Source organism: Scardinius erythrophthalmus, assembly GCF_964197995.2.
Source record: "Scardinius erythrophthalmus genome assembly, chromosome: 20".
Taxonomy (NCBI): domain Eukaryota; kingdom Metazoa; phylum Chordata; class Actinopteri; order Cypriniformes; family Leuciscidae; genus Scardinius; species Scardinius erythrophthalmus.
Window position 1 is genome coordinate 31848233 of NC_138240.1, and position 144179 is coordinate 31992411.

The following is a 144179-nucleotide window of genomic DNA, read 5'->3' on the forward strand; positions in this document are numbered from 1 at the left end:
ATATATACTCAATAAACTTGTTGCAAAACACATCACAAAAACCGACAGTTGACTTGGCGTGTCACAGCTATAAACTCTAAACTAATCGACCTGTTCTTCTAGACCCAGGATTCTTCATACTTGAATTACCTCCTGAGATTTCTAGTTTTTCAATAAATACAATAATTAATATGATATTACTTAATATGATATTACGATATGCATACCCTAGCATATGTAACAGAGGTAGGCCAGTAAGAGCTGTGCAAGAGGCGCGCTAGCGACTGATGTTAGAGTCTGTGGTCTGTAGCGTCCTTGTTAGCACACCCGTCCCCCACGCCTGAGACTCCGGTTTGAATCCCGTTCGGAACAGTTCTAGTAGGACTGGTTACACGTTCATGTTAAAACTGAAGTATGATTATGGCTAAAGTTTAATTATTCTGGTGTCCTTTTTACAGGTTTCGGAGCATTGCTAAGTCTTACTTCAGGAGAGCCGATGGGGTCCTTCTACTGTATGACGTCACTTGCGAGAAGAGCTTTCTAAATGTGCGCGAATGGGTCGACATCATTGAGGTATTTACTCAACGCTGTCCTGTTTAGCATATTTTTCTTGTACAGTAGTTGTAAACTTATAATGTTAGTTAAGGTTTCATACAAAATTGAGTTGCCTTGACCACTTTCCAAACTCTAGGAATTAAATGCACTGTTTGTACCTGGTGCGACTGTAGAATTTTTATTCTCTCTGTTCCAAACCCATAAGACTTTCATTTATCTTCAAAACACAAAGATATTTTAAATGAAATCTTATCTTATGAATCAAGCAGTTTAATCCAAGTCTTCTGAAGAGACTCGATCACTTTATATGATGAACATTTAATTTAGACTTTTATTTACATAAAAACATAAACATAAGCTCAACTGTACTTGCTTCATGTACAAAAACAAACCTCATTGGTTCTTGCCGAAGCACAAAATGCTGCGTAACACAAGAGAATGAGCCTCATTGGTTCTTGTGCATCAAGCAAGCATGCTGTTCCGAATATGAACAAAAGTCTTACGGTTTTAGAATTACATGATAGTGAGAAAATTATGACTTTTTTTTTTTTTTTTTTTGCGATCTGTCCCTTTAAGACTGTTGTTCATTGGGACAAGCCTAGTTACTGAACAGTCCTATGCAAATGTGTTCATGTGATTTCTGAATGAAGCGTTTTTATAGCTTTGTTTCCATAAATGTTCTTGGTGAGGAATCTTCTGAACATGTCTAAATAGATTTTTCTTGATCTTTTGATTCTAAAGTTGAATGTACCCTGAAGTTTTCGATGATTTGACATTTTAAATATACACCTAAAGTTAAAAGATACTGATATATGGAATGTTGCTGGGTTAGATTGAAGAAGATACTGATTGATATTCATTTCTGATGCAGGATGTGTCCCAGGATGACATTCCCATCATGCTTGTTGGGAATAAGACAGACCTGAGAAAGGAAGCTCTTCTGGATGGAGTCACCTGTATTCCAACCAGCTACGGAGAGAAACTGGCCATGGTTCGTACCCGGACATTATTCACTATGATTTACCATTGCTTTCGGTTTTTTACACGGATAGTTCACCCAAAAATGAAAATGATCATTATTTACTCACCCTCATACTTTCATACTGTTTGACTTTGATTTTCCCCTGAAACACAAAAGAAAAACACACAGCTGGCTGTTCTTTTCCATGCAGTTTACCATGAACTGAGACTGAAACTTTCAAGCGGCAAAATGGACACAAAACACCATGAACACACCATAAAAATAGTCTATCATAGACAATAAACTACCATAGGCTTCAGAAGACTGGACTTTTTTAACTTAAAGGGATAGTTCACCCTAAAATGAAAATTAAATCATAATTTACTCACACTGGTTTTGTTCTAATGGACCATAAAAGAAGAATTTAAAAAAAAATTCCTGCTCAAACTCGTCCACATAATGGCAGTGAATGGCGACCAGCATCAAAAAGACGCAAAAGTATCACAGAATTATCCACTGTGACGTATCATATATTCCGAGTGTTCTGGGGGTAAACAATAGAGTTTGGGGAAAAAAAAATAAACACTGAAATTTTATGTTTAATTTAACGTTTTTATTGCTGTAAGTGTAAGTGTAACTGTGGCTGCTCTCTCCGTTCAGACATACAGTGCCTTATTCTGCGAGACGAGTGCAAAGGATGGATCCAACATCATTGAGGCTGTTCTTCATTTAGCCCGGTAAGCCCAGTCCACGATTCAAAATGAAGACACATTCTGTACATACAATACTTCTGTCTGGTATACATTTTAAAGTCAACATCTCACTCCCAAAAATGATACCCAAATAGACTAAAGTTGAAAGGTGCATTTTTACAAAAAAATTTCCAAATCACATTTCTCCCTGAATTCAAAAGACCAAGTTGAAAAAAATAAAATAAAAAATGCATACATATTTCCCCCCAAAGACAGTTTATTGAACTGATTATTTGTTTTTGTATTTTCATGACAGTAATTTAATTTGATTCAATTGAAAAAATAAATGTGTAAAGCAGTGATACAATTCATATAATAAAATGCAGGAAAAACGTACAAATAATATTTTGGAGACATATTCTTGATAGGTTTTCTGAGATTCACCCATAAAGCGCTTTCAACACAAGAGGGCAGCAGATTGAGGTTTATTGAGTTTAATAATCTGTGCATAACGCATTGATGAACGCTTGTGAAGTGAATAAAAACACATTATTCTCACAGTCAAGCCTTCTTGTGTAATGTTTTGCAGGAAATTTCAGTATACAGGTCACATCCGAAAACGAGAACCTAGGGCTGCCCGATTATGGCAAAAATCATAAACATGATTATTTTGCTCATTCTTGAGATCATGATCATTTAACACAGTTACTCATAGACTTTGCAAGCATCATGCATTTACTGAACAGTGGATTTCATTGAACTTTAAATATAATCGAAATGAAAACAAGTTAAAACATATGCTAGAATGTATATATATATATATATATATATATATATATATATATATATAATATATATATAATTTTTGATTTATCGGCCAGCTCCACTGTTACCAAACCAAATTCACTTCCCAGCATTATACTTGCATATTAGCCTAATATTACATTTAAAAGTCAAGACTTAATAGGCTAAATGTTTTCTCTTCCCTGCACTTTAGAGAGGTGACCAAGCATGCTGATGAGTTCAAGAAGCCCGTGTCAGTGGCCAAACTGTCTGCAAACCATAACAAAAAGATGCCAAGCCCAAACTGCTGCATGGGCTGATGCGTGTCCACGTCACATGACCCGGCGACAGCCCGTGTGCAGGTACGACGCGAGGCTTCGGCATAGAGCTAATCAAATATTTAATCATTCAACTATTTATTCAAGTCACATTACATGGGAGATGCCGGTTTGCGATTGTCCAAGTTGTTTTCACTGTGCTAAATGTGTTCAAGTATTGTCCTCAGGACTGTCTCATAGCTTTGAGTCACGGGTTGCCTTTAACAGCCCTGCGTTTCACAGCTTTTATATTACAGACGATTATTAGTAGCTTATGAAGTTATCAGTCAGGAATTTAGTACACTGCACTTTGCCTTTATTTATTTCATGAAAACTTCCTTTAGCTAAGAGAGAAGGAATATATCATAGTAGTTCTGTAAGTGTGTGTGTGAGTGGTAATATGTGAAAGTTGAGATAATGTGAAAAGTTCTGTTTAAGTTCTAGGAAGTGTATGAAAAATGACACAAGTTTTTTAACAGAACTGGAAGTTAATGCCTGATCCAAAGCCTTCACTTTTGGCTTGTAGCTTTAAATTATAAAAAATACATTTAAAAATGTTTTTTTTTTCTTCCTTAACTTGCTCAATGCTGAACCCATTTTAAAACAGATTGACAAGCTTTTGTGAAAGCTTTTATCTTTATACTATCATTGTTATATGAATTTCTCAAGAGCACAGCTCATATATGTAACATTATATTGTGTAATATACAGTGCACACTTAAAAAAAACATTTATTTTATGTTAAATGTATTCACAATTATATGAATGACATGCTAATGTCTTATCTGTAATTCTTATTTCACTGTATTTAATTTGCATTTATAATTGAGTGAATGTTGGTTTAAATTTGAAATCTTAATAAGCAAAAATAAAGACTACAATGTTTTCACTCCAGTTTTATTGTGGCAGTACTAACATATAAAACAATTCCATTTTTTTGAACATATAAACAATCAAAAATCACTTTACAAATTTAATAAGGCGATTCCCAGTGAATCTGGGAACTGATTTTTTTTTTATATATACATATACTCCCAGAGTTGTATTTTTGGAATTAAGTGACAGACTGTTTAAAACTGAAACATTTATAATAATGCTGCTAAACATGCAAACAAAACACATTTCACATACGCTATGAAATCACCAAACACTGAAAAGATTTCAAACCTCGAAAGAAAAAAGTTGAACACGCATTTTCCAGATGTTCAGGTCATTTGCATATTTTCTTGTTTTGATGTATAATTATGTTTTTTTTTTTAAAGGGCAATGGGTTGGTTTTATGTCAAGCCATGTTATGTAAGAATCATCTGGGTTTTTTGTTTTGTTTTAATCAGTGTAAAGAAATAACCAGGCCAGTCAACTCTATACTGTCATCCAAAGGGGTGAATTTCACTTTTTTCAGATCATATTTCATCCTAAAACATATGAAAAAGAAAAATATATATATATTTTACATAGTCTATTTAAAGGACCATTAAGATGTTTTGCATTGTGACATTATGCTCATAATTAAGGACATTTCCCTTCCAAATCCTCATTACGGTAATGCATCCGGATGATTTAATTTGAGTTTGTTTGTGATTCTCATTATTCTCAATGATGATTCTCATTACTGTAATGAGAGCAATGAAAGACAATATTTTTGTTGTTTGATCACAAACACTGCCATGATGTAGAAATACTATACAATTTCATTTTTCTTTTCACAATGTTTAATACATGTCATTTTCTTAATACTTTCTTAATATATATATATTTTAAATCTTTTGATTTTGGGGTAAATTATGACCCTGATATGATGTTATTGACAGGCTTTGTAAAAATGATCCAAAAACATTACATTTAACAAACGCAATTAATTAAGCTGAATATTTGAGAACATGGAAATTGCGATATTTTGCATTTTGAATTTCCATTCCTATCAATGTTCAGTGTTGTGGACAGAATTGTCCACTGGCAAATAAAATCACTTCCATCAAACATGACGAAACGAAGGGTTCCCTTGAAATCTTGGTGTCCCATCATGCAACAGAATAGCAAGGCTACAAAAACGATAAACAGCAAATTCCAGTGCATGACATTTCTGAATGCTGTATGAAGTAGGTCCACCCTCTGGCCAATTAAAATGAGTTTGGACATCCATATTTTGCCACACTACAATATACGATAGGAGATGTTCAGGATAATAGGCAAATTCAGTCAACCTGCTATTTCCTGCCTTAAAACTAATGAAGTTGGTGATCACTGGCTTTGTCTAGCAGTTTGACTGAACGTGGCCACTGGTTCTCTGGGTTCATTGGTCATGATAACACACATTAAAGCACAAAGCATGACTATCTATTATGTACATATTCCACATACTGTATGTGATGTGTTTTTTTTTTTATTACAATGAGAACTACAACTTTCACAGCAGCATCAGAGCAAAGCATTAATGTTGTATTTATATTATGGTATATTTCATGAACCCATCGATTAATATAACTCAACCCTGAGCTGAAAGTCCAGAGACACCTGAACACAGGTAGAAAAAAAGCCTTCATGTCTTTTCATAGTCCTATGATCATATACAAATAAGACTTAGATGAGCTAGTTGAATACACAAGGTCAGACGCTTGAAATGAGAATGATATTTTCTTTTCACAGTATTTACAGAGGTTTACATGCAGAGGGACAAAGAGTCAGTGTTTTAATGTACAGTGTATGTGGACACTACCGGTGAAAAGTTTGGACACACCTTTTCTTTTCAATTATTCTAAAATGTGGATGAAAATAATCATTACCACTATGAAATAACGAATGGAATTATGTACTGACCAAATACAATTTTAATTATTTCTTAACCCAAATTTAAATTTGTGCTTCCTTGTCTAGATTCTGAATTTCCTTTACTATCCACTCTAACTCAAACTTACATGTTAAACACATTAAATGTTTTTAATTAACATTTTACAGAACATTTATCCATTAGCCATTAGATACAAATTTGAAATGTTTAACGGGGCTATATGTAAGATTTTTCATGTATTAATCGCTTTTTTTAATTGCCAAAGTGTGAACAGCTTGTAACGAAACTTAAAAAACGATACCTTCCCTGACCTTCCTTGAAATGAATGCTTATACAATGTTCAGGATAATGACAAAAGAGCCATTCTGTACTGTAACGCAAAGAAAAGGATTAATCAAACGATAGTCTCACATAGCCAGAACTATATAGTCCGACAATGTCTCAAATATACTTTACCCCTTATTACATCTGCAGCGCATTACGGCTCCGACACGGCCACCAGAGCTGATCGCGGCCACTCTAGTCAATGCTTAGGGGCTTTCGCACCGGAGAAACATTTTCATAGTTCCCAGAACTAATGGCGGAAGTACCCATTTTTTGGCGTGTTCGTACCGCAGGAACTAGAAATGATTTTAGTTCTAGGAACGCCTTTTGGAGGAACTAATTTAGGTCCTACTTCAGAGTAGGGTCTAAACCAGCACTATAGGAACTACCAGTGACGTTAGTGTACGCTGATTGACCGAACGCACGCAAAACACCAGCAGCCGCCATTTTGAAAAAAGTTGTGTAAAAACACAGATTATGGCCTATATATTTACTCCAGAATCTAACTTTACGAACATGGAAAACAGTGATAGATGGGCCTCTCAACCTTTACGCTAAGGAGAAAATCCAACGCAACTTTGAGGGGACCAAGAGAAACACGATTTTGCATTTCTGTTCAGCTAGCAACGCTAGACATCAAACACACGGCATACGTGTAAAAAATATATATACCTACTTTCCAGGTATAACAATTTTATCTAATATCGTGTTAGACAGGTCGTAAACTAATGAACGCGGAGAATGCGAGCGCTGTGACCTCAGGCTCTGGTGTTCTCAGCACCGTCAAAATAAAGGTCCGCCGTGCCGTCAAAATAAAAGTCACAACAACAAGCGCGGCTTAAGTCACTTCAGAGTTCCTACTGGCGGTGCGAATGCAACCAGGAAAATGTTCTTGGGGGAACCAATAGTTCTCGGGGAACCACGCTGGTGCTAGTTCCTATAACTAAGTTCCTAGAACTACCCGGTGCGAAAGCCCCTCTTGTGTTTATACCAGCTGCGCCGCGGCACGTTTCTGCTTCGCTAAAGATAGGCGCCTTGTCTATTTTTGACGGATGCCGCGTTCAAGCCGTGTCCAAATGCCAGTGTTCTCCTCCTGCTCACAGGCACTGTGTGTGAAATATAGATACAAGATAATTGAGGATGTATTTTAAAAACTAAAACGCAGCTACAAATCTTTTATCCTTATCGTTCATAACTGGACTTTTATGTGTATTAACTTAGTCTGTAGGCTACAGCACAAAAAAGTAGGACATAGCAATAAACACCATTTAACCGGAAAAAACAGCCATTTAGCCAACTTAGCCAGGGTAGAACCCCCAAAAATCAAGAAAAAACACGAAAATCAAGAAAAACAACATCGGACAGGCAAATCTCGTGGTCTCGCGAATCCAGTCGCTTCGTTTCTGAATTGCTCCTGGTGTGAGATGGCACCACGTGGAGGGCGGAACAAAACCTCGTCGGAGCCGTAATACGCCGCAGACGTCTGCTGTGTAAATAAGGGGTTATAATCAAACTATCATAACAGTGTAATTGTAATACCTCATGATGGTATTAATACCACAACATGATGCCAGTGAATTGCAGTGCTGGTGCAAACATATCCACATCGCTAGGATAAGATGCTTTCTTAACTGCTGCTTTCTCACCGGAGTCACCGCTGTCATTTTTGTTGTGTGTTTATTTTGTTATTGAGAGTAAAGCGTGCAGCGCATATTAACATATTCATCTAAACATCGCTCTCAGCAGCGTGGATGGCTTATGGATGTTCACTAACAGTGTATCGCTGCAAAGGTATTTCTTTTTACTACTAATAAAAAAATCGTATATCGGGGCCTTGAATCACGTTCAATGTCTTGTACGTTACGTGTGAATGAAGTACGAGCAATAAGCTGCTGGCTGCAGTTCACTGAACGGCCACCGGTGTCGCTAATAACAAGGGTTTCTGAATTTTACATATAGCCCCTTTAAAATTAATCAAATATTAGGTCCCACTTTATATTAGGTGTCTTTAACTACTGTGCACTTATGTAAAAACTATTTGTACTTATTGTGTTCATGTTGTTTTAAAAACACTTTTGCTGCTATTGAGGGTAACAGTGTAATTATAGATGTAATTACAGAAGTAATCATTCAGGTATTTTTAAATGTAAGTACAATGTAAAAACAGAAAGTGCCTTGGACCAAATGATTTGTTTAAATATTAGTGCATAGTAGCCAAAGACACTTAATATAAAGTGGGTCCAAATATATATATATCTTTTTTTATTTTAATATTAATATGAATTAATATTTATGAAATATTAGAATAAATTTATGTTAATAAATTATATTAATTCATATTAATTAAGATTAACTAATGATATTAATATTATGAAAAAATCTGTCAAGAGTGTGTCCAAGATTTGACTTGTAGTGTATACAGTATGTCATTTTTAAAAAGAAATATTAATTTACATTGATGAATAATGACTAAACCTAATGCAATATGTAGGTGTTGCGTTATTCTGATTTTGATTTGATGATGCACATATTGTAATGGTAATATACTGATTAAATATGAGCCTGTAGGAATATCAACCACACAATGAGCCACAAATAACATACAATAGCAATCAAATATTTTCTCTGCGATAGCGTATCCATATAAATGCCTGTCTGCTAATATGCATATTTGTTTTCTTTACTTTTCTTTTCTTTTTTATCAGAAAATAAACCGCTTTTTAAAGATCCTTCAGTATTTGACATACGTTCCTGAGAGAGCCACCTGCTGTTAGACAGTAAATATCAGCGATCAGGGTTTTTTATATAGAACTCAATATAGTTGACAGAAATGTGTCATTAGCCCTTTTGCTATCACCTCAGCAACAGATGTGACACCACATCCGATTTGCATCACAAGTAGCCGTGTTAATTTGATTAGTTGATGTGGATGTGGTCAAAGCCCTGTGTCGGGAAGATCAACGTCAGTCGGATTCTGGACCGCTGAAGGAAACACAAACGTAATCATGCGACTGTATTATCATCTACTTAAAGGGATAGTTCACCTAAAAATGAAAATTCTCTCATCAATTACTCACCCTCATGCCATCTCAGATGTATATCACTTTCTGTCCTCAGATAAACACACTCATGTTTTAAGAAAATAATCCATCTCTGTGAGTCCATATGATGCAAGTGAATGGGTGCCGCTCGTTTGTTTGTTTGATGGCGGTAATCCATATGACCTCATTGAATGAATCGATGTCTTCTGAAGCCAAGCGATAGGTGTAAGAAAAATACATATATTTTAAACTCTTTTAACTATCAATCATTGCTTCTGGTCTACTTTCATACGAGCGATCATGAGAGGGACCTTGACACACTTACAGTCATGGTTGGAATTATTGGCACCCTTGGTAAATATGAACGAAGAAGCCTGTGAAAATAAATATTCTTTGTTAATCCTTTTGGTCTTTAATTGAAAAAAGTTCTCAAAAATATAACCTTTCATTGAAGTAAAAGAATTAATAATGAAATGAAATAAACGTTTTTCTCCAATACACGCTGGTGGTCACAATTAATGGCACCTTTTTTCTTCAATGCCTTTGGCAACCTCCTTTTTCCAGGATAACAGCACTGGGTCTTCTCCTATAATGCCTGATGAGTTTGGAGATCAGAGACTATTCCTCCATCCAGAATCTCTCCAGATCCTTCAGATTCCCAGCTCCATGTTGGCACATCACCTCTTCAGTTCAGCCCACTCATTTTCTATAGGGTTCAGGTCAAGGGATTGGAATGGCCATGGCTTAATGTGTTCAGTGACACATTTTTGTGTTGATTTTGAATCATTGTCCTGATGGAAGATCTAAACACTGCCGTTATAAGATTTCTAGCAGAGGCTGTCAGGTTTTGATTTTTTATCTGTTGGTATTTGATAGAATCCTTGATGCCATGTATCTGAACAAGAAGTCCAGGACCTCCAGCAAAAAAATAGGCCCACAGCATTAAAGATCCAGCGGTATATTTAACCGTACACATTGGGGTACTTTTTATCCTTGATTGCATCAAACCCATCTCATGTGTTTGCTGCCAAAAAGCTCTTTTTCTTTCCTTCTGACCACAGAATCCGGTCCCGTTCGGAGTTTTAGTGGTGTCTAACAACTGAATGTGCTGGAGTTTGTTTTAGATGAGAACAGAGGATTTTTCTTGAAACCCTCCCAAACAACATGTGGTGATGATTGGATAATTTATTAGGCTTTCTGACCAAAGACTCAACTAATCTCTGCAATTCTCCATCTGTGATCCTTGGAGAGTCTTTGGCCACTCAAACTTTCCTGATCACTGTTCATTAAGACAATATAGACACGCGTCCTCTTCCAGGCAGATTCGTAACATCTTTATTAATTGCCCTGATGGTTTAGCTTTAGTTATTTTCTTACAGCCATTTTCTATTTTGTGAAGCTCAACAATCTTTTGCTGCACATCAGAACTATATTGTTTGGATTTACTCATTGCGATGGATGATTAAAGGTGAACTAAGTAACTTTTTTTACCTTAACTGAACAGCTTCGGAGTCATTGGAATGGTTATATTACTTATTTCGGGTTGAATGGTGGTCGTTTCGCACCCCCCTGGTGCCCGTGAGCGGAAAATCCGCACTTGCAACTTTGAGCCGGCGGGCCGCCGGCTGCCGCGTCAGGAAGTATCGCGTGATATCAGGTCTCGCGATGTAAACAATTGCTTTACGGCCAAAAGAAATCTGCTCAAATACTGTCATTATTGCGCTCCCTCACGCTGTCCGAACCCAAATGAAGAAGACGTTTTAAAGAATGTCCCATCTGCTTTGATGTCGTTGATCTACTAGCCTCTGGTGTCTGAGAATCACCAAAGAGTTTTTACAACAGTGTTGTCAAATATCTATTCCGAAGCTGTGGGGGGAGCTCTAGAGAGAAACCTGCGAGCAAAAAGCGAGAATACAGCGAAGAAATCCCGAAGCTACTGAGTGCTGCTTTAAGGGAATTTGGCCTTTGTGCTTCCTCATATTTATAAGTCATGGCTGGATACTTTCATGCTCCTAGTCACCATGGTGTGCAAATAAAAAAAAAAAAAATATGAATGGGTTGAACTTCAGAGATATTTTCCTTATAATAATTTCTAGGGGTGCCAACGTGTTTTTGAGAAAAAATAAAAATAAAAAAAAATTCCCCCCACTTTTCAATTGTTTTACTTCAATGAAAGGTTCGATTTTTGGCAAATATTTTGATAAAATAAGGATAAACAATGCAGCTTTATTTTTACAGCCATCTTTCATCATATTTACCAAGAATACCAATAATTCTGACCATGATTGTATGTCATGTGTCTCAACCTCATTTGAACGATTGACTGGATGCAATAATTTATATTTTAAAAGGTTAAAAATATTAGTATTTTCCTTTCCTTAGTACACCCACCTATCGTTTCACTTCAGAAAACATTTATTAATCCGCAAAAACTTTATTTCCATGGTCTGCTTTAGGCATTCTATTAGCTATAAGTAACATTGCAACTACATGTCAACTTATTCTAACCCAAACCTAAAAGTGAACTCTAATGAAAGTTATTTGACATGTAGTTGCAAAGTTACTTATAGTTAGTAGAATGTCTGAAGTGGACCATCGATATAAAGTGTAACCGATTCATCCACTGGAGTCATATGGATTATCGTCACGATCGCTGTGTGTGGTTTTTCAAGCGTCAACTGAGTGGCACCCATTCACAGAGATGAATTGTTTAAAAAAAATCTTCATTTATGTTTATCTGAAGAAAGAAAGTCATGTACATCGGGGATGGCATGAGGGCAAGAAATTGGTGAGAGAATTTTCATTTTTGGGTGAACTTTAATTACATATAAAAAGTGTCAATGGAAAAAGCCATCACAGGGTTTTTTTCTGGTTTGGCATGCATGGGGATATAACAATAAATAAATAGAAAAACAAACTTCAAATCTATTGGCCAAACAAGTTATCCAAAGGGAAGTTAATCAGGGACAAAAGCACATTTCATGATTCGATCAATTCCCAAGGAATAAAATCAAGTTGTGTGCTGCATGAGTGACTGAAACCCTTCACTGATACAATTTACACAATCAATACAGAACTGCATTAAAAAGAAATATAGATATATATAAAGATAACTATAAAGAAGAGCCAACTGTGCAAATGAAATGTAGATTTCACAACTTTTTTGGGCCAAATGGACCACTTGTAAAGTAAATTTTATTAGCTGCACTTTCATTGTTTCAATACGTTCAATCTTTGGAGTTCCCCATAATGATATTGACACAACACATGTTCTTTAATAGGTGAATTTATGGCATTTTATGCAATTTGGTTATGTATTTTGTGTGATTACAGTGATCCGTTTCATAAGAGCCTCTCAAATGTACTAGCAACCTGCTGTTACATCTGCTCATGACATCTGAAAATCTGAAAAAACTAAATCAAAATCTGTTTTATAGTTTGTGCTATTCTATATAAAAAAACACAGCACAGCATTTTAAGGTAAACTATTGGTGATAATAAAAAATAGTTCACTTCTATACCACCTACTTTTTAGTGTAAATTAGTTTAAATAAGATAACTTAGGTTTTTTTTTTTGCTGAAAAATATAACTAACTGTAAGCGTCACATAAAAATGTATAAAATTTTAAAAACAGATATTAAGTTTTAGCATGTATAGCTTGCCCTCGCTCTCATATCAGTGTGTGTTTTGCTCTGTGAGAGGCTGAGAACGTTTAATCCAATACAGTGTTATGAGGTCAAAATCTGCTTGTCTTAATAGCTGATTTGATTTTCAAGAAAAATAAGTCGATTTAGGGAAGCGGGTCCGAGCTCATTTCCTGCCTGTGCCTCTTCTACATTTTGACTTGCATTATTTGTGTTGTTATGGAGGTTGATTGAGTCAAAGACATCAAATCATTTGATATGGACTCTTCATATGAGTGTACAGGATTTCACTTGGAAACTGCTATAAGGGTCCAAAATGAACTTAAGCGCCAGCAAAACAGAAATATGAGGAACAAAATCCTAATGGGTCTAGATTTTTTTTGTGAGAGCTGGTGTTTTACAAAGAGATTCACTAGTATGTGATGCTTGAGCTGATGGGGAGTCAACTCAAAAGAGTCTAGGATAAGAATTGATTCTTTTTGTAAAATCATTGATTCATATGGCTGAAGTCAGAGCTGACTTGTAAAAAAAAAAATAAAAAAAATAACCTGTTTTCCACAAATATATAAACCAAATATATCAAAAATATCTGATTTACTGTGCAAAACTTGGGGTCGGAAAGATTTCGAACGTTTTTGAAAGAAGTCTCTTATGCTCACCAAGCCTGCATTTATTTGATCCAAAATGCAGTAAAACAGCAATACTGTGAAATATTACAATTTAAAATAACTGTTTTCTAATTTCGAAAATGTAAATTCCTCCAGTCTTCAGTGTCAAGAAACATTTCTTATTATTACCAATGTTGAAAACAGTTGTGCTGCTTAATATTTTTGTGGAAACCGGGATACTTTTTTTTCCAGTATTCTTTTCTCTTGAAGATTTCCGAATCCCACCATTGACAGCTAAGGCAAATAGTTAATTTTGGACCCTGATTGATACGTTTTTTAATGACAACAGGCATGTGAAATGAATGGAAAATATTGAAAAGGCATACATATCCACTATCAATGTTGAAATGTAAGATGCATTTCTATCCGAGCTGTGCTTTTCATACACCCTTCATGAAGTTGACTGAACTATCTGAGAATAGGCACATGCTGTTCTCTATGCTACTTATAAAACTACAGCCGGGACACTGCCTCAGTTACCGCTATGAAAACGTATTGGCATGATTTGCAAAAGATGTGAATGAATAAATCATGTAATGTAGGAGAGCAAACCTGCCCATTCCATTTCATTCCCGCCCCCGTTCCCTGTAGTTCCTGTAGGACGGTGAGCCTCAGTCGCCCCATAGCTGCTCCGTTATGAGTTCGAGTTTGCAGAGGAACCAGCGTCGCATGGGGCAGTAGTACTCGTAGTGGAACTGCTCGAACTCGGGCGTCTGGCGGATGTCATGCAAGAAGGAGATGTCCAGGTCCGACTCCAGCAGGACGAGGAGGAGGGGAAGTAGAATCACGAGGAGACCGATGGCCATCACCACCAAACGTGCGGCACTGCTCAGACAGGCCTGGATCTGGTGCCGCCCGCTCGACGGGTTACACAGCGACTGCCGGAACGCCTCTCTGGCGAGTTCCCTCTCCCTCTCCGCCTGGAGCTCCACCTGCATCTCTGGATCCGCGTGCAGCTCCTTCAGCAAGCGCGCGGGACTCTGGAAAAGCAGGTCTAGGCCGCCCTGACCCTCCTCCACTGGCGTCGGGACCATGCTGGCACACGGGCTGTACGCCGTGTCAGATATGGTGAGGGTGCTGCACTCATCGTCTTCGTTGTCTACACGGATCTCTCTCCTTTCCTCATCTGCTCTCGTCCTATTGGCTGCCTCGTCTTCTCGTCTGCCTTGACCGTGGTTTTCCCTCTCCTCTATCTCTGCTTCCTCAGGAGTGACCGACGGCTTCAGTGGGGACAGATGGACAGATTCCTTCAAAGCCGAGAGTCCTGCGGAGTGAACAATTGGTTGTGTTAGGTCACAAAAAATTCACAGGATTTCAACGACATTTCCTGAAGGACATACGGGTCAATGTCAGGATAGCTAGTATTATAGATTACATTTACATAGTGCTTTTCTCAGCACTCAAAGGGTTTTACATGGAAGGGGGGAATCTCCTTAAACACCACCAATGTGCAGCATCCACTTGGATGATGATGCGACGGCAGCCATATTGTGCCGGAACGCCCACCACACAGCAGCTTATTGGTGGAGAGGAGACGGAGTAATGAGGACAATCAGTAATATGGGGATGATTAGGAGGCCATGAGGATGGAGAGGTCAATGGGCAAATTTTTCCAGGATGCCGGGGTTACAACCCTACTCTTTTTTCAAAAAGGATATCCTGGGATTTTTAATGACCACAGAGAGTCAGGACCTTGGATTTAAGTTTGTTTAACCGTACACCTCAGTTTATAAGTAAGTAACATTTCATTATTGTTTCCATTCTGTTATAGGAAAAAAAATCTCTACAATTTTTAAATACAGAAAATATTGTACTTGGCAAAAAGCAGAAGAATATTTGTGTGGGGAAATGCGATGATATTCGATAAGGTAATTAACTATTAGACTTTTTTTTTTTTTTTTTGCATTAGAATCCTATTAACATTCAAGACCAAAACATTTGACACAAAACATGTTTTCAAAGACAAATGTAGGTTATTAATGGGTTTTCCCATATATATATATATATATATATATATATATATATATATATATATATACAGAAATGACCCAAGAATGACCCACATTCATAACATTCACTGTACACAACATCCTTGAGCTAACTAAAATATTATTTTATGTCATTGTGGCCTGAAAACTATTCCTCAGTTTAAAGCTTTTGCTCTTGTAGTGTGCATGTCGTATGTGTTTATACAGCAGTTTAAAGGCATGGCTGCAGTCTGTGTTCTTTAGACAAGTCCCGTCTAAATATAGACCCAGCTGCCTGGGTAGTGTGGATTAAGACAAGTCTCCCGGCTAAGTTGCCATTGACGTCGATGCTTCTCCATGCAACTATTCTCTAACACACACAGACCTCTGTAATGTCATGTAACTTAACCATCTTCTCATTTCCCAATGATATTTTAACATAGCTGCTATTGAAAAAGAATTCATGTCTCTTCACATAGAAACTAGATTGATGGTTTGAAAGCATTAATTCCACAATTAGTAATTAAATGATCTATAATTGACAGGGCGTACTAGATTTCAGGGCATCAGCATTGACAGCTACTTAACAGTGCCTGAAATGTAATATTTGTCAAACTAATAGGATAATCATGAGTTATCTATTGAACACCTTATACAGAAGCACACTTAAACAAGTAGATGCAGGCATGGGCAAAAAGAAGATGTCACCATGGCGACATAGAGAGACATTTAGCCCAGGAGGATGGAACAGTCATCACTAGCAAGACTATCATGGCTACCATGGCAACAGTTAGATGCAACAATAACTTAATATGAGGTTGATTTTTGTAAAGAAAGTGAAAGATGTTAAAAAAAGTAATTTTGCACAAAACTAAACATCCCCTGCCCTCCACTCAAATGACAAAGAACTAGATTTTTCCATTTTCTGAAGAAAATTGTTAATTGCCTGTGCAAAATGATTGCAACTTAAATGCTTTTATTTGAAACAACAACAACAACAACAACAACAACTGTTAATTCATTAATCATTTCTGTTTAGTGAGCCACAGAGTTTAATTTTAATCACAATGCTTAATCATTTAATTTGGGCCCAATCCCTCAGGTTTACATCTACAATTTTCCCTAGCAGTGTCATAGATTTTGTCTTTAGATAAAATATCATTTAAATGAAGTCAGTTTACATTTTAGTCAATTATACTCTAATGTAAATCTAAAATAATATCCGAAAATAACATAGTTTATGAGAAATGAAAAATGAAACAAAATATTTGTATAAACATTTAACCAAAAATCATGACATTTAACAAAAGCTCCTGAAATAATATTATAATGACCACACTACTGTACTACAATGTTGTGAATTCTTTTGGTTTAGTTATTAATTTTCTATGTTTTAGTGTTGGCTTAATACGTGCATTTTTGTCAACCCTTTGGTCATTATTTTATTATATTACATTATTGACAAGTTAAACCAAAGAAGAATCAAGACTTTTCAGCTGCCATTAAACAATAACTTTCAAAAATGTTTCACTTATCCATGTCGTATTTATATAAATACAGTATACAGAAAATTCTCAAGATATCTTCTATGTTATGTTCAAAAAGACAACATTTTATTTTGGGGTAACCGATCCCTTTCATTTTTCAGAATGATACAAGGATGCTAGTCAATAAAGAAATCAAGTAGGAGTCATCATTTTAACAGTATTTTGGAAGCTTCCGTACCGGTTCCTGAGATGCGGTTTCCATGGCCAAGCAACCGCACATATACGTCTCGTGCCGTGTAGTTGGCCATGCGGAGCTGCAGGTTGTGATGTGTGGTGATCTTCACCTGACAGCGAATGGCATCCGCCCGCTCTTCCAAACTTTCATCCAAGACCACATTCAAAACCTCATCTGCATCCTCTTGTAGACATTCCTCAGCAACAACTTCACAACCCACCACACTGTGAACACCGCTTCCACGCTCCCCCTGCTCTCCGAGAACCTCCATATCTGACCCCCTCCACACCTCCCTCTCAATCCCAACCTCACTGCACAATGACTTTCTCACAGCTTCTGTCTGGTTGAATGATGCCGAACACTCTCCCTAACTCTTCTGGCTGGGTTAATGCTGTAATAAATCACACATACCCATAGGATGGGGTCCTGCCGGCCCCTTTCCTTCACCGGATAGCGGGCATGTCGGCAGTGTTAACAAAGTCAGGGCATTAGGGGTTGGATCAGCCCAAATGCAGGATGAGCTATTTATACAGCATCAGTCATAGCACAAGGCTTTGCTAATCACAGGGGCTGATTATGGTGAAAAGATCCACTCCGGAGTACAGTACAGCTAGCAGACCTGATCATCCTGATCTGAGGTGTCATGCTGTAGTCAAGTCAAGTTATCTTCATTTATATAGCGCTTTTAACAATATAGATTGTTTCAAAGCAGCTTTACAGTGATAATAGGAAATTAAAGTAACAGAGATTGTTTTGGCTTTACAGCAGCTCTAGAATAAAGTTATTGTCCAGCTAAAGTTATGATTGTTTTGATTGATTCACTTCCATCGCAACGATCATTAGTTATTAATTTAGGGGCCGCTAACACGACACCGTTCTAACAGAAAACCCTTAAGTACTATCTGCGGAAACTTTAAAACCGCAAACCTGTGAGAACGCTGATTGCATGCACATGCGTATTACGTGTTTAGTCTATAGGTATGCGCGTTTGAATATACTGTATATATGTGCGCAGGCGCGTAGTCCTTCTTTATAAACCAACCATCTACAAACTACTTGTCTGGGCCTGAACAATCTCTTTTTATTACTTTATTAAAGAGTCATGAACCCCCCTGTTTCAGCACCAGTTAAGGCTGATTTATACTTCTGCGTCAGACCTACGCCGGAGCCTCTACGCTGTAGGCAACACGTTGGTTTTCATTTATACTTCTGCGTCGTTGTCCGCGTTGACGCACAATTACACATGCAGAGGGAGCATGTAAAACCTGAGGGAGGGATTCTAGCAGACCAATCACAGCACTTGCGTCCACATAGAATTGACGCGTTGTTACATTTTTGGAGAGGTGCACGCCAGGGTACGCCGAAGGGTACACGTGCTACACACAGCCTATGACGTAGCTACGGCGTGAGTTCGACGCAGAAGTATAAATTGGGCTTTAGTTCTCACCACCGTTTTGAAAATGCTACAAAAGTGGGCGTGGCAAACTGCAGAGTCGAGAGGGAAGAGGGGAGACTGACAACACAACAATAACTTCTGATTCAGACATAGGACTGGATTATCACAATATTTTTTTCATATAATCCGATAGCGAGATTTATTACGATAATCATTTACCATTAATGGGAAAGGAAATGCTTTCCACATATTTGTTAGAGCTTGAAAATGAATGTAAACATGTAAACTTGTTTGTTCACAATTAAACTCCACGGAGTAGCAACCTGTTACGGGTGGCTGTAGTCACAACTTGCACAACGAAGGAGATTAAGGAATTAATAGTCTTTAATAATGAATGCAACTCAGGAGAACACAACCAAGGAACAAAGGATAACTCAGGGCTTATAAACACAAGAGGTAATCAGACTAGAAACAGAACAGCTGTGGGAAACTAATTAACAACCAATGAGACTAATTAGTGAACTAAGGAAAACAGAATCACAGAAACTGAGCAGACAGAACATACATGTTACAGTAGCTCTCCCTCCCGGAAGGTGCGTCCTCACTCCTTAAAGAGCCCATCTGTGGAGGGAGGGAGGGGGCTCTGAAGGTGGGTGTGGAGCTGGTGATGGACAGGAGACAGTGAAGTTGGTGGAGAGAGACAGCATGGTGGAGCCAACAGTGGGAGGAGCTTTGACTGAAGGGCTGGCTGGAACCCAGGGACTGACTGAATAAGGTGGAACCAGGGTGCATGGAGTATGGAGAGGCCAAGGATCACAGTGACATCCACAGCCCAGAAGCCCGAGGTGGAGCTGCTGGCTCATGGGACCGAGGTGGAGACAGGGTCTCAGCAGAACGTGGCGATGACAGCGGGAGTGAGGATGACAGGGAAGCCGGAGAAGCGGCTTCACCAAGCTTCTCCAGGTCTCCTGCAGCCGGAGACCTGGAAGTCTGTGGTGGATGCAGAGCGACGACTGACTGAGCCAGAACCATGAGGGAGCCTGGATGAGACCACAGACCACGGTCGAGTCAAAGGAGCGCAGAGCCAATGGGCTGACAGACCGAGGCGGAGACATCGGCCAAGAGCCTTGAGGTGAAGCCGGGGAATCCTCATACTAATGCTGAGCTGTTGATCAGGAACCCCGAGGCGAATCCGATGGGCCGCACAGAGTTAGGGTGCAGGCAGAGCCGAGGAGAAGGGCGACACCAGTGGAGCCGACAGAACCAGCGAAGAAGATGGGACCAGGAATTCTGGTGGGAACATTGGTGGAGGAAGATTTCCAGACAGAACCAGAGCATGCGGCCAGAACCGGCTTGGAAGATGAAGACTTGAGGGTGGGGAGTCGTGAGGAAACTGGATCTGGTCCTCTCCTGGCTCTGAGATGGACTTAACACAGCACACTTTGACTCCAAGGAGACCCATGTGGCAGGCTCTAGCACTTGTTCTGTGGTAGGCGTGGACTTTTCTGCCACGCAGATGGTGAACGGGAAGTCGTCCAGCTGAAGCACCCACCACCGATATTCCTCCAGCGCCCTCTGCTCACAGTTCATGAGGCGATGTAATACTAGTAAGTCCATATTTTCCTTATATTACTCACTTGGAGGGTCCTGTATTCTGTCAAGGGTGGCTGCAGTCACAACTCGCATGATGGAGAAGATATAGTATATAGATAGATACAGTATATAGATATATAAAGATATAAATAGATATATTATAAGGAAATTATAGTCTTTAATAATAAAGTCAAGTCAAGTCAAGTCAAGTGTATTTGTATAGCGCTTTTCACAATACAGATTGTATCAAAGCAGCTTCACAGTATTAAATTAAAATAATACAACAAGGTTTGTTTCTAATGGAATTTATTGATTGATACAATTAAAATTAAATATCCCCAAAATATCCCCAACTGAGCAAGCCAAAGGCAACAGTGGCAAGGAACCGAAAAACTCCATCAGGTGACCTAATGGAGAAAAAAAAAAACTTGGTAGAACCCAGGCTCAGTCGGGGGCCAGTTCTCCTCTGGCGTTTATGAACTAGAGGTCGGATTTAACTGTAAGATTAAAAATATTATATGAATGCCTGGCTGAAGAGATGCGTCTTTAATCTAGTTTTAAACTGGGAGAGCGAGTCTGAGCAACGAACAGTATCTGGAAGACTATTCCAGAGTTTTGGAGCTAAATGAGAAAATGCTCTCCCTCCTTTGGTGGATCTGGATATCCTAGGTATGACCAAACGCCTCGAATTTAGTGATCTTAAAGAGCGCGATGGATTGTAGGGCGATAGAAGATCCGTTAAATAGACTGGAGCTAAGCCGTTTAGGGCTTTATAAGTCAGTAGCAATACCTTGTAGTTAATACGGGACATTATAGGTAACCAATGTAGTGATATTAAAATCGGTGTTTCTTGATGTAGTAAGAACTCTAGCGGCTGCATTTTGGACTAACTGTAGCTTGTTTATTGAGGATGCAGGACAACCAGCTAATAAAGCATTACAGTAATCTAGTCTCGAGGTCATGAATGCATGAACTAACTTTTCTGCATCAGAAACTGATAGCATATTACGTAGCTTAGCAATGTTTCTAAGGTGGAAGAAGGCTGTTTTTGTAACATATGAAATATGATTTTCAAAAGACAGGTTGCAATCTAATATAACACCCAGGTCTTTTACTGTAGAGGATAAAGTAACAGGACATCCTACTATGTTAAAACGTAGTATTGTGAGAGGTTTTGTGGGTGTTTTTTTGAACCGATAAGTAGTACCTCTGTCTTGTCTGGATTTAATAAAAGAAAATTACGCGTCATCCAATCTTTCATATCTTTAACACACTCTGTCAGTTTAGATAATTTAGCATTTTCATCCTGCCGTGATGAAATATATATTTGAGTGTCATCAGCATAACAATGGAAACTAATTCCATGTTTCCTTATAATATTTCCAAGTGGCAACATATATATTGAGAATAATAGAGGGCCTAACACAGATCCTTGCGGCACTCCATAGTTTACTGGAGTTATGATCGATTTTTCTCCATTTAAATAGACAAAATGATAGCGGTCAGATAAGTATGATCTCAACCAGCTTAATGCTTGTCTTTGAACGCCAATAAATGCAACTCAGGAGAACACAACCACATCAAACATAGACGATAAAGGACAAGGAACTAAGGATAACTCAGGGCTTATAAACAGAGGTAAAAAGAGGCAATTAGAGTATAAATAGAACAGGTGTGGGGAACTATTTAACAACCAACTAGACTAATTAGTGAACTAAGGCAAATAATTTATTAGTGACATGCACTGACTGTGTCACGATACAGACTCAAGTTCCCTTTCGTGGTCACAACAAGTTACGTTGTGACGACGAATGGGGTTTCGCTTAGAAAGCCTCTCATCTTCGAGAAATAAAATGAGCCAATGGCAAGCAAATACCATGGGTCTGCGGAATTTGCATAACGTAACTCCGCCCCACCTCGTGGGTACATAAGGAAGTACGCTGGCAACATGCAGATATGTATTCACCAAGTGTTTCACTTCACTCCACAAGCCATCCTAAGATTGACAATTCATCTCTACTCTCTTCGAGACAAGCTTCTCTTCAGGTGTTGGTGTGACGGTGAGTTCCAGTGAGTGCACATTCCCTGCTGATCTGTGCAGTGATCTGCCAGTGTTTGTGTGTTCATCTCCCTGGTCGCTTCAACACTCTGCGGACACTTTTCCTCTCACAAAAGAGCTTGCGAGTGGCAGGTCGTTTTAAAGATGTCTCGCACTTGTGGTTGCGGTCGACTAATCTTGGCACAATCACATGGGTGTATATCACGCTAAGGCAGCGTTTGTGGATGACTCATGTTCTCACTTGACCATCGCAACGCTTCGGTCGAGACTCAATGACCTTGTCAGAGGGAGAGTCCCCTCATCCACACCCCGATCTACCGTGAGAGGTCGTACTTCGGCTGGTGGCCAGGGTGACCTGAGGGTGACGGTGTGGACTAATACGCAGACGATATGTCCTCCGCTCACATCCCCCTCTCCAGAGTTGCAACCCGCAAGTGTTCCGATTGAGAGCACGGGACTGTCTTCGGAGGGTCCTGCATTGTCTCTTTCGGCGCTCCAGATGACGAGACGATGTCAATCGCTGCATCACAAGGTGGGCAGGAGTCCTCGGGGAATGAAGATTCGGCTGTGCTGCCGCCTTCAGGTGTGCTAGTCTGATCCCGAGCTGACGGCCATGCTTTCCCAGGCAGCCGCGGCCATTGGGTTAGAGTGGAGTCATCCACCCTGCCCTGTGCGTTCGTGGCTGGATGATTAGTTTTTGGGTGCGATCGCTGATCCCCGTCAGCGTCCAACCACAATGCCTTTCTTCGCAGACGTGCATGAGGAGGTCACAAGGTCCTGGAAGACACCCTTGACACCCGATGCAATTGTGTCAGCAGAACGCTTCCTCCCATGGTGACCCAAAGCACCCCTCCAAAGCCTGTAGATTTTCGTCTACTCAGGTGGCGAAATCCTATAGAGCTGTGGGGTAGGCAGCAGCCTCTCTGCATGCCATGGCCACTCTGCAGGTCTACCAGGCCCAGATGCTCAGGGACATGCAGGACTGACCCAGGGCTCTTTGATGAGCTGTGTGCCGCCACTGACCTCGCTCTCCGGGCGACGAAAATGACCGCATGCTCCCTGGGTCAGGTCATGTCCACATGTGTGGTCCAGGAGAGACACCTGTCAGTGGCTCAACCTGGCCGATATGAGAAATGCCGAGCGAACCCATTTCCTCGACACTCCTATATCCCAGGCTGAACGCCAGGCTAAGCGGCGCTCTTGAGACGGGCTGCTCAGAGATGGTGGTCAATTCTTTCAAGGAGATGGGTAGCAGGGCCACTCCTTCCCCCGGTGGAGGGCCGGGGTAGAATATTTTGTTCTACACTCCCCGCTGCTCGCGGGTCTCATTTGCGGCATCACAAAGCGAGTCTCTTCGTCCAGCCCACACCAAAATCCTCCATCAGGGTGAGGTCACTGCAGGTGGCTCGGTGGCTGATGTCAACAAACTCCTTTACATATTCCTCCAGGCGTCTGCCACCGGTGGATCACAAGACAAGAAGACAAAGGACGATGATGGGCAGGAATCTCAACATGTGAGTAGTTCAGGTAATAGACAGGTGATTGTGGAGTGTATGCAGTTGGTGAGCAGGAAGGATTCTGGGAAGTGTAGTGCTGCGAGTAACTGAGTTGGTGTTTGTGACAGACTAGTCTCGCGTAGCCAGACCTTCAGACTGACGGCAGAAGGTCTGGACTCTATCGTAGCTTTTCTTGGCCAAGGACCGCCCAAGTGTAACGCAACCAATCACAGTTTGTTTTGTTCCGCGTCATGTTTAAGGGCGTGCCAATATAATCTCGATGACCCTACATTAACAGACCTAATCTAGCATCTAATCTAATAAATGACTCATTCAAGAACGTTGTACAAGTTTACTACAACAATGGAGCCGCAAACTTCACATACTTTTGCGTTTAGTTAACTACTAGCGTTTAGTTAATCCTGGTAAGCCTGTCAAATTTGGGAATGTTTGGTTCAGAAAATGTGCTACCAGGATGGTGTGTCCATTAAAACACAGGGTCTCAGTCCATACTCATTTATTGTAACAGATCAGCCATAGAGTGGGAATCAGATATAGAGTTGTATGGTTTCTATAAACAAATAAACAAACAGAATCTTAAATATAATTAACACCATAGAACTTCAACTAATAAATCATTAATCACATAATCCAATCCTAAACAATTCAACATCAAAAAAGCACAAACTTACATTGTCAGGAACACATCAACTCTACAAAGGCTCTCATTAGGAGAGAAATAAAGGACAGTCTGCTTCCATTACATATGGCACACACCAGCACACCAAACAATAGTGATTTATCAATCATTAAGTGCACCTGAGGAGACTTAGCTCCTCCCATGACTGGCTACATCATGTGATCCATAGGAATTCTCAACAAAGCCCTTATTGTCACAGTTGTAAACACAATGGCTTTCTTCTTCCACGAGGGGTTTTGGCGTCATGGTATTTGTTTCCAGGAGGACCGATAAAGAATGCGACACGCTTGTCTTTACATCCTGTAAAATTCAACCAATCAGATCGAAACTCCTGAAGTGTTTTTAGAAAAGTGTGCCATATGCATCAGACGTTCACCCAACGGTCCGTGGGCGTGACGTCTGAAGCTGAGACTAGTGACAGACTGGCTGTTGTCATGTTTATTTTTACGTAAATTTTATCGAGATTTCGATATGATATTGTTTATCACCCATCCCTATTCAGACAATTTTATTTCACTCTCAAAATAATCAAAGATCCCCACGCACTGTCGCAGCATTAATAACTTTTGGTGCTAATTTTGCGGCGTTTTTATAAGCCATTTGATCGGTAATATCGGTAAAACAATGTTGATGATTCTCGTTTGTGTCAAAGACTCAAAATGTATTTATGAGAGCTTAGTGTATGTGATGCAGAAACTCTTATAAAGCAAAAACAAACACTCATTTCTAATCCATAAATGCATTTCTGTCAGGGTTCTGTCACCTCTATTTGGTTTATATCTGGTTTGGTGACAGAGCTCTGACATTCCCAGTTTGTCATGTGTTTGTGTTTAGTCTGGTTTGTTGTGAGCACATGGCTTGTCTTTTATTCCTTGTGGCTTGTGCCATGTGCTCTCTTGTCAATTGTCTGGCCCCTCCCATCTTGTTACCTGATTATTGATTCATTTGCCCCACCTGCCTTGTTCGTTACCTTCTTTTGTTTGCTTCCTATTTAGGCCCTGTCCCAAATGGGGACTTCATGCGGACTTTCGGTCTTGTGGACTTGAATTGCGCGTGCTCGCTGAGTCTACGAGTCCGTAGGCCGTCCCATTCAGCATTTTAACGCTCTGAAGTGTGCTCAGCAGCGCCCCCTTCCTACCCTTGAAGCGGTCTTCCACGAAGTCCGCATAGAAGCAGGCTCCACGCACTTTACTGTCACCCCCCTTTTTGAGAATGGACATTAAAATGCATTATTCAAGCTTAAATGGTTGTAATTCAAGAATGCTTTGGAGTATAGACCTAAGTTTGGTCTTGTTTTAAAGGGAAAAAATAGCAGCAAAAGCACTTCAAAAAATTAAAGTATGAAAAAGTTATGGAAGTTTAAATTTACATTAAATCAAATATAATTTATTTAATATTTTTATTTGATATAAAATATATATTTTACAAAATATGTTTTACAAAAAAATTACTATAAAATCAAAGCCATATATCTAACCAAGTTGTGTTCCAAATTTGAAGTTGATATCACAAAAATTGAAGTTCCCATGAGATTTTGTTTAGGCGTATTACCAAAAATAGCCACCGGGTGTCATTGAATTCCATTGAATTTAACTGTATGCATTCTACCATAACAAATTAATAAATTTCTGTCCAAACATCACTTCTGTCACAAAATATGGAACCTTGAGACTCAGACCTTTCTGACAATATGTGTTTTGTCAAGATTAGAAAATATTTTGATCATAAATTATGAAACATAATATTGCCCAAAAGGGGAGGAGCCTGATAAAATAATTTAGAGTACCGTTTCTATGGTAACACAATGTTCAATTTCAAAACAGTTTTCACAGGATGAATTCTGAGATTGTAAGCTTTCAAATGATACCTAATTTATGATAACTACTAAAATATGTAATGTAATAAAAAAAGGTGATAAAAAAAGATAATATTATATTTTAGAGGATAATATATATATTATACTTTTTAGAGGATAATATTATTTTATATTTTTTATTGACAAATACTAGATTAAATGTTTTATTATGAACTTTTAGCATGAAAACCAAAGTTTCAATTATTAAAAGTGTGTGCGTCGACTTTTTGTGACAAAGGTCAGAACTCCTGTTATGATGTCGATTTTTTGAGGTGCGCTCTTGTCATAAATTCATCTATTACTGTTCCTGCATAAATGGTAACAAAAAACAGTGCTGAAATATCTATTAAGGAGTCTTAGACCTTTCCAACGATGTATAGTTTGTCATGACTAGATTAGGATTTAATAGTAATATAGTGAAGTAAATTTAGGTTGCCCGTATACGGGCAGGTGACAGTTAAGGGGTTTTAACTACCCAGGAATCCCTGCGAAAGGCCAATCAGACAACAGATGGGAGGAGATTTCACTCACGGATAATTGTTGACATGGCTGAGAAGAAAATATTACGTTTTTTATGACCTAAATGTACATTTTACCAGTTGTTACCTACAGTTTATACAAACATTATGGTCATCGACCAGTGGTTGATGTCTCAAATAACAGCGCGTTTAATAATACGATCGCATTATGATTCATTAAATAAATAGAACCGAATGGCAGGGCTTTACTGAGTCATATGTAAACATAGTATGAATATTGAAACCTGTAAATTGAAAAAATTATGTTTAAATGATGTTTTAAAATTGTAATCTTAGTTCAAATGGAACATTATGTATTATTATGTACAACTGTATACATTATTTAAATAAGCATGATGTATCTATTGTCTAATGCCCAGGTGATATGCACAATATCAAAATATAGAACTGTAAAATTAGGCTGTGTAGTTGACATGCAGATAAGACGTCGGATACGCAAAAATGTGATTTCTCCTGTCAAACAACAACCAGGGCGTTATTTCCGGCGTGCCGATTGAGTCTGTCCCAAAAATACCAAAGCGCCCCCGTGGACTCGCGCCAATGGCCCTAGGTCTGCACTACATGACGTCACCAAAGTGTGGACTCTGAGGAAGTCCACAAGTCCGGAGTGTGCCATTTAGGACAGGGCCTTAGCCTCCCTGTGTTTGCAGTCCTGTGCTGGTTCGTTGTCTAAGTTCCCCTGTGTTTCCTGTTCCTGCCGATGCCTGTCCTGTTTTCCCCCACGGGGAGTTTTTGTTTGTAGTGTTGTTTTATTTATTTTGTTAATAAACACCCATTTGTTTCTGCACTTGAGTCCTCGCTCCTTTCACCACAACCCAGTCCGTGACAATTTCTCTCTTAATGTATGCGATCTTACAGTTTGAAGGACGTCATAGGAAATCATGCTGTCGTGAATAATTAAGTGAAGAATCTTCTCATAGGATAAGGACACACAGTCTCATGAATAATTATGAGTCTTGTACTATGGTACAAGAAAACCAATGTAGACATGAAGATTAATTAAACTCGGATGATAAAAATAGTGCAAAAAAAAAAGAAGAAGCATAAAATAGACTAGTTTTCTCCTGCAATTAAAATTAATGGATGGTAACATTGTCTTCTATGATGCTCAACATGCACACAACTTAGTTTAATTTAGTTTAGGGTTTCATGACCCTTTGATATTTCATGAACATATTAAAAGAATAAAACATTTAGGTTAAGTGAGTTAAGATCAATTGTTAACATTTGTGGCATTATGTTGATTACCACAAAAATATTTTTAATCATCCTTCCTTTTCTACAAAAAAAATTGTCATTGAAATATGGTTATAGTGTATTTTAATTGTATGTTATTTATATCATATTTGTAATTACACATTTGTAATAAAGTTGTAATTAAATTGCAATTTTGTACATTTAAAATATAAAGTAAAACTTTTAATTAAACATTATAAAAAAATGACACATTCATGTCATGAAAGTGGACTCTAAGTAAATTTTTTGGGTCAGATATTCCTTTAAGGCTTCTAGCAGTACTGTTGTGTGGTGCAAAGCAACAAAAAACACAAGTGTGTAAGACTCAAAGACGATTTAAATATTTCTCACCCAAAGCAGTTAACACTGTCTAATCTAACAAATCAACTCCTTGCAGTAATCACTGAATTCCTTGATTGCTGCATAATGAATGATTAAAAAGCCTTTGAACGGGATGAAGCTGCTATATCTAATAGACAGTGGAATTTGGAAACCCACTGTAATATCTAAGATCCGAGTCAATAAATGGTCTACTTTAATCAAAAGCTATGTTGTTGTCTTGATTGAGTTGTAAATTTCCCCCTTAAAATAGCTAAAAGCTACTTCAGCATTATGTTGACAGATTCATCGTACCAAAGAGAAGCCAGATTTTCATGAATGGGTCACTGTTCTCTAAGGTGGAAAACTGAAACAGTTTGACATTAGAACACAATCCCCAATGATACTGCACAAAAACACCAAAAAACGTTAAAAAAAAATTTTTTCAAGGGGTCCTATTAAGCTTTTTTACATTTTCAACTTTCTATAGAGTGTAATGAAAGGAGGGGATCCGTAATGTTGTATATAACTCCCTGAAACGCATCCATTGTAGTCTTGATTTTTCTTTTGGGAATGAACACGTCATAATATTCCTCATTTAAATAATTTCCACCCAAGGCAAACGCAAAAAAGCGCCAAGGCCGCTTTATTTAAGTTAGTAATGTGTTGAAACTCGCGTTTGTAAGTGGTGTGACATTTTCCAAACACGCTCAAATCAGATGACCATTCACAACACACTGGTCCAGCCGACCAATCAGAGCACATTGTGCTTTTCGGAAGGACGGGCTTCATAGAGACAGGAACTAAACAGAACTTTTCTGACAGACTGGGAAGAGAGCAGCTGCAACAATATCAAATATGTGAAAAGTCAGATTTGTTGAACTCACTGCAAAACTCTACACACAAATCCCTTCATTTCTCATTGCCTAGACCATGTTGTCATTAATAAAGCACTAGCATTCAATATTGTTCACTCAAGTCAGTACAGCTTCAGCTCAGTTAGCACACAATTACCCAGGTGGAAACACTAAGAGTCAAAATTTAACACACATCAATCAGATCCTTCAATAGATAGATAAAAGGGCCCAAATCAGTTTATTGAGTTTTGGAACAATGGATCCAGAAAGACATGAAGGAAGAGATCGAGGAGGGATAAGAAGGAGGAGGAGAAGGAGGAGGAGGAAGGGCAAGGACAAGAAGACAAGCAGTCTCCGATGAAATTCAAGCCACTCTAGTTGCCCATGTCTTTATCAATGGTATGACTATGAGGGAGGCTGGGCTACGAGTAAGGCCAAATTTGAGTCGCTTTACCATCGCCCCGAGAACCTTCAGGGAGGTGTGGTGGCAAACAAAATTCTATCACTGAGACAAACGTTTCCAATCGTCTTTGATGAGGTGATTTTCTTGCAAGAAAAGGCCAGCAGTCATACAGTCACACAGAGTGGCTGCAGAGTGTGACAGTGAAGCATCCTTTCTCCTTTAAAGTCTTGACTCCCAGAATGTTATCTTTCTAGGCCAATGATGGTATTTCAACCATATGTGGAACATTTTTAGACTTGTTCATCATATTGTCTCCTTGAGTGGAGGCCCTCCTGTCACGACCAACACTCTTTACCATTCCAATACAATTCCATATTAGAATAAGGTTTGTGTGTGCTCTTTTACTGTCATATGATGGTCACACACATCTTACAGTAAGTAAATATAAAAAAAAATTAGAGGAGAGAGTGAAAAAAAGAAGAAGAGTAAAACAGAAAAAAAATGTTTTGTTTTTTTTGTGTGTGTGTGTTGTACTGTGTAGTACATGAATGAATAAAAATGTGCCAATGTATCCATTGGTTGTATCTTTTGTGTTCATCATGTGAAAAGGTTTGTGAGGGGGTAACCACAAGCAACATAACTTACCAGTTTTGGAAATGTTGTTTTGAATTTATTGCACCAGTGTGTTAGACTATGTTGTAGTGTGTGTGATTTTGAGGACTTATGTGTAATGTCTGAGGGCAAATTTTGGTTTTTCAGCAAGAGTGAATGGTTTTGAGTGTAGAGCTTCATTTTGACCTGAAAATAGGATGTTTGGGGAATTGACGTTATGGATTTGTGTTTATAGTTTTGAGAATACGAGGCATAGTTTCAAGAAATGTGTTTAAGCAATCAAGAAAAACTGTAATACAGGATGTACAGGGAACTTCTGAGAAGGGCCAGTGTGACATTCATTTGTTAAAACCTTGTCCTCTTCTCCGGTAACTTGATCTTTAAGGGGCTTTGTATTGAATTAACCAGCTTCAGGACTCCTCACATGGACTACACGGCTTTATCTCCCCAGACTCACGTGACTAAACCCTTACATGAAACACTCTGATCATGCTCCTCCTTCACTCTGTTCCGAATGATCTGAGTTTAAACAGCTAAGTGATTCAATTCAAGGACATCATTAAACCAGCAGCTTCTAACTCCGTAAGCATGTGCACTTGAGTGTCATTGCTTTAATGCACACCTCTAACAGCACAAGCCCGAGCAGGCCTCTCATCTAATCACTGCTAACATGCTGTCTGCTGGGATATTCACAAGTATTTTTAAAGCTCTGATTGGAGTCTCCACAGATACCAGCACCTCATCGGCTCACTTTAAACATTTCCCATGAGAATGAGGGGTGTTATACCTGGCAACAACGTCTATTATAAAGTTGCACTAGGTCAGTTTTTCATTCAAAATATACAATGGGCGATACAAAAGTGGTCTTGGACTTTATTATAATACTCATTGGCGTGAAAAAAGCATCATGTGAGATTACATGTATTTACTTAGGCCGTGAGTCTACCAAAGCATTTTTTCTTAAGGCCAGCATATTTTTTCCCCAATTGTTTTCAATGGGAGTGCTGCGTATATAAAAACACCAGTAGCGTGACATGGCGCTGAAAGTCTATTTCACGCTGTACGCTGCACGTTTGGTGTTTTTTTCTGGTCGTCGAGAGTTAAACGATGTTCAACTTTGGGTTAAACGCAGCGCTCATCACTGTAACTTTTTACCCAGTCGTCCAATCAGTGTTGGAGGGGTGGGATAAATACACATACTGCTTGTACAACAACAACAGACGGCAAAAAGACAGAACAAAATCATTTAAAACAGAGGCCAGAGCTAGTACTTTACATTGTGTCCACATTTTTATATTCAGAAACAAACTATGAAATCAAATACTACAAATACTTGCATGAATATTTCATATCATAGCAACCAAATGCTATGAAATGGAATACTATACTAGTCATGTCAACTGGAGAGAAAAAAAAACCCTGCTTGGCTGCCTGGCGTTTTCAGCTGGAAAAAAATGCTTTGGTGGACACACAGCATTTCTAAAATAAGACTAAATTAAGTCATTTTTTTCAAAGGTCAGTGAAAAGCAGTGCTTAAACCTTCAGATGTTGTTCATCCACACCTGATTCAACTGTTTCTCGCAAAAGTGATGATCTATCCATTCAGTCGTATCTGACTCTCAGGGACCTTAAGGACAAGCATTCTCTATGCTGTTTTGATGGTTTCATTTCCATCTGATTTGATGGTGTCGAGCCAGCGTGTTTGTTGCCGTCCCCTTCTTCTGATTCTACTGACCATTCCCAACATTACTGGCTTTTCTAGCGAGTTTGCACGCATAATGTGGCCAAAGTCAGTCAGTTGCAGTGATTTCAGCTTCTAGTGACGTCCTTGGTTTTATTTGATCCAATACTTCTATATTTGTTTTCCTGGCTATCCATGGTATTCGTAACATCGATTTTCCTTCTATCTGCCTTTCTTAATGTCCAACTCTCGCACCCGAAGACGAAGGTTCTGACTGATCTGCATTTGGTACGTCATATCTTTGCTCTTCGCAATACCAGATCAATCAATCACCCTCTTGTAGAATAAAAACATATTTTTCTAGTATATTAATATGACCAGCTCATGTGGATGAACAACATTTTAATCATAAATCATAATCATAAATGATCATAATCATTTGTTAGTTTTTTTTGTCATTTTCATTTCAGGGGTCAAAGTTTTTTACAGTTGGAAAAGGTTCACCTTTAAGGTGTGTATGCATGCAGGTGTTTTTGTGTGTGTTACCAATGTCTGCCGAGGAGTCTCTGTTTTCCCTGCTGGAGCTCAGTGCTGGTAGGAGGGGCTCCATGTTCATTATGAGCTGTTTATGACTGAGTGAAGTAAAGCTTCTGCTTTGCCCAAACTGAGATCTGAAACACCCACAGAAGCAGACACAGAAAGACAACATTTCATAAAACATAGTTTTCTAAATAAAAGAGTTTGATACTATACATGTCATATTCACAATACAAGGCATCATAACCAGACCAGGACTGCGTTTCCCAAGAGCATTGTAAGCCTAAGTAGATTGTAGAACCAATTGCCACCAATAGTCTCTACGATCAACTTAGCTCACGATGCTTTTGAGAAATGCAGGCAAGATCAATCAGAAATCAACATAGCCAACTAACAAATAATTTGTTTTTTTATTGCTCTTTTGACATCACTTATTTCAAATATAACACTTTTGTGAGAAGTGTACTTAATTGTATTAAATATACACTTGTATGTATTTAAAATCTTAAAAGTATATTTTTAAAACTGTACTTGCAGATAGTATAATAGTTATATACTACTGAAATAAAAGACTACTTAAGTGTACTTAGAGTTCACTTTCACGACTGTTTTTGACACTTGAGTACACTTTTAAAAGGTGCACTTTGTAATAATGTAAATTTAACAGTTTTAGTTTCAAATCATAAAAAAAGTTTACATTTTAATTTACAAATAAATTTAATATTTAAACTAAATATTTAACTAAATTTAAAATATTTATACTAAATTGCAAGTTTATCATTACAAATGTATAATTACAAGTTTATTTAAAATGACTTATTAATTATTAAATACATGTTAATACATTTTCATTTAATTGCAAATAACATGCAATTAAATGTCCAAAAACATAACATTTAGTTCGAGAACTTCGAACACAAGTAATATTATTTCCATATTAAGTGCTAAATGTAAAAATAAGAGAAAAGAGTTCATTACATACATAAGTCTCAAAAACACAGTATCCAAAATATAATTTGTTTAATTGTGAGGGTCAGTGTGAGGATGGAAAATGGTCAAAGAATGCTTAAATGGATTATACAGTAAGTGAAAAAAAAAAAAAAAAGCTAAGTGTATATTATGACCCTTTAAAACCATATATAAAGAGTCCCCACAACCTTCTAACCCACAAACAGTATGTCTGAGTGAAGTGTCATCTAGATACAGTAAGAAAAGTGGTGGTAAGATATATTGAAAATTGATGCCGACCTGTGTACAACAGGAGGTTCTCTCTGAATCTTCGAACTGGCTTCAATCACTTCTTTAGCCACCCGACCACTGGAATCAAACCAGAAACAATCATTTAATCCACTTAAATAATGTGAAATAAAATGACACATAAGTAAAATGAAAATAGTGATATTAGCATGCCTGGTATATGATTTACTCTTATCAGGCCAAATCATCTCACCTGTAGCGAAATCGGCTTCCCTTGAAAAATATACTGCTGCTGGACACAGTCTTTATCTGACTTGACTTTGCACATCTAAATCACATAAATCAGAGAAAAGCAATAACATTTCGTTATGACTGAAATTGCGTTGCTTATACTGTATAAACTCGAAATTGTGAGAAAAAAAGTCAGAATTGTGAGATAAAAAGTCACAAAGTATGTGTTTATTATCTTCCACTTCACATCAGGTGTTCTCCTTAAGTTGAGACCTTTATACTGTCTTAAAACTTATTTTTGTAGTTTGGCCTTTGCGTTAGAGCAATGAAAATGGTGTTAATGCATCTTATTGAATGTATTATTTATGTGTGTGAAAGTATGTATTATGTTTGATAACACTTTATTTGAAATTCCACTTTAGACATTCTACTAGCAATAAATAACTTTGCAACATGTCAACTAACTCTCATTAGAGTATTAGTAGACTGTCTGCTTAATTTCTGCTAACACTTTATTTTGATGCTCCTCAACAGACGTTCTACTGACTATTGCATTGCAACTACATGTTAACATATTGTTCTAATCAAAACCTAACAGTCTACTAATACTCTAATGAAAGTTAGTTGAAATGTAGTTGCGAGAGTTAGCGGACATGTTGTTGCAAAGTTACTTACAGTTTAGCAGAATGTCTAAAGTGGACTACTGATATAAAATGTAACCTTATTTTTAAATTGTAAAGCGCTTTAGAATTTTTGTTTTTAAATGTACTTTAGAAATAAATATGTATTGCATTTTATTGTAATGTGTGTATCTTTTTTACCAGCTTATCTTACATTGCATGTCCTGTAAGCAGGACCATATGGAGTCTGTGCCTGCTGTTTCTTCCAGCTAACAGACTGCAGTATTCTCATTTCCATTTAACAGTTTTTGCTATATATAAATCCATTCAGCATAATTCAGCAGATTTTCTAGCAGATAATCAGTGTAAAATGTGTACTGATACTGTGTGGCCTGCTCAGGAGAGCAGTTTGTCATTGATTGACTGATGTGTGTGTTGTTAATATGAAGACAGGGATAACTGCCAGTGTCCTGGTTTGATATGTGCAGGCCTGCTGTCATTAAAGCTCTTAATTAAAGGGCTTTCTACAGTAATGTGACACCACTCACACATAGTAACCAGAAACAGAGAAAGAGACAGAGGCACTTATATCAGGGTCATTCTCAGGAAGCGGCGCCATTCGTGTGCTGTGTTTGTCCTCATGACTTCATTCTGATATAATCACCAGGATCTAGAACTTAGCCACATTATATGCAAAATCTGTTTTCAAAAATGTATATTTATAGGTTTCATTGAATTTTAACTAATGATTTCACAATGTATTTTTTATACATTGAATGACCTCTGGAAACTCCTTAAAATGCTTTATGCACTTTCTGTTCAACTCACATTCTCAAAATATGTAAAAAAAAATATATATTCCACATTTCATTAAGTAATTTACATTGTCACAGTAGTCCATCAAAGTGAAAATTCTTACTAAAAATATCACTAAAATAAAAACTGTAAATTATGTGATGTACTATACTATATGTACTACTTCACTGATCCAAAAACTCCCAAAGATTTTGTATTTTAACAGGGTTGGCACAAAAAAAGAGAAAAGTCATGGGTTAATACACATACATACATACATTTAATTATTTTAGCATTACATTAGTACTATTTTCTGACATTGACCCATACACCACTGTTCCATAAGATTTTTAAATGTTTTTTAAAAGTCTCTCTATATAAAAAAAAATGCTATTTAAAATAACTGTTTTAATTTTGAATATATTCAAAGCTGATTTTTCAGCATCATCATTACTCCAGTCTTCAGTGTCACATGATCCTTCAGAAATCATTCTAATATGATGATGATTTGCTGCTCAAGATTACTTTTTTATATATTATCAATTTTGAAATTTAAAGTTATGCTGCTTAATATTTTTATGGAAACCATTTTTTTCCAGTATTGTTTATTGAACAGAAAGTAAAAAATAAAATAAAAAACCTTTGAATGGTGCTGTATAAAAACACCAAACCACAAGCAAATGCAAAAGAGACACATACTGTACGAAGTGTGAAGAAAAGAGAGAGAGTGAGTAAGAGAGAGAGCGAGAGAGAGAAAGAGTGAGAGAGAGAGAGATAAAAGGACGGCTCTCACTTGTAAAATGCCTGATTTTCCACAGCACATTTCCACAGATGTTTACAGGCTGCTGGTGTGGAGGTGTGGAATGTCAGAACCAGTTTCTTCTGCAGAGAGATGAAAAGACAGAATGAATAACTGAAGCGTGGAATCTTAGCAAAGGTGACAACAATCAACTTAAGTGAACAGGGGGGTAAAAGGACATAAAAAGATCTATAAATTACAGGAGATGGAATCTGAGCACAATGTCATAAATAATGAGAGCTGAACAAAATGCTGACCCAAATCTGTGTGCATATTAGTGAGAGTGATGGCCGCTGAGTGCAGGACGGCTTTACCGGGAAGAGTGCAGGGAACATGAGAGTGTGGATCAATAGAACACGTCATAACGGCACAGTCGGTTAACCGGTTAGCAGTACATTGACTGGAACGAACACAATGTACACTACAATTATTAACCTTCATTTACACTACAGATACTGCAATATGTTTTACAAGGACATATATTAGTGTAATGAAGGAGTAAATCACAAGGAGCTGTGCATCACCATGATTTTACAAAGATTGTGGGTTAGTCACAACAAATAATGAAAGTCTCGTATGACCAATAAATAATTATATTTATTATGATTAATAATCACAATAAACAATTCTCATAAGTAATATAGCTGCGAGCGGCAATTATCGGGGTTCAAGCGCTTTAAGGCCTTTAATCACATTTGTGAAAAGTTATTATGTTTTATTTAGCAAACATGTAACCACTTAGATCACGCATGGAAAAGACCATTTACAGCCAATACAGGCAATTTACGGAAATAGGAAATATAGTAAATAGGGTGCGTTTCCCAAAAGCATCGTTAGTCAACTATGTTCGCAAGTTCCGTCATTATCAGCATAGTTCAACGAGTCAGTGTTTCCCGAAACCATCGTTCTAACGAACATTCGCAAACAGCATCGCACAGTTGTGTAATTAGAACGACAGATCTAACCTCGACCTGTGGTTAGAAGCATAGTTTCTAATTTGTATGACATGTGGACTTAATAAATCCTTATCTTGAGCAAAATAAGCTGACATTCAGTACAAGCTGTGTCTTTTATTTAGAATACATACAAATGTAATTTACGTCTTTTAGTTTGTCAAGAGATTTAAAGCACTGTTTTTGAAGAGTGGGCATGTGTGAACGTACTCTACTATGTAAGAACGAGCCTATGATTGAATCTGGAAATAAAACAAAATAACTGAGAAAAGTGAGAAATAGTCCTCAGATGCCATGTCTGTAATTTATAGCAAAACATCTAGCGTTAATTCGATCTCAAACAGATTCATTAAAAGAAGTTATTACTCCATCACGTGCGTGACGTCATAAACCAACATGGCTGTACGACCACTTCGAGACAATACGGTTTCAGGAAACAGTCATGACTAGCTAGTTGATTTCTTCAATGATGCATCATACTATGGTAGTTAAGCAGCGAGTTACATCGTTGTTCGGGAAACACACCCCAGTTCCATTGACAGCGGTGGTCCTAGAGTCAAAAGTTGCTCTGAATGAGTTCTACCATATGGTATGAATGTCACTGGTATGTGTGAAAAAGCGTGTAATATATAATCCTTTACGCATGTCAAAAAAGCGAAGGCACCCCCCGGAGGGCTGATTTCTTTCGGATTCCTCACAAGCCTCTAGAGCCTTGAGTCAAACAGGCCCAACGAATTTCATTCCGATCAACCTCCGTTAACCTTGTCTGACAGCTGCTCAAAATTCATTGGCCGACGGAGGCCGTGTCTTTCGAGATACATGAATGTCCTCGAAGACAATGACAACCTTAGACAAAGACACCGCATGCCGGTTTTCAAGTCAATTGGACTGACTGTTGCATATAGACGTTTTCGTGTTTTTCCCCCCCACTTTATAGCGCCACCAAGTGGCCAGTCGCCGCGATTTTTTTCACGTGACAAACTTTTTTGCCCATAAACATGAGTACAAAGTCTTAAGAAATTATCTCATTCTGTTCAAGAGGGATAGACGTTTTAGTAAAAGAGGCCAAGGCTTCTTCAAAATTTTTGCCGTCCTGTCGCTGACGTCAATTGAAATTTTCACTTTTTTTTTTTTTCATAATTATTGACAATCAGACTCCAAAGAATATTTCTGCACTGGTTTGGTTCTGATCTGGGGAAAAACCTATGACTAGTTCGCAAAAATAGTTTTTTTCTGTAAAATCCAAAATACCCAAACATTTCGCCAAGGTGACAATCGAATCAGAGACATTGTTTGTTAAGGATTCTAACGACACAAGACACTTGAGTTTGCGACAAATGGTGTAGGAGTTATGAGCCATTACATACTTTTAATCGTACGTCTTCGTTCCCTCCTCAGGGAACGAAGGTTTCCATGCGTAACCGAGACGTTCCCCTTCGTCAGTGATCATAACTGATGAACCGGGGATATCTACCAACACGCCACTGCTGCTGGCCCTTCCAGCGCTCCGCTTGAGACTCCTGGCCTGACCGCAGTGTTGGGCAGAAAGTAGGAGCTCTAAGCAGAGAAGGTCAGTCACTGCTGTTCCGCAAGACCCACTCAGTGTGACTTATTGGACAACGCTGGGAAAGCGTGCCCTTGGGGAAGGGGACGATGCGGACGCCACATCCTACCCCGGAGGGAGGCACAGTGACGGTACACATATGGACTAACCAAGCAGGGCCTTACAACATTTGGCAGTCTCTGGGGTGGTTCCAGCCTAGTTCTAGGGGGGAAAGAACACCAGCAGAGACGACAGAGCGGACTCTGTCGAGGGAAAGACGCGGGCTCGTCTGCAGAGGAGCTGATTGTGGAGGAATATACATATGGGGTCGTCGCAGGGACCGCTACATATGGACACCGAGCCTAGCATAGGTTCCACAATGCATACGCTCAGCAACGTCTGACTGCCGCAGAGGTGAAGAAAGAACTCAACAGGGTTAGCCATTTCTGGGGAACACTACTGGAGCAATAGACGCACGGATCCGGCCCAGCGGGGCGGGAGTGGCGTTACAAGCCGACACTAAGAACGGGTCCTTTGCGCTACTGGCCACTGGGGCAAGACAATAGCATCCATTATCCAGTGGGCTAACCTCTGGTTGCCTTTCCCTTCTGCTGGCCTGCATAACAGACAAGAGCTGGTCTGAGGTCCTAAAGCTTTGTGTTCTGTCCACGTATAACCACAAGGAGTGGACGGGTCAGAGAAAAGCCAGGGCTGGGTCTGCCTCCTCCGAAGGCAGCGCTTGCAGGTTCACTACCTGGTCCCTGAAGGGAGTGGTAGGAACATTGGGCATGTATCAAGGCCGGGGTCTCAGGACAACGTGAGAGTTGGCTGGCCTGAACTCTAGGCACGATTCGTCAACCGAAAATGTTTTCAGGTCCTCTACTCTCTTGATGGAAGCCAGAGCAATCAGGAGCACTGTCTTCAGTGACAGGATCTTTAACTGAGCTGACTGCAGTGGTTCAAAGGGAGGTCTCTGCAGTGCGCTGAGCACCAGAGACAGGTCCCAAGAGGGTATAGAGGGGGGGCGAGGTGGATTCAGTCTCCTCGTTCTCCTCAGGAACCTGACGATCAGGTCATGCTTTCCCCAATGACTTACCTTCAACTGCATCGTGATGTGCGATGATAGCAGCAACATACACTTTGAGGGTTGAGGGAGACAGCCTTCACTCCAACCCATCTTGCAGGAAAGAAAACACGACTCTGATCGGACATCTTCCGGGGTCTTCCCGGTGGGAAGAAAACCATCCAATGAACAGGTTCCACTTCAGTGCATAGAGGAGCCTCAATGAGGGGACTCTAGTGGAAGTGATGTTGTCTACCACCGCCGGAGGTAGGTCACGAGAACCTCCGCGTCCCATCCAGGGACCAGACATTGAGTTTCCAGAGGTCTGGACACGGGTGCCATAGAGTGCCCCGTCTCTGAGAAAGCAGGTCCTTCCTCAGAGGAATGGGCCAAGGAGGCGCTGTCATGAGGAGCATGAGTTCTGGGAACCAGGTCCAGTTGGGCCAATACGGCGCAACTAACAAGACCTGCTCCTCGTCCTCCCTGACTTTGCACAGTGTCTGTGCGAGAAGGCTCACTAGGGGAAATGCATACTTGCGTAGGCCCCGGGGGCCAGCTGTGAGCCAGTGCCGAGGGTCCCCTCGGATACGGAGTAAAACAACTGGCAATGGGTCGAGTTCAGAGAGGCAACAGATCTTTCTGTGCAGCTCCGAAGAAGTCCCATATAGTCCCTCGTCGGCTGCACGATTGAGCATGCCAGGGATGTGAATGGCACGAAGCAACCTCAGATGGCGGGTGAGTTGTGACATGCGGTGGGAGCGTAGACCACCTTGACGGTTGATGTACAAAATGGTCGCAATGCTGGACCAGTACGTGCTTGCCATGTAGCGGCCCAGCACAAGGCGTACTGTGAGCAACTCGAAAGCAATTGATGTGCCAATGCAGATAAGGCCCCTTCCACAGAACTGATATGCATGCCTGTTGTACGTGGCCCCCAGCCGGTGGCAGAGGCATCCATGAAGAACACAGCATGCCTGGACACTTGTTCTAGGGGAAAACCTGCCCGTAGAAACGAAGGGTTCGACCACGGGCTGAAGGTTTGGCGGCAGTGCGGGGTGACGGGCACCCGGTATGTGACACTCTGCCACGCCCATCTCGGGACTCGGCCGTGAAGCCAGTGCTGAAGCGGTCTCATATGAAGCAGTCTGAGCGTTACTGTGGTTGCTGATGCCCCAGGTGCCTCTGAAAAAGTTTCAGTGGGACCGCTGTCTTGCTCTTGATCTCACTCAGCAGTTCAACACCGACTGGACGCACTCCTCTGTGAGTCACGCTGTCTGGTTGACCGAGTCCAACTTCATTCTGAGAAAATAGATCCTCTGCATGGTGGGAGAGTTTGCTCTTTTCCCAGTTGACCCAAGTCCCAACAGGCTGGGCAACAGGCTGAGCACCATGTCCCTTTGTTCGCACAACTGATCTTGAGACTGAGCCAGGATCAGCCAATCGTCGAGATAGTTGAGAATACAAACGGCCCATTCTCTGAGAGGAACAATGGCTTAGCATCTTGAACGGGAGCTTGTGCAGGGCCCGATTCAAGGTTCGCAGGTCCAAGATTGGCCGTAACCCACCGCCTTTCTTGGGTACAATGAAGTAGGGGCTGTAGAACCCTGTCTTCATATCAGCTGGAGCGACTGGCTTGATTGCATCCTTCGCCAGTAGAACATCGATCTCTGCCCGCAAGACAAGGGCATTGCAACTCCCCACAGAGGTGAAGTGGATGCCCCTGAACTTGGGTGGGGGGTGAACTGAATCGCATAGCCGAGTCTGATGGTACGGATGAGCCAGTGAGACGGGCTGGGAAGTGCTAGCCAGACTCCCAGACACCCTGCAAGTGGGACCAACGGGACCACAGATGTACCCAGGGTGGGGCAGCGAGGTGGAACACAGGGACTCCACTCAGGAGGCACTGAGGTGGCCCAAAGCGGAGTCTGAGTGTGCCATGCAACACTTACCAGGTTCCAGGGTGGGGCAGAGGCTGCGTGGGAAGGCCGGTTGGCATCCCCGAACCGTACACTGCTGCCCGCTGGCGATAGAGGGGGACGGGAGTGGCAAGGCATGGAAGCGTCGCTCACTGCCATCCGCGCCCCCTTGAGACCCAGAGATGGAGAAGCTGCTCTTACTGAGAATTTGGGAACCGCTGACTGAGATGCCAGTGGCGGAACACACTTTGGCAATGTCTCGCACCTCTGCAAGGTTTAGCCCTGGGGTACTTCTGGACCACCAGCATGGACATCGTCTGACCGAGGGCCAGCGCTGTGACTTAAACCACGGTAAGTCACTATGCGCAGCTAAACCGGCTCAGAACTACCCTTGTGCATTGAGTGTTTTGGCCTTCCACAGACTTGTAGGGTGGCCATCACATGCAGGGAAGAGTCGGTCTGCAATTAGCAAAGCCGCCCCACCACCAAAGGTAGTGAGAGAGGAAAAACTTTTCCTGCAGATTTTGGCATGTTTGGCTTGCCATATTAGCGCCAATATGCTTCCATACTGCCAAAGTTTTTCACACACATCCGGGCAGGCACAAGGGTGGGGCAAGGCGATTACGCGTCTCACAGTCAAGTCAATAATCTGATTCAGCATGGGCACACACACCATTGTAGTGGGAAGCTTAGCATCATCTTAATTTCCAGAGTAATAATAACATAATATTGATATTGTTAAAAGCGCTATATAAATGAAGGTGACTTGACTTGACTCATGAGAAGGACCAGTAATCCCATCCGAAAGCTGCCAGGCATGCGAGACAGTGAACGTGGCCGTCAAACTCGATGGCACACGGCACGCTGAGCGTTCAAGCTCTCATGAGAAAGGCAAGACGAACAACGTGCCAACATGGTCATGTTCTCTTTTGTAATACAGTTACTTAATAATAAATAATCAAGCATATAAATTTACATCAAAGGGTTTATTTTAGTCTTTAGGCAGTTTAATGTTCCAAGGCTGATTATTAAAAAAACTTTTTTTCTTTTTGTTATTTAAGGATTTCATTAAAACTGTCTTGAAGTGAATCATAAGTCTTAAGAAATCATACTGATTTGCAGCCCATGAAACATTTTCTATTATTATTAATATTGAAAACAGTTGCTGTTTAATATTTTTCTGAGAACCATGATAAATGTTTTCAGGATTCTTTGAATAGAAACTATGAATAGAAACTTCAAAAAGCAGCATTTATTTGAAAGAGAATAGAATGCAAAAGTCTCTTCTGTGACGTTTGATCAATTTAATGCATCCTTGTGGAATAAAAGTATTTTCTTTCAAAAGAAAATCTTATTGACCTCAAACATTTGAACAGTAGTTTACGCAATAGCTAATGAAAATGTGTTTCACATCATAAATGTTTCTATATTGTGTTTTATCACCACTAGACTACTGCATTAACTGCTCAGGAGGACATGAACTGGTTCGTAATGATAATTCTATGTTAGATGAATCATCATGCATGAGAGGACAAAAGCTACATCAGTGCTGTAATGAAAATGTATAGCGGTATTGGTTTTCTTCTGGATCGATATGCATCAGATTCCCGGTTCTCTAGTTAACACGATGAGATTACAGTGAAGTGAATGTGCTAATCTGGCAACTGAACTATGTGACACCCTGAGCCCATCAAATATATGTGCTGGATTATACGACCAGGTCTGAAGCGGAGGTGAATATGTATGTGTTAGGCCAGTGTGACAGAGATATTTATGAGGTCTGAAAAAGTGCTGTGAAAAACAGAACTGTCAGGAGAATAAGTTCCATTAACCCTACGCGTGTGTAATCTGATCCGGGGATCAATAGATGGAGTACTAAGCAGAACAGTGAATCCAGGCAGAAATCAATACAAACCACTTCCAGGCCGTTTAGCATCAAACTGCCGCCCCCTGCAATTCACTGCTGTACGCTCAGACTGAGCTTAGAGTCACGTCATAAAAACAAAACTAAATGTCAGAGCGCTCCCCCATCCTATGCTCAGAGAGATCTGAATTTGACAGTCAACTACTCATTTGAGCTTAGAGCGGGAATCCTGCAGTAAACTAACTGTGATTACAAATGGTGTTCTCAAACTGGGGTTCACAGAGTACCCTCAGGTGGTATAGCACAAACCTAAAATTAACACTAAAAGATTATAAAAATACAAAATAGATTTGATTTAAATTGTTATTTTTTCATATTTAATTTCTAATGGCTGATTAATTTTAATACATCTTTATAGATATATAAGTGTTAGGGGGTTATGTTGATTTGTCATGGGCTCTTAGTTTGCTTTTTTCTTGTTTCCTGTGTTTTTGTTCCTGTTTCCTTTTATTTCATATGTTTCCCGCCACTCATTTGTTACAATGGTTACCGATTATATTCACCTCCCCCTCCTTGTTATTTCCTTTTTATTTATTAAGCCATCAGTTTTATTATAGTTTTGGTAACACTTTATTTTGATGGCTTCCACGTTAGACATTCTACTAACTATTCTACTAACTTTATTTTCTGTTCTGTTCTATTATTTTCTGTTATTTTCTTCTAGAAACAAACTTAGTTGCATTATTTTCCTGTTATCTCTGTAAAGCTGCTTCAAAGAGACTATAAGTAACTTTGCAACTACATGTCACTTATTCTACTAACCCTAACCTAACAGTCTATTAATACTCTTAGTTGGCATGTAGTTGCAAAGTTGAAATAAAGTGTAACTAAAGCGTAACCCAAGTTTTCGTCCAGTATTGTCTTTGCCACTGTTTGTAAAGCTGTTGTGTTTGTTCTTATTATCCTGGATTATCTTTTTTGTTTTTGTTTTTGATCAATACATTTAATACAGCTGTGATTATATCCACCTCGCCTGCAAGTAACAATAAGACATATGGATAGCCCACATTTTTACATTGCAATGAAAAACCTGTGAGAAGACACTGTAAAAAAATAAATGAAAAAAAATCTTTTAACCGCAACGTAAAAAAAAAGCCATGTTGGTAGATTAGCACCTGTAGAATTTCCTTTTGTTGAAAGCCCAGGTAAAAGTAAAAAGATACTATTTTGTTTAGATCCATGTCCGAGCCAGTTCGACTTCACGAGCGCATTTCTTTACACACACACACACACACACACACACACACACACACACACACACACACACACACACACACACACACACACACACACACACACACACACACACACACACACACACACACACACACACACACACACACACACACACACACACACACACAAAAACAAGAATTCTACGGAAGACTGTATTCTCGTCGACTCTCATCGCAAAATCCTATAGAGCTGGGGTCAGGCTGCTGCCTCTTTGCATGCCATGGCCATCCTGCAGGTTTACTAGGAAAGTGGTCCAGGAGAGACACCTTTGGCTCAACCTGGCTGATATGAGAGACGCCGAGCGAACCTGTTTCCTTTTTCCCAACAGTTCTCGACCACCCAGAAGTAGGCTGAGGCTATAAAGCATATTCTGCCCCGACGGCCTGCTGCTGTCTCCACCCAGTTGTCGGCACAGAATCCTCAGCCTGCTCACCGCCGAGGGCACCCTCCTGCGGCTCCCGCACCTCCCGACCCCTCGCGCCCGGCCCCAGCAGCAGCCTTCATCTGGACCGCACCGTGGAGGTAGCCGCAGGAAGGCACCACAGGCCGCTCTGGCCCTGCAGCCCGCTAAACGCCAGGCTAGGCGGCGCCCCTGAGATGGGCTGCTCAGAGATGGCACTCAGTTCTTTCCAGGAGATGCTAGCAGGACCACTCCTTCCCCACGGTGGAGGGCCGGGGGAGAATCTTTAGTTCTCCACTCCCCGCTGCTAGCCTTACTGTGGTTAAAGAAAGAACTGACACATCCATCTCTGAGCCATCAGAGGTCTCAGATGACAGTACACGCCGCTCACGAGCCTCGCCACTCTTGCCCCCCTTTGTTGCCAGACTCTTGGAAGAGCGGGCCCCCGTGGAATGCTCGTCCTTCCCTGGCCTCCTCTGTCAGGACGTAGCAAATGACCGTACCCTCACACCGGGACGCTACGCCTCCCTCTTCCGGGCTGGTTATTCCGCCTCGCTGCCCCATCGAGGGTACGTCTGTGGTTCGCATGACCCCGCTGGTACAGTTCTTGGGAGCTTGGTTTGAGCTTCCCAACTTGGCCCTGCTGGGTCGCGAGAACCATCAGGCTCGGCTATGCGATTCATTTCGCACAGTCTCCTCCCCGCTTCCGGGTAGTCCACTACACCATGGTCGGTGGCAATGCCCCTGTCATGCGTACGGAGGTCACCACCCTACTGGCGAAGGGTGCGATCGAGACTGTCCCTCCAGGCGAAATGAAGTCCGGCTTCTACAGCCCCTACTTCATTGTACCTAAGAAAACTGATGGGTTACGGACAATCCTGGACCTGCGCGTCCTGAACCGATCCCTTCACAGGCTTCCGTTCAGGATGTTGAAAGCGAAACGCATTTTCGAATGTGTTCATCCGTTGGATTGGTTTGCAGCGATCGACCTTGGCTTACCAGACGCAAGGTCGACCATGCCCCCTTGGTGTGAAGGCTCACTCCACTAGGAGTGTGGCTTTCTCTTGGGCTATAGCGCATGGCACCTCCCTGACAGACATCTGCAGAGCTGCAGGCTGGGCGACACCTAACACATTTGCAAGATTCTATAATCTCAGAGTGGAGCCAGCGTCCTCTCATGTACTCGCCACCAGTGGCCGGTAATAGGACCCGCTTGGTGTCATCGCTTGCTGCGCCATTCCACTCCACGGACTGGATGCGTGCTCTATTTCACTCAGATGAGTTCTTCCTTCCAAGACCCTGAGTTCCTCCGACACTGATGATGCCGTCACCAGAGTGCTGCCCTGTTGCTCAGCCCTCGTGATTGGCTAAGTGTTCCATGTGCATGGTTCCCCCAATGTGTATTTCCATGGTCATCCTCCTTCGAGCTCGTGTTTTCCCTCTCTCTCTAGGTTAAAACATTCCACCATGCGGGCTGGACACCTCAGAGCCTCCATATGCATCCCATACTCGGGTCATATGTGTATTCTAAGTCCTCCCTATGGGTAGGCATTGTGTTACATGTTCCTCCTGGGATATGTTACCCAGTGTACCTTTTTGCGTTAAGCCTAGCCCTTCGTCCATGCTAGTCTCACGACAGGCAGGGCGTGATTGAATTTCCTTTTGTCATTCACTGAAGTAACTCATAGTGACTGAACGAAAGGGAACGTCTCGGTTACTTATGTAACCCTCGTTCCTCCTACATCCCTCTGCCACAACCGCTGTACCGCTGGAATAGGCTGAGTTCAGTCTCGGCTCCTCAGCGAGGAAACATAATGCGAAATTGCCACCGCTCCTCCTTTTATACCCACGCGGAGGGGCGGAGTCGCGACATGCAAATTCCGCAAACCCAAGGCATTTTCCATTCCATTGGCTCGTTTTCTAAAACTCGAAGGTGATAGGCTTCTAAGCGAAACCCCATTCATCATTCACTGACATAACGTCTCCGTTCCCTCCTTAGGGAACGAGGGTTACATACGTAACCGAGACGTTCACCCCTAGTCTTTATAATATTCAGTGTAATATTACATGTTGTAATATTATGTTATAATATTACAATGTAAGTCTATGTGATTTTTTACTAACTTTATTGTCCACAAGCAAAAAAAAAAGTAATAGCACAAATCTACTCAATAAGCCACAGGTATCATAATTATTCATGTCAGTGCTGGACGAGGCCTTTAAGGTCTGGTTAAATGTCTGTCTCTAAGTATGAGCAATAAAACAGAAATCATTCTGTGAGATTTGAGTAGCAGAACAGGTCAGCCATTGCTCAACCTCTTAGGATAGTGAACAGTCTGCACTCCAACACTTCTGAGTGGAATAGTGCATTTCACAGACAGACGTGTGCTTGTGTGAAACACAGTCACATGTCCAGTATAAGTAAACACACACTTACACACACATCTGTTCGAGTGTGTGTGAACATGCAGATAGGAGCAGACTTTCAACATACAATGGTTCTTACTGTTCACACATACAGTATCAACCCAGAAACTTTCAGACTTGCATGTGTGAACCAGACAGGTGACATGGTGTACAGAATTCACACACAAAGGTTTAGACATCGAACAACACTTTAGTTTCATACCCATCATATAATATGCATAACTTCAGAAGCAACCAAACAAATATATAATACTTTTAAACAAATGGTTTTCAATCTTTTTGACTCAAGGACCTAATAACTTTTGCAATTTAATGGATAAGGATTATAAGGATTTTTAAAAACACGTACCACTGTAATATTCAGTTTATAATATCTATAAACATATGATAATGTTTTGATGTATCTCTAAAAAAAAGCTTATAGGAATTATTTTTGATTTGCTAGCATTAACATAACTAATTCTATGAGATAATTCTGAATTGTGGACAGTATAATTGATTAAATTGCATAAATTCTTTTTAAAAAAATCCATTATTCCACATTCCACAACAATTTTAATTAGAAAATCCAGTGAAAAGCTTGATAATTATGATGTTTATCACAATTGTGCAGTTCTGATTGACAGTGTTGCTCATGAAATTCTTATGAATACTCTATGTTGGGCACTACAACTAAAGTCTGATTAAAATCAGGACAGATATGTGGGTGAGGAACTATAAAGCTGTATAATAATAATTCATAAGTTAATCAATGGCCATGATGTATATGTTTACTCACCAGCAATGGAAAAGTTCACACAGAGAAAAGAAGACAGAAGCACATGTAAAACTAGATTTAAAGCGTGACACAAACAGAATGATAGGCACAGGAAGCTGAACAAAGGCCCGTTCCACCAAGGATGATAATAATAACTATATTAGCGGCCACACCAACGGCCGCTTATATTCGGTTTATTATCAGTGCTAATACTATTATTAGTGCGTGCTGTAGTCAGCCGCTTTAAATGCTCAAGTTTTTTAAAGTCTGATGAATTCTGATTGGCTTTTTTTTATTCATCAGCTGTTCTGAAAGTTATTTCAATGATATTGTTCCTCTGTGCAGTTATCATTATAGATGTGTTTTGGGTTCTATTATTATATAATTGCAATGATTTTGTTTAAATTTTCTTTTAGTTTATTTTAGTTATCCTTATAATTATTGTCCTTGGTGTGAATGGGCCTTAAATCTGTTCTAATCGGAAATCTGTGTGAAAATGTTGAGGTGAAAGAGCCATTTAATATGTTTAATTATGTATAAATCTTAAAAACATATATTTTCAGCTATGTATAATGACGAATAGGGACATGGGAATATTAATAAATATATAAAAGACAATGCGAGTGAGTTTACCGAAGGTCATAAATGAATGTACTGTAAGATAACGTAAGATTGTGTTTATAACATCTTCATGATGTAATGCACAGCATTAAAAAAAAAGCCAGAATGGTTTTAAGTCAAAGTAAATTGGTGTTGCATGGTGGGTAAATGCATTATGAACCATATGACTACAATGAACGTGAGCTTTAAAAGAAAAACAGTTTACAAGATAATATATCCTACCTCTCTTTGCACACCAATCACATAGAATGTTTTCCCTTCGAACTTAAATTTGCTGACATCTGCCCTGCAAGAGTGAGACATTACAAATGAAATGTTACAAGTGAAATGTTTTTCAATGCAAAAACATCATGTCAACAGTCAGACATAAGAGAGAGAGAGAGAGAGAGATTAATAGACATATAAAACTCTTCAAACGTCTAGCCTTGAGTGCATTTATCTGCTTGTTGACTGTGGGCTGGTGTTAACAACACTACAAAACCTTATGTCATAGATCATGAGCACTCACAGAACACTCATTGATCAGCTGATGTATACTCCATCTGATCGACTGGCCTTACATAATGTCTGTGAGTCAGCGCGCAGAGGCTTTAAACTGCCTGTCGGGAAACAGTTTGGCTTACAAGCTCACAGGCTGATTTTAAGGACGAACAGCTCCTAGTTCGCATTTCAATGTGCAAGGTTCATGGCAACAAATCTTTGAAAGATATTCAAGTTGCAAGATATCCTTAAGCACTATATACATTCACACCAACGATGATAACTACAACAATAACGATAACTATAGTTTTAATAATTCTTAGCATTTAAAATGGCAGACAGTAAAACTGCAGCGTATCCTTATAATAAACAGAACGTTATCAAGTATGGTTATACCACACTCAGATAGGCATAAAGTATGCATGTTACCGGTCATTTAATCTACTCGCATCAAATTCAAAATACATTTTTATGGACGTATTGGATATTATTCAGCGCCGTGCTGAACATCGCAATGCTGGGTTTGCCTACGCTGCCGTCACGTTCTTTGCTCCGTCTGGATGAAGATACAGAGCAAAGACTGTGCAGCAAGTTGTGTTGACAGAGTTTTAGTTTTTAAGAAGAAATATTTTTAGAATAGTGACAAAGAATTCATTCATGACTTTGTGTGAACAACACACGGCATCCGTCTACGTCCGAGCACATGCGCACTTTGGTCAGAGCGGTAATAATGTGATTAGGTGTTTACATCCCTGTTCATTGTGATTAAAATCAGCATACGGCAAATAGTTTAATGCGATTATGAGCTTAATCGCATTAGTTTGATCAAAGTATTGGGTTAATAATCGCATTATGAGGGTGCATGAAAACACACTCATTGATGATAATGACACCAAACCATGAACAGAAAGAACTGAGGGCTTAAATACACAGAGATGATCATTAAAAGGACAAGAAACAGGTGCGGAACTTTAATTAGAAACTATGGCAACAAACTAGAAATGAGAATTAGGCCAACAGAAACAGAGAAAACCATGAAAACTAAACTAAAGTGAACCTGACTATGACCTTACACCCCAACAGAGGAAGGAGGGAGGGGTTCTGGAGATGGGCGAGGAACCGAAGGATGAGACCTTGGATGGGCTGGCAGAAGGGAACACCAAGGTGAAGATGATAGAGGGAGGAGCTAGGGCAGAGATGGGAGGACCCAGAGGATGACCCAAAGCAGAGCCAGGACGAAGAGACCCAGGAGTAATCAAGGAGACGTGGACCCAGGGTAAAGCTGAAGACCTGGGGGGCCAAGGTGGAGCCTCAGGTGTGCATTACTGAGGTGGTGGCGTGGGCTTGGCCAAAGGATAATGGTGGAACCGGAGGGAAGGAGGAGCCTAGCTAAGCCAGAAGGGTGAAGGGTCGAGGCACAGCAGGAAATCTGCAAGTTTGAACCAGAGTGACAAAAGACCAAGGAGAGCCAGGGGGACGAAAGACCCCGGTTGAACCTGAGGGATGACAGACCAAAGTGGAGCCGATGGGTCGGAGGGCTGAGATGAAGTCCGGGGCTCATAGGCTTGAGATGGAGCTGAGGGCGGAACTGGACCAAGGTGGAGCTGATGTCTGGGAAGCCAAAGGTGGATCCGAGCAGCTGGGCGGAGCCACAGAAGGAGGAGCCGAGGGGCTGAAGGGAGACAGTGGAGGCAAGGCCTAGGAACTGGAGGGAGAGGCAGAGGAGGAGGGAGAGGGAGGCTGGGCAGGACCATCCGTGTCGGAGGATACTTGGAGCTGGGTAGAGCCAATGGTGATGAAGGAGACCTGGAGCTAGGCAGAGCCAACAGTGATGAAGCAGACTTGGAGCTAGTCTGATTTAATGACAAAGAATATGACTTGGGACTGGACTGAACCATCAGAGACAAAGATGACTTGGGACTGGACTGAACCATCAGAGACAAAGATGACTTGGAACTGGGCTGAACCAGCAGAGATGAAAATGGCTTGGAACTGGGCTGAACCAGCAGAGATGAAAATGGCTTGGAACTGGGCTGAACCAGCAGATACAAAGACAATTTGGCACTAGACAGGACCAGCGGAGACTGGAGACCTTGAAACATTTCATTATCCAGCTCATCAAATAATAATTCCTTGGGAATCCACCTCATTGATTGCCTCTCAGAAACGGGAGTGTGGGTGGAGCTCCAATTCATCCCCTCAATGGAAACTAATATTTTCTCAATGATGGATGCTGTTTCCAGCTCACACACCTGTTCAGACTCTTTAATAGGCTCGGGCTCCAGAACGAACGTGGCCTCTGGCAATCGCTCTGGCTCTATCTTCGTAGCGCGATACGGCATGGCTGAAGGCTGGCTGGACTCTGGGTCCAGAGTGGGGTCTTCATCAGCGAGGCAGACAGTGAATAGTGAATTAGTCGCATTTGACAAGTACCCACTCCACATATTTGGCAAAACTCCCTCAAGGACCTTCCATGGGCAGGCGTGTCTTGAACCACTTGTTGAGGCTGGTGTGATATAAAACTGCAGAGTGAGTGGTCCTGATATTGAGTCAGGCACGGCAGATCTAAGAAATCCATTGTGTGGTCCTTGAAGGAACAATCCTCTTGTTCAAGGAGAAGCAGGCGTACAGCTGGAATATCCATTCATTTTTTCCCTTTAAATCCTTTATTCTGTCATGGTTGCATGCAGCGAGTCGAATAAAGATGATGTGTGATGCAGAATGCACAAATAAATACACTTTTAATGAACACCAGAGAAAGAGAAAAGCACTACACTTAAACATTGACATTCTTTAAATTTGGGTGGATTCTGATTGGCTCGAAGTTTTTATCATTCATTCATTCATTTTATCAAATTTTTCTGAAAGTGATTCCAACTATATTGTTCCTCAGTTTCGTTATTGTTATAGTTATGATGTGGATGCCTCTATTCTCAAAGAATCAGAACGAAATAAACTTTACAGTGATAGTTATCATTATGGTTATCATCCTTGTTGTGAACTGTCTATAAGTGGGTGTTTCTTTCCAGAAAAAAACTGGAAAGTGGACACTAGACTTTTTGCAGAATTTTGGCAGGTGAAATCCAGTTAATTCAATAGGAATCCACGTGATGGGAATTTCACAACAGGTGGATTCGCACGTTGACCAACAGAAAGCTTTTTGTTTTAAAAGTGGCTTCTGTGTGAGCTGTGCTTCATACTGTACATCACTACACAACTGACAATAGACAATGGACCTTTTTGACATTTTTATGACCGCACCTTACACTAAACTACACTGAGTAGGATGAGGTGGAGATGAAGAGTGAATCTGAGAGTGCAGCTAATGATAACATGTTTTTTAAAGTTACCATTTTAAAAGATGTATCCTCTTATTTCCCTGGAAAACTACAAACCCTCTTGCAGTGAATCCCAGGAAAGCTGTGGATCCTGTGAAATCCTGAAATGAATTTAATCAAAGATCAGATTTATGATGTTTTAGCTATATATATTGTATTTTATATGTGCTTAAAACTAGATATTTACTAGATACTAGATGCAGTATGTAATAGATATGTTGTAAGTTTCTGAGGCGAGTCAGTACCTTGCACGGGTGTGGGTCCACTCCATATGTGTCTAGTGTGTAGGCCCTCTGAAGAAGGTTTAACTCGGCGAGTGCAGGACACTGTCCCCTACAGAAACAATGTAATTTTAGAATCTAAGATCTCCAACTACATAAACCCCTAGTTTCACAAACAAACCTTAAGCCAAATTCCAGACTAAAATGCATGTTTAAGTTGTTTTAACCAAAAGCATTTTAAAATGTAAGAATATTGCACAATATTACTGGTTTTGCTGTATTTATGATCAAATAAAAGCAGCATTGGTGAGCATAAGAGACAACTTTCAAACATTAAATAATCATACTGACCTCAAACTTTTGAACAGTTGTATCGCACAAATAAATGTACAATTCCAATTGGCAGACAGCTTTTTTTTTCTCTCACCTCAGCTCATTTTGGTGGATCTCTATGATCTTGCGCTCTAGTTTGAGGGACTGTTTGGGGAAGAGCTTGAAGTCGCTGATGTAGTCAACAGGATGTTCCTCAGGATCATAGTCCCCAAGTTCAGCTAGAACAAGACAAACAGCCTTAAAAATCATCAAATAACCACATGAAAAAGCTAAAGAGCCCATTAAGATACCTGTGTATCTAGAACAAGACACTATCCTCTGCTCCTGATCTAAATTAGGTTCATATCCATTAGAAGCAAGAAAAAAATGGAAAGAGGTTTGAAATATGACTGCTCATTAGTTAAAAAGCTTCCAGAAGAAAATTGCTCAGGAGCACCATGCTACTGGTGCTATCAATCAAATAATATTCAAGCTTTGGTTGCAAAACACAATGTAATGAAATGTGTGATTGGTTGTAGATGAAGTTGTATTCTTACCCTGCACTATACAGGCTCCAAGATACGCAGCATCGGCGAACGGACATAAAAGCCTACCGTGGTACACGTCTCTCTTCAACTGTAGGTACAGAAGGTACCTGACACAGAGAAACAACAAGAGAAGAGATATTTCAAAAGAGTCTTAGTGTTATTTCAACATGAATCATTCTCCATGGATTCTTTCTCTTTGGCTGCATTCACACTAAAACCCTTGTGAAAAAGTCCTTTACTTCACTTTAGCAAACTTTCAAAAAGAGCACTTATTACGTCCACAATACAGTTTAAAAGAATATACTTAAGTGCAAACTTTATGTATTTGCAACGTCATATAGTGCAATTCATAAATTATTTTATTATTAAGGGCAAATCATGTGCACAATAATGACTGTCAACAAAAAAAAAAATTTAATCTGGATGTTCACACTGTATTTACAAAATGAAATTAGATAATTATCTGATTTAGAATTGAACAAAGTTGAAAACGTCAGGTTCAGTGTGATTTTTGCTGTTCACACTTGGATCTAAAAAAAAACTATGTAGGACATAAAGATCTGTCCTACAGACTAATAAGCACAAACACACCAGTGACAATAACAGCACCCCAAAATCCTACTGAAATGTGTGGAACATCTAAAACAACAGGATGCTATGTCTCAAAGTTTGACAGCTGTACAATGACCTTCTAGTTTCGCAATTGGCTGGTATTTAATAAAAATAAAATGTTGATACCCTGTTCTGATATCAGTTCTGGCATCCTGTTCTGATTTTCAGAGCAGAAATGTCTACCAGATGGTCTGTGCTCACTGGGAAACTAGCCCACATACATAACTACACTAACATTACTAGGAACTGAGCACTCAACACTACTGTTTCCTTTAAGACATGTTACTTTTGTACAGCCTAAACATAAGTGCACATGACACACCTCACAGAGGTAAGTCTGAACTGACAATGACATTTAAGAAGGAATACGGACATGCACTTATAACATAAGTACAACATGATATAAATATAACATAATCCCTATGAGAATATGTACTTAATTTTTAACATAGCACCAAAAAAGTGCATTTGGTTGTGTTCTATGTATGTACAGTAGGAGCTCTATATGCATATGTATATATATATTTAATTCTGGTCAAACTTGAAAATGCACAATGGCTCTACATTATTTAAGAAAGGACAAGAGCAAATGGAATTTACAATCTATTTCACTTTCCTTTGGAAAAAGAAATGCACTTTAGCAGACATTAAAAAGAGTACTTTTTATGGAAATAATATACATTAAACGAATATACAGTACTTAAATGCAAACTGAATACAAAGCTTTTGTACACTTAATTACATGTTTATTGCAATTAAATTAAATTAAATTAAATTGTATTATAATTTAGCTTTTTAATAAATGCAATTAGTTGAATTTTGCAGTAACCCAAATAGAACGTAAGTACATCTTCTTCATATGTAATTCTATAATAACTTGTTACATGTATGATCTGTGTTTCCCCCCTTCATTGTTTTTGGTTCAGTCCTGTGTCCTAGTGTTCCATGATTGTTTTAATAAGTCATGTCTATCACCTGTGCATTGTCAATCACCCCATTAGTTATCTAGTTAGTCCCTGTGTATTTATACCTTGTGTTCTCCTTCAGTCTTTGTCCGTTCTCATCAATGTAAGCGTGAGTGTTTGGTGTTTCCCCTGAAAGTTTTGTTATTAAATGTTATTTCTACGTATTCCTCGTCTCCATGAGCTTTGTCCTACATGTGACATGACATAACTTCTATTGTTTTTAAAATATGGTTAAAGTTTGAATGTACTGACAAGCATTCATGGTTAACTATAATAGCTATACTTAAATGTCTACTGAAACTTGTAAGTTATGTATTTCAATATATTTGTAATTACACATTTGTAATTATGAAGTTGCAATTTAGTACATTTAAAATATGGTAACTTTAAATTTAATATTGAATAACAAACTAGAGATAAAATTATAATTAAGTACTTTACATGTGCTTTAGTATGTTAGTCAACACATCAAAATAAGTGTACTTTTTTAAGCATGGAAAAAAGTATTAAAACAATATGATTTAAAAAAAATACTTTAAAGTAAAACTTTTAATTTGACAATTACAAAGTGCACTTTTTAAAAGTGTGATTTTATTTAATTGCATTACCTGCAAGTACAGTTTGTTGAAATACAAGTGCACATTCAATACAATTAAGTGCACTTCTTGGCAAGGTTAGTTTTGTTTATTCTTCTTGGACAAATTTCCAAGTTAAACATATTCAAGGAAAAAAATAATTAGGTCAGTGGAGGGACTTGATATTATCCAGTGACGTAATTTCAGAGATGGAAGCAAGTTCTTTCACTTTTGATGAATCTAAAAACTTTTTTTTAGTATTGGGTTAATGTGCACTGACCATATATTAATCATTCACAATGAGAATAACAGGGTCCATTTTGATTTCATGGTGATTTCTAAAGTTTGTATGACAGAACTGCAATGCATTGGCCAAACGCTTGCATCTGCTTTTGTGCACTTGCATGTTTCTGTTTTCTCCATTCTCGCTCTTTGTAACCTGCACTCAAATCCATTCTTTATATTAAATATTAAAGAGAGAGAGAGAGAGCGGGTGGAAAAATATATATAGTTGTTTTCTGTGTCAAACAGCTTTAACAGGAAAAACTCTAGTATGGAGCAGAAAATAGCATGGACTGGCACATGAATGCATCTCTTGTCCATCTCAAACCCTTGCTTTCTCTTTCACAGGATGAAACCATTTAAACTCAGACAACCTGGGCTCCCTCTCACACACATGCGCCTCGCTCTCTCTAAAGCTTCTGTCTGGCTACAGGAACATTCTCTTTTTCCAACGCACAGAGAAAGCATGGAAGATCGAGAAAGACAAACACATTTATCTTGACAGTTCAGATGGTGTGCATGCACTGAGCGCCATGTTGTGAGAGCAGCACAAATGATTTAGTCACACCAACAATCTGTGAGTGTGTGTTTGTGTATCTATGCAGATGCCTGTGTGTGTGTGTGTGTGTGTGTGTGTGTGTGTGTGTGTGTGTGTGTGTGTGTGTGTGTGTGTGTGTTGAGAGAATTAGCGAGATGCTTGGAACGTTGCTCTCTGATAATGTAAGAGGAATATGTGACAGTGACACACATTGACACTGACAGTCTATTCAGAATATTTTTTGCTTCCTTTTGAGAAAAAAAAAATCCTATTAATATAAAAATTGAGGAGCAAGCATGTTTCATATTAATTTATGGAAAAATAAGGATGTCTGAAATGATGAAAAGAAAAATCTTTTAAAAATCTAGTTAAAAACAGAAAGGTTCTGCCTAATTAAAAAGTTCTTGAAATCTTTGTAATCATTGCTGGAATGAGAGTATTCGTAAGTTCCTCCTTTTCCTCTGTGTGTTATCCGGTCACGTCTACGTTTAGTGTCTGTTGCTCCTGCATGTTTGCTAGTTTTTTGGAACATTATTATTAAACTTGGTGTTGGAACTTTATTCATCGTCTTTGTCTGTTTACCTGCAACCACCTGTGATAATATATACACACACATATCTATTTATATATAAATGCATACATACACATATACAGTATGTATGTATGTATATATATATATATATATATATATATATATATATATATATATATATATATATATAAAATCACGAATAATCGATTTAACAGCACTAATTTAAATACACGATATACAGTTTCTGTATACAGAATAGAGTTTCATTTGAAATGACAATAGATTATATATTAGTTTATGTGCTTAAATGCTTGTCAGTACAAGACAGTTGAAGTAATTGTGAAATTACATATAGGCCTGGTTTCACAGACAGGGCTTAGATTAAGACAGGGTTAGGCTTTAGTTCAATTAGGGCATTTAAATAGCTTTTTTATACATGCCTTAGAATAAAACATTACTGGTGTGCATCTTGAGACAAAACAATGGCACTGACATATTTTAAGATTGCGTCAGTGCAAGTTGCTTTCAGTTCAGACAGCTCAAATATGCATTTTAGTCTGGCACTAGCTTAAGCCTTGTCTGTGAAACCAGGGGATAAAGATGTAATTAAGCCCTATTTGTGGTTCAGAAAAGCACTTATAATTTGAACTGATAGCATTGAATATAATTCTATAACAATATTAGCTACAATACATTTAAATTTAATTGCAATTAACATGCAATTAAGTATAATAAAAAAACGTTTACTTTATTTTATCACCACTGATTATAGTAATGAGAATTTGGCGGCAAGTGTGTTTAATTCTAACAAAAAAATTTTTTGACAAAATATATTTTCCCATTTCTTCTGATTTTGGAGTGAAATATGAATGTACATGTTCCTGACAGGTTTCGTGAGATGCACTGTAATGAGATCACATTGGTTACTTTGACATGAAAGAAGCCACCGATCAGCCGTTCTGGCTTCAGCTACAAAGTAAACAAGCTCTTTCAAATGAAACTGGAACAATCTGCTCAGGAGGCGTTTTAAAAATGCAAATCTCTTCCAGAAAATCCTCAATCTCATATACTTGGCTTGAGCGATTCAGGCCTGTTTATGCTGTGACTGGCCGGGGTTGTTTTTATGTCAATCCAATGCAATTTGAACATTAGATCAGAGAACTGTTACCTTGTCAGCTCTTCCTTGATCTTGATTGGCTCCTGAGGGTAGAACTTCACCCTGAAGCACATAGTGTATGGCTGGTGACCTGAAAACAACACATAAACAATCAGATGAGGGGAGAGAGAGACAACTTGAGCATAAGCCAGTAAGTGTGAGACAGATTATGCAGAGAACTGTAACCGAGGGCATGAGGAGAGCTAAAATGATTATATTAATCCATGAGATGAGGGAAACCCCTCTGGTGAAGAATGAAATGAAGTCTTCAAAGATAAACGTAATGAGTCTGAGAAGTTTAGAGCTCAAAGGGAAAGATTGACTTCATTGACGTCACTTTGTCTACAATCTCTCTGTCACTTGTCCGCTACGTGCTCATTCACCTCCCTTCTGTAATTCTACATAAAACATCTCTGAATGCGAGTGATGTTTTACCTATGTAAAGATGTGTCATATTGGCAAATGTGGCCAAGAAAAGTCCATTGTTTATTGTAAATAGCAATGAGAGATGCACAGTTTAAGTCACTTTCAAACCAAGCAGCTTAATATTGGTCAAAGCAACAAACCCATGTGACCAACTTGAACCCTTTGTGAAATATGCATTGGAAAATGTTTCCACCTCATGCAAAATTCCTATTGAAACTGGTTTCGATGACAAAAATTCACGAACAACAGTAAATGTGACTTGCTGCCACCTTGAGGGCAAGAAGGAAATAAACAAAACTTACATTTCATCTGTTTCACTACTGGTTTGCTTGGGTCCAACCAATGCTGTAAAAATGACAAGAGAAAGAAATGATTCACTGCTGTGCGCTGACAAGTAAAGATGGTGACAAATCAAAAATGCTTATGGTAAACACTTTGGATAAGCATCCTGCTCAGGAAATGATCGTAAACAACATTCCCCACTGATGAACAATCCCTTTTTTCATTGGCGGGCATTAATATTACAACATAAATGACTGTAAATAATTCACTACAGTTCTGCTGGGAGGTTTTCTGCTCGACTGAAGAAACATTGTGGTGCATACAGTAGGGTAAAACCCCTTGGTCGGTTGTCATGGTAACTTTTATCAGAATTTAAAACCAGTATGATAGGCTACATAAGGAGAAAATATCTGGTGAGAGTACAGAAATAAGTACATGTAAGATTTGTGAGTGTTTACATTACTGTTCAAAAGTTTGGGGTGAGTAAGATTTTTAGATGCATTAATTTGATCAAAAGTGTCAGTAAAGACTTTTACATTGCTTCAATTTTTTTAAATGTTTTCAAATATAATACATTTAAAATTTTAATAATATTTCAGTGTTACTGTTTTTTCTGTATTTTTGAAAAAATAAATGCAGCCTTGGTGCGCATAAGAGACTTTGGTAACACTTTAGTTTAAGGTGTAATTAAAGGTTACATATACTTAATATAGTAACAACAGTTAATTCTGCATAATTATAAGTAACTAACCCTAAACCAAACCCTAAACCTAATCTTAACCCTAAAGTAAGTAGGCATACATGTAGTATGCAATTATTTGTGTAATTACACTGTAACAACATCACCTTAAAATAAAGTGTAACCAAGACCTCTTTCAAAAACAATATCTTACGGACCCCACATTTTTTAACCGTGTTGTAATTGCCACAGGATTTTAAGTTGTATGTATGTTTGAGGTTTAGTTATTGTAAAAGCTTGTGCAGAAATCTATTGCAGATTCCACTTTTTTTGATGCGTTTTATGTTGGAGCAACAGTATATCTGCTGAAGTTATAATAAACTTTTAGGTCAGAATATATTTAATGAATATTGGGCCCGAGTGGTGAATGTGTAGTTACCCTTTGTTTCTCTGGGTCCACATATCTGATGCCAAAGTAATCTTTCTCCAGCAGGCTGTAGTAGTTACACACATGATCCAAGACAAATTGCCCTTTAGTGTCTCTCTGTGGAGGAAAGAAAAATCAAAGGAATAAAAACACATCATGAATGATCACATCATTACAGCAGAGATTTAAGATAAAATACAATAGTGAGCCAGCTAGTTATATTGACAGTGTATCATAATATTGACCGTTGAGTGTATAATAAGTTCATTGATTTACAACAGGGAAAAGAATACTAATATACAGGGGGGAAACAGAAAAAAATGTACTATGACAGGTCAGTATTTTTTAATATACTAAATATGATTGTTATGAGCTTGAGTTCTGAATTAAATGCGAAAAACATTTAACTACAGCACAATAAAAATCACAATGCTTCAACCAATGCAGTCCGATTGATGAAGATATGACTTACGAGCAGGTTCTTTTATTGAACAGCACAAAATACTCACTGATGAGTAATCGGTTTGAATCAGTCGGACAAATCCTTCACTGAATGAACTCAATGAATCCACCAGAGCTGCTACTGACTCAACATCTGACTCTCACTGAACCACAAGTATTTATTTTCAGCAATGACTGACTGACCTCAAATGAAGCTAGAAATGCTTTATGTTCTTAAAGTCCAAATGAAATTAAAAATGAAGATTTTTGGCTTTTAGTATGTTATCTATAAGCTAGTGTGCTCCAAAACAATGACAAAATTTGCATTAAAAAGTTATGAGCGATCAAACTTGCGGCAATATGGATCAATGATTTTGATGACATCACTCTGCACTTCAGTTTCTCATCAGATTTTCTCTCCAATCAAATGTTCTCTACAATCTGAAGCCCCGCCCCCTACATTATAAATAGATGCTGAAGCTGTGGCAAAAATCATCACTTGTTCACACATTTACTATTTTCTACATGATGAATGGCACATAGTGCACTATATAGGGAACGATTCAAACCGTGTAAATGTGCATTAGGGCAAATGAAGTCTGGTTTCACGTTAGTGCCACGCGAATCGTCGCAGCTCCGGTCCAGAGACATGATAGCATAGAGCAGATCATATGGGGTGCAGACCACAAAACGTATCGGACCCATTTGAATTCTGCACAGAATGCTGTTTGATGGAGGAGAAATGTCTCTACAGACTCTGCATTAAACAGCACTGATGAGAAGAAGAGATAACACCAACATAAATTACACACTTTTCAAACTACACATCCTTTAATATGTTCACTGTTTTGCTTTACTAACAATTTCATATTAAATATTAAAGGGGAATCTATAAGACTGTGGCTATCATAAGCAGTCAAATGCGGCTTTACTGAGCTCAACAGCTCTAGTCGAGCTGTGATATAAACAAAATGCTATTGGCTATTTTAAAAAAGGGGAGGAGCTGCTCGATATGTCCCGCCCTGTCTTCCTGTTTCAGTGGAAATTACGTCAACGCATTGAATAACGCTGCGCTTTTCAAGACACTTCAGTGGGCCTTTAATGTTTGGGAGTCTTAAATCAGTATCATTACTGACCGGTTGTTCATATGAAAATGTGTAACTGAAAATACATTTACAATTTTTGCAATAAAAAATGATTATTATTTGCAAAAAAAATGGTTATTATCAAAATATTGCAAATGTATATATCGCAATATGCATATCGCAACAGCTTGCAATAACTGGGGTCGTGAACAAAAGACAAAGAAAATCACTCTCTTGGCTGAATAACTTTTGTAGCTTTAATAAGAATCAGAATATATATTTAATTTATACAGTGAAAACTAAGCATTGTTTTATTTTTATTTGATTATTCAGTTTCTGTTGTTAAATAAACCTAATGTAGGCCTTCCTGAAATCCTAAACCCCGTGGTTTACACTGATGCTAAAATAACTCTTACTTCTTATGCTACAGTAAAACGTAATCGGTTACTAAACGTAACCTCTGTTCTCTCTAGAAGAGGGAACGAGTATTGCGTAAGTAGCTTATGCTGCGGGAAAGTCTTCTTTCTCGAGATACTGAAGCCAAAAAATTATCCTTAATTTTTAATAATCTTGTCAACGCAGTACGGCAGCCTGCAGACCTAGGGCAGGCTTACTAGCGTGCCCATTGGCTGCCCTGCGGCAACTGCAGCAGCCTATCGCTGAGCCCTTGGCGTGACGTCACGCCCAATGAGCGCGCTTGGCGCGCTTCATGTGTCACAGCCCGCCAAAAGGGGTGTGACTTAGCGTATATAAGCGAGGCTCAGAGGCTGCTTCACTGGTTTCTTTCGCTGAAGCGAGTGAGCTCGTGGCGCGAGCACGGCGGGTTACGCAATACTCGTTCCCTCTTCTAGAGAGAACAGAGGTTACGTTTAGTAACCGATTACGTTCTCTTACGAGAGGTTCTCTCGTATTGCGTAAGTAGCTTACGCTGTGGGAACACCCTTGTCAACGCCATGCGCCCAGCATCCACTGAATGAGTCCCAGGGAGAGCCCGGGGAACGTGATAGCAGGGAGCCGGGCGGCCAAAAGAAGGCTAGCGCAGTACACAAGCACATACTAGGGAGCACAGAGCGGCACAGCCGGTCTGAACTGACAATTCCCTGCATAGTGCAGCTCAACCAGTAGAGCTAAATCAACCAACGTAGCCAGCGCACTGATAGTGGGCCGGTCTACGCGAGACTTAGACTGATAAAATTTTCGCCTGCAAGGCGGGAACTTCCAGGTTGACCTGACAAATGTAGAGGGGGAGGCCCAGCCTGCCGCTGCACAAATGTCATGAATGGAAATCCCGCTGGACCACGCCCACGATGAGGCCATGCCTCTGGTGGAGTGAGCTCGAATGCACAGTGGGCACGGCAGGTCTTACGCATAAGCAGTTGCGATAGCGTCCACTATCCATCTGGACAGGCTGTGTTTCGAGGCGGCGAGACCCTTGGTGCGCCCTCCAAATGAAACAAAAAGCTGCTCCGAGCGCCTGAAAGCGGCGGGCTGACCTGCGCTCTGAAGGGAGTGCCCAATATTTTGGGAACGTAACCATGCCTCGGTCTGAGAATAACTTTAGAGTCGTTAGGTCCGAACTCGAGGCACGCGGCGTTAACAGATAACGCGTGAAGGTCTCCCACACGTTTGACTGAAGACAGAGCTATCAGAAAAACGGTTTTGAGCGTGAGGTATTTCATATCCACAGTTTCTAAGGGTTCAAAGGGATGCGTTTTCAGGGCCTCCAAGACCAGTGAAAGATCCCATATAGGAACCGAGGGGGGTCGCGGGGGGTTCATCCTCCTGGCTCCTCTAAGGAAGCGGATGACGAACTCGTTCCTTCCTAATGCGCAGCCCAGCTCTGAGACAGTGAAAGCTGACCGCAGCATAGACTTTGAGCGTGGAGGGGGACCTGCCCGCGTCCAGCAGCTCTTGAAGGAAACATAATACTTGCAATACCCCACATGTCTGTGGATCGAGCCCCTTGGCAGTGCACCATTTGCTAAACACCGACCATTTTGACGTGTAGAACCGCCTCGTAGAGGGGGCTCTGGATTGTATGATCGTGTTCATAACCCCTTTTGGCAGATCAACGGGTAACCGTTGAGGCTCCATGCATGCAGAGACCAGCGCTCTGGATGGGGATGCCAGATCGAGCCGCGGGCTTGAGAGAGAAGGTCTCTCCTCACCGGTATCGGCCAGGGGACTGTGTCTGCCAGCTGTATCAGTTCCGGGAACCAAGCTTGGTTCTCCCAGTATGGGGCTATGAGGAGCACTGTGTGGCGCGCTTCCCTGACTCTCCTGATGACCTGAGGCAGCAGAGAGACCGGGGGAAAAGCATATAGCGGGCCGCTGGGCCAGGTCTGGGCCAGCGCGTCCTCGTTCTTCGTAAAGAACTCTGGGCAGTGAGCGTTGTCTTTTGACGCAAAAAGGTCGACTTTCGCTTTGCCGAAGCGGCGCCACAGTGTCTGGACTGTTTGGGGGTGTAGAGACCACTCCCCAGGGGGAACGTTGTCCCTGGACAGTCTGTCGGGGCCCTCGTTCAGGTGGCCAGGGACATGCGCGGCTCTCAGCGACCGCAGAGAGTGCTGAGCCCACACGAGGAGGCGTTCCGCCAGGGTGCAGAGCGTCTTTGATCTGACACCGCCCTGGCGATTCACATAGGCCACTACCGATGTATTGTCCGTGCGGACTAAAACATGGTGACCTAGGAGGAATGGGAGGAAGTGTTTTAGCGCTTTCTCGACCGCGAGCATCTCTAGACAGTTTATGTGTAGGAGATTCTCCTGGTCTGACCAGCGGCCATAGAACGGTCTGCCTTCGAAGAGCGCTCCCCAACCGAGATTGGAAGCGTCTGTCGAGACAACTTTCCGGTGTGAGATCACCCCCATAGTCACTCCTGTGTGATACCATTCGGCTGCCAGCCAGGGCTGCAGGGCCGAAATGCAGCCCTGATTCACTCTGACCCGCGAGCGGTCAGCCGCCCAGGCTCGGTGGGGCACGCGCGCTTTCAGCCAGCGTTGAAGCGGGCGCATGCGCAATAAGCCCAGCTGAAGCACTGCTGCAGCTGAGGCCATATGCCCCAGGATACGCTGGAATGTCCTCAGCGGAACCTGGCTGCCAATTTTGAGGGACGCGGCGAGGTGACGGATGCGGCGCGCGCTGCTCTGACAATCTGGCCGTCATAGCCACCGAGTCTAGTTCTATTCCAAGAAAGGAAATTGACTGACGGGGCGATAACGAGCTCTTGGTCCAGTTGACCGAGAGACCCAGACCCTCCAGATGGCTGAGAAGCGCTGTTCTGTGAGACACAAGTTCCGTCTCTGACTGCGCTAGAATAAGCCAATCGTCCAGATAGTTCAGTATTCGCATTCCCTGTCTTCTAAGGGGAGCGAGAGCCGTGTCCATGCATTTCGTAAATGTACGGGGTGCTAAAGACAGGCCGAACGGCAGGACTGTGTATTGATATACTCGACCATCGAAGGCGAATCTCAAGAAGGCCTGTGATGGGGAGCTATCTGGATCTGAAAGTACGCGTCCTTTAGATCGAGAGAAATAAACCAGTCTCCTGGGCGAATCTGCGCGAGGATTTGTCTGGTTGTAATCATTTTGAACGGCCGTCTCATGAGGGCTTTGTTCAGATGTCTCAGATCTAAAATAGGTCTTAACACTCCGTCCTTCTTGGGTACGAGGAAGTAACGGCTGTAAAAGCCCGACCCCGCTCAGAGAAGGATGAACCTGTTCTATAGCCCCTTTGCGCAGCAGCTTCGCTATTTCTGCTTGAAGCAGGTGCGCTGCTTCTAAACTCACTTTCGTCTCCGTCTGCGCTAGAAAGCGCGGGGGGCGACGAGCGAATTGAAGCGAATAGCCGTGTTTTATAGTATTCAGCACCCATTCTGGCGCGCCCTGCTGCGCGCAGGAGGCTGAGCTTGAGAGTGGCCTGCGGCTGGGCTCGAGCGGCGGGGCAGGAAGAGGTTCATCGCCTGCGATGCCTTCTGCGCTTCGGAGAAGCGATCCACAATCCCGCTGACCGCAGGGCCGAAGAGGCCGGTGGGCGAGAGCGGGGCATTGAGGGACACAGCGCGCTCTGACTCACTCATATCCGCCAGCGTCAACCATAGATGTCTGTCGATGACGGTGAGCGCGGCCATAGATCTGCCGATGGCTTGTGCAGCGGTCTTGGTAGCGCGGAGCGAAAGGTCCGTAGCGCTGCGCAGATCCGTTAATGCTGTGTGATCCGGGCCCTTCTCATCCAGATCACGGAGGAGGTCGGCTTGTAGGATCTGTAGCACAGCCATGGAGTGCAGGGCAGAGGCAGCTTGGCCGGAGGCGGCGAAAGCGCGGCCGGCGAGAGCTGAGGTGGTCCTGCAGGCTTTGGACGGCAGGGCGGACTTTGAGCGCCATCTGGCAGACAGCGGGCAAAGGTGCGTTGCCACAGCTTCCTCCACGGGGAGGATGCCAGCATACCCCTTCTCGGCGGCCCCGTCCACCTGGGAGAGAGCCGAGGAGACTGAAGAGCAGAGTCTAGCAGAGAAGGGCACATTCCACGACTTTGATAGCTCCTCGTGGAGCTCAGGCAGGAAGGGTGCTGACCTAGAGGCTGGCGCTTGGCGGCGGCTAGGCAGAAAGCACCCGTCGAGCCGATTAGGTGCAGGCTCCTTCGGCGGGGACCAGTCCAGACCCAGTCGGTCGACCGCTTTGGTGAGGAGGCAGAGAAGCTCCGCGTCGACACTGGCGCGGGACCGGCTAGACTCTTGAGTCGAGGAGACGGAGCGGTGAGAACCCGACCACTCCTCGCTGTCTGAAGCCAGCAGAGAGCAGCTGTCAGCGGCGTCATCTGCTTCATCCCCTGAGGCGACGGCAGTGCGGGCAGTGGCCGGCCGCTGCGCGTCGGTGAAGGGCGGGGGAGAAGGAGAGAGCGAGGCTCGCGAGAGGGGTTCCGGCGAGCGCTCAGCTGTCATGACCTGTTTGGGAGGCCTTTGAGAGCGGCGTTTCTTTTTACGCGGCCCGGAAGAGGCAGCCGGAGAAGGGGGAGGATCCTCAAACATGGCGAGTCGAGCCCGCAGGGTCGACATCGGCATATCCTCGCAGAGTTCGCAGCCGCCCGCAGAATGGGCAAGGGCTGCGTGGTCGAAGCCCAGGCAGAGAGCGCAGATCACATGGCGGTCTCCGTCGCTGAGCGTGGCTTTGCACGAGCCACAGGATGAGCGAGGCATTTGAACCAACGCCTCGCGCTCTTTTAGATGCAAAGTGTGTCGCGGGGCGAACACACAAACACACACAACACAGAGCAAGAAAGGATATATTCGCCGGATAGCGAAGCAGGCAGGGAAAGCTGAAGGCGGCGAAGGCGGCCGGCTTCCTCAGTCTGAGATCCTCGGCGTGCTGGTCGCTTGATTCGACGGCGGCTTCCTCAGAGTCCAGTGATGCGGAGAGCTTCGCTGAAGAGACAGAAATCAGTGAAGCAGCCTCTGAGCCTCGCTTACATACGCTAAGTCACACCCCTTTTGGCGGGCTGTGACGCATGAAGCGCGCCAAGCGCGCTCATTGGACGTGACGTCACGCCAAGGGCTCAGCGATAGGCTGCTGCAGTTGCCGCAGGGCAGCCAATGGGCACGCTAGTAAGCCTGCCCTAGGTCTGCAGGCAGCCGCACTGCGTTGACAAGATTATTAAAAATTAAGGATAATTTTTTGGCTTCATTATCTCGAGAAAGAAGACTTTCCCGCAGCGTAAGCTACTTACGCAATACGAGAGAACCTCTCGTAAGAGAACACTGCTGTTCACTTTCAGAAGTTTTAGGGATGTTTTCTTGTCACAAAAAGAATGTGAAACACATATGTAGGTTATATAATTTTAAATATGTTTTAAAGTTCATTTTACACACTTTAAGCATTATCGTATCGCATATCGTATTTTTCTTCAATATCGTGTAGCCCTAATTAATGGTATATAATTGTAATTTAAAATTACATATTTAAAACAATTTTTTATATATAATATGGTTTAGATTTAGATTCAGTCAAGGGGTTGCAGGGTTGGACAGGCAGCTCCCCTGCTGCAAATACATCATTCTGCAGTGAATGATGATGGGCTTATGGCCCATACAGGACAGTGTCTCTGTGTGCTCGACTGAGCAGCTCTGGTTCAGCTCTGATGACCATCAGCTTTTGACCTTGCTGTTATTACCTGTGACGCAGGCTGTTATAGCACACTCCTGTGTGAAATACATCTCACTGTGGGGGTTTCAATTCCACTACAGAGGTTCTCTACAGGTACTGGACGTTCTGCTCTTCCAGTATGGAAAAAAACACATTTCTTAAAGTTTTACTTTCTCAGTATGAATGAATAAAAATCGAATTTCTCTTTCTGCACATTTTAAAATGTTAAATGTGGATCAAGCACTACACTGGATAGAATTAAGAAGAGAATTTCTCATCATACATTTCTCATCTAACAATGACATGAACTACATTTTAGTAACACTTTATGGTAACACTTTATTTTAAGGTGTCATTGTTACAATGTAATTATATATTTAAGTACTGAGTATTATTATTTAACTACATGTACTTACTGTAGGGTTAGGATAGGATTAGGATTTGGTTGAGGGTTAGTTGCATGTAATTATGCATAATTTACTGTTATTACTATGGTAAGTACATGTAACATATGTAACAAGGACACTGTAAAATAGTGTTACCCACTTTATTTTACAGAGTCTTTGTTACACATGAAGTTACTACAGTAATAAAAGTAAATTATGCATTACGAGCAACTTACCATAAAAACTCCTAACCCTAACCTTATAGTAGCCTAAGTAACCTTATTAACATGTTGATAATTAATATTACTCTGTACTTACTTGTATAATTGCACTGTAACAAGGACACCTTAAAATAAAGTGTAACCCTACATTTTAACATAGAAAGAACTAGTTTATACATCTGCATCCTTAGAAATATAAATGGTGTTTGCCTGTGGAAAACCCACTGCCCACAAAGATATGGTGGCATTTGCGGTTTCTAGGGTGTTGCTATGTGCTTGTTATGGTTTTCTGAGTGACTGTAAGTGTCGCCACATTAAATGTGCTATGTGTGGTTGCTAATGTGTTTTGAGTGTTTGCTAGTGTGTTGCCATAATGCTAAGGTGTTATTTGAGGTTTCTATGGTGTAGCTATGTGGCTGCTAAGTTGTTCTGGGTCATTTTTGGTGCGTTTCCACAATGCTAGGACGTGATTTGGGGTTGCTAGAGCATTGTTACATAGTTGCTATGGTGTTCTGAGTGACTGTTGGTGTATTGCCACTATGCTAGGGTGTTATTTGTGGTTGCTAGATGGTTGCTATATGGTTACTAAGGTATTCAGAGTAATTGTTGGTGTGTTGCCATCAAGCCAAGGTGTTATTTCTGGTTGCTAGGGTGTTGCTATGTGGTTGCTAAGGGGTTCTGAGTGGTATTGTGTTGCCACAATGCAAGGGTATAATCTGTGGTTGCTAGAATGTTGCTATGTAGTTGCTAAGGGGTTCTGAGTGATTTGTTGGTGTGTTGTCACAATGCTAGGGTGTTATTTGTGGTTGCTAGAGTGTTGCTAAATAGTTGCTAAGGTGTTCTGAGTGATTGTTGGTGTTTTGCCACCATGCAAGGGTGTTATTTGTGGTTGCTAGGGTGTTGCTATGTCCCTATAATACTCTGAGGTGCGTTTCAAGTACCGCAATGTAACTCATGACATCACACGGGTGGTGGAGCAGAATACTTCTGATTATTTATCGGTTAGATTTTTTTGTCCGATTTTTATCTTATGCTAGATTATCGATGTAAATAAACAAAAAACTATCAGTGTTCTTACTCTTCCTCCGTAAGAGGGAACCAACCACAACTTTCAGATGCCATCTTTATTTTCTAGCTCAACTGTCACAGAATGGAAAGCAGAGGATTGTGGGATATCAAACGCAGCAACAGAAACATCTATGCTGGCTTCAAATCAAATCGATCAGGGGTGCGTTTCCCAAAAGCATCGTTAGCCAACTATGGTCGCAAGTTCCGTCATTATCAGCATAGTTCAACAACTCTGTGTTTCCCAAAACCATAGTTCCAACGAACATTCACAAACAGCATTGCAAAGTTGTGTGGTTGGAACGACGGCTCTCGATCTGTGGTAAGAATCATAGTTTCTTGTTTGCATGACATGTGGACTTTATAAATCCTAATTTTGAGCCAAATAAGCAAGCTGACATTCAGTACAATCTATCTTTTATATATAAATGTAATTTACGTCTTTTAGTTTGTCAAGAGATTTAAAGCACCTTTTGAAGAGTGCACATGTGCAAACGTGCGCTAGTATGTAAGAACGAGCCTATGATTGAATCTGGAAATAAAGCTAAACTGAGAATAATAAGAGATAGTCCTCAGATGTCATGTCCGTAATTTTTTAGCAAAACTTCTAGCATTAATTCGATCTCAAACATATTAATTAAAAGAAGTTATTACTCCACCACCTGCGTGACATCATTAACCAACGTGGTTGAACTACCAATTTGCGACAGTACGGTTTCGGGAAACAGTCGTGACTAGCTAGTTGGTTTCTTCAACAATGCATTGTACTATGGTAGTGAAGCAGCGAGTTACGGCGTTGTACGGGAAACACACCCCAGATCTCAGGAGACAGGAAGTGAAGCTAACATTGGATTCGGACATGCCTTGATGCCTTCCTACCCTGGAATGCATCTTCCGAAAGCAGCATTTTTAAGCTTTTGGATGCAGCCCATGTCATACTAGCAAGAAACGTCTCAATTAGTCGGACGTACCGACTGACTGGGTTCCCCATTAAAACACCAATAATGCTGCCACCTTCCAGTTCCTAGACAAAAGCCTCCTGACCCCCCGCAATATTGAGGCGGACATAGGACAGGGCTTAGGCCAGGAAAGTCACCGCTGTTCCACAAGACCCACTCAGTTAGACTTGTTAACACTGGGAAAGCGTGCCCTTTTGATGGAAGGAGGGACGCTACGGAAGCCACATCCAGCAGCAGCAGCAGCAAACTGTTGGGTGCAGTTCTCCACCCCGTCGCCGAACAACCCAACCTGGGAAATTGAGGACCCAGGAACCGAACCTTGTCCGCATCCACCATATCAACCAGGCTAAGCCAACGATGGCGCTCCTGGACCACCAGGGTGGACATCGCTAGACCGATCATGCAGGCCGCAACGCTCGTGCCCCAGAGGGCCAAGTCGGTTGCGGTGCGGAGCTCACTCATGAGCGCACGGTCTAGGCTGCCCTCATGCATGTCCATGAGTGCCTTGGCCTGATAGACCTGTAGCAAAGTCATGGCATGCAAAGAAGAAGCGGCTTGTCCATAGGCTTTGTAAGCTCTGCCCGTCAGAACGGACGAGAAGTCACAGGCCCTAGAGGGGAGACGAGGATCCCCCGTCCAAGAGGCAGCGGCCGCCAGACACAGGTCCCACTGTAGGGATAGCCTCATAACCCTTCACCGATCCTCCGTCAAGGGTAGTGAGGGGGGAGGAACTACTCAGGCAGTTTCTGGCAGAGAAAGGTGCCGATCACGACCTGGTAAGCTCTCAATGCACTTCGGGAAAGAAAGGCACTGGGGCGGCGGGCTGAGAACCAGCGAGCCCCGCCCCGAGAAACCAATCATCCAACCGAGACTGTTCGGGACATGGTGGAGGATTCCACGCGAGCCTGACAGCCTTGGCGGCCCGTTTCAGCATAGCTGACATTTCTGGATCTGGCTCAGGCAACGGTATACTCCCGGAGGGAGATAATGCAGCCATCATTTCCAGAGGCCAGCTCCCCTCCGATGCTGCAATCGGAATCCTGTCCTCTCGAGGGGCCCAGAATGAAACAGCTGGTCGGTCAATTACAGAGGGACCAGCGCGCTCAACGGGGGCCCCACCGGCTGCGGAGTGATAGAGTGAGGGGCCCACAGAGATTAGTTACCGGGCGGGGAAGCCATCACTATGATCCTCTAATCACCCATCCCATACCCTAGGGTGGGGTGTGGTAATGGGGACTCCACCTTCGCGGACGAAGGCGAGTCTTGATCTCAACACTGTGATAGTCATGTTCTCACAATGAGAAAATGAACTATCCACAAAATCTGCTTCCGCATGCTGTAAACCCAAACACGTGATGCAACTAATGTGACTGTAAGAGGGGGACAGGGAACGACCGCATCCAGAAACGCACGGGTAGAATGACATCTTGAAAAAGATGCAAACGCACCCGTGTTGCTCTTTCAGGAAATGAAAAACTCTCACCAGTGCCGGAGCACACAGGGGAATGATCATGGCAACACTGACAGGGATGGTGCAGCCTGTACCAGTGAAGCACTCTCTTCGCCCTCAACCGGCCGTCAGACAAACACAGAAATGTGATGCTGTTAAAACAGCAGTTGAGAGCTCAGAAGGCTCGCGACCACTGCTGCACTTGCACTGTAGAACCACCAGCACCGGGAGAGACTTCCTTGAAGAAGCACCGACACACTCGTTCGTTGTAATATATCAACACTCTTCAGAGACATCGACATGAAGACCGATCGGCTCCGAAGCGAAAGGCAAATGGTGCGTGCGTCCACTTCCATATTTATACCCGCGCTGCGGGGCAGAGCGTGGATGCAAAGCTCGCACGCCAATGTGTGCATTGGCTCATTTTATCAATACTCGAAGATGACAGGCTCCCTAAGCGTGATCCCAATCAGTCGGTACATCCGACTACGTCAAACGTGACTGAACTGAAAGGGAACTACACTTCTAACCACAGGACGAGAGCTGTAGTTCCAACCACACAACTTTGTGATGCTGGAAACACAGTATTGTTAACAAGAGAACTTGCAACCATAAATTACTAATAATGTTTTTAGGAAATGGAAATGCACCCCATGTCTCTATGGTGCAGGTCCCTTTCTTCAATGTAATCTGTTTAAATTTTTGGCCCGTTTTATCATCAAGGTGAAAATTGCACATCTTTGCTCTTTTTGAGCTTCCCTTAATGTCTGTAATACAACTGCTGTAAATAATACAAAGGCTTTGTTCAAATGTGCAATAGAGGGCAAATAGTGATGCTTGCTTTAGCAAACACTTATAATGAATAAGCATGCATGCATGATAGAGAGAGAGGGAAAGTATGGGGGAGAGATTATCAATTATAAAGGAGTCTAACAAGATGACAAGTTTAAACAACACAACCACACTGCATTGCTGCTCTTTCTTTAACTCTCCACCTTCCAAAATCCATCCAAGATTCACTTAGCAATGCCTCTGTTGGCCGCTCTAGTCGGAACAAGCAGAGTTTAGGACCGTGAAAGCTTTGCCCTAGATAAAATGTTCAGTAATTAATACCCATGCCATATCAATTATGACTGCGTCTTCCTTAGAACTAAACACAAAATGTTTGCTAATCCAGAGGTCACAAGGCAGATTCATATCATAAACAGGGGAGAGTGAAAATTAATGAGATTTATGTGAGCAAGTAAATCAGAGCACACTTTCTTTATGCATAAAATCAAAGTTAAAGTAAAAAAATCAATAAGATGAGAGTAGAAAAGGCAGATGTTAGTATTCTACAGCATGCATACTTGCCTTACTTAAGAAGCTGACCATGTGTGAAAGACGAACCCCTTGTCGATTCCCATTAATCCCTAATTTTCTCAAAATGGTTTAGTCTGTCCTTGGCCCAAATACATAAGGACCGGTCAATGTTAAAGGCTTGAGGGTATTTGGTGACATATATACGTGTAAATAGCAAATCTTAAAGTGCCCAAATCATTCAGGATTCACTAAACTTCTGCATTGCAACAAGAATCAAAAAAATCTAATCAGTGCCGTTTAGAAGTCTGTGTGTCGACTAATCGTTAAAATAGTGTGATTAATTTGCACACCAAAAAAAAAAAGAAATTAAATGGATAGATCACTCTTATGCAGAATGATGTTTTGAAGAAAGTTTCAGCTGTTTTTATTCATGCAATGTAAGTCAAAGGGTTCCAAAAGTTTCTAGTTCCAAAAAGGACAACAACAACAAAAAAAAGCGTAAAAATAATCCATGCAACTCCGGCGGTTTAAAACAAGACTTCAGGTGCGGTCAAATTAGCGAAATTTTGTGAGTAAAAAAAGTCTATTGTCAATAGTGTAGCAAGAAGCACAGCTTTTAAACAAGCAGCTTTCTGTTGGTCAATGATATAAATTCACTTGAACAACCCATTGTGAAATCTGCTTTGGATTTCACGAAATTCCCAATCACTTGGAATACTGTTGAAATAACTGGATTTCGCCATTGAAAACTAAAGGTAAATGTGACCACATTTTTCAGAATACAAACATTTTGTATGATTTGTATGCAGAGCAAAGTTTAAGTGGTAGCCTAAATATCGAATCAAATCATTGATCAACAAACCTATACAAAGGCCAAATATGGTGAACTTCATTCATTTTTGCATTTCACATGACTTAAATTCATTATGTTATGACACAAAAACTAAGGTAAAATACTTTTATGTCTTTTTTTGAAGCTTGAAACTTTTGGACCTGACTGACTTTGGACCTGACTGACTGAAGTTCTTCAAATATCTTCTTTTGGGAGAACTATTCGTTTAATTAAGCTGACCTTCCTTAATAAGGAATTGTCCATCAATAAAAGATATATTAAAGATTTAAGTACCACCATGAACTATTTTTAAATGGACATATTGTCTAAAAAAACACTGAAAAATAATTAGTTTGCAATTTTGTTGACGCCAATGTTCATATTACATACTGCAGGTGCAGAATCCATTTAACAGTCCTCCAGTATTGGTGTTGACCTGACCCTTATGACCCGCACAACGTTTATGCCTATAATGAGAGCAATCTTGAAACCGTAGAAGCATTTCTCTGTTCGCCCTTTAAGCCTGAGTAGAGGAAAGTGGATTATGCTGACGACAGGTCTAATGTGAAACTGATCTGGTGCGGTAAGACGATGCTTTTGTCCAAGTCTTTCTTCTGTTACTGTTTATATCTCATGCTCAATTTATAATTAAAGATCTAAACATATTCTAAATTTGACAGCTTAATTTCATCATCAACTCCTACAGCTGTCTTACGTGTTGGAAGGAAAAGTGGACTTTGATGCATTCAATGAATTTGTCCTTTTTGCATGATTTACTGTGCAACATAAATCCATGTGCAATGATTAACATTACAGTTCAGTTGGCAATGCTGTTTTGAAGTCTACCATGTGACTTGATTATGCATGTAAACCTGTAATCTTTATTTAGCATTGTGGCTGCATAAGAATAATTTGTGAGAGCATAACGCAATTACATAAGAAAAGATCAAAATGATTAGTGTGCACAAATCTGGATGGGATGTGACTGGTTCTGATGTGACTGATGTGAAGATGGCTTGATGTCACAACTTCAATAATCACAGTGTTATTATGAATGTTAAAAAGGTCGAGGCTGAATACAGAAACTAATTAGCAGAGGAACATTTAGGAGGACTTATTTAAGACAAATCAGAAAAATGTCAGAAAAATGTCCAAAAGATGTCTTGTTTTAACTATTTATTGTGAAAGATTAAATTGATTATACCAATTAATGATTACAGTTTGCATTTTAAGAGTAAATGATCCTTTGATCCTTATTAAGCCAACAGGATGGTGCAGATTGCAAACCTGGTACTTTTCTTAAACTCGTTCTTAAAGTGAATGAAACTATACCGATCACAAATGTTTGTGGTTGGATCATAAAACATTTATTCATTTTACACTGCAGCTTAAGTGAATTTTCCTGTTGTTTTCTTTGTTCCCTTGTGAAAAAAGAAGCACACTTTAGCATATGTTTATAGAGAGCACTTATTACAGAAATAGTATGCTTTAAAAATATACTAAGATGAATTAAAAACACATAAAGCTTGTTTCAGCCACAGAATAAAACATTTTAAAAGATAATTGGGACTTTTTATCTCACAATTACGAGTTTACTCACAATTCTGACTTTATTTCTCAGAATTGCAAGAAATAAAGTCAGAATTGCGGGATATAAACATGCAATTGCGAGATATAACCGCTTTATATCACGCTATTCTCGCAATTCTGAGATATAAAAGTCACAATTACCTTTTTTAATTTTTATTCAGTGGCGGAAACAAGCTTCCAAACATTATTGCATGTTAAATGCAGTTAAATGGAAATGTATTTATCTACTATAACTTTTACTGACATTTATTTATGGTTAAAACATACTTTTGGCAACAACAAAAAAATTCATATATAGGACCGTGTGATACCGTGTGCACCACTGAGCTCAAATGAATGAAAATAATGCAGCTGAAATGTAGTACATTTAAAATATTAAATTACACACTACATTTAAATCAGAGTAAAGTACTTTACATGTGCTTTAATATGTTACTCAACAAAGAAAAACGTTTAATTTTACATTACAAAGTGCGTTAAGAAAAATAGTCATGAAAGCTGATTTGTTTCACAAGAGCTATACTTGCATATAGAAGCATCTAGTAAATAATATTTACGATGTAGAGCATCAGAAAATAGCTGAATGAGTTCTGAGCTGCTGTGAGTGACAGATTTAAGTGTGTATCAGTGTGTGTTTTGTGAGTTTAACAGGTCATTTATCCCCAATGGCCAAACATGCTTTTGTCTCTTAAAATATCTATCACACACCACACACTGTCACTGCACTGCCTCAGGGTAGTGGTGTACAAACAGAACGGGAGGACACTTCATCTCACACACACACACACACACGCACACACACACACGTTTACTATCTAAATAAGGACATATCAGACTTTTTTTTAAATAAATAATTATAATTGCTATCGAATATTGACTGTCCTTTTTTTTTAATGAAAAACAGATTATTTATTTAATGTATGAATACATTTTTCAATATCCCAAAAATGTCACATTTCCACAAAGAAATGTTTCTGAGCAAAAGAACAGGACCAGTTTGTTGCAGTCTCGGCACAGACACACACACACTGTCTTTGAACCGCAGCGGTTAAACATATGCACTGCACATCACTGAGACATCATTCAACACGAGTCCAATGACGTCATTCATTTACACAACCCCCCCCCCCCCTCTCTCTCTCCTCCTGTTTTATTATCTCTTTTTTCTTTCTTCAGTCATTCTTACAAAAAAAAAAATCTCATCAAAAGGCATGGAGGACAAGGATAAGAATAGCATGAGCACTATTTATAGTGTCCATCACAACAGCACCTTCTCTCCTTCTTCCTCGCCGGACATTTATTGATGAAAAGAGGGAATGAGAGAAGATGAGAGTTACATTTCTGCAGATGGGGCGATTTGCATTTGGTGTATTACAAAAATAGAAATGTTTAATCGATGATGACATTGCTGCATTTTTAAGAATAGCAAAGACAGTGAGAGGAGAATTTTCAGTGTGACTAAAGCTACGGCACACTGGCATCTTAATAACGCTTACAACAAAGTACTGTGGTGGTACCATGCAGTGATGGCATCAGATGGTAAAACCATGGTATTATATATAATATTTAGTATAATATATCATGGTACTGAATGACTGAATGACTTTCATACTCCAAAAAAAAGCATTCAAATGACACCATGGTGTGTCCAAAAGAGATGGTAATATCATGGTGTTTCTTGTGACTATATCTGGACTTTTTTCTTCTGTTTTAGATTTAAACTTTAATTTTTATTTTTAGTATTACTTTTTAATTGTATTCTTTTAACTTTTCTGATAAAGGTCTGAGTACCCAAAATACTTAAAGTTTAGGTTCTTTAGTCAACAAGTGTTTCTGGCTTACCTTCTCTATAATTTCTTTCCATCCATATATATATATTACTATTTAGGTTTGATTTATCTTTATTTCAGTTTTAGTTTTTATTTACTTCCTGCTAGTAATTTTAGTGCTTCAACTAATACATTGACTTAAACACGAAACTTTGTCGTTGAAAGACTGAAATATTTTTTTATAAAATGTGCTCCAATAATCCAATAAACATACTCCAATAATCTTATATTATATACAATTTATTATATAAATAATAATCAGTTTTATTTCATTAAACCCTTTAAAAGTTTGACAGTGAAGTTGCACCTGAAAAACCTAGTAAAGACTAGTCAATATAAAATAAATAAAAGCCCATCTGAAATATTCAACTAAGTGCAATCTAGTGTTGACAAAAATATGGATTTTTCGATACATTATCGATTCTGAATTATCTGAAATACGCAGAATAGATACACGATACCAGCTGCACTTTCTCTCTCTCTCTCCAACAGGCCTGACCATATTCATATAACACATAAAAAAGGTATTTCAAAGAAAACCATGGTGTTGTCATGGTGCATGTTTAAAATGGTAATACCATACTACTCCATTTACTTATTACTGAAAGCCATTAAAACAAATTATAATTGGCTATTGAAATGATGAAGTTCCAGCTTGGGAAAGACTCACATCAAGAGGCACCTCACATGTTCTACGTGACTTCATTCTGTCCAGTTTCGCCTAGCAGAAGCTGAGCGCAGCATCAGTAGCACATGAGTGATGCAGCAGTCACACTGAAGAGCATGATCTGCCTTAATAATGCATGGCCTATCTGTCCTTCAGACACTGAGAAGACACTCGGTGCGCCTGAGCCAACGCTGAGAAATGACCCAAAGAGAACACACACATCCCATTTAGGCTACTTTATGCCGGTAACGTTATCACTGGTCCAAACTGGGCGTTACTTGACATGGTTTCAGTCGGTCCAAAACAGGGAGACACAAACGACTCATTTTCTCATGACTTATCACTAAAATACACTGCCCCGAAGATCGGTGACAATCTAAATCTTTAAAATGATTTATGAATGTTTCATGGCAAAAACATTCATTTTTCGTCTATTTCTGAAAAACAAAACAAAAACTAGATTTGTCCGTCTGTCTGTCTGTCTGTCTGTCTGTCTGTGTGTTATTCGCATATCTCTCAAACCGTTAGTCCGATGGATTTCAAACTCGACAGGTGTCTTGCTATGGGCACGAGTAAGTGCAGTGCCAAGTTTGATGTTGTTTGGATGAGAAATGCAAAAGATATTGTTAAATATATCATTTTTAGAAGGTTGTGGTTTAAAAATAAACATTCTAACACAAACACTCTGTCAGCTACACTGTTTACTTCTGAATATTATATTTTATTCACATCATTTGTAGTAGCCTATTCACAAACTGTTTGCTCAAGCGTAGCATTTTTTCGGAGTTCACTGTGTAGCCTGCTCCCTGAAATCTGTATTGTAACAATGAGCACTCAAACACACCAAACCAACAATTACTAAAAACACACACAAAAACTGATTTTGTACGGGCACTTTGCACTGCTCCCTGAATCGCGACGCGCTTATTCATTTGTGGATGTTATCTGAATCTGTAAGTCAGCTATGCTGTTTACTTCTGAATATTGTTTACTTCTGAATATTATATTTCATTCTGGTGCACTTAACGTTATCGCTACTGTGTAATAGTAGCCTATGCTATTCACCAGCTAAACATATCCTATTCAATGCGTTCACAGTCTCTTTCACGGGCATCATTTGTAGTTGCCTATTCACAAACTGTTTGCTCAAGCATAGCGTTTTCTCGGAGTTCACTGTGTGCTTTCTACCATGCACAAATAAAAATGTCACTGAACTTTTGCTGTGTAATTGTAACAATGAGCACTCAAACACACCAAACCAACAATTACTAAAAACACACACAAAAACTGATTTTTCACGGGCATTTTGCACTAGTATGATTAAAAAATACCTAACATTTCAACCCAGTTCTGAATGTACTGATCATGTCAAAGGCTATTTTTACAAGCTCTTTATTTAATCATTTTTTTATTTCATTTTTGGCATGCCTGTTTTCATGTTATAACATTTTTGGCATGACTTATAACATTCATAACATGACTACAGAGCCCCGCACATGACATGCAAGAAGAAAAAGTAAATCGTGTGAACGAAGGTCAATTGAAGTTTTCAAAAGTCAAGAGATATGGTCATTCACCATGTATTCTATGTTTCATGACTCATTTAAGCAATATCACATGAGATCTGTTGTTCAGCGCAGGTGATTACAGCCATGCTAATATTTAGACCGACGGCATGATTGTGATATGACATTGCTTTTATACAAAAGTTTAATAAACCAGAAGTTAATATTGACAAAATTACATTTTACCTTGTCTATATTGCCGATAAAAAACGTTCTAAACTAAGTCAAAGCAGCAACACACAGTAGTTCCTAAATGAATCAGTGTTATGAAAGAATCAGTGAATAATTCAATGACTCACTCAAAAAGACAGTCCGACTGCATGCATCAACTTCCATTTTTCTTAGGCCCCGTCCACACTACTGCGTTTTAGTTTAGAAACGGAGAATTAAAACGAATACGATCTCCGTCCACACCAGCGTTTTAGCTGCGTCTTTGGCTGCGTATTAGAATTGATCTCCGCCCACATTAAAACGACTGAAAACGCGGATCACGTGACCATTCACCAACACTGGGTATGCGCGTGCCGGTGTAAACCTAGAGACTTTCAGACATAGACTGTAAAAAAATGCTTTCAAACATCAAAATGTCATTTATTAATATGTATTTGTGTCAAAATGACATATAAACATCTTCCCTATTCTATTTTGCCTGGAAACGCTTCCAACACACTTTGCGTGTCGCATGAAAAATAGGCGTCGGTTCTATTTCTAGCATGCACGCGTTTACCGCGCAAGCCGCGCCTGAGACGCGGCAGTTTCTTACTGTAAGAAACTGTTCCAGCGGGTGGAGTTTACTGGTACTGAATATTACCTCTGTATACTCCATGACTGATGACACCCAATCATAGAGCCGAGCTTGAGCCTCTTCGTCATCGTTTCTAAAAACCTCCGTTTTGACCCGTCCACACTAAAACGCCCTCCGGAGATTCAAAACGAAAAACGGGTCGGCAGCGTTTCTAAACTTCTCCGTTTTGGGTCTCCGTTTTTGCCGTTTTTGTGTGGACGGGAGGTGCAAACGTAGCAAAAGGTCTCCGTTTTTAAAACGAAATAGCAGTAGTGTGGACGGGGCGGGGCCTTAGTGATTATTATCGCCAGTTTATCAGGAAGTGACGATTTTGTTCTCTTCGACTGGGTGTTTTATTCGCAAATATTTTATGTATTTTAATTAGTAACTTTTACGTTTTGGCAAATTGGTGTTAAAGGAGAACTCCGGTCAATTTTAACATTGAGCTAATTTTTTTGTAAATTTGGAGTGCTGTCAATACAGAGAACAACGACAAAAATCGACCGGAGTTCTCCTTTAATTCATGTGAATTTGTACGATATAATTGTTGTACATTTTCAAATGATCCCACTGAGAGTCCGGTTTAGGGATGTGGTTAGGGGTGGACCTTCATGCTAACTTTTTCCTAAAAATCTTACGTTTCTGTCCAACACCTGAAATCATCAATCAAATCTCCTCGTCAATCAGTTACGTTTTCTCATGAGACTGGGTTGGACTGACAGTGCGTCTGGAATGCAGAAACAGTGAGAAGTCAATGGTCTGTACATCAGCACTCTGTTGGCCAATCAAATTCAAGGCCCAGGACTAACCGCTGACCTGCACTGTACACGACACAGCAAACTTAAACTCAGCATTTAACTCCTCGTGTAGCTGATAAAAAAGTAAGAGCTGAGTGCTTATAACATGTAAAAGTGCACCGACGGAGGTGCAGCCTCTGTCTATGAGGATAGTCATTAAATATGCAGGAGAAAGCCATCACAGAACAAGAAGCCATTAGAACCTCGTGGCTTTCTGAAATATTCATAAGACCAAACAGAAAGCTCCTTCCTTAGCTCAAAAGTTTAGAGATCACTCTTTCTGTCATCTCTTTCTTACACTTGACCTCTTTCACTTTGTTCCATTAGTGCAGTTATACATACATTGACCATCAGAAAATAACTCAACAGCTACTTTAAAAGTTGGTAGAAACTTTTTAGCCCTTTTCCCTGATCTAGGATGAGCTTGAACCACTGGACAGTTTCCTGACTTCAACATCATAGCGTGGTTTTCTCAAAAGTAAAGAGAGGAAATGGTTGATTCCATTAGACTGCATACATTAGTGTAAAGGTGCCTGGGTACTAATAGCGCTACTGTGAAGAGCTCGACTACACATCCACATCATCATCAGTTATCATCAAACACTCAAGCTGCAGCGGAGCTGAAGGACAATAACCGCATTAAGGCTGCCTCATGACCTTTATAGATTCAATTATATTTATATTAGCAAAACTGCATGCAGATTTTTATAGTTTCCAAGAATGTTTTGAAAGGAAATGCATTGTCAAGAGTAGGCTATTTCCCAGAAATGCGTTTGCTCATTCATCTTGACGGGACCATAGAGAGCATGATGGGAAGAAATCCATTGGCTGCGTCTCAAAGTTGTGCGAGCTGCCTACCCAGACAGGATTTCTGGGCATCATCGACACATTCAGACATTATGAAGTGCTTCCATTAGCTGTCCGGAGAGCTCAAAAAGTGGCATGGCGATGGTGATGAAGTGAGCAAGTCACTATAACCGAATATTCACGTCTTAAGTGCTATCTAACATCCGTTTTACATGATCATTTTAACTCTATTGTGTTGTTTTATATTACATTTAAAGTTAATATATTTAAAACGTTCTAAATTGCAACTTCATCATTACAAATAATGATGAATTACAAATATTTTTTAAATGCATGACAAAAAGAAATTGCATTAAAGTTAGTTTACCATAAATGCTTGTCAGTATAGGCAGTAGATTTTAACCATATTTTAAAGACACTAGAAGTAATTATAAAATCACATACAGTACCGGTCAAAAGTTTAGGAAATGTTACTGTTTTTAATGTTTTTAAAAGAAGTCTCTTATGCTCATCTAGCCTGCATTTATTTGATCAAAACTACAGAAAGAAAACAGTGATATTGTGAAATATTATTACAATTTTAAAAAATGTTTTTCTATTTTAATATACTTTAAAATATAATTTATTCCTGTAATCAAAGCTGAATTTTCAGCATCATTACTCCAGTCTTCAGTCTCACATGATCCTTCAGAAAAAGATTTATATTTTAAATAAATGCTGTTCTTTTTTAACTTTTCATTCATCATAGAATCCTGACAAAAGTATCACAGATTATAAAAAAATAAATAAATTAAGAAGCACAACTCTGTTTCATTGATAATAAATAAGAATGATTTCTGAAGGATCATGTGACACTGAAGACTGGAGTAATGATGCTGAAAATTTATGAAACATTTTAAAGTATATTAAAATATAAAACTATAATTTTACTAGTAATAATATTTCACAATATTACAGTTTTTTTTCTGTATTTTGATCAAATAAATGCAGGCTTAATGAGCAGAAGACAAAAAAGTTTTGTCAAAAAAGCACTTAAGTTCAACTATAATTGCATTTAATATAAATTTAAACTATAATAGATTTTCATGTAGCCTAATCATGAACAACATGCAAATGAAGTAGCCTAGCCTACTGTTTTTGTAAGTATGCTGAAGTGTACTTCGATTTCACATGGGCTAAAGCTGCTGTCAAACCAAGTGTGTTGTGAAATGAACTGTACAAATAAAAGTGACTTGACTTTACTGATGAAACATGCTTCCCATAGCGAATAGTTTTCCATCAAAGACTTTTCCAGCAATCCTCCATCACTTCGGAAAGAGAGATGAGACATCTGCCATTCATACTGCCTTACATACATCATGTTCATGTTCACAAACACTGCAAATTAAATTACACAGCAAAACAATATCCAACAGTTATAGGCTATGTTCAGTAATTATGTTAGGCCTATTTATAAATGAAACACGTTTTGCATAGAAAACGAAGAAAGTCAAGGGCGTAACTGTTTAACAGACAATTGAATCCAGTGACGGCAATAACGAAACGAGCAAACCATAACCAAAGCGTCATCCCTCCCTAGGCGTCTTCCACCTAAACAAACACCAGTATACAACTCAAAGAGGCCAGTAAACAAGAAATTGTCCAATTCAACACGTTTAATAAGCATTATGTCCCCTCGGCATGTTTATAATCGCAGTAAAGAAGAGCATCGCATCACAGAGCGCGCGCACACCGGAGCACACGCTCGCGCCTACCTGGATGCAGCACGAGATCTCGGAGTCGTCGAGCAGGCGAACCGTGCACTGGACCTCCTGCGCGAGGGAGGACACGCTCGGACTCCGAAATCGAAGCATTTTCATGGCTCTTGGTTCCGCATAGCAAAGCAAAAAAAAGCGCCTTTGGTTTCAGTGAGGACGGCGTGTCGGTTACGCGTCGCTTATGTCGCCAGCGGAGAGTAGGAAAGAGAGATGTCGCGTTATATGAACGGGAGAACGATCCCCCTTTTCTTTCTCTCCCCCTCCCTCCCGAACGCGCGCGCCTCTCTCCATCAGTTCAATAGCATCAGCGATATCAGCGGGCATCACCTGTAATGAACAACTACACACAATGTGTTGCCATAACAACGGGAGTTACAGGACAGTTTCTCCGCCTGAAAATTAATAGTAGCCTACTACTATTTGTGCTAGCCTACAGCAAAACCATATGGGAAAATAAATTCACATGTGATCGAGCTTTTATATGTATGTATTTCACTGTGGTTTCTAGGGAACAACGGGGCTAAAGGCACACCTTAAGAAAAATGGTGTAGCCTAGCCAATGATTGCAGAAAAAAATATACAGTATATGTTTGTATTGAACATTGAAGGAGCGACATATTTTCTATGACAATGAATCATAAAAGTGGTTCATTTTGTTTAAAATATGTGGTGGCAAAAGGCACACGTTATTGATACAAATAATGTGTCTGTATAAATATGTCTTTAGGATACTTGTTCAAAACAATCACTTTAGCAAATTTGTAATATTTTCCGTTTATTTTGATAAATAAAATAATTATTTTTTGTTCAATAAATACTGTAGCCTAATTAAAATGTTAATATAAAAATATATTTTAAAAATGCACAAACGAAATTATTTTAAAAAGTAAAGATTCTGAAAGCATTGAAGGAGATCCCATAATAATTTAATATAGCTTTACAGTATTAACAATAAATTATATTTCATTATACGATATGATTAATATATTTTTGATATTACCTTGAACAAAACTAAAAATCATTAACAAGACCTTTGTCTCAAAATATAGTCAATTATTTTACATCAAATATTAGATCATTAGCACAGAATCAAATTTCTAGCGGATCGCATCAAGGATCAGACATTTCCACGTGCATCTTGAAAATCCGATGTTTTAGAAAGTGCTGGGCAAGTTTTTGTGCCATCTAGTGGTTTAGAGGAAAAATAAAACCAAATGTGCTTTTTACCCCGGTGTGCCTTTAGCCCTGTTGTTCCCTACTATAAAGTCATAAGTTATATACTATATAAGTTCACAACTCTCAAAGTTATGAACAAACGTTCTTCCAGTAACGTTAATGGAATGTTTGTTAAAACTTATATTTCAATAATGTCTTCAGAACATTAGCATAAAAACCTTTAAAGGTTTTAGTTGAATGTTCATCTAATTTTATTTTTATTTTTGAAGTTACTTGTTTCAAAACATTCAACATTCAAAAAGTAATCTTCCCATAATGTTTGTAAAATTATAAACTGGAATGTTCCCTTATTAATGTTTTTGCTAACCTCCGCATAAACAAGAAAAAAACTTTTTTAACATTCTGAAAACATCCATAAATAACATTTCCACAACTTAATGGGAACATTATCAAAGTGTTCTTAGCACATATTTTTGTTAGCTTGGTTAATACTGAGAACTTACATTTTAGACACAAATATTTAGTTCAAACATGCCTCCTTTTCTATATTGCATGTGAAAAGCAGTACATGAAATATGACAAAACGGTTAAGTGAATAATTCAATGACTCATTCATACAGACATATAAAGATTCATTAAGACTTGTCGCCACCTCCTGGCAGAAAGAGTCACTGAAAAATGCCCAACACTGATTCACAGAATGAGTGTCTACAACGCTGTATTTACGCACTACATGAGTACATTTTTAGAAAGACTAATGAACATGTAATATGTAGCCACAATATTGGCCATTTAGGATACATTTATATAGGATCCCCGTCAAACAGATGCTTTCAGAATCTTGATTTTAAACAAATATTAAATTTATATTTAAACAAATATCAAAGAATAATATACCTTCAATGTACCTATAATCCCAAGCACACATTTAAACATAAATTATCTGAATATACTGTGTATCAAATTAGATCACATGTACAGTGATTAAATGTGTCCATTTTAATGTCCTCTTAATTTTTGTGATGCGATTGTCTTGAAGTATATCCTACTGATCATTATGGATTTATTGAGCGAAGTAAATGGGCTGAAGACATTCATTACACAACAATACTTAGTGAGAATGGAATAACAGATTGTTTCATGCATAAACAACTAACACACTATGAAAAATAAGATGAACACCTTTATTCAAAAGAATTCAAGTGTGTATGCTTTTCATTGTTAGAGCACAGAAGTAGATTTATTCAAAGGAGCGTCCATGCCAGAGGAAATCGTCTTCTGTTGTTATCATAAGCTGCTGTGACCAGGCTAACAGAACTATGCAGGAATACAACAAAATGCCTGAATGATGCTGGAAGTTTGGTTAAGAGTGTATGTGGTGTTTTGAACAGATATTAAAAGAAATTAGCAGCTTGACAAAGGAGGTGGAACATTCAAGCTGTCCTTTAACATGCATCCTCATACATCCCCTTCTGATGCTTTTTTACCCTTCCGGTTCCCCTGTAAAAAAAGAAAATACAAACATTTGAAATTAAAATGTTTTTTTTTTTTAACTGTATGCTGTCTCAAAACATAATGTTATGCTGATATTGACAACATTTTGACATTATCATTTTCAAGCGAAACAGGAATCTGTGTGTGCAGCTGAGCACCGAATTGAGTTCTCTTTTGTCTCTTCTTGCACTTAAATATATAACTTGGCAAGAAACAGTGCAAAAAAAGTGCTTTAACTCTATTATGGTCAAACATTGAATGAATCCGCGAATCACATCCGTCCCAAAGCACGGGGCCTGGTGCGTACGGATCACGGATCAATAGCGGTCAGCTAGAATGTGACAGTCATTGCAGGTTTGGATGCTTCATACCTGATGTTTCGGCTGATCTGACTGTAAGCCCTTCACTTTTGACCTCTCTTGCTCCAGAGCTGTGTGTAACTGTGTCACCTTAAAAAGGTGGAAAACAAAGTTTTGTACGCACAAATCATCACAACACTAAGATTAAGGCACAAACTGCAGTGTACAGCACGCACCTGCGAGGACAACTCCTCTTTAATGTTCATGAGCTCCTCCACCTGCAGCAGAATTTCAGCTTTGTCCTTCACTGAATATAAAGAAAGTTATATAAAGAACACGAATAAATGCTTGATTTCAGGGTGTCAGGTGCATTTGCTGTTCTGCACTCACTCTCTCCCTGTTGAAGCATTTTAAGCAGCTGACCGTTTCTGGCCTTCACTTCCTTGTATCTTTCCTAAAAAAAAAGACAGAATTATTCATTAAACAGACAGATACTCTTAATCACACTGAAATCCTCAGTTGTTAATTTAGCATTAGTCAAAAAGACAAGCTTATGGCAATTTTTTATAACCTTTAAAATATAGCATTGACGTATTTTGTCAAAATCTTAAATTGAATCAAAATCATTTACAATTATGCGTCACTTTAGGCTGTTACCATTCAAGATGAATCAACAGTTTCAACAAAAGCTAGCTTTGAGTCACAGTGAGTCATTGAATCATTCATCCAACCATTCATTCAGAAACAAAGCAAGTCTCTTCATTGGGTCATTAGACCTATTCAGACTGGACTAGTTTTATAAATAATTTTTGAGTTACATATCTTATCACTCAACGTCTGAGATTTCATGTACCAATTTCAGACGGGACTAACATCTCTGTTTATTCCAGAGGAGGGAGTGTGTGTTTTCTAGATTACAGAAGGTCATCTGCTGTGCTTGCTTGCATCATGTATGATGTACACGTCTTTTAATGAAATGCTTACTGATATAGCTTTCATTTTCATTAAAACCCTATTTAAATAAACTTATCATAAGGTTATAGAAGTGGCAGTTTATAATAAACCCACATAAGTGAGCAGAGAAATTTAGACAAGTACCCGACACGTCAGACCTCATCCAAATTGAAATGAAATGAAAGCATGCAAACGATTGGTGTGCAAACGGTAGCTCAGGTAGGTCCAAAAATAAAAAAAAACATAGAAAAAGTTAGTATAATCCTATCGGCACACACAGACATTCGCATTCAAACAGCAGGTCATTTGCACTGGAATATTTACTGAAGCTGTGTGAGAAAAACACAGACATGGCAGATTCGGAAAGGATTAAAAACAGTATTTGAAAAATACAAATTTCTGTTGCGTCCTGCATGAAACTGGTCCCGTCTGAATTCAGGAAAGAAACAGCACTTGAGCTGATATTTGCAATTGTGCTGATATTCAGGAACAACAGCACCATTATCTTGAAGTTTGGGGCCTATTTCTCCTCAAGCACCTGTTAACTTCCGACGACCTTGCTCTACACCGCACACTGCACACACTCTTATTTACATCATATCCTCACTCTGTTGGTTACAATGAAATTCATTTGTGAATGTAAAACTCAACGAAACTCTTGAGTTTTGAGTGGTATTGCACAGATTTCTTCTGCGCCTGTGACTAATTTAGACACCTCGGATTACCCAGAGCACTCCTGCTCTCAACAGACGTGTGTGTTTGGTTATAATGCTCAATGCTGGGGAAAAACACACATTGTAGATGAAAACTGTAACTGACACTTTGCATGATCAATCACTGAAGTCATAATCATGATTTTTTTAAATTGTGCTGCCCTATAACACAGCTAAAAGAAAAAAATTATTTTCTAAAAAACATCAAGATTTAAAAATAACAATAAATAGAAAAATACCATTGGTTCCTATTTAAATGTGATCACATTTTTATGTTCTTTAAAACTCTAAGACCCGAACACGCCAATGAGAATACAAATCGTGCCACACTTCATCTCTCATCACAGCTTCTCACCTCCCATTGTGAAATTGTCTTTTTCAACTTTCCAATTTCCAGGTCTTTCTTTTCCAGCTCATATTTTAACTGCTCAGTTCTCACATCCTGAGAGTTTTGAGAAAGAAAACAAGAACAACAGTTTTGGTGGTATACTGAGCTGCATTCTACATTATGGTACATGACTCCACATTCTGCAGCTGTTATCTGAAGGAGTGAGGTCTGACCTGCTCCTGCTCCGAGGAGGTGTTGACGTCATGGCCGGCACTGTTGCTGTACTGCTCTCTGCGTTTGTCACGCTGGACGATCTTGCTCACATCATCCTCTAGCTGGTTAAAAAACTTCTCATCGCGCAATGCAGGATTCACAGGCTTAAGAAAAACAGGAAGAAGTCAGTATCACTTCACTAATATCATATAACACACTGTATGATCATCAAAAAAAAAGCTAAAATAAAATTAAACAAATATTAGATGAAAATCTTAAACTTTAATTAGAAATGCTGCCTTGGCAACAAACTGAAATGAACAGTGTTTAAGTTGAAGTACAAAACATGCTAAAACTGAAATAAAAAATTAAAGCCAGTGTTATTTTTGTATTATTGAGATAATATTAGTTTTTATTTTATATATATTTTAATAAAAACTATTAAAAATGACAAAATAACAAAAACATTGACAAAAAAAATAAAAATAAAATAATATATATATATATATATATATATATATATATATATATATATATATATATATACGCACATTATATATATATATATATATATAAAATGATATATACTCACCTATATAGTTTTTTTTTATTAATTTGTATTTCAATTCTTAATTTGTATTTTAAATTTATTTTAGTTCAGAAAGTTAAAATAAATGAACATGAGAAATCTTGTTTTAGCAACCAACTGCAATTATAAAGTTTAAGATTTTTTATTGTATTTCAGTTAATGTTTCAGTTTCATTAGAACTAAATTTAAATATAAAAAAATGACAATTTAAATAACCTGAAAATATACCAATAAAAGCTCATTCAAAAATATTAATAAATACTACAGTTGCATATAAATAATAAAAAAAGATTTATACTGTATAAGAAAAACATTAAGTGTGATATTACGAAGACGACATTTTTCCAAAACTAAGCTATTATAAATAATTCTAAAGTAATTAATGTCGTCACTGTACCAAAGTCAAAGAAAGTTAATTTATAATTAGAATATTATCTGGAGAACCTTTTTTTTGTATTAAATTGACAATAACTTTTTCTACTCAAAGTAATATAAGATCTATAAACTTCTAAACAGTTTTTTTTTTAAACTAATTTATGACCAGTTTTTGTTAATGCATTAAGTTAACACATTAACTTTGACAGCCCTAAAAATACATGCAGTAAAAATTTATTTTCTCTCATATTAGAGTCCCCTAGTGGCCCTCGGCTTGTCCCAGACCCTCGTTTAAAAAACTCCTGATCCAAATTACACCAAGTATTAAGTGTTTATTTGCAAACGGGGTTTGCTTCAAATTTATAAAACTTTAGATTCAGGTTATATAATTACTCATCAGTTCCATCGTGCTTCAGATAATGCTGTCAGAACCGGAGTAACTAACTCTCCCCTAAGCTTGTATGGGACGTCTCCAACTACAGACACTCACCTCTTTGTCAGGCTTCTTACTCGGCTGATCTGCAATAGAGACAGTGAGTTAGTCTGAGTTCACACAGCAGTGTAGTAACAGTGATGTGTCTCTCTCTCTCTCTCGATAAGAATATGGCGTTCTCACCCTCATGCTGGAAGTCTTTGAGAGATACAGTGACTCGTTTGTCCTTCCCCTGCTGATTCTTCTTCCTGTCCTTCTTTCCTCCCGCCTTTGTCTTCGGTGACGCAGTCTCTGTTTTTTCAGGATCCTTGAGAAATTGTAATATTAAACATTAAGAATCTTGCAAAAAAGATGAAAACAATAAAATACGTAGTGCAATAGTTACCATTAATAGTTTCATAATCAATTGCAACTATATTATATTACACAAGGTATTATTGACCATTTAACTTCTTATATACCACTGTAGCCACAAGAGGGAGTAGTTACACTTGTCACTGAGCTAGAAATGAACATGTAGGAGACTGGTGTTTTGGCAGTGTGGTCTGGTGCTCAATATACTTAAATTAATAAATACAATTTAAATTTCACTCTGTTCCTCAAACTACTGTATGACATTAACCCTGTAAAGCCTGAAAAATGGCTCTTTTTTTTGGTATGTGTTTTATGAGTATCATATTTGAAACATCGGTCTTTTATGGCTCGTATAATATGATATAGGAGAGTACAAAGCTCATACTCTGAATAAAACTGTTTTACTCTGAGGCAGTAGCTGATATTTATATGGCCAAAAAGTAAAGTGGAATTCTGACACCTTGTAATGTAAATCATTTAAATCAACATTATATCAGACTGCTTACATAAAATGTATATAATTATCAGCTGTCACTCTATATCTCCCAATAATATGTCTTAGTAAGATATTATTTAAATGCTTAGTTTAATGATCAAAGTTCTGTAGTTGTTATTGTAGAGGGCAAAGCATCTAATGTAATGCAATATAACTATGATTGAGAGATGAACAAGTATGTTCCTCAAAAGCCTGTTGTATCAGATTTAATATTCACATTTCAACATGATTTTTCTAAAAATTGACATGGATAATCAAGTAAACCTAAGTTGCTTCAGTCCAGTAAACGTTCTTCTTGAAATATTACTAACAATATAAGTTAATATAAAATAATATATATACACTGAACAAAAATATAAATGCAACACTTTTGTTTTTGCCCCCATTTTTCATGAGCTGAACTTTTTCAATGTACATAAAAGGCATATTTCTCTCAAATATTGTTCACAAATCTGTCTAAATCTGTGTTAGTGAGCACTTCTCCTTTGCCGAGATAATCAATCCACCTCAAAGGAGTGGCATATCAAGATGCTGGTTAGACAGCATGATTATTGCACGGGTGTGCCTTAGGCTGGCCACAATAAAAGGCCACTCTAAAATGTGCAGTTTTACTGAATTGGGGGGTTCCGGGGGACAAGAACAGATCCTTGCAACACGGGGCCGTGCACTATCATGCTGCAACATGAGGTGATGGTTGTGGATGAATGGCACAACAATGGGCCTCGGTATCTCTGTGCATTCAAAATGACATCAATAAAATGCACCTGTGTTCGTTGTCCATAACATATGCTTGCCCATACCATAACCCCACCGCCCCATGGGCCACTCGATCCACAACGTTGACATCAGCAAACCGCTCACCCACACGACGCCATACACACTGTCTGCCATCTGCCCTGTACAGTGAAAACCGGGATTCATCCGTGAAGAGAGCACCTCTCCAAAGTGCCATCAAATGTGAGTATTTGCCCACTCAAGTCAGTTACGACGACGAACTGCAGTCAGGTTGAGACCCCGATGAGGACGACGAGCATGCAGATGAGCTTCCCTGAGACGGTTTCTGACAGTTTGTGCAGAAATTCTTTGGTTATGAAAACCCATTGTTGCAGCAGCTGTCCAGGTGGCTGGTCTCAGACGATCTTGATGGTGAAGATGCTGGATGTGGAGGTCCTGGGCTGGTGTTGTTACACGTGGTCTGCGGTTGTGAGGCTGGTTGGATGTACTGCCAAATTCTCTGAAACACCTTTGCAGTCAGCATGAATTAATGTGTTTGGGATGCTCTGGATCGGCGTATACGACAGCATGTTCCAGGTCCTGCCAATATCCAGCAACTTCGCACAGCCATTGAAGAGGAGTGGACCAACATTCCACAGGCCATAATCAACAACCTTTTTTTTTTTTTCGGGACACCCCAATACAGTAAAACTGCACATTTTAGAGTGGCCTGTTATTGTGGCCAGCCTAAGGCACACCTGTGCAATAATCATGCTGTCTAATCAGCATCTTGATATGCCACACCTGTGAGATTAGTGAACATTTTTTGAAAGAAATAGGCCTTTTGTGTACATAGAAGTCTTAGATCTTTGAGATCAGCTCATGAAAAAGGGGGGCAAAAATTAAAGTTTTATATATATATATATATATATATATATATATATATATATATATATATATATATATATATATATATATATATATATATTACTTACTAAAAATCAGTAAAGATTTCACATAAAAATATCACAAGCTGAAGGGGGACGCATTTACAATTATATAAAAAAAACTTTTACTTGCCAAAAAACGTATAAACTATCAATCAGACAACAGAAGACATGTAGAACAGGGTTTCTCAAACTCGGTCCTGGAGGGCCACTGTCCTGCACAGTTTAGCTCCAACCCTGATCAAACACACCTAGCTGTGAGTTTCTAGTGATCCTGAAGACATTGATTAGCTTGCTCAGGTGTGTTTGATCAGGGTTGGAGCTAAACTGTGCAGGACAGTGGCCCTCCAGGACCGAGTTTGAGAAACCCTGATGTAGAAGATTGAGTGCAAAGGGTTTTTCCTCAAAGTTTTGGCATAGTATAGGTGCATAGAAGAGTTGGGGTACTTTTCGCGAACTTGGACTCGTCACGAGACTGATGCATTTTTAATCGGACAAGCGTTTGGGACTCGAAAAATGTTCCTGAGTCCAACCAAGTCCAGGGATTCTGTGAAATATGCAGATCAGGTCAGTACTGCATTGTCACAGTAGTCAATAATTCACATGTGTTTTTTAAGTCTTATCCTGTTTATACATAGCCTGGCTAACGTCAGGCCTCGTCTCATTGTGACGTGGTCTGGGAACCACATGTTCATTTTCTCGTATTTGAGGCGTGGTTTACGAATGCCCAGAGCCGTTTATTGGGCGCTACGAATGTCTATCAAATGCGCCTGTACGTAGCTCATAGCCAATCGTTTCAATTATACCAGATGACGTATGTAGAGCAACAGAAATTTGACGAGGAAGAAGACGAAATAAACTTGCATTCTAAACTACTAAGAAAACACTATCTAAGGCTGCATATCGAAAGGTAACTTCGCGTCTGATGCCATGTTGGATCCATAGATATAAACAAACTGCTTCGGTGTGTCGCATTGACGTCATCATTGTCTTGCTGCTCCCTCCCTGTTCTGTGATTGGTTCCCTTTTTGAGGGGAAAGTCTGGTCCAGGGTGTCCAGGCTGCCTAGCAGCGTGAATAAAATCGCGCAAGGCAGCATGGGGAAACCCAGGCTAGTTTATACAATGAATTCAATAGAATTAAATTCTTTTTTGCGTCTTACTGTGCTTCTAAACACTTAAATGCACACAAAGTTATGTCAAAATGCCTGTCTCAGTGAGTATTGTTGGAAGAAAATCAGGGGTGTCAGTATTTTGGATCTGTGATCTAAGCTTGAGGAATTTTTACTTTTACTAATTAGTTTTTGCTGTTGTAATAAAATTATTATTATTTTTTAAACATGATGGCAGCTTCTAGTTTCAAAGAAAAATAATGTTTATAACATCTTTGAAGCAGTAGTTCACGTGGGTCAAAATTCAAAAACAACAATAAAACTAAAAAAATCCTTAGTGTTTTATATACTAATTATTATAGCATTTTACTTTGATAAATATGGAAATATACAGTAATTAAATGCAGGTGTGGCTCATGTATATAGGCAGGCAGGGCAAAGCCCTGTTCTGTTCTGTTCTCAACTTGAAAACAGAACTATACAATAAACTTCCAATAATGTAATTTGTTAACCATAAATGCATTAAAAAAATGAAACAGTTTTGAGTTGGCCCCAAGTTATGGAAATTACATGTAGGACCTTTATACACAGTGCATGCCATTGTAAAGACTGTAGGTTTTTCCCCTCACAGCCTCATTTTCATCCACCTACCCTGACTAAGTTCTAACCACCTGTCAAATAAAGCCCACACAAAACGCACAGCCTCAAACAGAGAGAAAAGAGGTTCCTTTTAAAGGACAAGTTCGGTATTTTACACTTAAAGCCCTGTTTACAGATCGTTTCTGATGAAATAGAACGGTTAAGATTCAAATTTGGACACATGCTGCTGTCCCGAGAATTTTAGGTTTCTTTCGCTTTCCCCCCCACCTCCAGAATGGCTGCATATGTGCACTGGAACAATCCTTCCTAAAACGCATTAAACTTTCGTTTACAAAGCCGTGAAACTCACTGAGTTCTTTAAAATTGTTGTTAGGGTTTTATTATATATATATATATATATATATATATATATATATATATATATATATATATATATATATATATATATATATATATATATATATATATATACATATATATATATATATACATATATATGTTTGTGTTTTTTTAGATATTGACTTAATGAAATACAATTGTTTAGTTGGACTCAGTCTCTGCCCCTTTTGGACTCGTAGTCGACTGGTCATAAGGTGGACTTAGTTATTAGTTTAATCTTGATGGTTGTATGACACGCCATTTTTAGAGTCAGTATAAATGTACCTTTTTATGTTCCTCAAATTCCAGTTTACTCAGCATCAAGGCCTTCTCCAGATCTGCCTCATACAGGTCACTGGTCAGCTGTGACGAACACAAACACGAACATGTTCGCATAAAGCAAGGAGAGAAATGGGCTGTAGAAAAGTCAAATTCAGCTTTTTTGTGAGAAATGTGTACCTGTTCGTCTCTCTGTTTCCACTCCTGCCAGTTCTCCTGGGGCTTGGAGCCGCGCTGGACAGTCGCCGGGCTGATCAGATCATTCGCTAGATCCTGCAGCGTGAGGGAGGGAGGAGCCGTACACTTCTGAGGGATCTTCTTAAAAGCAAGACTCCTGAGCTACAGCGTGTGACGACAAAGACTCTTTGTAAGTAGGCATTTCGCTGAAGGTGACTTCAGCCCAAAACATAACCACTACACCACCCTCTTCACATATAATGATGTTATAAATGTCAACACTGACTCATCATCACTGTTTTCAGAAACAAACATGGGGCACAACAGCCGCCTTAGCAAAACAGACAGACAGACAGACAGACAACCAGATAGCTAGATAGATAGAAACACCTTCAACATCTCACACATATCAGTTAATTCGCTATAGTTTAGAAAATGATAATAAAATATGACAAGAACTTAGAGTTATCTAAGAACTTAGAGAGAAGAAGAGTTATCAAATCAGTTGATATTTCAGTGGTTTTGTCCATCCTTCTGTTAGACTGTCTCTGTCTCATAGGTTGAATATCTGTCAGCTGTTAAATTTAAGTACACAATTAGATTTAACCAATTTAGGTCAACCAATTACCAAGCAATGCTTAATTTTGTTCAGTCTGTGGTGTAAAAAGGTGCATTAGCAAAAAAAAAAAAAATACTTAAGCAAAACATGGTCAGGTCAAAGTGTCTGAAGAATTTTTGGTCCCAAATTTTAATAAATTTTACTGGTAGTACACTGTATGAAGGATTTTTGCGTATGATATGTCACTGTTTACCTTATTTTGCTATCCTCACATAAATTAACTAGTGTCCTTCACCCACTAGTCAATTTAAAAAAAAAAAAGTAATATCTGATGTCTGAATAATTTTTGGTTTGACTGTAGATAGATGGATAGATGGATAGATAGATAGACAGATAGATAGATAGATAGATAGATATATAGATATAGATATAGATATAGATAGACCTCATTGGCTTCACTCTGCTGCTGTTCCTTCTTTCGTCTTCTCTTCTCTTTCTTTTTGTCTGTATTTTGGTTGGTCTTCCCGCTGGGAGATTTCCCTGAGCGAGCCTTCCCTGCTCCACGACCTGCCTTTGTCTTTCCTGCATCCGAATCAGTGTCCGAATCCGAGTCGACCTGCAGTAGAGCGAAGCGGGACGCCGTGGTGGGCACTGAGATCACTGTTGATGCCATCCTGAACCTGCCAACGGTACAACCAACACATGATGCCTGTATATTAGTGTGAGACACTTCAGTGCAGAGCTGCTGGTCTCTGGGACCAACAGAGAAACATTTACACATCAGTACATGTTCTTATTTGTAACAGTTTATTTTAAGCTTTAGTTATATTACAATATTTTCTTCTATTATTTTGATGTCTTTATTATTATTAGCCTATGTCATATATTCCAAGCTTTTGCAATACTGTATTATCTACAATTATGCCAATAAATCAATCTGAATCTGAAATATCATTAATAGCATTCAAGAATCAGTGCAATGTAACGTTACACACTGAGGATAACTCTTTACGCACAATATAGGAACCTATTAATATAATACCCTCAAATGCACAAACCCATCTTTAATCTGTATTGCTCATTGAAAAACATAAATCTGTTGGCTGCAGTTAATAAGCACTTATCAATTAGAAGGCGTAATAAGTCGATTGGTGCTGGATTCGTGAATATAGCGCTCGATATTTATTCGTTGTTATATAACTTACATATATATATATTAGTCTGTTTAAAATGAATTGCCTAGATATACTGCCGATTTGCTTTTTACACCATTTAACACCTAAAATGTCGCTAGCTTAGACTTTTTTTTAGCTCGCCAGTGCTGAACACAAGTAACAAACGAGCCCCTCATTGTTCCTGAACATGTTTCATCCAGTTTAACATGTCTTGTGTAACTTAAACCTGCCGGACTTTTGAGAGGAGGCGCCGTTAAAATGAACTAAACAAACTTTCACCTGGTTAAGAGGACTGTCGGTATCTTCGGCTTCGTGCTGTACACTGCAAACACAGACGTGTGTATGGCGGCCTGAACGGACACAAAAGCTTCAATGCTACCAACACCATCGAGTGGAAAATGTTAATAACCGTCGATATAGTAGTACTGACTCCAGAGGGCGCTCTGCGGCTCAGCGAGCACATGTTTGTGTCACTGAAGGCATTTGTGTCCTAAAACTTATTTAATTATATGAATGTATATGCCTGACACATAGTAGTACCTGCCGCAGCAATCTATAAAATAATGTAATAAATGTTTTCTCCAGTAATCACAAATCACTGTGAATCCTAATCAACGATGAGAAAAGCCATGCAAATCACGTGACAACGCCAAATGGTAATTCAGCAGCGGTCTCGAAAATAAATTAAGCTTGAATAATGACACAGGGTAACTTTTAAACATCCAAATTAAATGACACATAAAGTCAAATACTCAAAACAGATTCCAGACCCAGAAACACCGTCCACAGCCAAGCCCCAAAATCTTTTTTTTACTTTTTTTATGAAATACTACAGTATTTATTATAAATTAGGCCTATTCATCTGTGCAGATTTCCTCCCTCTTTTAAAAAAAAATAATGTGTCCTCATAATCTTTGATAAACATAACTTCCCCTTTGCAGTAACATCTCTTTACTGAAGCAAGGGCGGGACAACCTGTCACTCACATGAGATCTATTTTAGTGTCACTCCATTGCTGTAATAAATTTGCAACCTGGAGCATCAGCCAAGAGGGTGAAGTTGGTGGAGCAATGCCAAAGAACTGTCATAGGACAGTGGCTTACGTTTATTCTGGCACAGATTGGTCCGATTAAATGAACATGTTCCTCCTAACCTTTGTTAAGAACTCCATAACAAGATATAAGTAATGGAACATCTTTTGAGTGAGTTGTTGAATTATTCAATCAATAGATTCTTTCAAAACAATGATTCGTTCAGGAATGAAGGGGCGTTATTGCTCTGAGGTTCTCAACATGGTTATTCTGATGACAGTAATGTTTAAAATCTACGTTACTCAAAACTAACTTCTTGTTGGAAATGTAGTATTGACTGTTGTGTTGATATACAGGCATAATGACTGATTCCCCTCTATTCTCTTGTTAACAAAAGGATTTATACCAAATGTAACTTTAACTTGTAACTTTATTTAAAGGTATAAACAGCATGATACAAAAAAGAATGTGGGGAAAAAAAGATGATGCTGTCAATAGTAGATGCAGCGAGTGTGATGTATTGGAATATGAGCCATTTCTTTGTGGTGTTTTTTAGCATATGGCCACAGGTAAAAATCAATAAGAGCAGAGTTGATGTGACAGCTCTTCCCATCTCTCTCCTCCACAAGCTTCCACAGATGGTGCCGGATTCTCTCCACACACCAGATGGAGCAACCCCTGATCTCCACCTCTCGCCGTTCACCGGAGCTCAACAATTCACCTGTGAAACAACTAATCATCACTACAACAATACTGCCAAGAGTATCTGTCTATCATGTATCAAACAAAACCTGTCAAGAAATCCATATTTCAATGCAATGTGACCTAAAGATATTTTTGTGAAATTCACGCATAATCACATGCATGTTGGAGTCTTTCAAACTGAACAAAGGTTTGTTAAAGATTTAACAAAAAATCTCCAGACTAAATAAATAGGACAACTAGAATAAAGGCACAACAAACCGTTTTTCAGTGTCTTCATTAGGGCATCAGAGTAGCGTAAAGCCCCAAGGTACACGAGGCCTTGTGGTACCCTGTAGTCAGCGAACATGGTCAGGTAGTCAAGGTTGGGGATGTTCCCCTCCCCTCGGGCCTCCATGATACCCCACACGTCCGCCACAAGGATTTGAGCCCTCTTGTAAAACGAGATCCTCTTACCCTACAATATCAACAAAATATTACATATATGTCATGACGTGGCATACCTTGTGAAAAAGTACACTTTAGAATACTTTTAAAAAGAGTGCTTATTACAGAAATAATATACTTTATTATAGTTCCCCTATTATGCTTCTTTTCAGATATTACCTTTCATAAAGCGTGTTATAGCTGTCTGTGAATGTAAAAGGTCTGCAAAGTTTTAAAAATCAAAGTGAACGACAAATAAAGTTATTTTCTCCTAAAAGAAAGAATGGATTCTGATCTGCCGAAACGAGTCGTCAGTAATTCTATTCATACTTTGCACGTGACGTCACAAGTACTGGCTGGCGGGCAAGATCGTCATTCTCCAGCAACGAAACCCAGTAAACTAATCAAGGATCTTGCCAGGACATCGCCAGTTTTACTATACAAAAGTTGGTGTTTTGAGGTGTAAACGACATGATGCCAGATAGTTGTTGTGCGATTGGATGAGATAAGCAACCTTCACAGTATACACGTCTGTGCAGTGATCATTCCATCACTCCATCAAAGGTAATTTCAACATTTGTTTGAATACAATGGGTGTATGATCATGTAATTCATCGTGTCTTTAAGTTACCCTGTAGGTTCGTCAATCAACACCACCAGCTGGTTCGGCGAGTCAGCTGTTTGTGTTATGAGTCTAACTGTACGTTCACAAAATTCATTAAAAATGAATGACTTCTGGGCACTTTGACACTCTTGCCGGTGTCGGTGTGAACGCACAGTAACAGCTGTCGTCTTTTGCTAACAACAACAAAAGTGTGTGATAGGTTGTTTTGAGGTTTGTGATATCTTTGGTTTTCAATGAGAACCAGAGATGACCCAACATTAGAGCTAGATTATTTACGGAGGAATTATTATAACTCGATTATCTTAAAAAACCTTGTCTGCTTTACACAATTTAGCTATCTTGGAGTTAATACTTGTCCATAGTTATGCAGCTAGCTCGCTAACAGACTTGATAGCTACTAGAAAGACCTGGAACTACAGGACATCTACGTTGAAAATACCCGTTTGTTGCCCGCCAGGTATCCATGGTAGTCACGTGACTGCAAAGTATGAATTCCTACTTCCCGTAAGTTAATGCCAGCCTATGGTCTTTATTGGCTGCCCACAAACTATTAATCTACTTTGACATGTTGAGAAGATGCTGTTTCCTGCACTTAATTGATACGGTAAAGCCAACACCATCGTGACTGTTTGTATTAGTGTATCAAGCACTGAGGAAGATCCAGAGCTGAAATTCAGATATGGTAATGGGTGTTTCGTTTCCAACACGTGCTGTAAGCGACGGACCAATCACAACAGACTAATTACAACAGACTGGGCCATCTGACCAATGAGAGCAGAGCAGCTCTCAGAAGGGAGGGGTTAGAGAGACTGAATCTTTGAACAAACCGTTTTCAGAAATGAGGCTATGTGCAATGTATATTAGGAGAAAAATTTAGTTTTGTTTGATCTTGGGTGCATGTAATGTAAACTTCTTTTAGGACACCTTAAAAATAAAATGAGGAGCCTTTAAAATAGCATAAGGGACACTTTAAAAGAATATACTTAAGTACAAAGACTAAATGTAATATTTCCAGACTCTTAATTGCATATTATTTGCAATTTATTGAAAATGTATTGTAGTTTACATTTACGTTAAATGCAATTAGTTGAACTTAAGAGTGCTTTTTTGAAGTAGGACTTAAGTACTTTATGTCATTTCATAACTACTTCTATTGTTTTTGAAATATGGATAATGCCAAATGTACTGACAATCATTCGAGTAAACAAAATATAAAGTAATTTCTATTTAAACTGTATTTTCATACATATTTGAAATTACACATTTATAATGATAAAGTTGTAATTTAGTACATTTAAAAAAAAAAATCAAGTACTTTACATTTGCTATAGTTTGTTAGTAAACACATAAGTGTACATATTTAAAGAGGACTTTTTAACTTTATTATGTAATGTTGCTGTTTGAGCATGAAAAAGGTCTGCAAATTTAGAAAGCACGAAGTCAGTAATTCTCTATATCAGTGTCACTGTTTCTGAACTCCTTGAACCGCCTCCACTGTAGCCTTGTAGTAGTTTTTTTTCCCGGGAACGAACACCTCACAATATTCCTCATTTAAATAATTCCCATCCAAGGCATAAGCAAAAAAGGGGTGAGGCCTGATTGAGTTAGTTTTAAACTCACGCAAGGAGGAGCTTCATAGAGACAGGAACTAAACAGGGGTGCGTTTCCCAAAGCCAACTATGGTCGCAAGTTCCGTCGTTACCAATAGAGTTTAATGGAAATTGAATTGGAAATAGTTGGATAACAATACTTTCGGGAAACGCACTCCAGAGCGTTACTGACAGACTTGAAGAGAGGAGCTGCAACAATGTCAAATATGTGAAAAATAAGTTGTTTTTTTGAACATTCAAGCATGAAAAACTATTCTTAGTAGACCGCAAAAACCAAATCAAGACTTTGAAAAGGGGTCTTCTTTAAAGCACAACAAAAGATTATGAAAAGTGTACTTTAAGAACACTTAAGTGGACTTTTATTTCATTAAAATTATATTTGAAATGACAGTTTTTCTTAAATACACTTTGATTTGAAGAACACTTACAAGTGCACATTCAATAAGCTTATTTTTCACAAGGCATCTAACATGCAAGTGAAAGCTAAGCAAGTTTAACTAAAGTTCTTCAAAAGCCATGCTTTAAATGGCTAAACTGAAATTATACTATTGATTTTAAATGTTTGATGTGAATATTTTTACCTCATACGTGGCTTCATCTCTGTATGACGGTATATTCTGAACAATATACTTCACCATCCTCTCTGCATCATTCTCACAATGACTCATGAACATCCGGAAGGATCCACCGTTCTCCATGAGCACTCGTCCGGCCTCTGTTAGCGCCTGGTGACGCTCTTTCAGCATGGGCATGCTAGTAGCGCTGTCTGAACGCAGGACTTTCGCCAGCTGGGCCTCGCTGATCTGAGAGAAGTAGGCAGGGCTCGTAATGGGCACTCCTAAATACAGACATCACATACACATATCATAGAGTTGAAATTTCACAGTCCATAAAAAGTATTCTTATAAAATGAAAAGGAATTAAATTCTGAGAGATACACTATATTGCCAAAAGTTTTGGGACGTCTGCCTTTACATGCACATGAACTTTAATGACATCCCATTCTTAACCCGTAGGGTTTAATATGGAGTCGGCCCACTCTTTCCAGCTATAACAGCTTCAACTCTTCTGGGAAGGCTTTCCACAAGGTTTAGGAGTGTGTTTATGGGAATTTTTGACCATTCTTCTAGATGCGCATTTGTGAGGTCAGGCACTGATGTTGAACGAGAAGGCCTGGCTCATAGTCTCCGCTCTAATTCATCCTAAAGGTGTTCTGTCGGGTTGAGGTCAGGACTCTGTGCAGGCCATTCAAGTTCCTCCACACCAAACTCATCCATGTCTTTATGGTCCTTGCTTTGTGCACTGGTAAGAGGCCAAGCCCAATCCCTGAAAAACATCCCCACGCCATAATCCCCCCTCCACCAAACTTTACACTTGGCACAATGCAGTCAGGCAAGTACAGTTCTCCTGGCAACCGCCAAACCCAGACTCGTCCATCGGATTGCCAGACAGAGAAGTGTGATTGGTCACTCCAGAGAACACGTCTCCACTGCTCTAGAGTCCAGTGGCGGCTGCTTTACTTCACTGCATCTGATGCTTTGCATTGCACTTGGTGATGTTAGGCTTGGATGCAGCTGCTCAGCCATGGAAACCCTTTCCATGAAGCTCTACACACTGTTCCTGAGCTAATCTGAAGGCCACACACAGTTTGTAGGTCTGCAGCTATTGACTGCAGAAAGTTGGCGACTTCTGCGCACTGTGAGCCTCAGCATGCGCTGACTCCGCTCTGTGATTTTACGTGGCCTACCACTTCATGGATGAGTTGCTATTGTTCCCAATTGCTTCCACTTTGTTATAATACCACTAACAGTTGACCGTGGAATATTTAGTAGTGAGGAAATTTCACGAATGGACTTATTGCACAGGTGGCAACCTATCATGATGCCACGCTTTAATTAACTGAGCTCCTGTTTGTAGAAGCAGTCTGCATGCCTAGGTGCTTGAGTTTATACAACTGTGGCCATGGAAGTGATTGGAACACCTGAATTCAATGATTTGGAGGGGTGTCCCAATACTTTTGGCAATATAGTGTACATATTCAGTCACCTTCATCCATAGCCCTGGTCACAGCAGCACAGAGAAACATGTACCCTCGGTAGGTGTTTCCCCTACACGTGACCTCACACTGTTCCTCCTCCTTCTCAGGCCAGAAAGAGAAGTTCATGGTATCTGTCACAAACACCCAGTTGATGGCATCATCTGAGTCTGGTGAAGGTGCGAGCGGATTCATCTTTTTCCAGCCGCTGGCTGTGAATTCTTCGCTGTCACGGAGCTCATAAATCATCTGCGCCACACGTTTAACACCATCTTCATCCACAAACACATCTCGACTCCGCTCGGCCACAAACTGACCAGACTCTCGAGGGGACAGTGGCTCCTCCATTGTTTTCTGTTTTGGGAAGAAACATTTTGAGACTCTGGCTATGTTCACAACTGAATACTTAAAGCTGAACTGAATTGTGCTGGATGATGACACCACTGTACTTCTGCAGAGCTGCTTTATAGCCGATTCAACAGTGTTTCATAATTGACGAATTTTGCAACATCGACATTGAATCAACATTGAACTGACTCAAACTGAATAACAACACTATTGTTGTAAATTTCAGTTAGTAATCCATTACATTACCAATTTTAGGTAATATAATCTAACTACGTTTTAGATTACATTTGACCTAACTCGTTTATCACATTGAATTGAATAGGTTAATATTGTACCAAACTGATATACAAATACAAGGAGAAAGAAAATACATTCCATTCTTTGTTATCAACAATATAAAGTGCACTAAACATTACTTTATGCCAGGGTTTCCCAGACTGGAGTTCGTGATGGAACTGCAGGAGGTTTGTGAATTTAATAAAAAGCTATTTAGTAATTAAATTTCAAAATTAAAAAAGTAACTGTAGTCTGAATACAAGTATTTTAAAATTTAATATAATCTAATAACAAGTACTTAATTTTTCGATTCTGATTAAGTAATTCAGATTACATACTACTGCACTGCTTATAGCTGAATCAAACTCATTTCATAATCGATGAACTTTACAGTTATTGAACTGAACTGAATCAACACTGAATAATGTCATTATTTTTTGTTTTAGAGCTGCTTCACTGTAGAATTGAACTCTGTTTGCAGCAATCATAATTTTCCTGTTTATCCTGCTGAGTTGAAAAAAAAATCTGTATTGTATAAAGCACTATATATAAATATAAAGGTGACTTGACTTGACTTTTGTCAAGTAGGGGGAAAAATACTATGGAAGTCAATGGGTGCCGTCAACTGTCTGGTTACCAACATTCTTCAAAATATATTTTGTGTTCAACAGAAGAAAGAAACTCATACAGATTTGGAACAACATGAGGGTGAGTAAATGATGACAAAATATTCATGTTTGGGTGAACTATCCCTTTAATGCACAGGTCATCTGAATATTCCATGCATACAGGAAAGTTATAGGCTACTACTGCAGAAATTGAGTAACTTAGTAGCCTATGCTATTCCATCTTTGTGTTATTCAAAAATTAAAACATTAGCAATTGAATCATTCTTCTAAAATGTTGTAGATGACTCAATCCTTATTGTATGACCATTTTCCAACAACTGTAATATTTATCATAATTCAAAACATTTCAAGAAAGTTGCATTTTGTGTCATGTGCCTCTTTAAATTGTACTTACTGAAAAGCCCGTGTCCAAAAATCGTCGCCACTTAAATTGAAGTCCTTTTAAATAGTGTAGTCGAGCAATCTTACTTGAACTTTCAGACCTGGAATATAACGTTACAGTATTAGTGAGGTGTGAGGAGAGAGAGGAGGGTCTGTGTGAGAATGTCTCTCGGTACAAAGTACATAATTGCTGTTTATTTACTGCAGATTTACTGACTTTTCTCCTCGCACCTATTGCACATAGTACCAATTTGAATTTGGAAATAAACCCGCTGTAGCTTTTAATGTCCGTGTTGGCCAAGCTACTTCTTACCTCTTGTTTTAATGCTAAAACTCGTGTCTTCACGTGCTATCAGTTTCTCTCCAGTTCCCACTTCTGTAGTCGTGACTTGAGAGGGCGTTCATGTCCTATTTTTAATAACTAGGAAACTAGTATTTACGATAGTTCCGATAGCACGTGAAGGCTGCAACATCATGCGGGTTTTGTCTGGCCGTTCTGGCTTCAAGCTGATTATAGATGCGCGAAAATGCGCAAACACATTATTTCGGGTTGTTGAATGTTGCTATAAAACATTGCAAACCGGGACATTTAACATTATCAGATTTATTTTGCCATGTATAGAGAGTAGTTTTTGTACAATGTGTAAAATGACTGTTTGTTCCTTACTGTTATTGTGAACCGGCCTTGAGCTTGGGAAACATGCTATATAAATACATATAATAATAATAATTACACTACTTTGTAAAACAATATCTTAACTTCTTTATCATAAACAAGGTGTGAAACCATCAAGATTACTGTCGACCAAAGTGCAAAATTGTCTGAGGCAACCATTTAACGTCACATTTTGCAATGCTTGCATAAATGTGGAGAAAATTGAATAACACAGGACAACATTTTAAATGTACTGCAATGGGTTTAAATATTGTTTTTGAGTTATATAACTTACTATAACTACATATTAGGCATACATGTGAATGTATGTTTATATACATTTTAAAATAAATATAATATACAATATATTATTAAAATAAAACAGCCAGTTACATAATTTTTTTGAATTAAGTACATGCCAGTAGTCTGTAAATCAAAGTCTCATTTGGATTTCTGAAAATGCACACACACACACACGTTGGTATTTGTCTTTTAAATTTTTTAATGTTTATCTAGGCATGATCATTTTAATTGTAGAGGGGATTGGACATTAACTGTATTGACACGGTTTAATAAATCAAATCAAATCACACTGGAAAAAAATGGCAATTCCTTTATTATTTCAGACAAATGACAAACTCTACAAATGTGCCTGGTTGAAGAACTTCAGAGAAAATTTGAGTAAAAAAATAAAGATAAGAAAAATAAAACAAAGAAAGGGAGAGTGAGAATTACCATCCTGCTCTGACACAAATATAGTCTAAAACTTCAAATCCACTTGTGTTTTCTTCTCTTATTAAAAAGAAAAACACATACAATGATTGCGAGCCTTCTTTTAGGATGGCAGACCTACAAAAAATTCCAGAGGTAGAGTACTTTTTTTTTTTCTTTCTTTTTTTTAAACACTAGATTTTAAAAACCCAGCAACAGACAGGAGAAAAGACATACAAAAAAAAAAGTACTGCAAGCCTTCAGTACCTGGTGAAAATATCTGTATTTCTGAGGAAAACATCACACGAATGAAACAGAGTGTAAAGGATATATTCATATGTCCATAGTAATCATTGGATATTTACATTTTATTTTCTATCAAATGCAGTTAGAACACTCAGAGTAAAAAAAAAAAAAAAAAAAAAACACCGGCGGTGGGTTTGCGGGGTGTGAATGCGTACATTCTGGATCAAGCTTTTGGAATAGTGGAACATTTTCCTTACCCATAAAACCTTCACTCCAAAAGGGAAAATACAACAACAACAACGTCCTGTTGAAAAGCAGCTTTCTGCTCATCCAAGATTTCTGAGAAGCGATAGTTGGCCCGTATAAAATTAATATAAAAACAACCAAAAGAAAGAACATTCCCACAAAATCCACAATCAAGGACAACCAGAGGGCTCGGGCTCGTATGACTCTATGAGGGATTCCTACAAAGGTGGCAGACAGGGAAGTGTCAGGCCATCACGCGGTGACGAGGACTTGAGCTGCAGTTGGATGGATATCCTGAGAAGGGCTGGTTAGTTCTGGCGTCCCAAGAGGTGTAGAGCGCTGAAGAACAGAGAGATCAGTCAGCAACATAACGCTTCAGTCCACTGCCATGTGATCACTCAATCTGTAACATACCTGTTCTGTAACAGGTACTGAGCGTTCTGGATCTGGTCTTGGGTTCCTGTGATGGTGATGATGCGGTCCTCTGAACCCTGTAGGGGCTCGTCGATTTTGATAGACGCTCCAGACTCGTGGCGAATCTGCTTGATCCTCTGACCCCCTTTACCGATGATCGATCCGGCCAGCTGAGAATCACAGCAGGAGTTAAATGCACGTTGCATGTGTAAATCGTACCGTTTCAGGAGGGATTTACTCACATCTTTAGGAATAGTCACTTGTGTGGTGATCACAGGCCCTTCACTGTAACTACTCCTTCCACCTGAGCATAAGGAGAGAGTGAAATGTAGCATAATGGGAGATTTATGAATGAGTCTATATGAATATATGGCCTCTATAGCCTGGGACACACCAAGCCGATGGTCGGCTCGCTTTTGAGCGTCGGTCTGCATAGTTTTTTCTCAGTGTTCAGCACCGTTGGCTCTAGTCGGACACCGCTGGTGGTTTAACGCCTCATTCTGCATGTCAAATCAGCAGATTGGCTGTTCAGCTTAGCGAATTAGCAAACGAGAAAAATAAAAAAAAGGAACTGACAAAAGCAAACAAACGACGGAGTAAAGAGGGAACACACTTGCCATTCTTGTAATTTCATCTCATTTGAACAGGGGATTATTTTAATAACAACATGTCTGTAGTGAGTGATACTGGTGTAAACTGGTAAATTGCTGCTTGCTTTGTATTTCCACAGTTCTGGATCTTCCAGTTTCCCTTTTTGTAATAGTCTACTTCCACAAGCTGGTATGAGAGTCGTGTCCTCTCACGCAGGGGCGTATTCTGTACAGTGTTCAAGCACAACTTTTTTGCCCCGACGCCAGTCGGCTTTCATCAGCGCTAGTTCTTTGCCATGGGTTTGGTGTGTCCCTGTCTTATTATAACAGGGTGCCGTACTTACCAGACTGATACGAGGAATCCCAAGATGAATTATTGTCTGGTTTGAGAAACAAAAAAGAACAAGTAAATAATCTTCACTGCACAGCAGCGGTTCCCTGCCTTTCCCAACTCACGGCAGGAATTTTAACGGAAATGAAAAACTCTGGTGTTTTGAACGGTTAGTGGATTCTGACTAGCTTAAACACCTCTGACTGGCCATTGCGTTCCAGAAATTAACATTGCTCAACACTGCAAAAATGTACTGCACTGTATGTCGGGCTAAAGAGAAAAATGTTTCAAACAGAGATCAGGCTTGACTTGAAGCCTATTCCGATAAAATAATGTGTAAAGTAAAACTAAAATAAGCTAAATAATGTAAATCTTAATTCCTGCCTGTTCTCCGCTCCCACACGTGAAGACTAGCGCTAGGTAGTCGCTACTCTATTTTCTTCGTTCAGCTATATTTTTAGTATTTTTGATGTCAGTCGTTGCTGCAGATTTATCCTTACTTGTAGACGGAGAAACTTCTGCGTTTGTCCTTTTCAGCGACCCTGTTGATAACCATTTATCCATGTTTAAAACTGTAGTAGCCTACAGTAACTATATGCAGCAAAATTATGGTAGATAAGCTGGTAATTTATTCTTAACCAAACAGTGAGCTTAAATATTGAACACACAGTGAAAGTTTAATGTTTGTTTTTGTTATTTCATTTTATATCGAATCATTATATTTAATTAGACATTTTTACATACATTAAAAAATATATTATTTTTAATAATAGTAAATGGCAGCCCCACTGCATTATCAAAAACCACCCCTGTACAGTAAGATAGGTAAATTGGGCCACTCTTTTGATAGTCTTGAATGTCAAAGTGTCCGGTTTACTTGAATTAACTCTACAGAGCCCCTAAAAGGACATGGTGACGATGGTTGAAAAAATAAATAAATAATGCTTTTGCATCCACAAAAAAAACAAACATTTTCCTATCCCCAAGGAACTTGCGTTCACTCTCATGTCGTGGGAGAGAAAAACATATTTCAGTGAATGCAGAGTTTCTAAGGGGAATGCAAGTTTCTCGAACGGAAAAACTAGCATTATACTTTAGTAAGAGAATGCTTTTTTTTTTTTTTTGGTGAGAGAAAGGAAAAGCATTGAAATATAATTTCCCCTTCCATCTAATTCCCCCCCCCCCCCAATCAAGTCTCCTTATTTTTTAATAACTATTTTAGATAAACCCACCCCTAAACAGCATGCAACATATAAAATTGTGGTTAGTTGCTTCACACAGTCAGATATCTGTTTAAGTGTGCAGTACTCAGCCAGAATAAGTTAGACAGATTTCAGAGACTTTGGTGAGACTGAAAGGTGACAAAGGGTGAACAATGTTCCTCAAGAAAAAAAAAAAAATTCACGTGCAAAGAAATAAACCATATTTAAAAGAATAGCTTACCATATCCATCATTCTGTAAAGCAAGAGAGAACAGAACAGAAGGGTGAGAATCAAAAACCTCAAACACAAATGACTTGTTAATTAAGTAGTTAAAAAAAAACTATTTCCAAGGCACCTAGCTACTCAAACATCATGCGTCACCACAATTAATTCCCTGACATTAGATGGCGCTTAATATAAAACAGAAACCACTCCATAACAGTTCTCTTTTATCAAGATGTTTGTAGTCGCTGTCACGTTTGTCACAGTTCTTTATGTTCCGACACCAACGAGACCAGCAGCTCTACAATCATATTGCCTTGCATCTTCCTCGTCTTATTTCTTCCCGGCAGTGTAGACGCTACTTGGTGTATATCTTCTTCGCCGTTACGTATGTGTGCTAGGCAAGACCGTTTTGTGTTTGAGCGCCCCCAAGTTGTGTTTTACTGTAACTTCAGAAGCTCCAGACACGTGAACAAAAGCGCCAATCTCATTGGTCGGATAGTTTTTGATGGCAAAAAAAAACGAACCCGAGGCGTTTTTTAAAAAACGACGCTTTTCCGCGCCGGTGTGCACACTCACATTGGCGCCCTTTGTTTAGTCACGAGGCGTTAAACGTCGGCGAATATCGCGCGTGAAATTCGTCCGGGTGTGAACAGGCCTTTAGTTTACCAAGTATGACTGACAAATTCTTGCTGGAGAATTTGATCTGTCCATTTGACAAACTGAGAATTGGCCATATCTCATTGTGACTAATTGGCATGGCCTGTGGTTTTTAAAATGTAGATTGAGTCATTTCTTGAAACTGAACTAAATAATAAATTTCAAAAAGACTGAATACTGACCATGCTGCCTCCATAACGATCATTGCGTCCTCGTCTTTCTCCACTGGAGAAAAAAAAGGAAATCGACAAATATGGCAAACAATGATTAACTGCTACACAACACAAGAAAGCATTATAGCTGATAACGAGGGAAATCTTGAACAGCACTGATCCAACTGAAGAACTTACTGCCGTCTTTCTTCCATGTGGCCACGCTGGGAACTGTAGGAGTACTGGTCATCGCTGTAAAGTCAGAAACACAGCATTCAAACACTTATCCAGCAAGAAGATAAATCAATACTTAACGATAAACCAAAATTAAAACTCCAGGCAAAAACCAAACAAACATTCTAACGTTTTTTCAGACCCTATTTATGTTAAAGCTGGAATACACTACACAACTATAAATTTACAGTTATTGAAAAACTGGACATCACACAAAACAACTGAGGATTACAAACTAACAGACTTTCACGTCAAAGTTGTTCAAACTTTGAACTAGTTTAAAGTCGTTCCGAACATAACACGAATGTTCTATAATCGGCTCAAAGATGTGTGCTATCCTATGACACTCTGTGCGCATCATACACTACGCGTTTTTCTGTGAAGTCTGTCAACGCCGACTGCCCAAAATCTGCAGACTGGCTCTGACTTCCAGCAACTAGAGTTGACTTGTCCAGACTGCAAATAAGGGGAAAATCAAGGCAAAAGGCATGTAGTGTATTCCAGTCTTTATATTTCAATGGAATAAATATATAGATAGACTGAAGTGACTCACCCTCTCCTGTGGTGTGGGGGTCCCATGGGCATGTTTCGTGGGGGACGACCCCCTCCTCTTCCCCCTCTTTGGGGTGGAGGAGGGCCCCTGCGTGGGCTCATGTCATCATAGTCTCTCCTGTTCTGCATGTGGTGGCCACCACGACCTCCACTGGGGGGCATTCGATCAAAGCCTCCTCCGCTGCCACGCCCCCGAGAAGAGAAGCCTCCCATTGGCCGACGGCCCCGCTCTTCATACATCGTACTGAAGCCACCATAGTCGTAGGTCTCATCGTAAAAGTTAGGGTCATACTGCTGAGCTCTACCTTTAATGGGAGCCTGGAGAGAGAGAGAGAGGTAATAAGAAACATGTCTAACAACACCGTGACAAACAGCACTGACAAATGATGTGTCAATCTGACCTCCACAATGAGCTCTAGCATGGTCCTAATGCACTGCACCACCCGCTCTGCTTTGCCCCCCACTAGCACCACACGGTCAGTGGACTGAGGACAGCACTCCTGAAAGAGCTTGATGGTGGTCTGGGTGCTCTAGAACAGAAGTTTTTTGATCAGCACAGATCAGCGCTTTAAAATTCATATTTTATAGTTAAAATTCTCATCTTAGTGTCTTACTTCACGAAGTTCCTTGATCTTGGCACCCTTCACGCCGATGATGCTTCCAGCTAGACTCTGATGGATGAGCAGCCTCAGCTCACAGTCAAAGTCCACCCCCTTATGATGTTGATACTGCTCCAACCAATCAGAGAATCAGAGGTGCCATTTAAGTATACAGTAACAGTATATCAGTGAATTAGGGCTGGGTATTAACACAAATGTCACAATTTGATTCGATTTCGATTCACAAGCTTGCAATTCGATTCAATTTCGATTCAATATTGATTATTTTGGATATCAGGTACAATACATGGCAAATTTTCTCAAGGAAAACAAATCTCTTAACTAATGCTGTAAACTATGGGAGTCAGTTGTAGCCTATAGCCTTCATTAGCCTACTATAATATTGAAGGTAAAAATTAAGTGATTTGTATACAAACACTTAAATTACACTATTTTTACAGCATCTATTTTATAATAATAAAGTTAAATGAAATATAAATTTTTTTCTGAGGTAAATGTGAAGTTACATGACTGTTTACAAGCTGTTTTACTGAAGTCTTTCCATGGTTGAAACACTGATTGAGCGATTCCATGTGACATGATATGGGTTTCGATAAGTTGTACTCTATCTTTTAACACACTTTCAGATCCTCATTCATGTTTATTTATTAAGGCGGAAGAGAAGATCATGTGCTTCTGTTGCTCTTGAGCTGAGCTGCGCCAGAGCGATCTCACGCCACAGCGCCAAAAAGGTATTTATGTTTTTGAATTTCATAAGAAAATGGATGTAATTTGAAATCTGAGACTTTGTTTCATATCAATAGTAACAAAGCACAAAGATTACTGCGATTTATTGGATGGGATGTGCGCTACAATGTTCCATTCATTCAACAACAGAAAACAGGATGACTAATCGATTCTTGGGATTTTAGAATCGATATCAGTTCGTAAAAATAAGAATCTATTAAAATCGAGAAATCAATATTTTTTTACCCAGCCCTACAGTGAATGTGCAACTTCTCATCCGTGGGTGGCTGATATAAATGACAATATTTTTTAATATACTTTGGTCAACAAAAAAAAATATATATGGGTGTAAATCTGACAGTTCATCACGATGTGATATTATATTGATTCTCATAGCCAGCAGTACGACATTTGCTGATACCTCAAATTCTGTGAAACGATTACGATTCAGGGGTAAATCGATTGATATATCTATATTATGATATTACATGCCTATTTTACACAACCAGTTGCATTTTTATTAACTTACAAATGCAACCAAAATATGTAACATGAACATTTATCTAAAAATTGCACATCCAATAATGGGAAGAAAATCAAGTCACACATGAGATCAGTAATGATGAAAGCTTATGACATGACAAGTCATTCAGGCTTCTGTGCTATTTTTTTTGTTTTGTTTTTTTTGGCTGCTAGTACATCACAGTCTGGGGCACATGCAGGGCTCAAAAATAAATGTGTATACTCCTACTTCCATCTCATATGAATTGTGAAAAGAAAAAAAAGAAAAGAAAAAACACTCACCTCTTCTAGAGTAGGTATGATCTTCAGCAATATCTCAGCTACCGTGGGAATATCAGCACTGACGCTTAGGATTCTGTTAATGTAATGAATTGCATTCCACGAGAAGAGAGAAGAGAGCGTATATTAGAGACACAAACAGCCTGAAGAAAACGGTCAGTTCTTTTTTTAGCACATTTAAATGTGAGGGGGAACAGACCCCAAAGAGAGTCATGCACTCCTTTGTCAAAGGGGAGTGGAGAACACAGGAAAACAAAGAAAAACAAACTGAAGCTCCTTCCCGTTGCTGAAACGTGAAGATACAGGGAAGGTCAGATATGAAACGGATAGAGGGGTGAAAAAGTGCAGAGAGAATGAATGAAGCAGGTCCCAAATCCAGTAGAGAAGGGAGAGAGAGAAATAGCAGAGATAGATGGGGGGGGGGGGGGGGGGGGTCAAAGTCAAATGCCACAGTAAAACAATGCAACAGACAAAAGGGGGAAAATATATTTTGCACTGCCCCTTCACCATAAATAACTAAATTCAGCCTTGTTTTAGCAAGAAACCTTTAAAATAAACTGTGGAAGAAGGACATTTCCCAGTCGGAGAGGGAAACAGGGTGGGAAAGGGCTTCCTTACATGACAGAAAAGGCATTTGAACATAGCACAACAGCATTTTAAATTCATATTGCTCGTCATGGCAGCATCATACTCATGTTTCATGGCAGAAAGGGAGCAGATTGTACATTAAGGATGTTAAAACAGTTCTGATATTGGCAGTAACAGAGCTGATATGACTTGGAGGTTGGAGTATCTGAGTGGCACGTACCGCTCGGGCCCACTGCTGTCTGGGACTGACACAGTGGCATTGTACTGCAGGGGGCGGGGCCAAGTACCCAGAGCAATCAAGCACACGGATGTCAATCAAGTAAGCCGCCCAATAGGAAGGGCGCGATTATGGGTGTGGCCAACCAGGGAGTCAGGAGGTCAGGCGGCAACGCAGGTGGGCGGTACGAGTCGATCCGGAATATGGGAATTGGCCAAAAATGAACAGAAAAATAAAAACAAAAAACAAGGAAAAGGGGAGAGGGAGTGGAAGAGGAATACATTTTTTAATTGGAAACACTTTCAGTGTGACTTTCAATTCTCATAATGTTGGAGGAGAATGGAGAACAGGAGAGGAACAGATTATGAGAATATGTACTAGGCCAAACACTATTTTAGCCAGTATCAAAGATTCATATACTCTTCAATTAACTAAAGAGTACAGTAGAATGTGGGGTGTTTATAACACAGCACTGTTTTTGTAACACAAACTGCCTTGGTTCCACAAAATCTATCTTTTTTTCTTGGATGATGAGTTTAAAGTGCTTTTTATACATACTAGCATTAGCATATTATAACCCAGTTCTACAGACATCTGAGCTCCATCTACCACAGTTTGTGTGTGTGGAAAGAGTGAGAATGTGCAAACTAAACAAGCGAGTACTCACATCGGTGCGCAGAGCTTTAATATTCTTCCCACCCTTTCCGATCACCGCTCCGGCATTCTGCAGAGAAGATCCAATCAGCATTGAGGTACAAGAGGAGAAACGAAACTCAGAAGTGATGGGAAACTCAGGGACTTACTTTGCTCTGTAGCAGAATTCTGAGCTCCACCATGTCGTCAGAGTTTCGTGATCGCTTATGGGGCATGTCCTCCTCGGTATCCTCAGCAGAACGCTTCCCTGAAACGGCATTCGCAAAACACGTACATTTATCACATAAAAGTTGCAATGAACCGGAACTAGCCACAGATCTTTTCTTCTGAATTGTGACATATATTAGAGCCAACCCTGTTCCTGAAGACACATCAACACTGCACATTTTGGATGTCTCTCTTATCTGACCCATATATTTCTGGTCTTGGAATCTCTACTATTGAGCTGATGGGTTGAATCAGGTGTGTTTGATAATGTGTAGTGTTGGTGTGCCTCCAGGAACAGGATTAAGAAACACTGCATTAGAGTGCAACACTATCGAAAAAGAAAAATACTGGTTGGGTAAATGTAGGGTATGCATTGGTTGTTAATTGGATCTTGAGATGTGGGCTTGGCACTCAATAGGGGCTTTCGAAACCGGGTAGTTCTAGGAAATTAAGCCGTGTTTCCACCACTAGTATTTCTTTGCAAAAAGAAAGAAAGCTCGAATAAAATAAAAAGTCATTCACATTATAGGCTAATTAACTCTACGCACTGTCATGTCAGGGTGACGACTAGGACGAGCCTGTTCTGAAGACTCCCGTTCATTTTTACTGCATGGGAAGAGAGCACGTCTTTTTCAGGCAGACAGTGCAATTCATTTTATACCAGCAGGCCTAACAATCATTTGATTGGTTCAACCGCCACCCGCCCGAATTTAATTATTATTTTTCGTCACGTCATCAGCCCGATCCGCGTTTTATCCGCGTCTGTAACCGCCAACCGCGCATCTCTACCATGCGGTTGATGCCCAATGTTGCAGAAATACATAATCATGTTTCGCTTGGTCTCCGCAAAGTTGCATTGGATTTTCTCCTTAGCCTAAAGGTATAGAGGTCCATTTATCACTGTTTTTCTTGTTAGTAGAGTTCATTAGTGGAGTGAAAATATAGGCTATAAACTGTGTACACATTTTGTTTTTGTAAAATGGCGGGTGCTGGTGTTGCGCATGCGTTTGGCCCATCGGCGTACACTTACGTCACTGGTAATTCTTATTGTGTAAAGTTAGACCCGACTCTGAAGTAGGAGCTAATTTAGTTCCCCAAAAGGAGTTTCATAGAACTAAAATTGCTCCCAGATACAAACAGTTTCCACTGTCGGGCCAGGGCCAGTCGCGTTTCCACTGTCACTTCCGGGGCTTGATCGGGGCTTACTCGGGGCCAACGGCCAGGATTTCTGGCCCGTCGAATACCTTGGGCCAAAGCGTGCCAGCTCGGGCTAGAGGAGTGGTTACCAACAGAGGAGGAGTTTACCGTTGGGAGACGGCAGCGCCGGATGATTCTGTCAGCATTAAAGACTTAAAAATAAAATAATTTAAATCGCGTTCATGTTTGAATGCCTTCTGTTTGTGATGCAAAAGACTATGCGCGCTAGCCGTTACCATAGTAAACATAGTAAACGCTTGAAGATACGCATAGTAAAAACAACAACATAGCGAACGCTTGAAGAAATCAGACCAATCTTAAAGGCTATCACAGTCATGTTTTTATTTTATCTGTCATAGCCTACGTCTCGTCTCTTTAAACCGGACTATCAAAAAATAAAGTAACTTTTTTTTTCGGGAGCTTCCTCTGTTTCTCTGACTGAAAATATCTGTATGGGAGTCGAGAGAGTGCTAAAGCTCCTCAGGTCGTATGGCATATATTTGTAGAAATTATAATTTTTTCTAAATGTGATGTAAATATGTCCTGTAACTAAGTTACCAGATAAAGAAACAGACGCGACTGAAAAAGTAAGTGTGTCCTCTTTCTTTTGTGAAATAGACCTAACGGTAATTTATTTCTGAGTGACTAATGTGCAATTTTTACATAAATTAATTCATTATGATCATCAATATCACTTTTTATTGTAAACCTGTGGTAAAACATCGATGCTTGGGTTTTAAATATTCAAGTAGCTGCTAAACAAAACAAAAAACAAAAAAAAAAGCTAGCAAACGGCCGCTTTTATCGGGTTTGTTTTCAACGCTGTTTCCAGTGATTTCTGATTAGTTTTCTGATAAAACTTCCATTTGTTGGTGAAATGATGGGCGTGTTACGGGCGTGTTTTAGTGAAGCGCTGTGGAGCTTCTGGCCCGACAGTGGAAACGCATGCCCGGTGCTATTGGCCCGAGGCCATTAGCCCGGCAAGGCCCGTTTAAAGCCCTGGCCCGACAGTGGAAACGCGGCTATTGATAAGGTTCCTCCATTGCGAAAGCCCCTAATAGTGCAGGCCAGAGGTCTTCAACCCTGCTCCTGGAGGCCCACTGCCCTGCAAAGTTTATGTTCAACCTGCTTCAGCTTGTGATTTTCAAGCAACCCTGAAGACTTTGATTAGCTGGTTGAGCCTGGTTCAGGTGTTTGATTAGGGTTGGAGTGAAACTCTACAGGACCCAGGAGCAGGGTTAAAGACCTATGGTAAAGGCAGATGAATGCAAATTTGCAGGTTTAAGTGGACTAAATGACTGGAGAATTTGGCATATGTTACCAAAGAGAAGTCCGTCATTCCAGAACGATAACTATTTTAGCGTCCACACCAGTGGACGATATCATTCTGTTTATTCTAAGCACGTGTTCGTCTGTCACTTTAAATGCTCAAGCATTTATAAATGCCTGATTTAAAAAAAACATATTTTGTCTAAAGGTCAAACTACTCCATTACAGAAATGATATTTTCTGACTATTATTATTAGTATCAGAAACAATTACCGTCCGAATAGGGCTCGGGGCATTGATTCATTCATTCAGTATATTGATTTATTTTTTTCAATATAAATAGACTTAAATAAGACTGTAGCAATCAACTTTTTTTCAGAATCTTTAGTAAATGACATTATTTTGTTAGAAGTGATCCTCAATTTATCCAAAAACGTGCAGCTCTAGAGTGAGAATATGAGGTGGAATCAGTTGCGATGCAATGGGCACCAGGTAAAATCTTGCCTTGGGCAGCAAATTGGTCAGCGACGGCCCTGTGTCTGGCTACAAAAGGTTAAACCAGATACTGCACAAGAAAAAGCAGGATTTTATCCGTTGGGAAGTGGATGGTGAAAATCGGATGAAGACTAACATTATTTTTTTGAAAAAAAAAAAAAAAGAGTGCACAATAACAACATTCAAAATATTGGTTCCATTTTAATTTTATGCTGCTTTAAAAAAAAAATCAAAAAAAAAAAAAAATCACAGAATCTTACCGTTACTCTCATTGTTGCTGTAAGTGTCCTCTTCCTGCGGGTCGTTTTCTGGCTCCATTATCTATCTACAACAAGCGGAGATGCTCTCTCTTTTCTAACAGGTGCCTAAGGGAAAATACAAATAGTACATGAAAGAAAATGTCATATGATCTAATAGGATTCTAGTCCCAGCTCTTAAACTCTGAACTATTTTTTATAACCATTCTATGAATCTCATCAGAATGAACACTTCTCTTTTTCAATGGGGCATGGTTAGCGAAAAACATTATGTTAAGTGAGATTATAAAAAAAAAAGTGTGTGTGTGTTAGTGTTAATTTGAAAGGAGAACTGAAACTAAATGTTCTAGCAACTATTCTCCAGTATTGAAAAAACCTGAAAATGATCTACTGCAATATACCTAAAATGAACAAGAAACTATTAAGAACATTAAAAGCAAACCTACAACTGGGTTGTGTCTCAAAAAGTATTAGGCTGCCTACCTAGACAGCATTGTGCGCAACACAAGGGCTTATGAACGGCAGAACGCGCCTGTGTTGCTAACGAACTATTCGCCAAATGATTCCTAACGATGTTGTCTAGACATGCAACTTACAGTGCTTTGAAACACAGGATTAGTGTTAAAAGAATTGATTAGCCGCCATCTTGTACGGAATCAGCTGCCTGCCTGGCTAATTAACAATAGATAGTTTCAGGGGGCTAACGAGCTAGCTAACTACCATCAAGTAGCCTATTTTTTCACTAGCAGTACTCGTAGATACTACGTATCCTGCTGAAATAAAGAATAAAATAAATAAATACAACGCCAACACTTTCTTCAACGTATGCCAAACTGTGGAAATTACAGTACAGGAAATAGCTGATTAGGACTGCTAGCTTCCTTTAGCTAACACAGAAGAGGCTAGTTATCTAGCCAGACAGAAATAATGCAAACTGCGACAATAACCCGTGTGCACGAAAACGTACATCGATAAATTAGAACTGTGAACCTGTTTAACACTATTATATGTTGGTTTACTGTGTAAAACCGATAATACAATTATTTTTTGTATCAGGAAATGTACCTACCGACCTGTTCCTGTCTTACTCCCCCTTCGTAAAAACAATGACGCACTAAATCTATCTTTCTACGGCGATGTAGCGTGGACCAATGAAAGCACCTCCCTCCACAAAAGATACGCGCTCTGATTGGTCCAAACACCAGCATAACCGAAACTCCAGCAGCGTCACCGACAATCATTGGTCAACTGAAACGCCAATCATTAATGACCGCGCTTTCATGATCAGCACGACTAGTAAGTCATAGAAAGTACAGTTGTGTTTTGAAATGAGATAAGTCTAATTGTGATATTTCTTCGTACTTTATGAAATGTCAAAATGTAACTTAGTCGCTGTAAGGGAGTCACAAGAAGATCCGTAGTAGAGGCAAAGATGTTATAGGTTATGATCGCAACACATTTATCAGAGCAAAGTAGACACCATGCAGCCTGCACAGGAATCACTCATTTTCTGGTAAGTTATCTACTTTAACTAAACATAAAAATGTTGTACATAGTATAGTGTAGTGTTATACAGTTTAGTAAGTTGCAAATTATGTGGGTTTTATTTCGAAAAAGTATTTTAAAATAATAATAATTCAGCACACACTCTGTGATCAAAGCTGAATTTTCAGCATCATTACTCCAGTCTTCAGTGTCAGATGATCCTTCAGAAATATGCTGATTTATTATCAATGTTGGAAGCAGTTGTGCTGCTTTTTTATAACCTGTGATACCTACTTTTTTCAGGATTCTTTGATGAATAAAAAGTTTTTTTTTTTTAAATCAGCATTTATTTCAAATAGAAATCTTTTGTGACAACATACAAAAGGTTCAAAAGTTTGGTCGTCACTATTTTTCTTTTTCTTTTTCTTTTTTTTTTAAAGAAATTAATACTTTTATACCTCAAGGATGTGTTAAATTGATTTTTGATTGATTAAAAAAAGTGATAGTTAATGTTTATATTGTTAGAAAAGATTTCTATTTTGAATCAGTGCTGTTCTTTTTAACTTTTTAATCATCAATGAATCCAAAACTGTTTCCAAGATTGGTAATAAATCATCATATTAGAATGATTTCTGAAGGATCATGTGAGACTGAAGACTGGAGTAATGATGCTGAAAATTTAGCTTTGCATCACAGAAATAAATTATATTTTAAAGCATACTCAAATAGAAAACCATTCATTTACATTGTAATAATATTTCACACTGTTAGTACTGTTTTTTTTTTTTTTATTAAATAAATGCAGGCTTTGAGCATAAGAGACCTCTTTTAAAATGTTTCCAAACCTTTGGAATTATATATATATCATAATTTTAATGTATTTTTTTTAATCATACAATGACATATTTAAGATAAAATGTATTATCTAATCATAATTGGATGTGGAAGCCTTAGAATTTAAATATGTAAATTTAACTTAATTTAAAAAGTTTAAATCTTTACTACACATTTGCCTCTTTCCATGTTTAAAAGGTAAAGCTGTAGTGTTTGGGACAGTGAGAGGATGTCAGTGGGTGAAGTCCAGGTTACCCAGGCATGGCTGCGCTCCGAATGCCACGTCCAAGTCCCTCATGCCTGGCTGGACGCTTGTGTGAACTGGATAAAGGAGGAGGCGGATAGAGAATCCGTGCCTCAGTCGCAGCTGAATCAGCGTGTCTTGGAGCAATGGCTGCTGACTGACCTGCGGGATCTGGCCCACCCGGTTCTTCCCGAAAGGATTTCGGAGGTGCTGAAGACAGAACTGGACGGCTGTTACTGTGTTCAGATGGACTCTCTACTAGACATCAGCCAGCCCGCCTACACTCAACTACAGCGTATTCGGGGCACCGACCGCTCCAACGATCAAGTCTCGGCTGTTACGCAGGAAACGCAGAGGCCGTGGGAGGCCAAGCCCACGCGTGTGTTGATGTTGCAGCTCACGGATGGAGTGCAAAGTCTGGAGGGTATGGAATACCGGCCCATCCCGGCTCTGAGTACAAACCTGGCTCCCGGCACGAAGCTACAGCTAGTCGGGCCGATCGTCGTACGTCTAGGGGTGTTGCTCTTGAAAGCTGAGAACGTGAAGGTGTTGGGTGGGGAGGTGGAACAGCTTTTGGAAATGTACTCTCAAGGCAGAATGCTTTGTGGGACACTTGGTTTGCCTGAGGAGAACCATCCACAAGCCGAGGAACCAGATGACCGGGAGCTTCTGGCCGTGGTAGATCATCAGGTAGCTGACAGTGGTTATGACAGCGTGACTTCAGAGGCTTCGTTCAGACCGTCTCACCTTCATTCGCAACTCCGTCCGCAAGCGACGCCCATATCCAGGGAGGACAACTGGGATAACATGGATGAAATCCCAGATGATGACTTCAGAAGTATTCCAGACAATTTTGACGATGTTCCGCAAAACCCTGCTGATGATATGATGGACTACATTCCTGAGGACTTTGATGACATCCCGTTAGAGGAGCTGGACAGTGTGATGAGTCCGATAGATTCGCAAATCTTGCCAAGTACTCGGGAACACTCTGAAATCAAGCAACCTGACTCAAAGATACCAACACATCCCAAAACGAAAGAACTTATCCCTCTGAGTTTTCGCTCCAGAACTCCTCATCAAAGCAGACCCTTACCCTTACATCCAGAAGCTCTGGATACATTTGGTGCAAGTTCCTCTACAAACACAGGTGCATCTTCTGGTTGCGAACGAGACGCTCCAGTTCCCGTGTACCTCTGCACACTACAGGCATGCAGTTGGCCGCCCATCACTGTCCAGGTTTTCCGACTACAAGCTTTCATCGTCACACTGGTGGGAAATTTGCGCACCAGCGGCGGTGCGTGGAAACTGGGAGCCACCATATCAGATGGAACCGGGTACTTGGACGTGGATCTGTCTGACGCCATGCTGACCAATCTCATTGGCTTCTCGGGAACAAAGTTCCGAGAACTGCGGAAAGACCCGGCGAGACGCAGCGAGGCCGACAGCGGAATCCTGCATTGTCAGAGAGAGCTGGTGGATATGTGCTGTATGATGAGTGTACAGGTGGATCCGACGGGAAGAGGAGTCGTGTTGAGTGCCAGTCCGATCTCGGACAGAGAATTCTCCGAACTACAGAAAAGAGTGAAAGAGAGGAGGAAGTAAGCGCTTCTTCTTCTCTTAACCTGACAGTGTTTGTACTGATTCAGTCTGTGGTTTCAACGAGATTTGAGTGGAATAAATTGTTTTGGTTCACTCAGTCTCAAGAAAATGGCTTAAAAATGCATTCCATATTACATTTCAGAATTCATTGTATTCTTTTTTCGTAAATACTTCTGTTTTGTTCGATTTTACATTTTAATGTCTTCTGTGATTTTTATCAATTTAAAAAATAAAGAATTTCAACATCACTTTTTTTTTTTTTTTTTTTGCTATGTGCTTTCTACAGTGTTCTGAGAGGTTTTAACGTGTTTCTTATACTATTCCCCAATAAATCAGATGATTTGAGGTATCACTATATTGAGTAACAGGGTGCAGGTGTAACTCAGGAAATCTTTCCAACTCTTTAAATGAGATCCTTCCAGAAGATGTTTTAGAATATTTACTCTATGTAAATGTATAAAGTCTTATATAATTTTAATCTATTGTATTTTTCTATTTTATTTTGATTGGTTTTATTTTTGTATTATACATGGTATTAAATGTTTCTACTACCTATCCGGAAATCTTTCCTTCTCATGCAATTTAGAACTCTCATCGTCTCACATAAGCATCTTCTCTTTGCAAGGAACATTTGAAGCATCTGGACCATATTCCTGCAAATGTGGGTAAGTTATTCTTTTTTTTTTCTTGCATTATTCTTGTCTGCCTTGCAGGGGTAAAAAAAAACCAGCCTAAGCTGTTTAGCTGGTCTTCCAGCCCGTTCATACCTGGTTTAGCAGGCTGGTTTCAAATCAAATCAAAATCTATTTATAAAGCACAATAAAAACAACAGTAGTTGACCACTGCTGTATAATACCAAACTAAAATGAACATAAAAAGTAAATATGACCAATAAAGACTGCAATGCAATGAGAGAAAAGGAGTACATCAAAACACCAATCCATGATGAGGCCTCAAAAACTCTAGGAACAGTTTCTATTCCTGGGAGAAAATACAGGTTTTTAACTTCGGATCAGATTCTGATGAAAGTTTAACTAATTTGAGGGAAACCGGAAGACTATTCCACAGTTTTGGCCCAACAACAGAAAAAGAATCTAGATCTCGGGACCATCAACAATCTTTGTTCAGAAGACCTCAGAGATCTAACAGATGAGTTTGGATTTAAAAGTTCACAGATAGCCTATGGAGCTGATCCGGTCAGTGCTTAGATTGTTTTCGAGGGGTATAAGACCGGGGGGCTGTTCCATAAACCAAGATTAGAGTATAAGCCAGGCTTATTTCGGTTAGTCAGGCTTATTTTTGGTAGATTCGGTTTCATAAAGCAAACTTAAAATAGTTCAAACTCAGTTACCCTGGCAACTTATGCTGGGAAACTAGCCTGGTCCAGGGCAGGCTAACTGTCAGGCTAAGCCTCAGTTTTTACACAGATCCTCTAACACTGACCGACAAGAACACAATATTACCACTGACACTCTCTCATACCATTATTGGACTTTATTAACCACTATTAGTCCAAAAATAAATACACAGTATACAGAAAATCAACTTAAATAAGGCTACAATGATAAATTAGACAATATAGACCTATATATATAGATAGATAGGCCTAAATACAATATGTACTACAGGTTTTTTTACTGGCTGAATGTTTTGTGCCCAAGATTTAATTAGATTGTTTTAAAGATTTATGAATACATTTCTCTCTGGTTTTGTTTGGCAGCTGTAGTACATGTTTATGATTATTAGAAGAACATTAGAACACAATCTAAAAAAAGATTTTTAAAGCAGAAGTTAAAATCACAAAATTAAAAATAAATAATTACAAAAGCAGAGTATAAATTTTAACTGGTAAGATGAATCTGAGCTTAGTAATTGACAGTATATTAGCCTACGTTTGATTTACCCCATTACAATAGTTATTACCCCTTTACAGTTATTGCTATCATAAAAATACAGGTTTAAAATTCTAAATAAGGCACATCTAATGTCCAAATAACAAATATTTTAGTATATATATATATATAATATACTTTATTATGTCTTTCAATTCAAACACATTTAACACAATTATACAAATGGACAGTTCCTTTAAAGACATCATATTTTCCCCCAATAAATATTCCTTATATTTCCTTCTACTTTTTTTCTTTTGTGATAATACCCACCAACACATAGCCTAAAAACCCACATGATTAGAACAATAACCAAAAAGTACATAGACACTTTTACATATGATTTAAGGGGGAAAAGACAAAAAAAAACACAATAAATAAATAGTAATAAAAATTTAACATTAACATATTTATATCAAACTCTTATAATGACACATAATTCCTAATAGTTATTCAAGTAATATTATTTGAATATCAAATATTCAATATTAAATAAGTAAATAAATAAAATAACAAATAACTAGAAATAAAAGAGAGGGAGGGTTATATAAAAATGTAGTTAATAATATATATTCCTTTATTTTATGGAATATTCTTTGATTTTAGAGTTGCACATATCTTTTCAAAATGTATACATTTGCTCTTAATTTCATGTTATCCTCTCCATAATGTACTTTAGAAACTAAATCAAACCACTCATTTAAAACTGGGGATTCTTGCTTTCTCCAAAAAAATATTGCATTAAAAGCTGTAATTCTCAGCTTTCTAAATAAGTATACATCATCTTTATTAAGTAGCATAGGTTCTATACCCAAAACTATATTTTGTATCGCTATATATTTAGTTTCTTAAAATCTTCCCTGACTTAGGCTACTTCACTGAAGTACTTCTGTTCGCTAGAAGTTTACTGCAACTTATCCAACATAACATACAACATATAAAATATCGCATATTAATTTTCCGATTTTTCCGATTTTAAGAATTATTGCGCTCCTATTTGGCGCGCATGCGTGCAGCAGCGCTCGTTCAATATGAAAATTAGCAGCAAAATGGATACATTTGCATGACTTTCGAACATTTACAGATGGAGAATATAACTGTAAACTGTAAGTTTTGAACTGAGGGGGGAAAAAACATGTCACAAACGCATAAAACAGCACAAATTATATGCTGTTTGATGGTGGATCGATTTGATCCACGATCGAGGGCTGCTTCAGAAACGCGTGCACACGCAATTATCTAGACTAGATAAACCTGGATCAAATAAGTGAGATTGCGTGAGCTTCAATTACCTTTTATGGAACCACTTTAGCCCCAACTTATTTGTTAGGCTTATTCAAGTCCGGTTTTGGAGTTTAATCCCCGCTTTTCTAAGCGTCTTTTATGGAACAGCCCCCAGGTTTTCAGCAAGGTGATCATGAAAACAAGCTGTGCCTGTTGGAATTACTGCTTTGTCTTTCTCAAACTATTGTTTTTGGGACATTTCTCCCCGGTTTCACAGAAAAGGCTTAAGCCTAGTCCCAGACTAAAATGCATGTTTGAGCTGTTTTAACTGAAAGCAACTTGCACTGAAATATCTTAAAATAGATCAGTCATTGTTTTGTTTCAGAATGCATTACTGTTTTTTTTTTTTTTTTTTTTTTTTCTTCTATTATGTTTATAAAAGTTAAAAATGTCCTAATTTAATTAAGGTTTAATCCTGGCTTTATCTAAATCCTGTCTGTCAAACCAGGCCATTAGATTTTGAGAAAATCAAGCAAACATCCAACATAGTCAGACTCAGCGGTAACAGCACTGATAGTGGCATACTGTATCGGTGAAATGAAGTCACAGAAATACTGAACTAACACATATACACACAATAATAACAGCATTACGTCGTTTAACCATGCAAAGCCACATGTCCTATTCATCATGTTCATGGTTTGTCTTCTTGACAGTACCATACAAATTTGTGCATCTTGTATTAGAGCAATTAAAATTTAGTGCTTTGAGTACAATTCTCTCATACTGACTACTGGATGTTCAACATGGCACCTCATGGTCTCTCTGAGGATTTGAGAATTGGAATTGTTGCACTCCACAAAGATGGCCTAGGCCATAAGAAGATTGGTAACACCCTGAAACTGGGCTACAGTACAGGCCAGGGTCATACAGAGGTTTTCCAAGACTGGTTCCTCTTGGAACAGGCCTCGCAAGGGTCAATCAAAGAAGTTGAGTCCTCGTGCTGTGTGTCAGGTGCAGAAATTGGCTTCAAAAAACAGACGCATGAGTCCTGCCAGCATTGCTTTAGAGGTTGCAGAAGCGGAAGATCAGCTTGACACTGCAACAAATCATTTTGCATGGCCGTCGTCCCAGAAGGAAGCCTCTTCTGAAGCTGGCTCACAAGAAAGCCCGCAAACAGTTTGCAGAAGACAACCTGTGCAAGAGCATGAATTACTGGAACCATGTCCTGTGGTCTAATGAGACTATAAACTTGTTTGGCTCAGATGATGTCCGGCATGTGTGGTGATGTCCTGGTGAGGAGTACCAAGACAAGTGTATCTTGCCTACAGTCGAGCGTGGTGGTGGTAGCATCATGGTCTGGGGCTGCATGCATGCTGCTGGTTTTGGGGAGTTGCGCTTCATTGAGGAAAACATGGATTCCAACATGTACTGCAACATTCTGAAGCAGAACATGATGCCCTCCCTTCAGAAACTGTGCTGAACGGCATGATAACGACCCCAAGCACACCGCCAAGATGACAACTGCCTTGCTGAGGAAGCTGAAGGTGAAGGTGATGGAGTGGCCAAGTATGTCTCCAGACCTGAACCCTGTTGGGCACCTGTGGTGATCCTCAAGCGGATGATGGAGAAGCGCCACGTGTCTAACGTCCAGCAGCTCCATAATGTCATTATGGAGGAGTGGAAGAGGATCCCAGCTACAACCTGTGCAGCTCTGGTGGACTCCATGCCTAGGAGGATTGAGGCAGTGCTAGATAACAATGGTGCCCACACAAAATATTGACACTTTGGGCACAGTTTTGACATGTTTTTGTTGCCAGCTATTGACAATAATGGCTGTATGTTGAGTTATTTTCAGAGGACAGTAAATGTGCTATACAAGCAGCACACTGACTACTCTAAAATATATCCAAGTTTCATTTCTATAGTTTTGTCCTCTGAGAAGATATATTAAAATGGTTGCCAAAATGTGAGGGGTGTACTCACTTTTGTGAGATACAGTACAGGTCAAAAGTTTGGAAACATTACGATTTTTTTATATTTTTGAAAGAAGTCTCTAATGCTTATCAAGGCTGCGTTTATTTGATCAAAAATACAGAGAAGAGAAAAAAAAACAGTAATATTGTGAAATATTATTACAACTTAAAATAATAGTTTTCTATTTGAATATACTTTAAAAAATAATTTATTTCTGTGATGCAAAGCTGAATTTTCAGCATCATTACTCCAGTCTTCAGTGTCACATGTGACATCCAGTCACATGATCCTTTAGAAATCATTCTAATATTCTGATTTATTATGAGTGTTGGAAACAGTTCTGCTGCCTAATATATTTGATGAATAAAATGTTAAAAAGAACTGCATTTATTCAAAATAAAAAAATATTTTCTATAAATCTTCTTTACTATCACTTTTTATCAATTTAACACATCCTTGCTGAATAAAAGTATTGATTTATTTAAAAAAAAAGAAAGAAAAAAATTACTGACCCCAAATAGTAGTGTATATCGTTGTTACAAAAGATTTCTATTTTTAAAAAATTTGCTTCTTTATTTTTTATTTTTATTTTTTTACCTTTTATTCATCAAAGTATCCTAAAAAAGTATCATAGGTTATGAAAAAAATATTAAGCAGCAGAACTGTTTCCAACTTTGATAATGAATCATGTAATAGACTGGAGTAATGATCCTGAAAATTCAGCTTTGCATCACAGAAATAAATGATAATTTAAAGTATTTTAAATTGTAATAATATATCACAATATTACATTTTTTTTCTGTATTTTTGATCAAATAAATGCAGGCTTGATGAGCAGAAGAAACTTCTTTCAAAAACATGTTTCCAAACTTTTGACATGTACTGTACATATATATTTGTGTGTGTGTGTGTGTGTGTGTGTGTGTGTGTGTGTGTGTGTGTGTGTGTGTGTGTGTGTGTGTGTGTGTGTGTGTGTGTGTGTGTGTGTGTGTGTGTGTGTGTGTGTGTATCAATAGATTATAAACCCTGACAGATATTAAATGTAGGCCTAATATCTACTACCACATTAAAACCAGTGTAGTATAAGTAGTAGGCTAATACTAAATTAAATAATTGTGGAAAATAGGAAATATGTAGCTTTTTACTTTATTTTGTTAGTAGACAGATAAAGGCATTTGATGAAAAAAACACCCCCATATTTATAGTCTTTGTGCAGTATAGCAAAAGCAACAAATGCTACAACTATACTCAATCTACACACTATCATTCATGTCTATAGCACAAACGACTACGACTTTTAAATCCGTCATCCTAAATATAAGAAACAATAGCTTAATTTTGATGCTTGCCTTTAACATAGACTGCTTGAAAGTCCTTAAACAAGTACCAATGTGTACCGGTAGATGGCAGCAGTGGAATGTAATTCTGCATTTCTACATCCCAAATGGACCATTTAATGAACCAGCTTAGATGTTCTTCCTGCTGGTTACATAAAGGTGCAAAATTCTCTGTAGTGGAAAAGTATGCACAATTCAAGACCACAACACGCTTTCATAAAGAAGTATCTCTTGTGTTAAGTAACCTAAGCCCAAACTCCATCTGATACATTCAATCCTGGCTTTATTCATAAAGCCTACATTCTACAGCTTTATCTTTATGGTTTATGCGTTTATGGTAGCCTACTGGGATCTGGCCTAAACATACTTGAGTGTCATTAACTGAGTGCACGTAAACTGCCACTTGTGCGCTCATCTAATTCTCCTTTGATTTATTTTCCCGCGTCGTGCGTCAATCTTGACGTCATTAGAATGATGCTTGACCCGGGTAACGGAGTTGAGCGAGCTGCTGTTCTGAATCGGTTCATTAAAACGATTCGTTCAATCATCAGGTGGCGACAAGTGAGTGTCCTTTTGTGTTATGAGCAGTCATCATTCGTTTAGTTAAAGTCCCCCATGTAGTCAATAATTTGATACCTTAAAATTCATTTTTGATCACCAAAATTACATATTTAAACGTTTTTTCCTTGGAAAAAATGTCTTAATGCCTTAAAATAGCTTGAATGTAACTCTACACCTTTGCTTCATTTAAACTCTATGAATATGCTAATTACCCCCGCCTCCACTCACTCACACAAGCTTAGAGATCCACTTCTTGACGATTACACATTGACCTGATTGGTTGCAAGGTAGTTTGTGACGTCAGAAACACCAGCGATTTCAAACCGCCTTTTTGAGAATCTTTGGTTCACTGCAGTTTTAATGGGAAAATACTCAGCAATGGTGTTGACTTATGAATTTACACGTGGTTTGTCTTAAAGCATATTAAAAACACCACATAGACATAAATAAATAATAATAAATTTGCAACTAATGCCGCCAACACTCTACACGATTTTAGCCCTGATTTTCCGCTCGCCACAGTTAATGGCGATCGATCTACATCATCTGAGTGACGATCGCTGTTTGAAAAATCAAAGACATTTGCCGCTGATACAAGATAGAAATTTATATCAAGTTTAATATCTAGACTAGACACCAAAGCATTTCATTGCTTATCATCATCATCATCATCATCATCATCATCATAAAACAGATAATAGCATTATGATTTACTGTAGCCTGACACTTTAATTGTGAATGGTTGTTATTTTATCACAATTGTTGTAACACAATTCTGAATGAATCGTGTCATTGCTGGTTTCTATGTTACATTATTACGTTTTTTTTTCCCACGCACTATTTATTGTGTTATACCGTAGATAATTTTTAAGGCGTATTATTTTTAATCAATTAATATTTATTTTGTTCGTTTTATGTGTTATTCAATTCATTTATAAATAATTTATTTAGTTTAATCGATTTTTCACACTGCTTGTTTTAGACTTTTCCACGGACACCCCAGCACCCCCTTGTGGCCCCCTTCACTCCAAAAATTAAGCCTTTTTTCAAGATTTACCATTTCAATTAATAGTAAAATTCCATCAAATTGAATTGAATAATCTTTACATATTATTCCTACTATAAATTAAGAATTTCAAATGAGTAAAAACAACTAAAGCTTAATAAAACATTTTGTATAAATCTTAAACTTAAATTTTTTTTTTTTTTTTTTTTTTACATTTATGAATACGAATCACATTCCCCATTCCCTTGTTCCATTACGGTTTATACAAAATGTTTTATTAAGCTCAAGTTTTTTTTACTCGTTTAAAATTCTTAATATGAATAATATGAAAGGATTATTCAATTCAATTTGATGGAATTTTACTATTTTTTTTTTACTAAAAAATGTATTGAAATGCTTAAATCTTGAAAAAGGCTCTAAGTGTAGCGATCCCGGGAGGTCCCCAGTTTGAAAACGCGCTTCAAAAAAGAAACAGCTTACTTCAGGGGAAGTCGAAAACTACGAGTAGAAACGAGAGCAATTCGTTCATTTAAAAATACATTCCAAAAACGGATTCATTCACGAACGAAACATAGGCTACTGCTGTGCTACATCTTCCTCTTGTCTCAGCGGCTCCTGATGTTTCACACAGCGATCGTCACTCATGATGACGTAGCTCCGATTTGCCTCCGTTTTTAGTCTTTTAGGAATTCTGTGCTAATTAGTGGCTGTCATTACCATAATCTAAGCAGCATTCCTGAAAGGAGATACAACAACTGTCCTGACTTGCATTGACATGATATAGTCCTAACAGAATCACAACATGCTTCGTATGCGATTTATCCGTACGCCTTAACTTAAAGTCTCAAGTCTTGATCGGTGTAAGGATGTGACACGTTGTCAATAATCAATAAAGTGCTTTAATGATCTGTTCTCCTCCTCTCCTCGTCTCCTCCCCTCAGATGCGCATCATCCAGCGCTCGCGCTCCCTCTCTTCAGCACTCGCGTTTCTCAAGTGCGCGTCTTCTGCATTTAACGCCAGCATCACTCGAGGTAGAGCGACTCACACAGAGGCTAGAGGGAGAGAGGAATACGAACACTTCGAGGAGATAGACGCCCGAGACAAGGTCGACTGAGTCTCACGATCCGTTCTGCGTGTCTCGCGCTCGGACGCTCCAGACGCGGGCGCGTGTGTTTTGCGCTGTCTCCTCTCCACGCGTCGGTTTCCAGGGGTCTTAAATCTGGAGGCGAGGACCCGGGGATGAGCCTGCTGTCGAGGGGCTTCGACATGGCGGGCTGGGGGTTCCGTTGGGTTCTGGTTCTGGTGCTGCTCGCGCTCTGGAGGCCCGGGACCGCTTGTCCGGAGCTCTGCACGTGCACGGGCGTGCGGATCTCGTGCGTGGATGCGGAGCGCAGTATTATGGCTTTTCCAATGTTGCAGTCCGAGGCGGAGATGGAGAATGTCACAGACATGTAAGTCACACAGAAGATGCCAGGGGTCACTGAAGGTGATCATGCATGTTGTGTCAACTCTTTAAAACAGCCAGCCAGTGAATTACAGCGCCATTAACTTGCATAATTGTGTTTATGATTAATTCAATTTGATTTATTGTACACGAATTGCTGTGCCAAAGTAATTGTATAAGTGCAAACCACATTATTATTGTCATTATATTCTCTTCAGTGCTGTTTACACAATATGTTTGCAAAAATAATGATATGAGAGAGATGCCAATGAAGACATTTAGATGGACTTTAGGTCACAAATCACACCATAGCGTCAAGGCCGTATTTTATCGAGCGTGATGTATTTTCTGAATTACCCTGGATGATTTTTTAAAGAGAATGTTCTTGTTGCTGTTTACAGATACATTGCAAATCAGATCAGTTTCACATCCATTAATGAAAAAGATCTCAACTTGTACCGCAACCTCAGAAACTTGTGAGTACTAAAATGTGGAACAACTTGTATGCTCTTTATATGCGGTGAGATGGAAGTTGATGACATCCGTGTTTGTCTTATCCCTCAGAACTGTAACAAACACGAGGCTCACATATATTTCGAGGCAGGCCTTTCAGAGCAACCTGAAACTACAATATCTGTGAGTGTTTTGGACGAGCTGGAGGTTCAATTTAGCATGTTTTGATTGTTTACAAAGTTACAAACATCTGATATTGTGGGAATTTAGTATGTATCTTTATCAGTGCTGACCAATGCCTACTTTTTCAGGAATCTCAAAGAGAACAATCTGTCGTATCTATCCTGGAGGACTTTTCATCATTTAAACATTTCATCCCTGTGAGTCCCAGAATGTTTATTGAAGATACATTGCAGTTATCATTCAGTGTATGCTGTGCCTCCAGTGTGACGTTACGGTTTTTCTTTGTTTTGGTTTTGGTGATTAAAATATTTCATTTTCTATGACAGCAAATGATGCTTGCACACAATATACAATTAAATAATATATTCCAAAACTATTAAAAAGTCAAATGTCAAAAATTGTCAATTTTCAAGGTTGTTTGTAAATTTGATCATTTTTGGAATCAGCCAGTGCCTGTACACTCTTGCAAATATTGTCTGATAAACTGGACTTGCCAGTTTTGCTTTTCGGTATGGTTGAATTGGATCAGTGAGGTCAGCAGAAAAGACATCGGTAAATAAAGTGAGATTAAATGCATAAAGTATATTAATGTGATTTAACATTTAATTATTGCAGGTTGGCGTAATATTCGGAGTTTGCATGTCACTGTTTTTATTCATTTTAATACTGAACCTGCTTTTCTGCAAGTAAATGCATGTTCACATTTACAATACCCATCATGTTCACACACACAACGCCTCTGCACTCACTCCCGATTTCTCTCACATGAGAACAGGAGAGCTGTAAGTCAATACAGGGGAAAACAAAGTAACTTGCGTTATTTATTTAAAAAAGTATCTCAGATATTTGTTGCAAATTGAAAAGTGATGCATTACTACTAGTTACTTCAAAAAGTAATCTGATTACTTACTTGTAATGTGTTACCCTCAACACTGTCCATATCCACTGTGTGATACATCCTGATTATGACGTAGTCCAACCAGGTTACATGTAGAGTTATTTGGGTTCTTGTGTGAGCAGGGCACGGTTATAATACACTTGTATGCATTGGTATGTCGCAGGTTGCTGGCAGGCAATACTTTGCAGTGCTCGTGTGAAAACGTGTGGTTGAAGCAGTGGAGAGGAGAGGAGTCCGAGGAGCTGATGTGTGTGGAGGAGGGAGGGAAGAGGAGAGCTCTGGCTATGCTCACGCTGCCCAACTGTGGTAAGAATTACTTGATAAAGAAAACATATGGACAATACAGTCTACACTTCCTTTTACAGGGGTCATATCATGAGTAATCAAATTATCCTTGATCTTCTGAGTAAGATATACAGTAGGAGCTCTGTGAAAATGTACTGTAACTTTAAGAACTCACATTTTTAGGCCATTTATTGAAACAATGTTGAAAAAACAAACATTCCATAATTCCCCAACGTTCTGATGTAAGATAGTCACAGTCCTGCCCACACACCGTGAGATAAGATGAAGCGGGTTAGATTATTGTTAGACGGTAATTCCTAAACTAATGATAAGTGAGTGAAATAAACAAAAGTTGGTTCTCTGCAAATAGTTCTGAAGGATCCTGATGTTTGAAACCAGTGGCTGAATTTGATTTTTAACAAGAACCTTGATCGTTTCAGTCTGATTTAAACAGTGTTTACTGTTAATTTCACCACAGATTGTTTTGCGAATCTGTCATAATGTACTAGACTTTGGAAAGATGGGACAGTTAAAAACAGGAACCAGCATTAACCCTAAGCTTGTGAGCGCAGTGCTGTATCTATTTCACATGTGAGAGGGCGTTTACATTGAATTATAAAAAAAGGGCCGCAGCAAAAATGCGGCTTAATTTGAAGAATCAGAAAGAAAAAAAGAAGAGAAAAAAAAAAACGACCAGAATTTGTTTTTGATTGTGGCTGTTTTGGTCAAAAAAGAATATGAGTACACCTGAGGAGGTAACAAAAAATGATAATAATGAGATCATTTGATTGATAAGAGGCACTCAAATGTGTCTTTATCAGTGTTAGTTTAGTATTATTTACTATTTTAGTATTTATTAATAGTAATTTATTCATATTAAGTTATAGTAAATTTGTTATGTGCTTTTGTCATTTTGATTACTTTTTCTCCACTCTAAAAAATACTGGGTTGTTTCAACCCACGTTTGGGTAAAATATGGACAAACCCAACCGTTGGATTTATAATGTAATTTAAAAATGTAAACCAATGGTTGGGTTTGTCCATACAGTATTTGACCCAAACGTGGGTTGAAACAACCCAGCATTTTTTAGAGTGTCGATTTAACTTTTATATTATTTCATATTTAATTTGAGTAATTTTATTACTTCAACTTGATTTATTTCAGTTAGTTGCAAAGGCAACATTTCTAAATATCAAATATATCTACATATATTTAAAGATTTTCATATAATATTTATATTCTGTTTTATTATGTCAGTTACCGAAAATGATTTATAACAGTTGTAATTTTACTTAACAACACCAACACTGGCCTTTATTACAAGCTTTTAAGAACTGAATCCCCGAAAACTGATTGTCAACCAGATGCCAGTTGAAAGAATTGACTAAGACATTCCACTATGGCCTGGATAACTGAGAATCCGCATATTTTAAAGGAAACTTGCGGTTTCACTCATATAATATTCCAGACTGAAGTTTAGGTTTGTTTGTTTGGTAAGATGTGATTTGTCCAGGCTGTAGTTTTATGGCTGCGGCTTGAGACGCGGATCATTATTGATCCGAAGATCAGCCTCCAGCCAGGCCTATTTTAAGCAATACCACAGCAGAAGGGCCTCGAGGGAGGAAGAGAGGACAAGAGAGAGAGGGAGGAAAAGGGAAAAATAGAGACAGACGGGGGATCCCCAGAATGCAAAAACACTGAGACATTTAGACTCTGCTGAGCGTCTTCTGGCCTGTGGCCAAATGTGCCTTTCTTTTCCATTTTTTGTGCCATGAAATAAAATAAGCTGCTCCACTGACTCGTTTGAACTTGCCATCGTTTTTGGAACATCTCGAGTGCCGGATGTACATTAGAGATGTTTTGCCAAAACAGTGAAGAGAATTTTGAAGCCTTTTAATCCCAAAAATGATTCACTTGCCCTTATGTCGTTCCAAACCAGGGGTGTGTTTCCCATACAACGCCTTAACTCGCTGCTTCACTACCATAGTATGTATTATTGAAGAAACCAACTAGCTAGTCACGACTGTTTCCCGAAACCGTACTGTTGCAAAGTGGTCATTCAGCCACCGTTGGTTAATGAAGTCACGCAGGTGGTGGAGTAATAACTCCTTTTAATGAATCTGTTTGAGATCGAATTAACGATAGATGTTTTGCTATAAACTACGGACATGACATCTGAAGACTATTTCTATCTCAGTTATTTTGCTTTATTTCCAGAATCAGTCATAGGCTCGTTCGCACATGCGCACTCTACAAAAACGGTGCTTTAATTCTTGACAAACTAAAAGATGTAAAGGACATTTGTATGTATTCTAAATAAAAGATGGATTGTACTGATTGTCAGCTTGCTTATTTTGCTCAAGATAAGGATTTAGTGAGTCCACATGTCATGTAAACAAGAAGCTGCTTCTAACCACAGGTCGAGAGCTGTCGTTCCAACCACACAGCTTTGCGATGCTGTTTGTGAATGTTCGTTAGAACTAGCCTATGTTTTCGGGAAACATTGAGTCTTTGAACTATGCTGATAACGACGGAACTTGCGAACATAGTTGGCTGACGATGCTTTCGGGAAACACGAGTCGTTGAACTATGCTGATAACGACAGAACTTGCGAACATAGTTGGCTGACGATGCTTTCGGGAAACACGAGTCGTTGAACTATGCTGATAACGACAGAACTTGCGAACATAGTTGGCTGACGATGCTTTCGGGAAACACGAGTCGTTGAACTATGCTGATAACGACAGAACTTGCGAACATAGTTGGCTAACGATGCTTTCGGGAAACACGAGTCGTTGAACTATGCTGATAACGACAGAACTTGCGAACATAGTTGGCTGACGATGCTTTCGGGAAACACGAGTCGTTGAACTATGCTGATAACGACAGAACTTGCGAACATAGTTGGCTGACGATGCTTTCGGGAAACACAAGTAGTTGAACTATGCTGATAACGACGGAACTTGCGAACATAGTTGGCTGACGATGCTTTCGGGAAACAGAAGTCGTTGAACTATGCTGATAACGACGGAACTTGCGAACATAGTTGGCTGACGATGCTTTCGGGAAACACGAGTCGTTGAACTATGCTGATAACGACGGAACTTGCGAACATAGTTGGCTGACGATGCTTTCGGGAAACACTGTGTCGTTGAACTATGCTGATAACGACAGAACTTGCGAACATAGTTGGCTGACGATGCTTTCGGGAAACACGAGTCGTTGAACTATGCTGATAACGACAGAACTTGCGAACATAGTTGGCTGACGATGCTTTCGGGAAACACGAGTCGTTGAACTATGCTGATAACGACGGAACTTGCGAACATAGTTGGCTGACGATGCTTTCGGGAAACACTGAGTCGTTGAACTATGCTGATAACGACGGAACTTGCGAACATAGTTGGCTAACGATGCTTTCGGGAAACACTGAGTCGTTGAACTATGCTGATAACGACGGAACTTGCGAACATAGTCGGCTAACGATGCTTTCGGGAAACACTGAGTCGTTGAACTATGCTGATAACGACGGAACTTGCGAACATAGTTGGCTTACGATGCTTTCGGGAAACACAAGTCGTTGAACTATGCTGATAACTACGGAACTTGCGAACATAGTTGGCTAACGATGCTTTCGGGAAACACAAGTCGTTGAACTATGCAGATAACGACGGAACTTGCGAACATAGTTGGCTGACGATGCTTTCGGGAAACAGAAGTCGTTGAACTATGCTGATAACGACGGAACTTGCGAACATAGTTGGCTTATGATGCTTTCGGGAAACACAAGTCGTTGAACTATGCTGATAACGACGGAACTTGCGAACATAGTTGGCTGACGATGCTTTCGGGAAACACTGAGTCGTTGAACTATGCTGATAACGACGGAACTTGCGAACATAGTTGGCTTACGATGCTTTCGGGAAACACAAGTCGTTGAACTATGCTGATAACGACGGAACTTGCGAACATAGTTGGCTTACGATGCTTTCGGGAAACACAAGTCGTTGAACTATGCTGATAACGACGGAACTTGCGAACATAGTCGGCTAACGATGCTTTCGGGAAACACGAGTCGTTGAACTATGCTGATAACAACGGAACTTGCGAACATAGTTGGCTAACGATGCTTTCAGGAAACGCACCCCTGTATGACTGAACACAAAAGAAGATATTTTGAAAAATTTATCGTTTTTCTAAAGTCAATGGGGTCCAGTGACATTTTTGACTCCACTGACTTTCATTGTATGGACAAAAACAATTCTTCAAAATATCTTTTTTTTTGTTTTTCTTTTTTGAGGTTTGGAATGATGTGAGCATGAGTAGCCTAAATGATGAAAGAATTCAACATTTTGGGTGAACTGCTTTTTAAGAGTAGGAGCTGCTATGGGAAAATCCAGTTGGAACAGACTGAAGGTGTGTGTTGTTGTGTTTGGTGGATATTTAACTTCAAACATAAAAAAAGTACATACAGTCTTGAAATGATCGTAGCTGCATGACCTGCAGTTTCCGGCAGCAGAAAGAGATTCCCGGGACGTGGTGATAAGGATGTAACCTGCGGCAGCCTGGGAGCATGGAGATAGAGATCTGAGAGCTGTCCGCACTCTATGGCCTTGAGTTTAGTGGGAGCGCCTAGCGGGATAGAACGGTGTTCCTGTGATGCCGAATTGCTGATGGAGAAGTACGAGTAATCTGATATCTGAGCTAAATTTAATTCAAATATACACTTCGGTTTCACTTTAAAAATAATTGGCTGTTAGAAAATAAGAAATATGATTCGTTTTTTTTAAGACTATTTTTATATAATATAACATAACATAACATAACATAACATAACATAACATAACATAGCATAACATCAAAAATTATTGTTTTTGAGAATTGTTCAATTGGTTTTAAAATGTTTTAATGTTAAAATTAAGTTACTTTAATTTAATTTATTTAAAGTGATTATATTTCTGAACTTAAATATCAAATACATATCTCAGTGCCCCTTTAACTATACCTGGAAAATGTCCAAAAATTAGAAATAGAATTAAAGATTTCTTTAAAAGTTATTCAAAACAATACATTAAATTAAATATAGATACAGTAGTGGCCAAAAGTGATGTCCGAAAGGGTATATTTATTTTTAATGACCTTACAAGTTCAATTAAACCATCAAAATACAAGGAAAATATTTTCTATACATATTTTTAAATATTTTGAATATGATGGAAGAATAAAAATGGTTAAGGTGTTTATCTGACAAAAATTATTTGGTTAAAAAAGGCAACATACAGCCGAAGGTTTTATTTTACTATTCAAAAAATGCATAGAAATACAAAACGCTCACAGGAAAAAGCAAACATTGACTACAACAAGCAACATAATCAGTTATTATTTTTTCATTGGTTCTCTCTTATGTGTTCTTAATATCTTTGTATGATTACCTGCACAAAAGTAGATGTCCGCACAGTTTGGCATATTTCATTGCGTTATCACAAATAAAATAATCGACTCCAAGCACAGTGCAAATTGTTAATAATACTTGAATAAAGGGTGAAGATTTAAATTTTCTTATAGATCACAAAAAGTATTTGGTTTATGTTTTTGAGAATTTGAAACTCTATTCATGTTAAAACTAATTTACTTTGATTACATTTATTTAAAGTGATTCAATAAAAAAATTAAAAAATGATACATTTTAAAAGCTTTTAAAAGGATCAAATACATATCTCTGTGTAACTTTAAATATAACCTGAAAATATATATATAATTATATATATTGTGTGTATATATTGTGTGTATATATATATGGAAAACTGGAAAGTTCACTCGCTCACTCAAAGATTCAGACACAGATACAGATAATATTGTTCCTTTTTTATGTTGTTAAGTGTCATGTCCTGAATGGCGAAAAAATGCCAATCTGACCATTCAGACTTTTTAAAAAACGCATTTTGAAAAAAATTATTCCAAACCACTTATGTTCTACGGACCTTTAGATATATATATATATTTTTTTTAATAAATAACCAAGACAACGATACAGATTAACAATATTTTTTTTTTCTAATTACTACTTTATTGTTAATTAGTTTGTAAATGTTCTGGTTGGTGGTCTGTTGTTGTTTCTAGTTCTCCCCACTGTGACTCTCAAACCCACCAAAGTGACCATGCAGAAAGGGTTAAATGTGACGCTGGTGTGCAACACGTCAGGAACGCCCACGCCTAATCTGAACTGGGACACCTGCAAATTAAACTCAGTGCACCAGGTAATTCTGACCTTCATCTCCAAGGTCTTTCAGTTGTAATTATTAGTGGTTGTTGCAATTTCTTTTCGTGTGAATGCCAGAGGACATCCAGACTGGAGGAGCATGGGTAACAACACCATTTCATTTCACTGTTTTCTCTAGTTTGTTAGGTCTCTCCACAGCATTTTAAAATTGTATTGCAGACCAGTATTGTTCAGTCATTTTGATGATACATTATGAAAGCCATTCCTTATTCATGACATTTTGCATTAGATTTTGCTGAGAGGATTGCTTAATTATTTAACAGATTTTGTGAATTTTCCATTGTCCCCATGAAATAAAAATCAAAGTTTTTTGCCTTGTAGTATATGTTAGCCTTATGCCGTGTTCCAGGCAACCTGTAACCCGTGTTTTTCCAACCTTATACCCGTGAAAGTGCACTGGAATGGCAGTCAAACCCGTGATTTCCCACCCATGAACTCGTACTAGATCGATGTACTCCCAGTTACGAGTTGGAAAAACACGGGTTACAGGTTGTCTGGAACGCGGCATTACTGTTATCTATAAGCTTGTGTGCTCTAAAACAATGAAAAAATTTGCATTTAGAAGATCTCACTTGAGCCAATATGGCTTAATGATTTTGATGACGTCACTCTGCACTTCAGTTTCTCTTCAGGTTTTCTGTCCAATCAAATACTCTGTAGAATCTGAAGCCCCGCCCCCTACATTACACATAGACGCTAAAGCTGCGGCTGAAATCGGTCACTTGTTCACACAATTACTATTTTCTACATGGTGAATGGCACATAGTGCACTATATAGGGGATAGGGAACGATTCAGACAGTGTAAATATGCTTTTTATTGGGGCGAATGAAGTCTTGCGAACCACCGCGTGCACACAATCTGCTCTGATCCAGAGACACAATAGCACAGAGCGGATCACATGATGGAGTCGGTGCAGACCAGGAACCGTATCGTAACCCATTTGAATTCTGCACAGAATGCTATATTTTAAAGAAATATGGTGTAGATTATGAGAAGAAATGGTTAGAGATTAGAAGGGAACTGCGGCTTTACTGAGCTCAACAGCTCTAGTCGAGCTGTGATATAAACAAAACGCTATTGGCTATTTTAGAAAAGGGGAGGAGCTATTCGATATGTCCCGCCCTGTCTTCCTGTTTCAGTGGAAATTACGCTAAAACATTGAATAACGCTGCACGTTTCAAGGCACTTCAGTGGGCCTTTAAGGCTTTGATCGATGGAACAGGGCAAAAACACCTTAATACTCGCTTTTCCACTATCGGGGCCAAACCGTTCTCATTGCTTAACTGTTCCATTTTGTGCCGATCTGCCCCAGACGGCACGGATAAGATTTTCATTTTCTTATATCAGAGCTCTTTGGAATGTAATACAAATGTGTTAGTCATTGTCTTTGAAATGCAAGAATTTACAGAGGTATGAGATGTAAGTAGCGACCGCATTATGGAGGATGATCAGTTATTTCTATTATTAACTTGTTTACTTTTCTCAAATAGCGTGCTTGGCCAGCTACAGAGAAACCGGTTTGTAATCATGCATGTGCCGAACCAATGAGGTGGAAATATAACCATAACCAATTCCTAAACCGTTCGCCCCAATGGTGGAAAAGCGGCTAATGTATATTGCAATTTGCAAACCATTTTCTTAATGAGGCGTAACAGGATATTCCCCAAAACAACCATCCCCGAATAGCTATTGGTCAACATTATCCAACTGGCCATCCGCCTAAGTGACGCCAATGGAAAAGGAAAGTCATTTCAGAGGAGGAGCAACTGATTACATTTTGATTAAAGACAAATATTGTTTTCTTTGGAATAAAATGCGACAATGAATTGTCCACAATAAGGCTAGGAATCTGTATGGTCTGTATTAAGGAGGAGTTCTATTGCATAGACTTTAAATAGAAATGACTTTGACATTGCTGTAACTCACACCCGCAGAAAGAAGGCTCAGGTCAGGTGTCAGAGCTCAAGCTCAAGCTCTTTAATGTCTCTTCTCTGGACAACGGATGCAAAATCACCTGCAGGTCTGAAAACATGGTGGGAGAGTCTGAGGCGTCTGTGCATCTGGACATACTGTGTAAGTTATCAAGAGAAACACACAGCTGTAAAACGAACATTAGATCAGATACCCACTGTTTTAGGAGAATGATTGCACAAGTCTGGTATACTGCTATAATTGCTACTCATTTATACTGGATATTACATTTAGATATATTTTTTATATACACTACCCAAGTTTTAAAGTTTTTAACAGAATGCCCAAAGGGCTACATTTATTTGAAATCTTTTGTAACATTATACATTTCTTTACTGTAACTTTTGATCGATTTTAATGCATCCTTGCTGAATAAAAGGAAAAAAATCGATAACACTTCATTTTAAGGTGACGTAGTTACAAGTAACTACATGTGTAATATCAGTAAATTATGCACTATTACAAGTAACTAACCCTAAACCAAACTGGTAGCACTTTATTTTACAGCCCTGATCCCCAATGTACATACTATGTACTTATTATAGTCATTACAACAACTGGGTAATAACTAGGTACTACCCCTAAACCTAACCTTCACCCATAGTTACCTTATATTACCAGTACTACTACTTTCTTAGTTAAGTACACTGTAAGTACACGGTAACCGTTATTTTGCCAAGTAAGACATGTTCCTCGATCAATATATTTTGTTGATCCTGGAATAACATTCCTGGCCCAAAATTGAGTCCTAACCCTATCCTAACCCCTAAACCCTCCCTACCCTAACTTTTCCCTAAAATCAGAGGGAAATGATAGGTGAATAACACTGATATTGAAGCACCTCAACCTGCTTTTAAGCCTAAACTTGACATAAACTGTAAACTTGTTCCTCAAATCTGATTGGTTGATCCAGGAACATGTGGTACTTGGCGAAATCACGTTCACGGTAAGTACACGTACTGTAAAATAAAGGCCATCCACCTAACCCTAATCGCAACTATAGTAAGTACATGTAGATATTTAATATTACACAGTACTTATTTGAGTTGGTACAATGCAACTATGTCACCTTAAAATAAATACTTTAGATGTTTAATTTTTGGTTACACTTTATTTCAAGGTGTCCTTGGTACAGTGTACTTTATGTACTGAGTAATATGAATTAACTACATGTACTTACTGTAGGGTTAGGTTTTGGTTTAGGGTTAGTTGCATGCAATTATGCATAATTTGTAGTTATTACTACAGTAACTAAATGTAACATCTAACAATGACACTGTAAAATAAAGTGTTAATTTTTTTAATCAGCAAATAATACATTAGATTCAATGATTCAAGACCAAGCCTGTAATGCTACCATAAAACATTAAGTATTTAAGTTTGTTTATGCTTGTCTTGTCCATTTATTTGGGTCATTTAGTTCCCCCTGTGATCAGCAAGCTGATGGATGCGATCTCAGACCACCATTGGTGCATTCCCTTCAGCGTGGCGGGTAACCCAGAGCCGAAACTGAGCTGGTTATTAAACAACCAACCCGTGGAGGAGGGCAGCTTTATCCATACCATGATCCAC

General features: G+C 39.2%; 7 protein-coding genes across 22 annotated transcripts in view; 3 read left to right on the forward strand and 4 right to left on the reverse strand.

Moving 5' to 3' along the window:
• The window catches only part of rasef (RAS and EF-hand domain containing), a 23434-nt gene extending 19259 nt beyond the window's left edge, over positions 1-4175 (forward strand). The window contains exons 14-17 of the mRNA XM_081350041.1: positions 438-552; positions 1406-1525; positions 2156-2232; positions 3185-4175. Coding sequence (XP_081206167.1) covers positions 438-552; positions 1406-1525; positions 2156-2232; positions 3185-3290 — 418 coding nt within the window. The 3' untranslated portion in view covers positions 3291-4175. The remainder of the gene's footprint in view (positions 1-437; positions 553-1405; positions 1526-2155; positions 2233-3184) is intronic.
• A 10189-nt stretch (positions 4176-14364) lies between these two features.
• Positions 14365-84356, reverse strand: frmd3 (FERM domain containing 3; the record flags this gene model as incomplete). Its single annotated transcript, XM_081348356.1, has 14 exons — positions 14365-15017; positions 32734-32858; positions 33973-34041; positions 34175-34249; positions 36361-36449; positions 49429-49492; positions 53037-53125; positions 53270-53357; positions 53673-53796; positions 54115-54212; positions 58778-58856; positions 59494-59536; positions 60592-60696; positions 84252-84356. 14 exons carry the CDS (start codon positions 84354-84356, stop codon positions 14365-14367), a joined length of 1806 nt encoding a protein of 601 aa, XP_081204482.1.
• A 2244-nt stretch (positions 84357-86600) lies between these two features.
• On the reverse strand, positions 86601-98268 carry gkap1 (G kinase anchoring protein 1). The gene is made up of 12 exons (XM_081349410.1): positions 97897-98268; positions 96888-97122; positions 95887-96045; positions 95713-95790; positions 91012-91135; positions 90886-90914; positions 89452-89595; positions 89246-89332; positions 87614-87677; positions 87460-87530; positions 87296-87373; positions 86601-86930 (listed from the first exon to the last, which is right to left on the reverse strand). Exons 2-12 carry the CDS (start codon positions 97113-97115, stop codon positions 86889-86891), a joined length of 1104 nt encoding a protein of 367 aa, XP_081205536.1. The 5' UTR covers positions 97116-97122; positions 97897-98268; the 3' UTR covers positions 86601-86888.
• A 791-nt stretch (positions 98269-99059) lies between these two features.
• qng1 (Q-nucleotide N-glycosylase 1) lies at positions 99060-106178 on the reverse strand. Of its 2 annotated transcripts, none has more exons than XM_081348851.1 (6): positions 105994-106178; positions 105694-105781; positions 104058-104400; positions 102593-102849; positions 99612-99807; positions 99060-99369 (listed from the first exon to the last, which is right to left on the reverse strand). In XM_081348851.1, the coding sequence occupies exons 3-6, from the start codon at positions 104392-104394 to the stop codon at positions 99140-99142; spliced, it is 1020 nt and encodes a 339-aa protein (XP_081204977.1). In that variant the 5' UTR covers positions 104395-104400; positions 105694-105781; positions 105994-106178; the 3' UTR covers positions 99060-99139. The 2 variants fall into 2 exon arrangements, with proteins under 2 accessions (XP_081204977.1, XP_081204978.1); XM_081348852.1 differs by having other exon boundaries at positions 105898-106022.
• A 744-nt stretch (positions 106179-106922) lies between these two features.
• hnrnpk (heterogeneous nuclear ribonucleoprotein K) lies at positions 106923-120050 on the reverse strand. 14 transcript variants are annotated; one of them, XM_081349583.1, is made up of 18 exons: positions 119997-120050; positions 118931-119035; positions 115652-115749; positions 115516-115572; positions 114852-114895; positions 114047-114119; positions 112511-112624; positions 112298-112426; positions 111898-112214; positions 111708-111800; positions 111309-111362; positions 111141-111183; positions 110317-110329; positions 109374-109415; positions 108887-108922; positions 108195-108256; positions 107953-108122; positions 106923-107877 (listed from the first exon to the last, which is right to left on the reverse strand). In XM_081349583.1, the coding sequence occupies exons 2-18, from the start codon at positions 118986-118988 to the stop codon at positions 107847-107849; spliced, it is 1434 nt and encodes a 477-aa protein (XP_081205709.1). In that variant the 5' UTR covers positions 118989-119035; positions 119997-120050; the 3' UTR covers positions 106923-107846. The 14 variants fall into 14 exon arrangements, with proteins under 14 accessions (XP_081205709.1, XP_081205701.1, XP_081205710.1 ...); XM_081349575.1 differs by having other exon boundaries at positions 112511-112627; XM_081349584.1 differs by having other exon boundaries at positions 120001-120038.
• Positions 120051-120162: 112 nt separating this feature from the next.
• rmi1 (RMI1, RecQ mediated genome instability 1, homolog) lies at positions 120163-123645 on the forward strand. Its single transcript, XM_081348620.1, has 2 exons — positions 120163-120440; positions 121445-123645. Exon 2 carries the CDS (start codon positions 121476-121478, stop codon positions 123093-123095), a length of 1620 nt encoding a protein of 539 aa, XP_081204746.1. The 5' UTR covers positions 120163-120440; positions 121445-121475; the 3' UTR covers positions 123096-123645.
• An 8444-nt stretch (positions 123646-132089) lies between these two features.
• Positions 132090-144179, forward strand: part of ntrk2a (neurotrophic tyrosine kinase, receptor, type 2a) — a 45626-nt gene continuing 33536 nt past the window's right edge. For both annotated transcript variants that reach the window (XM_081348723.1, XM_081348724.1), the window contains exons 1-8: positions 132090-132541; positions 132936-133010; positions 133099-133170; positions 133299-133367; positions 134232-134374; positions 140475-140611; positions 142571-142709; positions 144028-144179. The exon at positions 144028-144179 is cut by the window's right edge and continues 148 nt beyond it. In XM_081348723.1, the coding sequence (XP_081204849.1) occupies positions 132330-132541; positions 132936-133010; positions 133099-133170; positions 133299-133367; positions 134232-134374; positions 140475-140611; positions 142571-142709; positions 144028-144179 (999 nt within the window). In that variant the 5' untranslated portion in view covers positions 132090-132329. The remainder of the gene's footprint in view (positions 132542-132935; positions 133011-133098; positions 133171-133298; positions 133368-134231; positions 134375-140474; positions 140612-142570; positions 142710-144027) is intronic.

What these genes read in the sequence shown, in the direction of transcription:
- gkap1 (XM_081349410.1), bottom strand. Translation starts at nt 97,115, where the DNA reads ATGGCATCAACAGTGATCTCAGTGCCCACCACGGCGTCCCGCTTCGCT. An exon ending in CAAAGACTTCCAGCATGAGG is followed by an intron (nt 90,915 to 91,011) that starts GTGAGAACGCCA and finishes TCTCTATTGCAG; the next exon opens with ATCAGCCGAGTAAGAAGCCT. An exon ending in AGACAATTTCACAATGGGAG is followed by an intron (nt 87,678 to 89,245) that starts GTGAGAAGCTGT and finishes CTTTTTTTTTAG; the next exon opens with GAAAGATACAAGGAAGTGAA.
- qng1 (XM_081348851.1), bottom strand. Translation starts at nt 104,394, where the DNA reads ATGGAGGAGCCACTGTCCCCTCGAGAGTCTGGTCAGTTTGTGGCCGAG. An exon ending in GACCAGGGCTATGGATGAAG is followed by an intron (nt 102,850 to 104,057) that starts GTGACTGAATAT and finishes GTCTGTATTTAG; the next exon opens with GAGTGCCCATTACGAGCCCT. An exon ending in AATGAAGACACTGAAAAACG is followed by an intron (nt 99,370 to 99,611) that starts GTTTGTTGTGCC and finishes GTTGTTTCACAG; the next exon opens with GTGAATTGTTGAGCTCCGGT.
- hnrnpk (XM_081349575.1), bottom strand. Translation starts at nt 118,988, where the DNA reads ATGGAGCCAGAAAACGACCCGCAGGAAGAGGACACTTACAGCAACAAT. An exon ending in GAATTCTGCTACAGAGCAAA is followed by an intron (nt 115,573 to 115,651) that starts GTAAGTCCCTGA and finishes TCTTCTCTGCAG; the next exon opens with AATGCCGGAGCGGTGATCGG. An exon ending in GGATTCCTCGTATCAGTCTG is followed by an intron (nt 108,257 to 108,886) that starts GTAAGTACGGCA and finishes CCTTATGCTCAG; the next exon opens with GTGGAAGGAGTAGTTACAGT.
- rmi1 (XM_081348620.1), top strand. Translation starts at nt 121,476, where the DNA reads ATGTCAGTGGGTGAAGTCCAGGTTACCCAGGCATGGCTGCGCTCCGAA.